The 144,179-nt window shown below is 45.0% G+C and overlaps 1 protein-coding gene across 3 annotated transcripts; it reads left to right on the top strand.

Moving 5' to 3' along the window:
- Positions 1–43,260: 43,260 nt before the first annotated feature.
- On the top strand, positions 43,261–140,788 carry LOC143806151 (major histocompatibility complex class I-related protein 1-like). Of its 3 annotated transcripts, none has more exons than XM_077286140.1 (8): positions 43,262–43,445; positions 70,406–70,663; positions 92,738–92,779; positions 95,332–95,568; positions 97,496–97,768; positions 99,731–99,829; positions 127,324–127,380; positions 139,304–140,788. In XM_077286140.1, the coding sequence occupies exons 1-8, from the start codon at positions 43,394–43,396 to the stop codon at positions 139,363–139,365; spliced, it is 1,080 nt and encodes a 359-aa protein (XP_077142255.1). In that variant the 5' UTR covers positions 43,262–43,393; the 3' UTR covers positions 139,366–140,788. The 3 variants fall into 3 exon arrangements, with proteins under 3 accessions (XP_077142257.1, XP_077142255.1, XP_077142256.1); XM_077286141.1 differs by having other exon boundaries at positions 43,263–43,445; positions 127,324–127,353; XM_077286142.1 differs by lacking the exon at positions 99,731–99,829 and having other exon boundaries at positions 43,261–43,445.
- Positions 140,789–144,179: the final 3,391 nt, after the last annotated feature.

Below are 144,179 nucleotides of genomic sequence, written 5' to 3'. Positions count from 1 at the left end.
TAGGCACACAGGGGCTCTCCAAACGCGACATGGTGTCCGCTAACGATTGGAGCTAATTTTCCATTCAAAAAGTCAAATGGCACGCCTCCCCTTCCGAGCCTTGCCGTGCACCCAAACAGTGGTTTACCCCCACATATGAGGTATCGGCATACTCAGGAGAAATTGCCCAACAAATTTTAGGATCCATTTTATCCTGTTGCCCATGTGAAAATGAAAGAATTGAGGCTAAAAGAAATTTTGTGTGAAAAAAAAGTACTTTTTCATTTTTGCGGATCAATTTGTGAAGCACCTGGGGGTTTAAAGTGCTCACTATGCCTCTGGATGAGTTCCTTGGGGGGTCTAGTTTCCAAAATGGGGTCACTTGTGGAGGAGCTCCAATGTTTAGGCACACAGGAGCTTTCCAAACGCGACATGGTGTCCGCTAACGATGGAGATAATTTTCCATTCAAAAAGTCAAATGGCGCTCCTTCCCTTCCGAGCCTTACCATGTGCCCAAACAGTGGTTTACCCCCACATGTGAGGTATTGGTGTACTCAGGAGAAATTGCCCAACAAAATTTAGGATCCATTTTATCCTGTTGCCCATGTGAAAATGAAAAAATTGAGGCTAAAATAATTTTTTTGTGAAAAAAAAGTACTTTTTCATTTTTACGGATCAATTTGTGAAGCACCTGGGGGTTTAAAGTGCTCACTATGCTTCTAGATAAGTTCCTTGGGGGGTCTAGTTTCCAAAATGTGGTCACTTGTGGGGGAGCTCCAATGTTTAGGCACACGGGGGCTCTCCAAACGCGACATGGTGTCCGCTAAAGATTGGAGCCAATTTTTCATTAAAAAAGTCAAATGGCGCTCCTTCCCTTCCGAGCCCTGCCGTGCGCCCAAACAGTGGTTTACCCCCACATATGAGGTATCAGCGTACTCAGGACAAATTGGACAACAACGTCCCTGGTCCAGTTTCTCCTTTTACCCTTGGGAAAATAAAAAAATTGTTGATAAAAGATCATTTTTGTGACTAAAAAGTTAAATGTTCATTTTTTACTTCCATGTTGCTTCTGCTGCTGTGAAACACCTGAAGGGTTAATAAACTTCTTGAATGTGGTTTTGAGCACCTTGAGGGGTGCAGTTTTTAGAATGGTGTCACTTTTGGGTATTTTCAGCCATATAGAACCCTCAAAATGACTTCAAATGTGAGGTGGTCCCTAAAAAAAATGGTTTTGTAAATTTTGTTGTAAAAATGAGAAATCACTGGTCAAATTTTAACCCTTATAACTTCCTAGCAAAAAAAAAAATTGTTTCCAAAATTGTGCTGATGTAAAGTAGACATGTGGGAAACGTTATTTATTAACTATTTTGTGTCACATAACTCTCTGGTTTAACAGAATAAAAATTCAAAATGTGAAAATTGCGAAATTTTCAAATTTTTTGCCACATTTCCGTTTTTTTCACAAATAAACTCAAAAATTATCGACCTAAATTTACCACTAACATGAAGCCCAATATGTCACGAAAAAACAATCTCAGAATCGCTAGGATCCGTTGAAGCGTTCCTGAGTTATTACCTCATAAAGGGACACTGGTCAGAATTGCAAAAAACGGCAAGGTCATTAAGGCCAAAATAGGCTGGGTCATGAAGGGGTTAAAATGTCTGATAAAGGGGGGTCGGTGGTTATTCTGAACAAGGATGATTATTTTAGAGCCATTCATGACATGCTTGCAGAAAGTGAAATATATAGTGTTCTGAGTTCAGATCCTACTTCTGCATTCACGTCATTAATTAAAGCACTTATTGATGAGGGTTTTGAATATGGTTTTTTTACCAAACAACAATCTGAACTTTTGTATGTTGATATTCCTATCATTCCCATATTGCATGCGCTGCCGAAAACCCATAAAGGTGTTTTTCCACCTCCAATGCGTCCTATCATCTCAGGCATAGGTTCATATAGTGAACACCTTGGTGAATGGCTGGATACGATCTTACAACCATTGGCACAACGTGTCCCTGGGTATCTTAAAGATTCTAAAGATGTATTGAACATGTTTAATGGGGTTTTGTGGAGTGAACAATGGTCTTGGTTAACTTCTGATGTTTCTTCTTTATACACTTCCATTCCACATAAAGTGGCATTGACAGCGGTTGATTTTCATTTATCTAAGTACAGCAATTTTTCTTCAGATTTTCAGTTTTTTATTTTATCAGTATTATCTTTTCTTCTATCACATAATTATTTTTTATTTGATGGCAAATTCTTTATCCAAACCAGTGGTGTTTCAATGGGTGCTAAATTTTCCCCTTCAGTTGCAAATTTAACCATGTCATGGTGGGAGGAACACTACATCTATTCTAATGATAATCCTTTTTTAAACAACATTAAATGGTACTCTAGATATATAGATGATTTACTGCTTGTATGGCAAGGTGATCAAGAATCCATTTCTAATTTTGTTTTTTATATCAATAACAATCCTTTCAACTTAAGTTTCACTCATTCATGGAACAAAAACTGTATTAATTTTTTGGATCTTTGTCTTGAGGGTATCCCCTCTGAAAACATCAGAAGTTATACCTACCGAAAAGAAACCGCAGGTAACACCATCTTACACGCCAAAAGTTTTCACCCCCCACATACCATTCAGTCAATTCCCGTGGGTGAGGCTCTGAGAGCGCGCAGAAACTGCAGCTCCGAGTCATCATTCAGCCGTGAAAAAACAATTATCAGACAACGGTTCCATCAGAGAAAATATTCTAATTGGTCTGTAAATAGAGCCTTTGATATTGCTGACTCCAAACAAAGGTCAGAGCTTATTGAACCCGCCAGGACTAATAGCCGCACTCAAACAGATATTGTATCCAACACTAATTCTTCTGTTAGAGCGCATTTGACACAGCCTGTGTTGGTTTTGACGTACAGCACTTTTTTTAAATCAGTTTCTCAAATTGTCACACGCAATTTAAATTTACTTAAAGATGATCATATCATGGATTGTATTTTACAAAATGGTATTAGTATTGTTCCTAGACGAGCCCCCACTTTAGGGAATGCCTTATCCCCTAGTTTTTTACAATCTAAAAAAACTAAAAATAGTGCAGACTGGTTGTCTGTTACAGGCTGTTTCAAGTGCGGTTCACGTTCCTGCAAAACTTGCACGTACGTGAAAAAAACCGCACACTTTAATTGTTCACAAAACATAACCACGTTTTCTATAAAAAAATTTCTTAATTGTAACTCTGATTATACAGTTTATATTGTGGAATGCACTGATTGTAAATTGTTTTATGTTGGATCCACCATCAGGAGGTGTAAAGAAAGATTCAGGGAGCATCTCTATGATATAGTGCATCCCACACTCCGACATGTTTCTAATGTTTCAAATCACTTCATTAATATTCATAATAGGCAAACTACACATCTTAAAACCTTTGCCATTGAGCAGATATCAAAAGATAGACGTGGTGGTGATCGGGAAAAGAAACTGCGTGATAGAGAGGCTTTTTGGATCTTTAGACTCAATACCAGAGTTCCATTAGGGTTAAATTTAAGGAAGGAAATTATGCTCCATTACTAAAGTTCTCTGCGGTTTTTTTTTTGTTTTTTTTTCCCATCATCATCATCATCATTTTTTTTTTTTTTTTTTTTTTTTTTTATATTTTCTTTGTGATTTTGCATGTTCTTCATATATAGATGTATATTTTCTTTATACTTATTTCTGCCAACCTTCTTGTTTTGTAATTTTGTTCACCTTTGCAGAGTTTATTATGTTTGTATTTGAATCATGTGTTTATTTTAATTGCATTCACCTGCTGTGAACTGTTTTATTGCAACCATGTGTTCTTGTCAGCATACTGAGGACTAAGGGCATCTTTGTTGCCCGAAACGCGTCCAGGTGCTGGTTGCTCTCCGTCACCTTCATGCTGGTCATGTTCTAGCAGCGTTTTAAATGTTTAAATAAAATTTTGCATTTTTATCCCGGAGCTGGATCCACACCGTTTCTTTCTGCAAATAATAAACGCAGCTTAGCAGTCTATAGGAAACTTCAGAGGGAAATGTAATCAAGCAGAAAGTCTATGAAGCACAATTATTCTTGAGGAAACTTGACACGAATAAATCCTTGTCTTAGTCCAAACACAGATAGATATGCTTATAAGGCAGTTCAAATAATATCTTAGCTCAACCAGGGAGGCCTGGTTAATAGTCTCAGGTTATTGCAGAGCAGAAGCAGCTTACATGTCCAGCAAATGCAGATGAAGTAAACACGAGCAGCAGATGAAGGAGGATTACTGGAAACTTCTGTATGCAGCAGGAACTCAGAGCAGAGTAGCAGGATCACCACACAGGTTCACAGGAGCAGGTGTATAGCCAGGGAGTAATCAGAGGTCAGGAGCTGGATGCAAGGCAGAATACTCTAGCACAGACTGAAGGCTGAGGTGGAGTTTTATAGCAGGAAGACAACAGTGCACATGAGACCAAAGACGCCATCTTAGAAAAGGGCAGTAATGCACAAAAGGTAAAACATTTTCAGAGTCCTGACACAGTGTGAGCAGCCGCTTACCTCAGCACCACTGATATCTCCAGTATTAGATTAGAAAAACAGGCTGGACAGCAGTGTGAACAGCTTTTTCTTACCTTAGCACCCCTGGTATCTCCAGTGTTAGATCAGATAGGGTAGACAACAGTGTGAGCGGCCTCTTACCTCAGCACCCCTGATACCTCCAGTATTAGATCAGATAGACAGGATGGACAGCAGTGTGAGCAGTCTCTTCTTACCTCAGCACCCCTGATATCTCCAGTATTAGATCAGATAGACAGGGTGAACAGCAGTGTGTGCGACCTCTTCTTACCTCAGCACTCCTGATATCTCCAGTATTAGATTAGATATAAAGGGTGGACAGCAGTGTGAGCAGCCTCTTCTTACCTCAGCACGCCTGGTATCTCCAGTATTAGATCAGATAGACAGGTGGACCGAAGTATGAGCAGCCTCTTTTTACTTCAGCACTCCTGATATCTCCAGTATTAGATCAGATAGACAGGGTGGACAGCAGGGCGAGCAGCAACTTCTTACCTCATTAGTCCTGGTATCTCCAGTATTAGATCAGATAGACAGGGAGGACAGCAGTATAGCAGCCTCTTCTTACCTCAGCATATCTGGTATCTCCTGTATTAGATCAGATAGACAGGGTGGATAGCAGTGTGAGCAGCCTCTTCTTCAGCACATCTGGTATCTCAAGTATTAGATCAGATAGACAGGGTGGACAGCAGTGTGAGCAGCCTCGTCTTACCTCAGCACTCCTGGTATCTCCAGTATTACATCAGATAAACAGGGTGGACAGCAGTGTGAGCAGCCTCTTCTTACCTCAGCACCCTGATATCTCCAGTATTAGATCAAACAGATGAGGTGGACAGCAGTGTGAGCAGCATCTTCTTACCTCAGCACTCCTGGTATCTCCAGTATTAGATCAGAGTAGGGTTGAGCGACTTTTACTTTTTTGGGGTCGAGTCGGGTTTTGCGAAACCCGACTATCTCAAAAGTCAAGTCGAGTGCAATCGGCCGATTATCGCAAAAAGTCGGGGATCGACCGAAACACGAAACCCAATGCAAGTCAATGGGGAAGCATAGTCGGCAGTGAGTGGGGGCCAGGAAAACACCTACAGTGCCCATTTTAATGGCAAAAACATCCATTCTTGTTGTTGAAGCTTGTCAATCTTAATTAACTTTATAATAATAGTTAGGCATTGGAAATTGGGGGTCATTTGGCTAAAGTTGTGGGGGGTAGGGCTGGTTCAAGTTTTTAGTGGGCCCAGGAAACGTGGACTACGTCACGGCGGTGGTGCAGTGAGAGGTAAGTATTTCAAGTTTGCAAGTGCTGTGATCCTGAGCAAGCAGGGGGGCCCACTCGTTCGCATTGGCACTGGCACAGGGCCCCTCAAAGTACGGCGGTGTGTTTGCATGGCGGGGGCGCCTCCCACCGGCAGCGACACTTTTGCATACTCTGAGGGGCCCTGTGCCTGTGACGTCGCCAACGAGTATGCCCCCCCACCTGATAAAGGAACCTGCACTTTCATCTGCACCTTCCTCTTTGTCCCTGTGTAAGGTGGTATAGTATGCGGGAAGGGGAACCTGACTTTCAGCAGGGTCAGATTGTGGCTGTGTAGCGTGCAAGGGGAATGTAGTGGTCTGGGTCAATGTACCACAAGACTCATCTAGCACTGGCTGGGCAATGGGCAGGATGAGGATGCAACACAGATATAGGCCCAAATAATAAAGTGGGCTAAATGCAGTTCAAAATTGGTAACAGGACTAACCAGGCAGCATTGGTTTGTTCAGTGGAGTAGAAAACCCAGGAGCGGCAGACACCGTTTTAAGGGCCCAACCACAGTAGTAGGCCCAATGCAGTTTAATATTACAAATAAAGGCCGAAAGCCTGAAGATTGAAGCTCAGGAAAACAAAACAGGAGAAACCCAGGAGCTGCAGACACAGTTTTAAGGGCCCAACCACACTAGTAGGCCCAATGCAGTTTAATATTACAAATATAGCCCGAAAGCCTGAAGATTGAAGCTCTGGAAAATAACACAGGACAACACCAAGGTGCGGCAGACACCGTTACTAGGCCCAACCAAAATAGTAGGCCAACTGCAGTGTTATCTAAACAACAACTTAATGAGAGCCTGAAGATTGAAGCTCAGCTGTGTTCAGTGGAGAACAGAAAGCAGCGGCAGACACCGTTAGTAGGCCCCAACCACACTAGTAGGCCAACTGCAGTGTTATATTTACAACAACTACTTAATGAGAGCCTGAAGATTGAAGCTCAAGAAAACCAAACAGGAGAAAACCCAGGAGCGGCAGACACCGTTAGTAGGGCCCAACCAGACAAGTAGGCCAAATGCAGTTAAATATCTGATACTATAGGCCGAAAGCCTGAAGACTGAAGCTCAGCTTTGTACAGTGGAGGACAACACCAGGGAGCGGCAAACACCGTTAGTAGGCCCCAAGCAAACTCGTAGGCCAAATGCAGTTTAATATCTGATACTATAGGCCGAAAGCCTGAAGACTGAAGCTCAGCTTTGTACAGTGAAGGACAAAACAAGGGAGCGGCAGACACCGTTAGTAGGCCCCAACCACACTAGTAGGCCAACAGCAGTGTTATATTAACAACAACTACTTAATGAGAGCCTGAAGATTGAAGCTAAGGCAAGTAAACCTGGAGAACACCTTGGAGCGGCAGACACCGTTAGTAGGCGCCAACCACACATATTAACAACAACTACTTAATGAGAGCCTGAAGATTGAAGCTCAGGCAAGTAAGCCTGGAGAACACCTTGGAGCGACAGACACCGTTAGTAGGCCCCAACCACACATATTAACAACAACTACTTAATAAGAGCCTGAAGATTGAAGCTCAGGCATGTAAACCTGGAGAACACCTTGGAGCGGCAGACACCGTTAGTAGGCCCCAACTACAAATATTAACAACAACTACTTAATGAGAGCCTGAAGATTGAAGCTCAGGCAAGTAAACCTGGAGAACACCTTGGAGCGGCAGACACCGTTAGTAGGCCCCAACCACACATATTAACAACAACTACTTAATGAGAGCCTGAAGATTGAAGCTCAGGCAAGTAAACCTGGAGAACACCTTGGAGCGGCAGACACCGTTAGTAGGCCCCAACCACACATATTAACAACAACTACTTAATGAGAGCCTGAAGATTGAAGCTCAGCTTTGTGCAGTGGAGGACAACACCAGGGAGCGGCAGACACCGTTAGTAGGCCCCAACCAAAATAGTAGGCCAACTGCACTGTTATATTAACAACAACTACTTAATGAGAGCCTGAAGACTGAAGCTCAGCTTTGTACAGTGGAGGACAACTGTAATGGGAGACAGACACAATAAGTAGGCCTAAATAAGCAATTAGGCAAAATGCAGTTCAAAATTGGTAAGTGGAGTGCACTTGCAGCATAGCGTGGTTCAGCGGAGGAGGGCATGTGTAATTAGTGGCTCTGACACACGAAGTAGGCCTAAAATAAAAAGGAAGGCTATATTCAGTTCAAAATTGGTAAAAGGCGTACACAAGTGGCATAGCTGGGTTCTGTGGTGGAGGACAACTGTTATGAGAGGCTTACACAGTTACTAGGCACAAATAAGTAAGTAGGATAAATGCAGTTCAAAATTGGTAACAGGAGTACACAGGCGGCATAGCTTTGTTCAGTGGAGGACAACTGTAAGTAGTGGACTGGCCGAGACAGACACAGGTAGTAGGCCTACAATAGAAAGTAGGCTCTATGCAGTTTAAAGTAGGCTACAGGGGTACACAGGCAGCATTGTTGTGGTCATCGGAGGACGATTGCAAGGAGGGACCGCAGACAGACTTCCTAGGCCTAAAATAATAAAGCAGGCTTGATGCGGTTTAAATTAGGCTACAGGGGTACACAGGCAGCATTGCTGTGGTCAGCATAGGACAATTGGAAGGAGGGACCGCAGACAGACTTAGTAGGCCTAAAATAACAAAATAGGCTCTATGCAGCTTCCATTATGTGGCAGGGGTACACAGGCAGCATTGTTGTGGTCAGCGGAGGACAATTGGAAGGAGGGACCGCAGACAGACTTAGTAGGCCTAAAATAACAAAATAGGCTCTATGCGGCTTCCATTATGTGGCAGGGGTTGTTATGACCCCAATGGCAGAGGGTCTCAGAAATAAATACCAAGTCTGCAAACACAAAAAACCAGCTCATAGGGCAGTGGTAACTGGGCTGACCATATATCTAATCCTAGCACCACAAATAGCAGTAGCCAGGGAACGTGCCTACGTTGGTTCTAGACGTCTCGCGCCAGCCGGAGAACTAACTAACCCTAGAAGGGAAAAGAAAGACCTTTCTTGCCTCCAGAGAAAAGACCCCAAAAGTTGGATACAAGCCCCCAACAAATAATAACGGTGAGGTAAGAGGAAAAGACAAACGTAAGAATGAGCTAGGTATTTAGCAAAGAGAGGCCCACTAGCTAATAGCAGAATATAGTAAGATGACTTATATGGTCAGCAAAAACCCTATCAAAATATCCACGCTGGATATTCAAGAACCCCCGAACCGTCTAACGGCCCGGGGGGAGAACACCAGCCCCCTAGAGCTTCCAGCAAGGTCAGAAATCACATTTAGTATAAGCTGGACAAAAATAAGAGCAAAGCAAATAACCAAAAAACAAAGAAGCAGGACTTAGCTTAATTTTGCAAGAACCAGGACCAGCAGACAGGAGCAAACAGAAAGGATCTGATTACAACGATGCCAGGCACTGGACTAAGAATCCAGGAAGTTAATATAGCAACACCCCTGGACTAACGACCCAGGTGGGTGCCAAACTGAGGAAAGACAATCCCAGAGTCACTAGTGACCACAAGAGGGAGCCAAAAAGTCTAATTCACAACAGTACCCCCCCCATAAGGAGGGGTCACCGAACCCTCACCAAGACCACCAGGGCGATCAGGATGAGCAGCGTGAAAGGCACGAACTAAATCGGCCGCATGCACATCAGAGGCAACCACCCAGGAATTATCCTCCTGACCATAGCCCTTCCACTTGACCAGATACTGAAGCCTCCGCCTGGAGAGACGAGAATCCAAGATCTTCTCCACCACGTACTCCAACTCGCCCTCAACCAACACCGGAGCAGGAGGCTCAACAGAAGGAACCACAGGTACAACGTACCGCCGCAACAAAGACCTATGGAACACGTTGTGAATGGCAAACGACACCGGAAGATCCAAGCGAAAGGACACAGGATTAAGGATTTCCAATATCTTGTAAGGACCGATGAAGCGAGGCTTAAATTTAGGAGAGGAGACCTTCATAGGAACAAATCGAGAAGACAGCCATACCAAATCCCCAACACGAAGTCGGGGACCCACACCGCGGCGGCGGTTGGCAAAACGCTGAGCCTTCTCCTGTGACAACTTTAAGTTATCCACCACATGATTCCAGATCTGCTGCAACCTATCCACCACAGAATCTACCCCAGGACAGTCAGAAGGCTCCACATGTCCCGAGGAAAAACGAGGATGGAAACCAGAGTTGCAGAAAAATGGCGAAACCAAAGTAGCGGAACTAGCCCGATTATTAAGGGCAAACTCAGCCAACGGCAAGAAGGTCACCCAATCATCCTGATCTGCAGAAACAAAACACCTCAAATAAGCCTCCAGAGTCTGATTAGTTTGCTCCGTTTGTCCATTAGTCTGAGGATGAAAGGCAGACGAAAACGATAAATCAATGCCCATCCTAGCACAAAAGGATCGCCAGAACCTGGAAACAAACTGGGATCCTCTGTCAGACACAATATTCTCAGGAATGCCGTGTAAACGAACCACATTCTGAAAGAACACAGGAACCAGATCGGAAGAGGAAGGCAGCTTAGGCAAAGGTACCAAATGGACCATCTTAGAAAAGCGATCACATACCACCCAGATGACAGACATGCCCTGAGACACCGGGAGATCTGAAATGAAATCCATGGAAATGTGTGTCCAAGGCCTCTTCGGGACAGGCAAGGGCAAGAGCAACCCGCTGGCACGAGAACAGCAAGGCTTAGCTCGAGCACAAGTCCCACAGGACTGCACAAATGACCGCACATCCCGTGACAAGGAAGGCCACCAAAAGGACCTAGCCACCAGATCTCTGGTGCCAAAAATTCCCGGATGCCCTGCCAACACCGAGGAATGAACCTCGGAAATGACTCTGCTGGTCCACTTGTCAGGAACAAACAGTCTGTCAGGTGGACAAGAGTCAGGTCTACCAGCCTGAAATCTCTGCAACACACGTCGCAAATCCGGAGAAATGGCTGACAAACAATATAACTCCCTCTTTAAGAATACCAACTGGTTCTGCGACTCCCGGAGAGTCAGGCACAAAGCTCCTTGAAAGAGCATCAGCCTTCACATTCTTTGACCCTGGTAAATACGAGACCACAAAGTCAAAACGGGAGAAAAACAATGACCAGCGGGCCTGTCTAGGATTCAGACGTTTAGCAGACTCGAGATACATCAAATTTTTGTGATCAGTCAAGACCACCACACGATGCTTAGCACCCTCGAGCCAATGACGCCACTCCTCAAATGCCCACTTCATGGCCAACAACTCCCGATTGCCAACATCATAATTCCGCTCAGCAGGCGAAAACTTCCTAGAGAAAAAGGCACAAGGTCTCATCACAGAGCAACCAGGGCCTCTCTGCGACAAAACGGCCCCTGCCCCAATCTCAGAAGCATCCACTTCAACCTGAAAGGGAAGTGAGACATCAGGCTGGCACAAAACAGGCGCCGAAGTAAACCGGCGCTTCAACTCCTGGAAAGCCTCCACGGCTGCAGGAGCCCAGTTAGCAACATCAGAACCTTTCTTGGTCATATCCGTCAAAGGTTTAACAATGCTAGAGAAATTAGCAATAAAACGACGGTAGAAGTTAGCAAAACCCAAGAACTTCTGAAGACTCTTAACTGACGTGGGTTGAGTCCAATCATGAATAGCTCGGACCTTGACTGGGTCCATCTCCACCGCAGAAGGGGAAAAAATAAAACCCAAAAAGGGAACCTTCTGTACTCCAAAGAGACACTTTGAGCCCTTAACAAACAAAGCATTCTCACGCAAAACCTGAAACACCATCCTGACCTGCTCTACATGCGAGTCCCAGTCATCAGAAAAAAACAGAATATCATCCAGATAAACGATCATAAATTTATCCAGATACTTCCGGAAAATATCATGCATAAAGGACTGAAACACTGAAGGAGCATTAGAGAGCCCAAAAGGCATCACCAAGTACTCAAAATGACCTTCGGGCGTATTAAACGCGGTTTTCCATTCATCTCCTTGCTTAATGCGCACAAGGTTGTACGCACCACGAAGATCTATCTTGGTGAACCACTTGGCACCTTTAATCCGGGCAAACAAGTCTGACAACAGAGGCAAAGGATACTGAAATTTAACAGTGATTTTATTCAAAAGCCGATAGTCAATACAAGGTCTCAAAGATCCGTCCTTCTTGGCCACAAAAAAGAATCCCGCACCAAGAGGGGAAGAGGATGGACGGATATGCCCCTTCTCCAGAGATTCCTTGATATACGAACGCATTGCGGTATGCTCAGGTACAGACAGATTAAATAGTCTTCCCTTAGGAAATTTGCTACCTGGAATCAAATCTATGGCACAGTCACAGTCCCTATGAGGAGGCAGAGCACTGGACCTGGACTCGCTGAACACATCCTGATAATCAGACAAATACTCAGGAACTTCCGAAGGAGTAGAGGAAGCAATAGACACCGGCGGGGAATCACCATGAATGCCCTGACAGCCCCAACTTGACACAGACATTGCCTTCCAATCCAAGACTGGATTATGAGTCTGTAACCATGGCAAACCCAAAACGACCAAATCATGCATTTTATGCAGAACAAGAAAACGAATCACCTCCCGATGTTCAGGAGTCATGCACATGGTTACCTGTGTCCAAAACTGGCGTAGCATCAATACCCCTCAGAGGGATAGGATTTACCAACAGCTCAAGAACAAAACCACAGCGCTTGGCAAATGACAGATCCATAAGACTCAGGGCAGCACCTGAATCCACAAACGCCATAACAGGGTAAGAAGACAATGAGCAAATTAAAGTCACAGACAAAATAAAATTAGGTTGCAAATTACCAATGGCGACAGGACTAACAACCCTTGTTAGGCGTTTAGAGCATGCTGATATAACGTGTAGAATCACCACAGTAAAAACACAACCCATTCTGACGTCTATGATTTTTCCGCTCATTTCTGGTCTGAATTCTATCACATTGCATTAAATCAGGTGTTTGTTCAGACAACACCACCAGAGGATTATCGGTTTTGCGCTCCCGCAAATGCCGGTCAATTTGAATAGCCAGCGCCATGGAATCATTCAGACTTGTAGGAATGGGGAAACCCACCATCACATTCTTAATGGCTTCAGAAAGGCCATTTCTGAAATTTGCGGCCAGAGCACACTCATTCCACTGAGTAAGCACGGACCATTTCCGAAATTTTTGGCAATACACTTCAGCTTCATCCTGGCCCTGAGAAATAGCCAGCAAGGCTTTTTCTGCCTGAACTTCAAGATTGGGTTCCTCGTAAAGCAATCCAAGCGCCAGAAAAAACGCATCAATATTTGCCAATGCCGGATCTCCTGGCGCTAGCGAGAAAGCCCAATCCTGAGGGTCGCCCGGTAAAAAAGAGATAACAATTTTAACTTGCTGAGCTGAGTCTCCAGATGAACGGGGTCTCAGAGATAGAAACAATTTACAATTATTCCTGAAATTCCTAAACTTAAATCGGTCTCCAGAAAACAGTTCAGGAATAGGTATTTTAGGTTCAGACATAGGACTACTGGTAACAAAATCTTGTATGCCCTGCACACGAGCAGCAAGCTGGTCCATACTTGTAATCAAGGTCTGGACATTCATGTCAGCAGCAAGCTCAAGCCACTCAGAGGTAAAGGGGAGGAAGAGAGGAAAAAAAAAAAAACTCAGAATTTCTTTTCTTATTATCCCACTTCTGCAATGCATTAAACATTCAATGTTGGCCTGGCATACTGTTATGACCCCAATGGCAGAGGGTCTCAGAAATAAATACCAAGTCTGCAAACACAAAAAACCAGCTCATAGGGCAGTGGTAACTGGGCTGACCATATATCTAATCCTAGCACCACAAATAGCAGTAGCCGGGGAACGTGCCTACGTTGGTTCTAGACGTCTCGCGCCAGCCGGAGAACTAACTAACCCTAGAAGGGAAAAGAAAGACCTTTCTTGCTCAAAAAAGTGCAAAATTGGTAAAAGGCGTACACAAGTGGCATAGCTGGGTTCTGTGGTGGAGGACAACTGTTCTGAGAGGCTTACACAGTTACTAGGCACAAATAAGTAAGTAGGATAAATGCAGTTCAAAATTGGTAACAGGAGTACACAGGCGGCATAGCTTTGTTCAGTGGAGGACAACTGTAAGGAGTGGACTGGCCGAGACAGACACAGGTAGTAGGCCTACAATAGAAAGTAGGCTCTATGCAGTTTAAAGTAGGCTACTGGGGTACACAGGCAGCATTGTTGTGGTCATCGGAGGACGATTGCAAGGAGGGACCGCAGACAGACTTCCTAGGCCTAAAATAATAAAGCAGGCTTGATGCGGTTTAAATTAGGCTACAGGGGTACACAGGCAGCATTGCTGTGGTCAGCATAGGACAATTGGAAGGAGGGACCGCAGACAGACTTAGTAGGCCTAAAATAACAAAATAGGCTCTATGCAGCTTCCATTATGTGGCAGGGGTACACAGGCAGCATTGTTGTGGTCAGCGGAGGACAATTGGAAGGAGGGACCGCAGACTGACTTAGTAGGCCTAAAATAACAAAATAGGCTCTATGCGGCTTCCATTATGTGGCAGGGGTTGTTATGACCCCAATGGCAGAGGGTCTCAGAAATAAATACCAAGTCTGCAAACACAAAAAACCAGCTCATAGGGCAGTGGTAACTGGGCTGACCATATATCTAATCCTAGCACCACAAATAGCAGTAGCCGGGGAACGTGCCTACGTTGGTTCTAGACGTCTTGCGCCAGCCGGAGAACTAACTAACCCTAGAAGGGAAAAGAAAGACCTTTCTTGCCTCCAGAGAAAAGACCCCAAAAGTTGGATACAAGCCCCCAACAAATAATAACGGTGAGGTAAGAGGAAAAGACAAACGTAAGAATGAGCTAGGTATTTAGCAAAGAGAGGCCCACTAGCTAATAGCAGAATATAGTAAAATGACTTATATGGTCAGCAAAAACCCTATCAAAATATCCACGCTGGATATTCAAGAACCCCCGAACCGTCTAACGGCCCGGGGGGAGAACACCAGCCCCCTAGAGCTTCCAGCAAGGTCAGAAATCACATTTAGTATAAGCTGGACAAAAATAAGAGCAAAGCAAATAACCAAAAAACAAAGAAGCAGGACTTAGCTTAATTTTGCAAGAACCAGGACCAGCAGACAGGAGCAAACAGAAAGGATCTGATTACAACGATGCCAGGCACTGGACTAAGAATCCAGGAAGTTAATATAGCAACACCCCTGGACTAACGACCCAGGTGGGTGCCAAACTGAGGAAAGACAATCCCAGAGTCATATCACTAGTGACCACAAGAGGGAGCCAAAAAGTCTAATTCACAACAAGGGGTACACAGGCAGCATTGTTGTGGTCAGCGGAGGACAATTGGAAGGAGGGACCGCGGACAGACTTAGTAGGCCTAAAATAACAAAATAGGCTCTATGCGGCTTCCATTATGTGGCAGGGGTACACAGGCAGCATTGTTGTGGTCAGCGGAGGACAATTGGAAGGAGGGACCGCAGACAGACTTAGTAGGCCTAAAATAACAAAATAGGCTCTATGCAGCTTCCATTATGTGGCAGGGGTACACAGGCAGCATTGTTGTGGTCAGCGGAGGACAATTGGAAGGAGGGATTGCAGACAGACTTAGTAGGCCTAAAATAACAAAATAGGCTCTATGCAGCTTCCATTATGTGGCAGGGGTACACAGGCAGCATTGTTGTGGTCAGCGGAGGACAATTGGAAGGAGGGACCGCAGACAGACTTAGTAGGCCTAAAATAACAAAATAGGCTCTATGCGGCTTCCATTATATGGCAGGGGTACACAGGCAGCATTGTTGTGGTCAGCGGAGGACAATTGGAAGGAGGGACCGCAGACAGACTTAGTAGGCCTAAAATAACAAAATAGGCTCTATGCAGCTTCCATTATGTGGCAGGGGTACACAGGCAGCATTGGTGTGGTCAGCGGAGGACAATTGGAAGGAGGGACCGCAGACAGTAAGTACTCCCAAAAACTAAATAGATGTTAATGTCTAGCAAAAAAAACAAAACAAACAAAAAAAAAGGTGGCTTACTTAGGTACAGTGGTGGGCTCCTATGCTGACTTTCAGACATTGTAATTTGGCGCAAAGTATTTACTGGTGTAAATGTAGGACAGGGCCCCTGCCTATTTTAACTAGCATCATACATGTCAACAAATTGTTATTGTCAGTGCCAGGCATTGAAGGATTTCAGCGCATAGACTAAACAGTGGTGGAGCAGTGAGAGATAATTTTGCAAGTGGTAGAGCACTGTTAGAGCTGGGGGGGGGACACTCTCTCGTGGCCAGCGGTACAGGCCCAGGGCCCCTCATGTTACAACGGTGTGTCTGACATTGGGAGCGCGCCACCACCATCAGAGACACTTCATTGTACTATGAGGGACCCAGTGGCAGTGCCGTCGACCAAAAGTGTGCACACCCACCTCTTCAGACAAATGGCGCTCTGCCGGGTGCTTGCGCCAAGTGGCGAGACCACGGCCCCTTGGGGGGAGTTAGGCCATTTAGGGAGGTGTAAACATGTCATATGCTGTACAAACAGCAGCTGCAAATTAAGAGATTGGAACAGTCAGTAACACCAGTCCCAAAGCAAGACCTTTTTTCAGGAAAGCTAGGTGTCAGCCGGGAAAGGTGGGGCAAAATAATTAGAAATCCATGAGTGGTTCATTTTAATGAAGATTAGATCATCAACATTTTGGATAGTCAGACGAGTCCTTTTTTCGGTCAGTATTGAACCAGCAGCACTGAATACTCTTTCTGATAGGACACTAGCTGCTGGGCAAGCAAGCTCCTGCAATGCATATTCGGCCAATTCAGGCCAGGTGTCTATTTTGGATGCCCAGTAATCAAAGGGGAATGACGGTTGAGGGAGAACATCGATAATGGAGGAAAAATAGTTTGTAACCATACTGGACAAATGTTGTCTCCTGTCACTTTGAATTGATGCTGCAGTACCTGTCGTGTCTGCGGTCATTGCGAAATCACTCCACAACCTGGTCAGAAAACCCCTCTGTCCAACGCCACTTCTGATTTGTGCACCTCTAACACCTCTGCCCTGTTGCCCCCTGCAGCTCGTGTGAGAACCATCACCGGCGCTATGTGCTGGGAATGCCTGAATCAAACAGTCTACAAGAGTTGCTTGTTTGGTTGCCAATATTTGTTCAAGGTTCTCATGTGGCATGATATTTTGCAATTTGCCTTTATAGCGAGGATCAAGGAGGCAGGCCAACCAGTAATCGTCATCGGTCATCATTTTTATAATGCGTGGGTCCCTTTTGAGGATACGCAAGGCATAATCTGCCATGTGGCCCAATGTTCCAGTTGTCAATTCAGTGCATGTGGTGGGTTGAGGAGCACTTTCTGGCAAATCAACGTCACTTGTCTCCCTCAAAAACCCTGAACCCGGCCTTGCAACGCCAGCAGTTTCTATTGCCCCCTGAGAAGCTTCCTCATCCAAAAAATACTCATCTCCATCATCCTCCTCGTCCTCCTCCTCTTCGCCCTCCACCTCGTCCTGTAGACTTCCCTGACCAGACAATGGTTGACTGTCATCAAGGTTTCCCTCGTCTTCGGCTGCAGACGCCTGCTCCTTTATGTGCGTCAAACTTTGCATCAGCAGACGCATTAGGGGGATGCTCATGCTTATTATGGCGTTGTCTGCACTAACCAGCCATGTGCATTCCTCAAAAGACTGAAGGACTTGACACAGCTCTTGTAGCTTCGACCACTGCACACCTGACAACTCCATGTCTGCCATCCAACTGCCTACCCGTGTATGTGTATCCTCCCACAAATACATAACAGCACGCCTCTGTTCGCACAGTCTCTGAAGCATGTGCAGTGTGGAGTTCCACCTTGTTGCAACGTCGCTGATTAGGCGATGCTGGGGAAGTTTCAAAGACCGCTGATGGTTCTGCATACGGCTGGAGTGTACGGGCGAACGGCGGATGTGCGAGCAAAGTCTGCGCACTTTCAGGAGCAGGTCGGGTAACCCCGGATAACTTTTCAGGAAGCACTGCACCACCAGGTTTAAGGTGTGAGCCATGCAAGGAATGTGTTTCAGTTGTGAAAGGGCTATGGCAGCCATAAAATTCCTTCCGTTATCACTCACTACCTTGCCTGCCTCAAGATGTACAGTGCCCAGCCATGACTGAGTTTTTGCTGCAAGAACTCGGACAGAACTTCTGACAGAACGTCTGTTGTTGCCCAAACACTTCATTGCCAATACAGCCTGCTGACGCTTGCCACTAGCTGTTCCATAATGGGACACCTCGTGTGCAACAGTGGCAGCTGCGGATGGAGTGGTCGTGCGACTGTGGTCTGTGGATGAGCTCTCGCTTCTGCTGGAGGACGAGGAGGAGGGGGGACGAACACCTACAGCCAACTGTTTCCTAGACCGTGGGCTAGGCAGAACTGTCCCAATATTGCTGTCCCCTGTGGACCCTGCATCCACCACATTAACCCAGTGTGCCGTGATGGAGACGTAACACCCCTGGTCATGCCTACTGGTCCATGCATCTGTTGTCAGGTGCGCCTTTCTACTCACAGATTGCCTGAGTGCATGGACAATGCGGTCTTTTACATGCTGGTGGAGGGCTGGGATGGCTTTTCTCGAAAAGAAGTGTCGACTGGGTAGCTCGTAGCATGGTACAGCGTAGTCCATCAGGGCTTTGAAAGCTTCGCTTTCAACTAACCGGTAGGGCATCATCTCTAATGAGATTAGTCTAGCAATGTGGGCGTTCAAACCCTGTGTATGCGGATGCGAGGATGAGTACTTCCTTTTCCTAACGAGAGTCTCATGTAGGGTGAGCTGGACTGGAGAGCTGCATAGGGTGGAACTAGCGGGGGTGCCGGTGGACATGGGTGACTGAGAGAGGGTTGGTGATGGTATTCTTGCTGTTGCCCTACATACAGTGTTTCCTACCATGAACCTGGTGATTCCCTGACTGCTTTGGCCTTGCGATGAAACCGCCACATTTAATGCAGGTGGTGTAGTAAATGGTGGGCTTACAGTGAGGGAAGGGATGTAGCGTTGCTGACTAGCTTCATTGTGAGAGGGTGCTACAACGTTAAGGGACGTTTGGTAGTTAGTCCAGGCTTGCAAGTGCATGGTGGTTAAATGTCTACGCATGCAACTTGTATTTAGATTTTTAACATTTTGACCTCTGCTGAAGGTCCTTGAGCATTTCTTACAGATGACTTTGCACTGATCATTTGGATCTTGGTTAAAAAAATTCCAGACTGCACTCTTCCTACTATCGGATACCTTTTCAGGCATTGCACACTGAGCTACTTTAACCGGATGGCCACGCTGTCCTACAACTGGTTTTGGTTTTGCCACACGTTTTTGGCCAGATACGGGCCTGCCAGATGGAACCTGTTGCGATGTTGATGCCTGCTGCAGCTCCTCCTCCACTTCAGAGCTACTGCCACCTGCACCCTGTTCCCCCAATGGCTGCCAATCGGGGTCAACAACTGGGTCATCTATGACCTCCTCTTCTATGTCCTGTGCACCTTCCTCTGGGTCACCGTGTAAGCCGGTGCTATAGCGTACGCGACGGAGCTCCATAGTCTCATCAGGGTCAGATTCTGGATCAGTACACTGCGAGGGCAATGTTCTGATCTGAGTCAAAGGAACAGCATAATAATCTGGCTGTGGCTGTGCATCTGTGCATTCCATGTCCGATTCATCTTGTAATGGGCATGGCCTGTTAACAATTTCCCTTTCTAACCCAGGAACGGTATGTGTAAAGAGCTCCATGGAGTAACCTGTTGTGTCGCCTGACGCATCCTTCTCTGTTGTTCTGGGTGAAGAACACAAGGAAGCGACTTGTCCCTGACCGGGAACATCCACTGACGACACGCTGCTTTTACATTTTGCACTTTCCGAGGAGGAGGCGAAAGAGCTAGAGGCAGAGTCAGCAAGGAAAGCCAAAACTTGTTCCTGCTGCTCCGGCTTTAAAAGCGGTTTTCCTACTCCCAGAAAAGGGAGCGTTCGAGGCCTTGTGTAGCCAGACGATGACGCTGGCTCAACAACTCGAGACTTAGGGTCTATATTGCTTTTCCCACGACCACCTGATGCTCCACGACCACCACCACTACCATCATTACGAGCTGGCAATGACCGCCCACGGCCACGACCTCTTCCACCAGACTTCCTCATTCTTGGAAAAATGTAACCAAACTAACAACCGTTATGTGGTCCTGTAAAACCAGATAGAAGGTGTACGTAAACTTGTTGTGAATTTAAATCTCCCTTTTTTATGTGTGGGAGAATGCAGGAAAAAATCAGGCCCACTGTATTACACTACACAGTTTGATTGGCAGAAAGAGGCGGGCAGATATGCCACTAACAGGAGTGACGCAGATGCACACACTGGCAATAGAAATCTCCCTCTTCATGTGTGGGAGAATGCAGGGAAAAATCAGGCCCACTGTATTACACTACACAGTTTGATTGGCAGAAAGAGGCTGGCAGATATGCCACTAACAGGAGTGACGCAGATGCACACACTGGCAATAGAAATCTCCCTCTTTATGTGTGGGAGAATGCAGGGAAAAATCAGGCCCACTGTATTACACTACACAGTTTGATTGGCAGAAAGAGGCTGGCAGATATGCGACTAACAGGAGTGATGCAGATGCACACACTGGTAATAGAAATCTCCCTCTTTATGTGTGGGAGAATGCAGGAAAAAAACAGGCCCACTATATCACAGTATAGTTTCTGTGGCACAAAATGACTGACAGATACCACAGACAGCACTGGCACAGATGCACAGATTTGGCAAGATTATTCTCCCTTTATTTTATTTTATTTTTTTTATATGGGAGACAAGTGATTTAATCAGGCCCACTATATCACAGTATAGTTTCTGTGGCACAAAATGAATGACAGATACCACAGACAGCACTGGCACAGATGCACAGATTTGGCAAGATTATTCTCCCTTTATTTTAGTTTTTTTTTATATGGGAGACAAGTGATTTAATCAGGCCCACTATATCACAGTATAGTTTCTGTGGCACAAAATGAATGACAGATACCAGACAGCACTGGCACAGATGCACAGATTTGGCAAGATTATTCTCCCTTTATTGTATTTTATTTTTTTTATATGGGAGAAAAGTGATTTAATCTGGCCCACTATATCACAGTATAGTTTCTGTGGCACAAAATGAATGACAGATACCACAGACAGCACTGGCACAGATGCACAGATTTGGCAAGATTATTCTCCCTTTATTGTATTTTATTTTTTTTATATGGGAGACAAGTGATTTAATCAGGCCCACTATATCACAGTATAGTTTCTGTGGCACAAAATGACTGACAGATACCACAGACAGCACTGGCACAGATGCACTGATTGGCAATATAAATCTCCCTTCTTAGGTGTGGGACAGTGCAGAAAAATACAGGCCCACTGTTTTACACTACACAGTTTCAGGGGCTGAAAGTGGCTGGAAGATATTAAAAAAAAAATAAAAGGGACTGTACTACAATTACTATCTCCCTACAATAATCTCTGAAAAGTATGGCAGGCAGCAATAAAAAGGACTGCTGCACACAAAAAATGAGGACAAACAAACAAGATAGCTGTGCAAAAAGGAAGGAGCAACAGGATTTTTGCTTTTAAAAAAGCAGTTGGTTTGCACAGCGGCGTACACACAGCAACGCAGCGATCAGGGAGCCTTCTAGGGCAGCCCAATAAGCTACAGAGCTGTTGCACAGAAATCTAGCCTCCACTGTCCCTGCAAAGAAAAGGTGGTGTTGGACAGTGGAAATCGCTCCAGCACAAGCGGTTTGGGGGTTAATTTACCCTGCCTAACGCTATCCCTGCTTCTGATGAAGCGGCAACATCCTCTCCCTATGCTCAGATCAGCAGCAGTAAGATGGCGGTCGGCGGGAACGCCCCTTTATAGCCCCTGTGACGCCGCAGAAAGCAAGCCAATTACTGTCCTGCCCTTCTCTAAGATGGTGGGGACCAGGACCTATGTCATCACGCTGCCCACACTCTGCGTCCACCTTCATTGGCTGAGAAAAGGCGCTGAAAGCGTCATACGAAACGCGACTTTGGCGCGAAGATCGCCGACCGCATGGCCGATCCCACGCTGGGATCGGGTCGGGTTTCATGAAACCCGACTTTGCCAAAAGTCGGCGACTTATGAAAATGACCGATCCGTTTCACTCAACCCTAGATCAGAGAGATGAGGTGGGCAGCAGTGTGAGCAGTCTCTTCTTACCTAAGCACCCCTGATATCTCCAGTGTTAGATCAGATAGACAGGGTGGACAGCAGTGTGAGCAGCCTCTTCTTACCTCAGCAGCACCCTGGTATCTCCAGTAAGGGCTGTCCCACACGTCCAGATAATTCCGGTACCGGAATAAATCGGTACCGGAGTTATCCGTGTCCGTGTGCCTGGGAACTCACGTAGGCCATACGTGCGGCACACGTGTGCCGCCCGTATGGTGAGTGGGTACCACACGGAGCGTGTGGTACCCACGCGTGTGGTACCCTGCATCGCGCTGAAGCCGCGATTCATATGTTCCCTGCAGCAGCGTTTGCTGCAGAGAAAATATGAATAATAGTGTTTAAAATAAAGATCTATGTGTCCGCCGCCCCCCCACCCCCTGTGCGCCCCCCCCCCCGCTGTTCAGAAAATACTTACCCGCCTCCCTCGCTGCTTCCTGGTCTGGCCGCGGCTTCTAGTGTATGCGGTCACGTGGGGCCGATCATTTACAGTCATGAATATGTGGCTCCACCTCCCATAGGGGCGGAGCCGACTATTCATGATTGTAAATGATCGGCCCCACGTGACCGCATACAGTAGGAGGCGCGGGGCAGAGAGGAAGGAGTGACAGCCAACGTGGGAGCGGGTGAGTATTTTCAGAACAGCGGGGGGGCGCACAGGGGGTGGGGGGGCGGCAGACACATAGATCTTTATTTTAAACACTATTATTCATATTTTCTCTGCAGCAAACGCTGCTGCAGGGAACATATGAATCGCGGCTTCAGCACCATGTGGGGGGGACAGCGCTTACTGTAGCGCTGTCTCCTGCACGCACACGGACCCCAGACGGAGAACGTCCGTGTGAGGTCCGTGTTTTACACGGACCCATTGACTCTATTGGGTCCGTGTAATACGTGCGCTCCCACGAACACTGACATGTCTCCGTGTTTGGCACACGGAGACACGGTCCGCAAAAAATCAATGACATCTGAACAGATGCATTGATTTTTATGGGTCTACGTGTGTCAGTGTCTCCGGTACGTGAGGAAACTGTCACCTCACGTACCGGAGCCACTGACGTGTGAAACCGGCCTAATAGGGTAGGTGTACAACATAAAAGGATCAGATTTGTATCAGTGTGCAATTATCCAGTTTTCATCCATTATTTTTGTCTGTGTTGAATATGACATTACTGTAGAATCTATTTTTATTCCAGCAAAAGTTTCCAAGCTTCTCTTACCAAACAGTGAAAAATGGACAATACTAGGATACAGCATGAATGATCTGCAAAATCAAAACTGCTGACACTTAGACAAATAGCTGATATTTCAGGGTGATGATGCTTCGGGCTGCTCATTTGCTTGCAGTATTGGGACGGCTTGAATCTGCCCGAGCTCTGTTATGTCCCTAGCATCGGTGTGAAAAGTGAAAAAAAACTTTTAATACTGCAATAACCTTGTGAGAAGAAACATGCTAAAGAGCTGCTCTCATCTGAACCAGTTACACACATGGATAACATAGTTGTTAACTTCTGCTAAAGTAAGAGTCTGGGATTGCTGGTGCATGTAGTGCTTCTAGAGAAACTAGTGTAAAAATCCAAGACAGCTGCAAATTGCAAAGTGCAAAAAAATATGGTGGATGTGGAGCCATTGCCTCCTGCTGAGCTCTGTATGGGCCAACACAAAAACACGGAGCAAGAAAGTCCACATCAACATAATTATTTATAAAAATCTATGAAATTTTATTAATTATAACAATATAATTGTTGTATAAATACACAAAAAGTTATAAATCTGCATATACGTGCTGTCTGCACTATGCATATAGGAGGGGACAATAAGGAGGAGACATGACGGTAGCCAAGTTAGGGGGGATACTAAAATACATCCTTATGGCATCAACATGAATTAATAACAAATCTATATGCGGTCCTACAGATCTCCAGTACCATGTGTAACGGTATACTTAATCAGACCAATCCCATATGTGACGTCTCACAATTACAAAAGATTCATGCTTACCCATTAGTAATCATCAGGGAAGGCACCCCCACCTCTCTCAGCACCCCCGGTGCCTTTCCTGATGATTACTAATGGGTAAGCATGAATCTTTTGTAATTGTGAGACGTCACATATGGGATTGGTCTGATTAAGTATACCGTTACACATGGTACTGGAGATCTGTAGGACCGCGTATAGATTTGTTATTGATTCATGTTGATGCCATAAGGATGTATTTTAGTATACTAACTAACAAATTCTTGGAAAAGGGATATAATGAAGAAACATTGGGGCTAGCAAAGAAAGCTGCCTTTTCTAAACCACGTTAAGAGCTGTTGAACCCTACTGGTCAATCAAAGGATGATTTGGACTTTATTCCAATTATTACTCAATTTAACGCGAATTCAAACATCCTGTGGAAAATTGTAAAAAAACACTGGCATATATTAAAAAACAATAAAATTGTAGGGGATAAAATATCTCAACACCCCCGTTTTATATATATTAAAAATGCCGTAATTTGGGCAACTTCATTGCCCCCACGATACCAAATAAATTACACTTTAAACAAACTACCTTATCGCAGGATGTTTTAAAAGGTTTTTTTCCCATGTCAAAAATGTAATATATGCAAACAAGTCCAAACAAGAAAACAAATTTTTATAAAAATGACAATCAATTTTTCATTAAAGAATTTATAACCTGCTCCACCACAGGGGTAATTTATACTATCACATGCCCATGCAAAAAGACATATGTGGGGTGGACTAAAAGACCCCTGCGAGTAAGAATCAGTGAGCACATTAGAAATATTAAGAAAACATTTTTAGGTCATCCCCTATCCAAGCATTTTATTGAACATCACAATGGTACGATACAAGACATGGAAATCGTGGGTATTGAGAAAATAGTTCCACATTGGAGAGGAGGAAATTTTATTAAAACTATGTCGAGAGCTGAGACAAGATGGATCTTTATTTTGGACTCTATCATACCCAGAGGTCTGAATAGCGGCATAGAATTGTTCGGCTTCCAATGAACTCTGGTGCAAATGGCGGATATAAGGACTTCCACTAGGGGGTAGGGGCCATCCCTGAGGAAGGAGACAGACGTCTCCGAAACACGTCGGATGTTGTTTGGTCCCTAGCCTCTGGTTACGTGCACGGTCACGCTGCTCACCTCGGCACACAGGTCCTACTCCGGCGCTGCTTTCACTTCGCGCACGAGTCGACCTGCCGGTTTCAACGCCGCTGCACGTGGGACTTGGAGGAGCGACATACTGTCACCGGCCGGGGCAGTTATCGCTCACTAGCCGAACACTGGGATTCAAGTCCTTTGCACAAACCTATTTTCAAGCCGCATGGACTTCTTCTTTTTGTGGTAAGAACCTCACGCACTATACTGTTTTGGTACAGTACTTGTGTGAATTCTGAAGGAGCGTCTGTATTAACCATTCTAGGGGTAATTTAACTCAGTGTTGGACTGTTTTATGGACTGTTACATATGATCCCTTCTTAGTGGGCTATATCAGCGCGAACACCTAGGTATACATTGGTATATCATTTTTGTCATGTTATTGATTCATGTTGATGCCATAAGGATGTATTTTAGTATCCCCCCCCCAACTTGGCTACCGTCATGTCTCCTCCTTATTGTCCCCTCCTATATGCGTAGTGCAGACAGCAGGTATATGCAGATTTATAACTTTTTGCGTATTTATACAACAATTATATTGTTATAATTAATAACATTTCATAGATTTTTATAAATAATTATGTTGATGTGGACTTTCTTGCTCCGTGTTTTTGTGTTGGTATTATTTTGGAGTGGTCCTGGTGGTTGGGCACCCGTGGGGTGTTCTGGGAGAGCTGGTGTCATCCGCTCTTGGCTACAACATACGCTGGTGCTTCATGATTGTGGTATTAAATGAGCTCTGTATGGGGTTGTGTCCTGGGTCACAATATGAAACCACCATGAACCGTCGTTGCCTATAATACATGCACAGATATATAAACTCCAAAGATCGGGGTCTTTTTATTCCAATGGAATATGTTTACTCAATAAATTTTAGTGCGCACAGTGCTGCCATAGGTGAAATTGACAGATGTAGTAAAGCTACTGTGCTAGTTGTGCCTTTATGAAGCTTACATAGATGAGTTGTACCAACTGCAAGAGTATGAAAAATAAATGACTTCACTTTAAGTAAAAAAAAAAATTGCTTTGCTTAATTAATAAACATAAAATACATGTGAAATCTTTTAGATTAATGAAAATTAATGTCCCATCCCCGTAAATGAATTAATCAGTCTTCAACTTTTTTTCCCTGCTTTGTAGCTGTGTTCATTGTTGGCCAGTAGGTGGCGATGTTACCCCACGCTCAATTTGGCTGCAAGGCAGCATTTACGGGAAATCAGCCCACTTCTCAGAAGACAGTAATTCATGGCTTCACCATAGAGGGCGCAAGGTGCACAAGAAAAGGCGGAAACATATTTGTGACAGGTTGTCATTAGTGTTCTGGACGGTGACAACGCTTTAGGACTTATAGTGGGCCATGCACACACAGAGTTGTTTGTTGTTGTTTTTTTTTTTTTTGGGGGGGGGATGTTATTTTTTTAGCTTATCCTCTTCTAAATCCTCCTGAAAACCTGTTTCAAAAACTCTTGAAAAACCCTCACAATTTGTTTCTATGACACATGCACTTTGCTGTTCATGTCAGGAGTTTTTTAGCTTTTTTTTTCCCAAAGAGGATTTGAAACAGAAGAAAGTGCATGTGACATCGTCATAGTGGATCCTGAAGGAAACCTCTTCATATGAGCCTAATAAAGAGGCTGCAAAAAAAATACTTTCAGGAAAAAATAAATCCCTTTTCCAAGATTTTTTCAAAAAAGTTCCAGGAAATTGTTACCAAAAAGAAAAACTCATCCAAAACAGGAGAGATTCTTGAAGCAGTTTCTGATTGAACTCTTGCGGTTTTGAGCTGAAAAAACCCTGAGTGTGAATGCAGCCGTAACTCTACGATCCCACAATGAACTCTTGCTGCATTTTTTATGTTACAGAATTTTTGCAACTTTTATTTAAATTAGGTTACTTGCGTTTTTCTTTGCGTTTTTAACATGGTTTTTATCAATTTTTTGTCTCTTTTTGGTGTGTAATGCTTTAAAGAAGTTGTCCACTACTATAACCTTTTTTTTTTTTTTTCCCATAAATCTTGCTATTATGGGCCACTGAAAACATCTACTGTGTTTATTTTAGCAATATTACCTTTTATCATGCTGTAGCAGCACATTTTAGTGCTGGATTCAGCTCTCATGGGGTTAATCGACAACTTCCTTTCTCCTGAGTCATTGTGCTCTAATACTACAAGTTCCATGATGCATTGCACTGCTACTAAGCCTGAACCTAGCACACCCTCTCCAAAACACACCCCAACCCCTCCCTCCTCTAGCTTCAAACAGATTTGTGATGTCATTTCTGTCCAACCTCCTCTTTTACATCTGTCCAACCCACACTCCATTACACACAGATAGATAGATAGATAATAGATAGATAGATAGATAGATAGATATGGGATAGATAGATAGATACAGATATATCTATATATCTATGTCTATTTCCATAGATATGTCCATATCCATGTTTCTAAACCCCTTCACCCCCTGGAGCATTTTTGGTTTCCTTTATCGCTCCCCTTTTATCGCTCCCCTTTATCGCTCCACATTTTAGCGTGCGTTTTGTTGCGTTTTTGTTTGCGTTGTGCGTTGCGTCTCCGACGCTGCGGCGCACAACGCAAATGTGAACGTAGCCTTAGATGCGCCAATTCCGGCACTGAGGCTGGTTTCACACTTGCGTTTTTGGACGCTGCGTTTTAGCGCTAAAAAACGCATGCTTTTTTTTCCCTATACTTAACATTGAAAACGCATGCGTTTTTTCGCATGCGTTTTGACGCGTTTTCGGCAACGCATGCGTTTCTGAACACGCGCGTTTGTTTGCGTTAAAAACGCATGCGTTTTTATAGAAAAAAAAACAGAAAAAACACTGAAAAACCACCCACCACCATCAGGGTGATAAAGGGATCCAAACCCTAACCCTACCCCTAACCTCACCCCTAACCGTTTAATGAACATTTTATGACATAGTGCCACGATATTTCAGTGCCACGTATGTAAGTGCCACGTATGTAAGTGCCACGTATGTAAGTGTCACGTATGTAAGTGCCACGTATTTCAGTGCCACGTATTTCAGTGCCACGTATTTAAGTGCCACGTATGTAAGTGCCACGTGCCACGTATTTCAGTGCCACGTATATAAGTGCCACGTATGTAAGTGCCACGTGCCACGTATATAAGTACCACGTATGTAAGTGCCATGTGCCACGTATGTAAGTGCCACGTATGTAAGTGCCACGTATGTAAGTGCCACGTATGTAAGTGCCACGTATTTAAGTGCCACGTATTTAAGTGCCACGTGACACGTATTTCAGTGCCACAGATTTAAGTGCCACGGATTTCAGTGCCACGTGCCATGTATTTCAGTGCCACCTATGTAAGTGCCACCTATGTAAGTGCCACGTATTTAAGTGCCACGTATGTAAGTGCCACGTGCCACGTATTTCAGTGCCACGTATTTCTGTCACGTTTAGGGTTATGAAAAAACGCATGTAAACGCGGCAAAACCCCGCGTTTTTTTCCTACATGCAAAAACGCATGCGTCTAAAAAACGCAGTGTTTTACCACGTTTACATGCGTTTTTTCACACATGCGGTTTTTTAAAAAACGCATGCAGATAAAAACGCAAGTGTGAAACCAGCCTAAGCCCCTCTCTTCCCACTCCCGTGTAGCGGTGGGATATGGGGTAATAAGGGGTTAATGTCACCTTGCTATTGTAAGGTGACATTAAGCCGGGTTAATAACGGAGAGGCGTCAATAAGACCCTATCCATTATTAATCCAATATTAATAAAGGGTTAATAAAACACACACACATTAGGAAAAAGTATTTTAATATTCTTCATTTCACCATACTTACCATACTTCAGCCCCTGCAAAAACGTAAAATAATAAACCGTATACTACCTGTCCGCCGTAGTCCAAATAATAACGAGTGTCCCACGACGATCTCCCCTATAGAACAGTGACATCGGGTGATGTCACTGCTCTATAGGACCCTCAGTGACACACTGACAGGAGACAATGGCTCCTGCAGTGTATCACTGAGGTTACTATAGTTCACTGGTCTCACTTTATGGCAAAAAGCTGCGTGGGAACTTTCTCATACAGCATGCCATAAAGTGAGACTAGGGACTATTTTCTCACAGGGGCGTAGGAATACATTGTGGGGAATACATTGTGGAAGGATACCTTCCTCCCCTCATTGTGTTCCTGGAGCCCCTGGAGAGTGGTTGCATCAGCAGATGCTCCTGTTCTCCACGGGAGATCGTCGTGGGACACTCGTTTTAATTGGATTTCTGCGGATCAGGGAGTATAGTGTTTGTTTATTATTTTAATATTTTTTATGACACTGGCTTCGGGGATCAAAGTGACAAGTGATGGTGAGTATGTACTCTATGTTATATGTACTGTATGTCTATATTTTTTTTTATGTCTGTACTGTATGTATGTACTGTATGTATGTACTGTATGCGGCATGTCGCATGTTGTCGCATGGCGCATGTCGTTGCATGGCGCATGTCATCGCATGGTGCATGTCGCATGTCGTCGCATGCTGCATGTCGTCGCATGGTGCATGTAGTGGCATGGTGCATGTCGTCGCATGGTGCATGTCGTTGCATGGTGCATGTAGTTGCATGGTGCATGTCGTCGCATGGTGCATGTCGTTGCATGGTGCATGTAGTTGTATGGTGCATGTAGTTGCATGGCGCATGTCGTCGCATGGTGCATGTCATCGCATGGTGCATGTCGCATGTCGTCGCATGCTGCATGTCGTCGCATGCTGCATGTCGTCGCATGGTGCATGTCGTCGCATGCTGCATGTCATTGCATGGTGCATGTAGTTGCATGTCGCATGTCGTCGCATGGTGCATGTCATCGCATGGTGCATGTAGTTGCATGGCGCATGTCGTCGCATGGTGCATGTCATCGCATGGTGCATGTAGTTGCATGGTGCATGTCACCGCATGCTGCATGTCATTGCATGGTACATGTCGCATGACGCCACATGGTGAGTGTCGTTGCATGGTGCATGTCGCCGCATGGTGCATGTAGTTGCATGGCGCATGTCGTCGCATGTTGTCGCATGCTGCATGTCGCCGCATGGTGCATGTAGTTGTATGGCGCATGTCGTCGCATGGTGCATGTCATCGCATGGTGCATGTAGTTGCATGGTGCATGTCACCGCATGCTGCATGTCATTGCATGGTACATGTCGCATGACGCCACATGGTGAGTGTCGTTGCATGGTGCATGTCGCCGCATGGTGCATGTAGTTGCATGGCGCATGTCGTCGCATGTTGTCGCATGCTGCATGTCGCCGCATGGTGCATGTAGTTGTATGGCGCATGTCGTCGCATGGTGCATGTCATCGCATGGTGCATGTAGTTGCATGGTACAAGTCGCATGCCGCCGCATGGTGAGAGTCGTTGCATGGTGCATGTCGCCGCATGGCGCATGTCGTCGCATGCTGCATGTCTTGCATGTAGTTGCATGGCGCATGTCGTCGCATGCTGCATGCCTCGCATGTCGCATGTTGTCGCATGCTGCATGCCTCGCATGTTGTCGCATGCTGCATGTCGCATGTCGCCGCATGTAGTTGTATGGCGCATGTCGTCGCATGGCGCATGTCATCGCATGGTGCATGTAGTTGCATGGTACAAGTCGCATGCCGCCGCATGGTGAGTGTCGTCGCATGGTGTGTGTTGTATGTATGTATGTATTGTATATGTATATGTGTATTTTTTTTTTATTATTATTATTATTATTACATTCAACACATTAGCCGGATGATGGGACTACTACTGTCCCATCATTGGCTAATGTGTCACTCACTGCCACTGTAGCAGGCAGAGCCCGATGGGACTTGTTGTCCCATCGGACGATGCCTGCATACAGAGACACACACACACACACACACACCCCGAGCACATACCGGTACGCACAGCGCCGGCGCCCGGGACCGCACAGCACCGGCGACCGCACAGCGCCGACACCCGCGACCGCACAGCGCCGGCGCCCGGGACCGCACGTCGCCCGGGACCGCTCGGCACCTGCGACCGCACAGCGCCGGCACCCGCGACCGCACAGCGCCGGGGACACACAGCACCGGCGCCCGCCCGCACATCCCTGCCTAGCCCATCCCTGCCTAGCTCCGCCCGCCCGCACATCCCTGCCTAGCCCCGCAGGCAGCCTCAGCCCCGCCCACAGCCCAGTCACTCTTTATGAGTGACTGCTGTCTGTGGAGCCTGGGGACACGCCTGCTACTGACGTCACGTCAATTTCCAGAGTCTGGAAATTGACGTGACGTCGGCGGAAATGAGCGGCGGCTGAAGCCTGGGGGTCACGTGACCCAGACTCAGGCACCAGCATAGCGCCGCTCACAGGCGAAAACGGCTAAAGAAGGTAATTACACAAATCATCAGGGGCCCTGGGGGGATACATAGGGGGGTTAATTGAAAGTAGTGGACAACCCCTTTAAATAAAGCTGCTTTGTTTTTTATACTTCCTGTTTTTTTCCTTTGAGAAAACTTTATTGATATACTTAAGAGCTGATTAAAGATGTATTTTATGCTTTTTCGCTGCGGAAATGCGCTAAAATGCATGTGGATCTTTTTGTTGCGGATTTTACACATCTAATGTAAGTCCATAAGGAAAATCCACACTTAAAACTCGGCGTAACCGCAAGAGAAATTGACATGCTGCGGACTTGAAACACGGACCGCAGATCAGTTTACGCTGCGTTAAAAAAAAGAAGCCGGGAGGCCGTGAGATTTCTATAAATCCCGTCCACTTTGAACTGTAAGACGCAATGTTTTTGAACCAGGGAAAATACAGATTATTTATCTTCTCTTCAGACGATGCTGAAGTTGGTTTCTTATTCGTCAGTTTCTTATTCGGCAATTTTTTCTTTTCTGTTTTTTATAGGTTTAACAACTAAAAATAATCATCACAATAATAAAAACACAATGCAGCGAGGAGCCCTGATGTGAATACACTTAAAAACGGCTACAAAAACAATAAAACTGGCACAAAAATGGGCATCAAAGTGGGCCCCAAAGAGCGCTGAAGAAAGGGTTAAATGCCTTTGGGCCACTGATCTCACACTGCTGACTTATAGAACAGGGCGCCCCACATCCAAACCAGTTATTTCCAGCCTGGCCCAAATGGGTTCTGGGCATCAGAACTGGCATCAAAGTGGGCAGTCAATTTTGGCCATTTGAATAAATAACTGATGTTTTTAAGGGGTTAAATGCCTTTGGGCCACTAATACGACACTTAAAATACACAGACAGTGATGCCCTGCATCAAACCCAGGTCTCTCCAGCCTGGCCCAAATGGGTTCTGGGCACCAGTACTGGCATCAAAGTGGGCAAACAGCCCATTTTCACAGATTTGAATAAGTAACTGATGTTTTTAAGGGGTTAAATGCCTTTGGGCCACTGATACGACACTTAAAATACACAGACAGTGATGCCCTGCATCAAACCCAGGTCTCTCCAGCCTGGCCCAAATGGGTTCTGGGCACCAGAACTGGCATCAAAGTGGGCAAACAGCCCATTTTCACAGATTTGAATAAGTAACTGATGTTTTTAAGGAGTTAAATGCCTTTGGGCCACTAATACGACACTTAAAATACACAGACAGTGATGCCCTGCATCAAACCCAGGTCTCTCCAGCCTGGCCCAAATGGGTTCTGGGCACCAGTACTGGCATCAAAGTGGGCAAACAGCCCATTTTCACAGATTTGAATAAGTAACTGATGTTTTTAAGGGGTTAAATGCCTTTGGGCCACTGATACGACACTTAAAATACACAGACAGTGATGCCCTGCATCAAACCCAGGTCTCTCCAGCCTGGCCCAAATGGGTTCTGGGCACCAGAACTGGCATCAAAGTGGGCAAACAGCCCATTTTCACAGATTTGAATAAGTGATGTTTTTAAGGGGTTAAATGCCTTTGGGCCACTGATCTGACACTTAAAATACACAGAAAGTGATGCCCTGCATCAAACCCAGGTCCCTTCAGCCTGGCCCAAATGAGTTCTGGGCACCAGTACTGGCATCAAAGTGGGCAAACAGCCCATTTTCACAGATTTGAATAAGTAACTGATGTTTTTAAGGAGTTAAATGCCTTTGGGCCACTAATACGACACTTAAAATACACAGACAGTGATGCCCTGCATCAAACCCAGGTCTCTCCAGCCTGGCCCAAATGGGTTCTGGGCACCAGAACTGGCATCAAAGTGGGCAAACAGCCCATTTTCACAGATTTGAATAAGTAACTGATGTTTTTAAGGGGTTAAATGCCTTTGGGCCACTGATCTGACACTTAAAATACACAGACAGTGATGCCCTGCATCAAACCCAGGTCCCTCCAGGCTGGCCTACATGGGTTCTGGGCACCAGAACTGGCATCAAAGTGGGCAAACAGCCCATTTTCACAGATTTGAATAAGTGATGTTTTTAAGGGGTTAAATGCCTTTCGGCCACTGATCTGACACTTAAAATACACAGAAAGTGATGCCCTGCATCAAACCCAGGTCCCTTCAGCCTGGCCCAAATGGGTTCTGGGCACCAGTACTGGCATCAAAGTGGGCAAACAGCCCATTTTCACAGATTTGAATAAGTAACTGATGTTTTTAAGGAGTTAAATGCCTTTGGGCCACTAATACGACACTTAAAATACACAGACAGTGATGCCCTGCATCAAACCCAGGTCTCTCCAGCCTGGCCCAAATGGGTTCTGGGCACCAGAACTGGCATCAAAGTGGGCAAACAGCCCATTTTCACAGATTTGAATAAGTAACTGATGTTTTTAAGGGGTTAAATGCCTTTGGGCCACTGATCTGACACTTAAAATACACAGACAGTGATGCCCTGCATCAAACCCAGGTCCCTCCAGGCTGGCCTACATGGGTTCTGGGCACCAGAACTGGCATCAAAGTGGGCAAACAGCCCATTTTCACAGATTTGAATAAGTGATGTTTTTAAGGGGTTAAATGCCTTTGGGCCACTGATCTGACACTTAAAATACACAGAAAGTGATGCCCTGCATCAAACCCAGGTCCCTTCAGCCTGGCCCAAATGGGTTCTGGGCACCAGTACTGGCATCAAAGTGGGCAAACAGCCCATTTTCACAGATTTGAATAAGTAACTGATGTTTTTAAGGAGTTAAATGCCTTTGGGCCACTAATACGTCACTTAAAATACACAGACAGTGATGCCCTGCATCAAACCCAGGTCTCTCCAGCCTGGCCCAAATGGGTTCTGGGCACCAGAACTGGCATCAAAGTGGGCAAACAGCCCATTTTCACAGATTTGAATAAGTAACTGATGTTTTTAAGGGGTTAAATGCCTTTGGGCCACTGATACGACACTTAAAATACACAGACAGTGATGCCCTGCATCAAACCCAGGTCTCTCCAGCCTGGCCCAAATGGGTTCTGGGCACCAGAACTGGCATCAAAGTGGGCAAACAGCCCATTTTCACAGATTTGAATAAGTAACTGATGTTTTTAAGGTGTTAAATGCCTTTGGGCCACTGATACAACACTTAAAATACACAGACAGTGATGCCCTGCATCAAACCCAGGTCTCTCCAGCCTGGCCCAAATGTGTTCTGGGCATCAGAACTGGCATCAAAGTGGGCAAACAGCCCATTTTCACAGATTTGAATAAGTAACTGATGTTTTTGAGGGGTTAAATGAGCTTGGGCCACTGATCTCACACCACTTTTACATAAACAGTAAGGCTATACACACACTAGTGAATTAAAAATCGGTCTCATTTTGATTTTGGAGAGTCGGTCGAGTGTAATACCACTGTCTTGTGAGTGTCATGCGTTTTTTGTGTGAGTGCAATCCCAGTTTTCACACCTATCATCCGATTTACATCCAAATGCATTGCGATTGGTTTCAGACTGCAATGCGATTTTAACATGAGATTTTACATAGAGAAATGTTCTAAATCATTTATACATAGTTTTAAAACAAAATATTCTTTAAAACATATATGTATTCTAGATAGAGTAAAAGCCGGCAAATGATCAGCCGCGTACATTTTAATCACAGAGTGACAGATTAGATTACAATAGATAGAATAGAGAATAAAGGGAACACTAAAACCCCACATCCAAGATATCACTGAATGAAATATTCCAGTTGTAAATCTTTATTCATTTCATAGTGGAATGTGTTCAGGACAATAAAACTCGAAAATCAAATTAAAGGCTGATCCAACTTCTGTGGAAATGCCTCATGACAAGGAAATGATGCTCAGTAGTGTGTGTGGCCTCCATGTGCCTGTATGACCTCCCTACAACACCTGGGCATGCTCCTGATGAGGTGGTGGATGGTCTCCTGAGGGATCTCCTCCCAGACCTGTACTAAATCATCCGCCAACTCCTGGACAGTCTGGTGCAACGTGACATTAGTGGATGGTGAGAGACATGATGTCCCAGATGTGATCAATCGGATTCAGGTCTCGGGAAAAGGGTGGGCCAGTCCATAGCTTCAATGCCTTCATCTTTCAGGAACTGCTGACACACTCCAATCACATGAGGTCTGGCTGTAATAATTATAGGGGATAATTCAGGAGACTCTTTGCGTGGAACAAGACAACAGGACACAGTTTTATAAGTGGTAAAGTTTATATTATCACACGGTGATTCAAGCAGGTGCAGAGAGAAACTCAAGTCCACAACACTTGGTGCAAATAATAAACGCAGCTTAGCAGTCAATAGGAAACTTCAGAGGTGGATGCAAACAAACAGAAAGTCTATGAAGCACAGTTATTCTTGAGGAAACTTTACACGAATAGATCCTTGACTTAGTCCAGACACAGATAGATATGCTATAAGGCAGTTCAAATCATATCTTAGCTCAACAAGGGAGGCCTGGTTAATAGTCTCAGGTTTTGCAGAGCAGCAAACAGCTTACATGTCCAGCAAATGCAGATGGAAGTAACACGAGCAGCAGATGAAGGAGGATTACTGAACACTGGTTGTTGTGAATTCTGCTCTTGGGCTCCCTCCGGTGGTTGTTACTGGTAGTGCAGTTGTCTCTGGATTGTAGTCCAGGGCAGGTGTTTCTGCTGATTGCAGCTCTATTAGGTATTTAGGTGTGTTGGATCCAGTATTCCACGCCAGTTGTCCATTGTTCATGGAGGGATTGCATCTCTGTCTGGCTCCTCATGCCCTGCTGTCAATTCAGCTAAGATAAGTGTCTGGTTTTCGGTCTCTGTAGCACGCATGCTGTGTGAATTTCTGTTCAGTGCAATTTATTGTGTTTTTGTCCAACTTAGACTTTGTTTGGATTTTTTGTCATGCTGGATTCTCTGGAGATGCAGATATACTTTCTATGTCTTTAGTTAGATGTAGAATATTAGTATTTCCTGCTGTGGATATTTTTAGGGTTTTAATACTGACCGCTTAGAATTCTGTCCTATCCTTTTCTATTTAGCCAGAAGTGCCTCTTTTGCTAAATCCTGTCTTTCTGCCTGCGTACATATTTTCCTCTTAAACTCACAGTCAATATTTGTGGGGGGCTGCCTATCCTTTGGGATTCTGCTCTGAGGCAAGATAGAATTCACATTTCCATCTTTAGGGGTATTTAGTCCTCTGGCTGTGTCGAGGTGTCTAGGACGTGTTAGGTACACCCCACGGCTATTTCTAGTTGCGGTGTCAGTTTAGGGTTTGCGGTCAGTACAGGTACCACCTACTCCAGAGAACGTCTCATGCGGCTCCAGGGTCACCGGATCATAACAGACCTCACTCAGAGGCTGAATACTCCCCTTTCTTCGAGTTATGACAAGCCATTTCTATACATAACTCGCTGTCTGAACCTCGGAGACGAACGACAATGATCATGATGCTCACCATGTCATAGGGGTTCTTTTAAGTATAAACACGGCGTAGATATTTGACCCGCTTAATGACAAATCAGTGCCTTGCATTTTTTTGGGTGTAGATAATAGCGATTTCAGTGAGTTATAAATTTCTCGGGTGGACATTCAAAATATGTAACCCTTATATCCCTATCCCTGATCTGTGTCCTTGTACAAAAATTTTCAAGAACAAAAGAGTCCCATGCGGTTTGAAAGTAACTGTACCAGTTATAGCTAGTATCAGGCGGGAGGCGGGATGAGGGGTTTAGGGAGAGGACTGGCTTTCACAGCACAAAGCCATAAAAATTTCTCAGTGGAGCTTGCATGCTGGTCTTACATTACAGCCATATAGCAGGGGGAAGGGAGGAAGAGAGGCTTTGAATTCCATCCTTGTGCAGGCAGGCAGAGGAAACTGCAGCTGAGAGCTCTGTATATGTAATTGAAGTAATCAGAACTTCTTCCTATTTCCTGACAGGTGGTGCAGTTAAAAAGGTATAATTCTACCGGTTTCCAAATATCTCAACCCTTCAAAGACCGTTAAAAAGGGTATAAGTCTGTAAAAAGTAGGTTTTGCAGATTTCCTTAATTATGAAAAATTGCTGCTACATTTTAACACTAATAAAAGTGGCATAATGCCAATGGCGATGGACCACAAAGCCATTGGGATGTAAGGGTGGAGTGACATCAGTGGCCCAAAGTCATTTAGCCCTTAAAAACATCAGTTAATTATTCAAATCTGTAAATATGGGCTGTTTGCCCACTTTGATGCCAGTTCTGGTGCCCAAAACCCATTTGGGCCAGGCTGGAGAGACCTGGGTTTGATGCAGGGCATCACTGCCTGTGTATTTTAAGTGTCGTATCAGTGGCCCAAATGCATTTAACCCCTTAAAAACATCAGTTACTTATTCAAATCTGTGAAAATGAGCTGTTTGCCCACTTTGATGCCAGTTCTGGTGCCCAGAACCCATTTGGGCCAGGCTGGAGAGACCTGGGTTTGATGCAGGGCATCACTTTATGTGTATTTTAAGTGTCAGATCAGTGGCCCAAAGGCATTTAACCCCTTAAAAACATCAGTTACTTATTCAAATCTGTGAAAATGAGCTGTTTGCCCACTTTGATGCCAGTTCTGGTGCCCAGAACCCATTTGGGCCAGGCTGGAGAGACCTGGGTTTGATGCAGGGCATCACTTTCTGTGTATTTTAAGTGTCAGATCAGTGGCCCAAAGGCATTTAACCCTTTAAAAACATCAGTTACTTATTCAAATCTGCGAAAATGGGCTGTTTGCCCACGTTGATGCCAGTTCTGGTGCCCAGAACCCATTTGGGCCAGGCTGAAGGGACCTGGGTTTGATGCAGGGCATCACTTTCTGTGTATTTTAAGTGTCAGATCAGTGGCCCAAAGGCATTTAACCCCTTAAAAACATCAGTTACTTATTCAAATCTGTGAAAATGGGCTGTTTGCCCACTTTGATGCCAGTTCTGGTGCCCAGAACCCATTTGGGCCAGGCTGAAGGGACCTGGGTTTGATGCAGGGCATCACTTTCTGTGTATTTTAAGTGTCAGATCAGTGGCCAAAAGGCATTTAACCCCTTAAAAACATCACTTATTCAAATGGCCAAAATTGACTGTCTGCCCACTTTGATGCCAGTTCTGATGCCCAGAATCCATTTGGGCCAGGCTGGAAATAACTGGTTTGGATGTGGGGCGCCTTGTTCTTTATGTCTGCAGTGTGAGATCAGTGGCCCAAAGGCATTTAACCCTTTCTTCAGCGCTCTTTGGTGCCCACTTTGATGCCCATTTTTGTGCCAGTTTTATTGTTTTAGTAGCCGTTTTTAAGCGTATTCACATCAGGGCTCCTCGCTGCATTGATTTTTATTATTGTGATGATTATTTTTTGTTGTTAAACCTATAAAAAACAGAAAAGAAAAAATTGCCGAATAAGAAACTGACGAATAAGAAACCAACTTCAGCCTCGTGGGCACTGAGGGGTGGAGATGAAGGGGGTATTGGGGCTGAAGTGGGGGAGGGGGGACAGGGTACTGGGGGGTGAATATTATAATGTTTTGTTATGATATTATATGTACTCCATCATGTAACATTTGCTGTCAGGGGAGGCTGGAGATGGGGTTTTCCAGCAGTTTTCCATGCGGTGTACAGTGCCATGTAAACCTATGGAAAACCAAATCCGCAGTGCCCATGGTGCGGAAAATACCATGCAGAAACGCTGCGTTGTATTTTCCATAGCATGCCAATTCTTTGTGTGGATTCCGCAGCGTTTTACACCTGCTCCTGTATAGGAATCCGCAGGTGGTAAAATGCAGGTGAAATCTGCACAAAAAACACAGGAAATCTGCGGTAAATCTGCAACAAGTGCACATAGCTTCTATGAGGCTATGTCACAAGCGCGCAATGTAAGGCTACTTTCACACTAGCGTCGGGCTCGGCCCGTCGCGGTGCGTCGGACCGAGGTTCCCGACGCTAGCGTTGTCTCCGCCGCACAACGGGGGCAGCGGATGCATTTTTCCAGCGCATCCGCTGCCCCATTGTGAGGTGCGGGGAAGTGCGGGGAGGTGGGGGCGGAGTTCCGGCCGCGCATGCGTGGTCGGAAAAAGCGGACCGTCGGGAGCAAAAAACGTTACATGTAACGTCTTTTGCTCCCGACGGTCCGCCACAGCACGGCGCAACCGTCGCACGACGGTTGCGACGTGTGTCATTGCGTCGCAAATGCGTCGCTAATGTTAGTCAATGCCGAAAAAACGCATCCTGTAAGCACTTTTGCAGGATGCGTTTTTTCGGCAAAACGACGCATTGCGACGTAATGCAGTTAACGCCAGTGTGAAAGTAGCCTAAGACTAACTTCTGGCCTGTCAGAAGCTGCGCTCACAAGTTTGAGCATTGGCACTGCAGCAGTGCCACAAAATAGTGAATACGCCAGAGGATGAGTAAATGACCGGGGCATCCAAATCATGACAGGGAGCTGCGGGCCCATCATACTGTGTATAAGGGAGCTGCAGGCCCATCATACTGTGCATAAGGGAGCTGCGGGCCCATCATACTGTGTATAAGGGAGCTGTGGGCCCATCATACTGTGTATAAGGGAGCTGCAGGCCAATCATACTGTGTATAAGGGAGCTGCGAGCCCATCATACTGTGTATACGGGAGCTGCGGGCCCATCATATTGTGTATAAGGGAGCTGCGGGCCCATCATACTGTGTATAGGGGAGCTGTGGACCCATCATACTGTGTATAGGGGAGCTGTGGACCCATCATACTGTGTATAGGGGAGCTGTGGGCCCATCATACTGTGTATAGGGGAGCTGTGGGCCCATCATACTGTGTATAGGGGAGCTGTGGACCCATCATACTGTGTATAGGGGAGCTGTGGGCCCATCATACTGTGTATAAGGGAGCTCTGGGCCCATCATACTATGTATAAGGAAGCTGTGAGTCCATCATACTGTGTATAGGGGAGCTGCAGGCCCATCACACTGTGTATAAGGGAGCTGTGGGCCCATCATACTGTGTATACGGGAGCTGCAGGCCAATCATACTGTGTATATGGGAGCTGCAGGCCCATCATACTATGTATAAGGAAGCTGTGAGTCCATCATACTGTGTATAAGGGAGCTGCGGGCCCATCATACTGTGTATAAGGGAGCTGTGGGCCCATCACACTGTGTATAAGGGAGCAGCGGGCCAAGCATACTGTGTATAGGGAACTGTGAAGGCATTTTGAGCATATGGGAGCTGTTGGCCCATTACACTGTATATAGGGGAGCTCTGGAGGGGCATTATACTTTCTATAGTGGAGTTCTGTCAGCATTATACTGTGTATAGGGGAGCAGTGGGCTCATGCGATCTATAGGGGAGCACTGGGAACATCATACTGTGTATAGGGATAGGGGAGCTGTGGGGGCCTTAGACTGTGTATAGGGAAGTTTTAGGGTATGTGCACACGCTGCGGATTTTGCTGCGGATCCGTAGCGGATTTGACGCTGCAGATCCGCAGCAGTTTTCCCCAAGTTTACAGTACCATGTAAACCTATGGAAAAAAACGCTGTGCACATGCTGCGGAAAAATCCGCGCGGAAATGCAGCGGATTATTTTCCGCAGCATGTCAATTCTTTGTGCGGATTCCGCAGCTGTTTTCAACCTGCACCAATAGGAAAGTGCAGTTGAAAACCCGCAGAGGAATCCGCAGAAGAAACCGCGAGAAAATCCGCAGTGAAAACCGCAGTGGTGTGCACATACCCTAAAGCTCACCATACTGTGTATAATGGAGCAGTACATGGGGGAACTTAGGGGACATTATTAAATGTTAAGTGAGCACTTAAGCATTATTGTTATAGGGGCACTCAGAGTATTACGACCATCAAAGTTGCATATGGTCACAATATGGCAGTAAAGTCAATGTTCGTTTTTGTATATAGATTTATTTTCAATAACAGCGCGGTCATATTCTGAGGTTCCAATATATTCACAATTAGAGTGCGCAACCGTAACTGTAATCAGGGTTAGCTGGTTAGGGGCCCACTCAGATGTTTCGCCCCCCCTAAGTTGAAAGCCTAGCTACGCCTCTGGATGAACGCATCACATTCAGGTCACTACAGCCCAGCCCAAACGGGTCCTGGGCATCAGAACAGGCATCAAAGGGGTCAAATAGCCACTTTTCATAGATTTGAATAAGTGGCGGTTTTAACTCGTTCACAACATCCTCTGTCACTATGTATGTAATCAGTGGCCCAAAGTCATATAACCCCTGAAAAACACCAGTTACTTAAATTATCAAAATTGCCAGTCTGCCCACTGTGATGACAATTTTCATGCCCAGAACACATTTGGGCCGGAGTGACCTGAACATGATGCGGCCATCGCTGTGTATGTATGGTGGGGGGAGATCAGTGGCCCAAAGTCATTTAACTCTTTCAATAACGCTCTTCAGTGCCCAAATTTTGAGTCGCTTTTATAACTTTTCACCTGAGGCTCCTCGCTGCGGTGTATTTCATTATTGTAATTTTTTATTTTTGTCGTTAAACCTGTGAAAAAAATAAAAAAAATAAACTGCCGAATAAGAAAGTGGACGAATAAGAAATAGGGATGAGCGATGTGCTGGGTGATACTTGGTTATCACTCGAGTATCACGGTGCTCGGATGTGCTCGTTACTTGGCGAGTAATGGCCGCTGCTCCATGGAAAACTCAAATCCCGGAGAACATTTCCTTGATAAATAGCCCTAAGGGTATGTGCACACGTAGAATGGTCCTCTGCGGATTTTTCCACAGCGGATTTGATAAATCTGCAGGGCAAAAACGCTGCGTTTTTGCTGCAGATTTATCGCAGATTTACCACGGATTTACTGTGGTTTTGTACGGATTTCACTGCAGTTTTACACCTGCGGTTTTCTATTGGACCAGGTGTAAAACCGCTGCGGAATCCGCAGAAAAAAGTGACATGCTGCGGAGTATAAACTGCTGCATTTCCGCACGTTTTTTTCCACAGCATGGGCACAGCGTTTTCTGTTTCCCATAGGTTTACATTGTAATGTAAACTCATGGGAAACTGCTGCGGACCCGCAGCAAAATCCACATCGTGTGCACATAGCCTAAAAAGTGCAGAGTTCATGAGACCAATACCTGACACTGTGAGCAGATTGTATGAGGCTCCTTTATGTCTAATACACGGTGTATCTGAATCCCTAATTTGTCAGTTCTTGTTTCCGTCATAAATTAAACTGAAATTTTCTATTTTTTAATTTGAAAAAACAATTTTGGATTACTTAAATCATAATTATTTAAAATCCTTTTTTAAAATCTTGCCTGATATACAAGTCATTATACAGAAAAGAATGTTTCTTAAAAATGTTTTCCTGTAAACTTCAATTTCTCTTCGATTTTAAATGTTTTATTGTCAGCCCTTAAAGTGGAGTAAAAGTGTGACCCCATTATTCTCATCAGCGATCTGCGGTCAGAGATGTTTCTCGGGGTGTTCCCCACGCTGTTCTCTTCCTCATCTTCTACCGTCTGGTATTCGTCTGGTATTTGTCTGCCTGATAACTGCTGATCATCAGTCTCTCGATTTCTTATTGGTCGCTGTTTGACTGTTTTGGTTCCTGTTTAATATGCAAATTGCCTCTTCTGAGAAAAAGAGGACTTAACTCTATAGCGCCGTTCCTGTTTACTCATTCTTGTACATGTCTCTGCCCGACCTTCACGTTTGTAACAAGGACCATGGCCGTCTATGGTCTGCTTCTCCTGTATCTGTGGACAGGAGTGTTGTCTGGTGAGTATATATACGGTATATAGAGTGTGGTCTGGTGAGTATATAGGAATAAGCTGTAACATGATTGTAGTGATCATCTGTCGCTCCATTACAGATCTCCTATTTCTATAGCATCCTGTACTGTGCAACGTTTCTTCTTAACCCCGTGTTGACATCCGCTGTATATGTTCGGCATAACATGGAAGGAGTTGTATAGAGCGATGTCAGATCGTGGCTGATTTATGCATCTGACAGTTTAACCCCTTCAGATGCCGCAGTCCTTTGTCACCACATCGGCCCCAACGCAGTATGATCAGAGGTGGCCAATTGGTGTCCCGGACAGCCGGGGGTATAATGAAAGGACCCTGTTCTGCAGTTTTTCATCACATGTGGAACTAAAAAAATAAAGTAAAAAAAAAAAATACAGTAGATATGTTTATTAAAAATATATAGAAACATTCAAATAATGATTGTTTTGATAAATAATAATTAAAAATACTATTTTTGTATTGATTTATCCATAAAGTCCTAACTATTCGGTTATCATATTATTTAATGAACACTGTAAAGAATATATTTAAAATGCCATGATGTTTTTTTCACTTTATCTTCCAAAAGTATTGACTAAAAAGTAATCAAAAAGTAGTCCGAGCCCCATAATGGGATCAGTAGTAGTGATGAGCGAACACTAAAATGCTTAGATACTCGTTACTCGAGTTGAGCAAATTGTAATGCTCGGGCGCTCGACCCAAGTAACGAGTATAATGGAAGTCATTTTTTTTGCCGACCCAGCCCTCCGAGGTCTGGAGGGGGTCTAGGGTCTAAAAATTTCTGTAAATGATGTAAACAGTGTTGAAATGGCATGGAAACAGCATGGAGAAGACCCCTGGAAGCATCTCTGAATCCCAGGTCGCTCCTGGGAACAATGTTGTCAGAGTATTACGCCACTTTTACGAACTGACAATAACACGTACAAAACTGAAGATAAAATGGATTGTACTGGAAAAAAAATTAAGAAACATTCTTTCCAGGATAATGACTTGTATATGCAGCAAAATAAATAAGAGGAAAAAAATGCTCCTCCACACCTTGGGCTATGTTCACGCAAAGTGTTTTTTTCTTTATTTTGCATGTTTGCATTGCTTTCAATGGTGGAAAAAACATTCAACAGGAAATGTAATTTCATCATTTTAATACCTTATCTGGGCATGTGGAGTGTAAGACGTTTTCAGACACATCCTGTTTGATTTAAAAAGGAGAGACTGAAAGTCACAATTTTTTTCAGGGCCATCACTATTGTCAGAGGGCCATCAAGCAGCCCTCACTCTAATTTTAGAGGGCCAGCAGCCAGCCCTCACTAGGCATTTTTGGAGGGACAGCAGATAGCTATGCTTTGCATAGCCGTAGACTGCCATTGCAATATAACTTACCATCTGATGTGAGTAAATTTTCTTCTTCGTATTAGTACTGTAAAGTTTTAAACTTGGAGGGCCAGCAAACGGCCCCCATGCATTTTAGAGGGCATCTTGTGGACAGATGAGACCAAGATAGAGTTTTTTGGTAAAGCACATCATTCTACTGTTTACTGTAAATGGAATGTGGTCTACAAATAAAAGAACATAGTAGTTACAGTCAAATATGGTGGAGATTCAGAGATACAGTGCCTTGCGAAAGTATTTGACCCCCTGGAACTTTTCAACCTTTTCCCACATATCATGCTTCAAACATAAAGATATCAAATGTAAATTTTTGGTAAAGAATCAACAACAAGTGGAACACAATTGTGAAGTTGAATGAAATTTATTGGTTATTTAAAATTTTTGTGGAAATTCAAAAACTGAAAAGTGGTGCGTGCGATATTATTATTAATACCAGCAGAGGTTGGCACCCTGATTGCCAGCAGATATGGCGCCCCGCTCCACGACGGCTGACCCTGGGAATCCCTTTCTATTAAATAATATTGTCTACCACATGACTGTCAAGCTAAAGAATGTAATATAGGCAGGTGAAAACAATTATATCAGATTATAGGCAATTGCATGAAACAAGAGAGATCTCATAATGATAATAATATAGGAAAGAGGTATTAACCCCTTTACCCCCAAGGGTGGTTTGCACCAATTTTTATAATTCGGACCACTGTCCCTTTATGAGGCTATAACTCTGGAACGCTTCAACGGATCCTGATGATTTTGACAATATTTTCTCGAGACATAATCTACTTCATGTTAGTGGTAAAATTTCTTTGATATTACCTGCGTTTATTTGTGAAAAAAACAAATTTGGTGAAAATTTTGAAAATTTTGCAATTTTCCAACTTTGAATTTGTATGCCCTTAAATCACGGAGATATGTCACACAAAATACTTAATAAGTAACATTTCCCACATATCTACTTTACATCAGCACAATTTTGGAACCAAATTTTTTTTTTGTTAGGGAGTTATAAGGGTTAAAATTTGACCAGCAAGTTCTCATTTTTACAACACCATTTTTTTTTAGGGACCACATCACATTTGAAGTCACTTTGAGGGGTCTATATGATAGAAAATACCCAAGTGTGACACCATTCTAAAAACTGCACCCCCCAAGGTGCTCAAAACCACATTCAAAAAGTTTATTAACCATTCAGGTGTTTCACAGGAATTTTTGTAATGTTTAAAAAAAATGAACATTTAACTTTTTTTCACAAAAAATTTACTTCAGCTCCAATTTTTTTTATTTTACCAAGAGTAACAGGAGAAATTGGACCCCGAAGTTTGATGTACAATTTGTTCTGAGTTTGCTGATACCCCATATGTGGGGGTAAACCACTGTTTGGGTACATGGCAGAGCTCGGAAGGGAAGGAGCGCCATTTGACTTTTCAATGCAAAATTGACTGGAATTGAGATAGGACGCCATGTCGCGTTTTGAGAGCCCCTGATGTGCCTAAACTGTTGTGAACTATACTTTTTGGCTCCCTCTTGTGGTCACTAGCGGTATGGCCTTGGATTGTCTTTCCCCAGGTTGGTAATCACCTGGTTCGTTAGTCCCTGGGTGTTCCTATTTAAACTTCCTGGATTCTTAGTCCATTGCCTGACATCAATGTAATCAGTCCCTTGTCTGGTTGCTCCTGTCTTTGGGTCCTGATTTTTGCAAGATAAGCTAAGTCCTGCTTTCTTACTTTTGATCATTTGTACTGTTTTGTTTTTTGTCCAGCTTGTTCATAATGTGATTCCTGATTTTGCTGGAAGCTCTAAGGGGGCTGATATTCTCCCCCCACACCGTTAGTTGGTGCGGGGGTTCTTGGATATTCAGCGTGGATATTTTTGTAGGGTTTTTCGCTGACCGCATAAGTCCGCTTTCTATATTTCTGCTATTATATAGTGGGCCTCTCTTTGCTGAATCTAGTTCATACTTACGTTTGTCCTTTCTTCTTACCTCACCGTTATTATTTGTTGGGGGCGTGTCTTTACTTTGGGGTACCTTTCTCTTGAGGCAAGTGAGGTCTGATTTTCTCTGAAAGGGTTAGTTAGTTCTCCGGCTGGCGCGAGACGTCTAGAACCAACGTAGGTACGTTCCCCGGCTGCTATTAGTTGTGGGTTAGGATCAGGTATGCGGTCAGCTCAGTTACCACCTCCCTATGAGCTGGTTTTTTATGTTTGCAGACTTTGCTGAAAACCCTGAGATCCTCTTCCATTGGGATCATAACAGAATGCCAGGCCGAGTGAATAGTTAATGCATTGCAGAAGTGGGATTAAAAGAAAAGAAGTTCTGAGTTTGTTTGTTTTTTTTTGTTTTTATTCTTCCTCCCCTTTATCTCTGAGTGGCTTGAAGCTCTGCTGCAGACATGAATGTTCAGACTCTGATTACTAGTGTGGATCAGCTTGCTGCACGTGTGCAGGGCATTCAGGATTTTGTTATTAGCAGTCCTATGTCAGAGCCTAAGATACCTATTCCTGAGCTGTTCTCTGGAGATCGATTTAAATTTAGGAATTTTAGGAATAATTGTAAATTGTTTCTATCTTTGAGACCTCGTTCGTCTGGAGACTCAGCTCAGCAAGTTAAAATTGTTATCTCCTTCTTGCGGGGCGACCCTCAGGATTGGGCTTTCTCATTGGCGCCAGGAGATCCGGCATTGGCAAATGTTGATGCGTTTTTTCTGGCGCTCGGATTGCTTTATGAGGAGCCCAATCTTGAAATTCAGGCAGAGAAGGCTTTGCTGGCTATCTCTCAGGGCCAGGATGAAGCTGAAGTGTATTGCCAAAAATTTCGGAAATGGTCCGTGCTTACTCAGTGGAATGAGTGCGCTCTGGCAGCAAATTTCAGAAATGGCCTTTCTGAAACCATTAAGAATGTGATGGTGGGCTTCCCCATTCCTACAAGTCTGAATGATTCTATGACGCTGGCCATTCAGATTGATCGGCGTTTGCGGGAGCGCAAATCCGCTAATCCTTTGGCGGTGTTGTCTGAACAGACACCGGACTTAATGCAATGTGATAGAATTCAGACTAGAACTGAACGGCAAAATCATAGACGTCAGAATGGGTTGTGTTTTTACTGTGGTGATTCTACACATGTTATATCAGCATGCTCTAAACGCCTAACAAAGTTTGTTAGTCCTGTCGCCATTGGTAACTTGCAGCCTAAATTTATTTTGTCTGTGACTTTAATTTGTTCATTGTCTTCCTACTCTGTTATGGCGTTTGTGGATTCAGGTGCTGCCCTGAGTCTTATGGACTTGTCGTTTGCCAAGCGCTGTGGTTTTGTCCTGGAGCCTTTAGAAAATCCTATTCCTCTTAGAGGAATTGATGCTACGCCATTGGCGGAGAATAAACCGCAGTATTGGACATAAGTGACCATGTGCATGACTCCTGAACATCGGGAGGTGATTCGTTTTCTTGTTCTGCATAAGATGCATGATTTGGTCGTTTTGGGTCTGCCATGGTTACAGGCCCATAATCCAGTTTTGGATTGGAGGGCTATGTCTGTGTCAAGTTGGGGTTGTCAGGGAATTCATTGCGATTCCCCGTCGGTATCTATTGCTTCCTCCACTCCTTCAGAAGTCCCTGAGTATTTGTTTGACTGTCAGGATGTATTCAGTGAGTCCAGGTCCAGTGCTCTTCCTCCTCATAGGGACTGTGACTGCGCTATAGATTTAATTCCTGGTAGTAAGTTTCCTAAGGGACGATTATTTAATCTGTCGGTACCTGAGCATGCCGCGATGCGTTCTTATATAAAGGAGTCTTTGGAGAAAGGACATATTCGTCCCTCCTCTTCCCCTCTTGGTGCGGGATTCTTTTTTGTGGCCAAGAAAGACGGGTCTTTGAGACCTTGTATAGACTATCGGCTTCTGAATAAAATCACGGTTAAATTTCAATATCCTTTGTCACTATTGTCGGACTTGTTTGCTCGGATTAAGGGTGCCTGTTGGTTCACCAAGATAGATCTTCGTGGTGCGTACAACCTTGTGCGCATTAAGCAGGGAGATGAATGGAAAACTGCATTTAATACGCCCGAAGGTCATTTTGAGTACTTGGTGATGCCTTTTGGGCTCTCTAATGCCCCTTCAGTGTTTCAGTCCTTTATGCATGACATCTTCCGGAAGTATCTAGATAAATTTGTGATTGTTTATCTGGATGACATTTTAGTTTTTTCTGATGATTGGGATTCTCATGTAAAGCAGGTCAGGATGGTGTTTCAGGTTTTGCGCAATAATGCTTTGTTTGTGAAAGGCTCAAAGTGTCTCTTTGGAGTGCAGAAGGTTTCCTTTTTGGGTTTTATTTTTTCCCCTTCTGCTGTGGAGATGGACCCAGTCAAGGTCCGAGCTATTCATGATTGGACTCAACCCACGTCTGTTAAGAGTCTTCAGAAGTTTTTGGGTTTTGCTAATTTCTACCGTCGTTTTATTGCTAACTTTTCTAGCGTTGTTAAGCCTCTGACAGATATGACCAAGAAAGGTTCTGATGTTGCTAATTGGGCTCCTGCGGCCGTGGAGGCCTTCCAGGAGCTGAAGCGCCGGTTTACTTCGGCGCCTGTTTTGTGCCAGCCTGATGTCTCACTTCCCTTTCAGGTTGAAGTAGACGCTTCTGAGATCGGTGCAGGGGCTGTTTTGTCGCAGAGAGGCTCTGGTTGCTCTGTGATGAGACCATGTGCTTTCTTTTCCAGGAAGTTTTCGCCTGCTGAGTGGAACTATGATGTTGGTAATCGGGAGTTGTTGGCCACGAAGTGGGCATTTGAGGAGTGGCGTCATTGGCTCGAGGGAGCTAAGCATCGTGTGGTGGTCTTGACTGATCACAAAAATCTGATGTATCTCGAGTCTGCTAAACGCCTGAACCCTAGACAGGCTCGTTGGTCATTGTTTTTCTCCCGTTTTGACTTTGTGGTCTCATACCTGCCTGGTTCGAAAAATGAAAAATGTGAAGGCTGATGCTCTCTCTAGGAGCTTTGTGCCTGACTCTCCTGGAGTCTCAGAGCCGGCTGGTATTCTTAAAGAGGGAGTAATCTTGCCGGCCATTTCTCCTGATTTGCGACGTGTGTTGCAGAGATTTCAGGCTGGTAGACCTGACCCTTGTCCACCTGACAGACTGTTTGTTCCTGATAAATGGACCAGCAGAGTTATTTCCGAGGTTCATTCCTCGGTGTTGGCAGGGCATCCTGGGATTTTTGGTACCAGAGATTTGGTGGCTAGGTCCTTTTGGTGGCCTTCCTTGTCACGGGATGTGCGTTCTTTTGTGCAGTCCTGTGGGACTTGTGTTCGGGCTAAGCCTTGCTGTTCTCATGCCAGTGGGTTGCTTTTGCCCTTGCCCGTCCCGAAGAGGCCTTGGACACACATTTCCATGGATTTCATTTCAGATCTTCCGGTGTCTCAGGGAATGTCTGTCATCTGGGTGGTGTGTGATCTTTTTTCCAAGATGGTCCATTTGGTGCCCTTGCCTAAATTGCCGTCCTCTTCCGATCTGGTTCCTTTGTTTTTTCAGAATGTGGTTCGTTTGCACGACATTCCTGAGAATATCTTGTCTGACAGAGGATCCCAGTTTGTGTCCAGATTCTGGCGATCTTTTTGTGCTAAGATGGGCATTGATCTGTCGTTCTCGTCTGCCTTTCATCCTCAGACTAATGGACAAACGGAGCGAACTAATCAGACGCTGGAGGCTTATTTGAGATGTTTTCTTTCTGCGGATCAGGATGATTGGGTGACCTTTTTGCCATTGGCTGAGTTTGCCCTCAATAATCGGGCTAGTTCCGCTACTTTGGTTTCTCCATTTTTCTGCAACTCTGGTTTTCATCCTCGTTTCTCCTCAGGTCATGTTGAGCCTTCTGACTGTCCTGGGGTGGATTCTGTGGTTGATAGGTTGCAGCGGACTTGGAATCTTGTGGTGGACAACTTGAAGTTGTCACAGGAGAAGGCTCAGCGTTTTGCCAACCGCCGCCGCGGTGTGGGTCCCCGACTTCGTGTTGGGGATTTGGTTTGGTTGTCTTCTCGGTATGTCCCTCTGAAGGTTTCCTCTCCTAAGTTTAAGCCTCGCTTTATTGGTCCTTATAGAATATTGGAGGTCCTTAATCCGGTGTCTTTTCGTTTGGATCTTCCTGTGTCGTTTGCCATTCACAATGTGTTCCATAGGTCTTTGTTGCGGCGGTACATTGTGCCTGTGGTTCCTGCTGTTGACCCTCCTGCTCCGGTCTTGGTTGAGGGCGAGTTGGAGTACGTGGTGGAGAAGATCTTAGATTCTCGTCTCTCTAGACGGAGGCTTCAGTATCTGGTCAAATGGAAGGGCTATGGTCAGGAGGATAATTCCTGGGTGGTCGCCTCTGATGTTCATGCGGCCGATTTGGTTCGTGCCTTTCACGCTGCCCATCCTGATCGCCCTGGTGGTCGTAGTGAGGGTTCGGTGACCCCTCCTTAAAGGGGGGGTACTGTTGTGAACTATACTTTTTGGCTCCCTCTTGTGGTCACTAGCGGTATGGCCTTGGATTGTCTTTCCCCAGGTTGGTAGTCACCTGGTTCGTTAGTCCCTGGGTGTTCCTATTTAAACTTCCTGGATTCTTAGTCCATTTCCTGGCATCAATGTAATCAGTCCTCCTGTCTTCGGGTCCTGATTTTTGCAAGATAAGCTAAGTCCTGCTTTCTTACTTTTGATCATTTGTACTGTTTTGTTTTTTGTCCAGCTTGTTCATAATGTGATTCCTGATTTTGCTGGAAGCTCTAAGGGGGCTGATATTCTCTCCCCACACCGTTAGTCGGTGTGGGGGTTCTTGGATATTCAGCGTGGATATTTTTGTAGGGTTTTTCGCTGACCGCATAAGTCCGCTTTCTATATTTCTGCTATTATATAGTGCCTCTCTTTGCTGAATCTAGTTCATACTTACGTTTGTCCTTTCTTCTTACCTCACCGTTATTATTTGTTGGGGGCGTGTCTTTACTTTGGGGTACCTTTCTCTTGAGGCAAGTGAGGTCTGATTTTCTCTGAAAGGGTTAGTTAGTTCTCCGGCTGGCGCGAGACGTCTAGAACCAACGTAGGTACGTTCCCCGGCTGCTATTAGTTGTGGGTTAGGATCAGGTATGCGGTCAGCTCAGTTACCACCTCCCTATGAGCTGGTTTTTTATGTTTGCAGACTTTGCTGCAAACCCTGAGATCCTCTTCCATTGGGATCATAACACTAAACATTGAAACCCCCCACAAGTGACACCATTTTGGAATGTAGACCCCCTAAGGAACTTATCTACACTGTGTTCCAAATTATTATGCACAAAGAGTTTAGGAGTGATAAGGTTAGAATTTTTTTGTTTGTCATTTAAACTCATTGATGGTAATGTGTGTCAGGGCTCTTTATATCACTGAAAGCAATTGCAGATACCTGTGCAAATTAGTTTGGCAGGTGTGTCCAAATAAAGGCAAGACTACTTAAGAAGGCTGTTCCACATTATTAAGCAGCCTACATTTTTTGCCAAAATGGGAAAGAAAAAGGATGTGTCAGCTGCTGAGAAGCAACAAATTGTGGAGTATTTAGGTCAAGGCATGACTACAATCAACATTGCCAAGACACTTCATCGTGATCATCGCACAAGCAAGAAGTATGTAGCCGATTCTCAGCACACACGTGTGCATGCTGATAAGGAAAAATTGAGGACTCTTTCCAAAAGGCAATTGCGTAAGGTTAAAAGAGCAGCTGCAAAAATGCCTTGTCATAGCAGCAGACAAGAACAACAAGATGCAGGGTCCTTCAGAGGTTTGCAGCTGTGCGTAAGCCATCCTGTCGACCACCTCTATCCACTGCAACTAGCAGAAACAGCTCCAGTGGGCCAAACGATACATGAAGACTGACTTCCAAACTGTTTTGTTCACCGATGAGTGCCGTGCAACGCTCAATGGTCCAGATGGTGGATTGGAGGATGGCTGGTTGATGGACACCCCATGAAAACACGGCTAAGGCGCCAACAAGGAGGAGGTGGAGTAATGTTTTGGGCTGGAATCATGGGGAGAGAGATTGTCGGCCCCTTTATGATCCCTGAAGGGGTAAAGATGAACTCCATAATCTATGTGGAGTTTCTAAAACAACACTTCCTGCCATGGTTCAAGAGGAAGAACTGTGCTTTCCGCAGCAAGATCATTTTCATGCATGATAATGCACCGTCTCATGCTGCAAAAAACACATCTGCATCTCTGGCTGCTATGGGCATAAAAGAGGACAAACTTATGGTGTGGCCACCATCTTCCCCTGACCTCAACCCCATTGACAACCTCTGGAACATCATCAAAATGAGTGTTTATGATGGCGGGACGCAGTTCACATCTAAGCAACAGCTCTGGGAGGGTATTCTGTCCACATGCAAAACAATTTAAGCAGAAACCATCCAAAAACTGACAAATTCAATGGACGAGAGAGTTCAGAAGCTTCTTTCGAACTAGGGGTCCTATGTGCAAATGTAACATCACCTAGAATAAAGTTTTCACTTGAAAACTGTTTGATTTCATTTTGTAATAACCTGATAATGCTTATAACTTCACAATTGACCATTTTTTTGTTCAAAATAAAAAACAAAGGTTGAAAACTCTGCTGTGCATAATAATTTGGAACATGCATTTTGAGTGTGTATTTTTTTTAAAAGATACTGTTTTCATAGGCAGTTTGTTCCAAAACATTGCAATTATACTAGAATAGTAGATGACTGGAAAATAACAATGACTGCAATTCAGATAGGTATTAGAGAAAATATGAGGAAATATTATTTGCATAATAATTTGGAACACAGTGTAGATGTGTGGTGAGCACTGTGACCCACCAAGTGCTTCATATAAGTTTATAATGTAGAGCTGTAAAAATAAAAAATAATAATTTTTCACAAAAATTATCTTTTTGCTCCCAATTTTTTGTTTTCCCAAGGGTAACAGAAGAAATTGGACCCCAAAATATCTAGATGTGTTGTGAGAACTTTGAACACCCAAGTGTTTCACTACAGTTTATAACGCAGAGCCGTAAAAATAAAAATTCTTATTTTTTTCCACAAAAATTATTTTTTAGCCCCCAGTTTTGTATTTTCCCAAGGGTAACGGGAGAAATTGGACCCCAAAAGTTGTTGTCCAATTTGTCCCAAGCACACTGATACCCCATATGGGGGGGAGAACCACCGTTTGGTTGCATGGCAGAGCTCGGAAGGGAAGGAGCTCCATTTGGAATGCAGACTTAGATGGAATGGTTTGCAGTCGTCACATTGCATTTGCAGAGCCCCTGATCTACCTAAACAGTAGTTCTAGTGCACGACATGCTAAAACCAATGATGTCGTTCAAAAGTGCAACTTGTCCCGCAAAACACAAGCCCTCACATGGCCATAAAGAAAAAAAAGAATAAAGTTATGGCTCTGGGAAGGAGGGGAGTGAAAAACGAGAACGCAAAAATGGAAAAGGGCAAGGTCGTGAAGGGGTTAATATTAATTAAGTTGCCCATCATATTGCACTTATTTATAATGGGCAGGAGATTAATCAGACTGTGGAGACCTGGGTGTCTTAACCAGTGCCTTCCCCCCTCCCACCAGTCCCGTAATGAAACACACACAGTCCTAGGTGGGTTGAACAGGTCGGTCACAGTTTATTATTTACATAAGCAGAAAAAGACAATTACATTTCTTAACGGGCGGCTTGCGCCGGGCTCCTGTCCATGATCGACAGGCAATTTGGCCAACGAGCAGTTACGAACCTTTGCCCTCCTCTGCTTCTTCCACTGTGACTTAGTATCGTTAACAATGGTTAGTTATATATACATAATCTTTTTTTTTTTTTTTTTTTTACACACGTATACTTCCACCCGCCAGTTAGTATAGCGATTCACACCTCATTGACGTCTATAAGGGAGGGAGGGTAGGACAAAAGCTTTCAGTTGTCCGCTGAGGGGGAAAGAGGAAGTTACTGACCCGGACATCTGGATTTAACCCCTGTAGGTGTGGCAGTAGGAGCCTTCCCCTTTAAGAACCATTGGCCGGCAGGGGCATCCAAATTAGTGCATCACCAAGGGGAGTGGTGCTAGGGGGAACTGGGCACTGACAGTATTTTATTGTCGTTTTGTCATATGGGCTCCACAGTCAGAGGCATGTTCCTTATGCAGTACCGTGCCTGCCATTAACAAAATCATTAGTGACATTTGCAGAATCTGATCGTTTAGAGATGTGGCCGTTACGAGCTTAGCTCCCGATGTGGAGCAGTACCATTGTCCTCAGTGGCATAATCTTAGCTTAAAGGGGTTTTCCCACTAAGAAAAGTTTATTTTATTCAATAGATCTTGGAATAGTAATAATTTCCACAATTGGATGTGTTTAAATTAAATTTTTTGTGCTGAGATAATCTTATAAAGGTGTCCCTTCTGTGTACTGTGTAATGGCTGTGTCTGATCGTGCAGGAACATGGTCTGATTATAACACAGCTCCTGGGCAGGGGAGGACACAAAATAGTATACAGACATTACAGCAACATTGCAAAAATTGTACTTTAGACCCAAACTTTTTTAATTTCACAAGGGTAACAAGAGAAAATTGTTAGTAGCGGATTAGATAGCAGCAGACATATATTCTGCTTCTGTAGAAGATAGTGCAACTGACAGTTGTTTTCTGCTGGACCAAGAAATTGAATTTTCTCCTAACTTGAACAAGTAAATACTTGTTGATTCCAATCACTTGAATCTCCAGCCCAATCTGCATCCACATAACCTCTTATGGACATTTTATGTCCATTTTGCAAGCCGGTGAGAAAATCTCGCCATACGGATGTCACACGAATGTCACAAGGATGCTTACATGCGAGAAAATTGCATCCTCACATTGCACACGGATGAATGAGATCCCCCAACATTAAACATAATGGGATTTTACTTATTGATCAGAAGGGGTCTGATTGTCAGGACCTTGCAAAAGAAAAGGGGCAGCAGCATTTTTTCCCCCTCAACAGCAGCACTGCCATCTATCTGCAGTGTAGGGAAGTGCAACACAGCCCTATGTATGAGCAGCTCCCTGTACAGCAGTGCCACTTTGACAGTAAAAAAGACCTTTTCTGACTAGCTTTCATTAAGGTCAGTGAAGAAATCCTTGTTATTTGTCATATGGCAACTTGCACCAGAATCTATACACCATATATGCTTTGCGGATGGGCTTGTACTGGCATTAAATGCAGCTACAACACATGCAAATCTACCTTTATAGCTGTTTTAACCCTTTGATGACTTCTGCTTTTTAAGCTGACTCATTCTTGCTTCCCAAATTCTGCAGTTTGCTTTAACCCTTTAATTCCATTGGACGTACTATCCCGTCGAGGTGACCTGGGACTTAATTCCCAGTGATGGGATAGCATGTCCAGCGCGATGAGCCGCGCTCACGGGGTGAGCGCGGTCGGGTGTCAGCTGACTATCGCAGCTGACATCCGGCACTATGTGCCAGGAGCGGTCACGGACCGCTCCTGGCACATTAACCCCCAGAACACTGCGCTCAAAGATGATCGCAGCGTTCCGGCAGCACAGGGAAGCATCGCGCAGGGAGGGGGCTCCCTGCGTGCTTCTCTGAGACGCTTAGAGCAACGCAATGTGATCGCGTTGCTCCAAGGGTCTCCTACCTCCTCCTCCCTGCAGGCCCGGATCCAAAATGGCCGCGGGGGGCCTTCCAGGTCCTGCAGGGAGGTGGCTTTCAAGCGCCTGCTCAGAGAAGGCGCCGGGAAGCCTCCCTGCAGTACCTATGTGATTGCTGATCTGACACAGTGCACTGCAAAGTGTCAGATCAGCGATCTGTCGCTACAATGTGATGTCCCCCACTGGGGCAATGTAAAAAAGTAAAAAAAATAATATTTACATGTGTAGAAAAAAAAAATTCGTAAATAAAGAAAAAAATAATATTGTTCCAGTAAATACATTTCTTTAAATAAAAAAACAATAAAAGTACACATATTTAGTATCGCCGCGTCCATAACGACCCGACCTATAAAACTGTCCCACTAGTTAACCCCTTCAGTGCAAAAAATGGCGCTTCATTATATCATACCACCAAACAAAAAGTGGAATAACACGCGATCAAAAAGACGGATATAAATAACCATGGTACCGCTGAAAACGCCATCTTGTCCCGCAAAAAACGAGCCACCATACAGCGTCATCAACAAAAAATAAAAAAGTTATAGTCCTCAGAATAAAGCAATGCAAAAATAATTATTTTTTATATAAAATAGTTTTTATCGCATAAAAGCGCCAAAGCATAAAAATGATATAAATGAGGTATCGCTGTAATCGTTCTGACCCGAAGAATAAAACTGCTTTATCAATTTTACCAAACATGGAACAGTATAAGCGCCCCCCAAAGAAATTCATGAATAGCTGGATTTTGTTCATTCTACCTCACAAAAATCAGAATAGAAAGCGTTCAAAAAATGTCACGTGCCCGAAAATGGTACCAATAAAAATGTCAACTCGTCCCGCAAAAATCAAGCCCTCACATGACTCTGTGGACCAAAATATGGAAAAATTATAGCTCTCAAAATGTGGAGACGCAAAAACTATTTTTTTGCAATAAAAAGCGTCTTTTAGTGTATGACGGCTGCCAATTATAAAAATCCGCTAAAATAGGGTTGGGGCTAAAGTTAGGGTTAGGGTTGGGGCTAAAGTTAGGGTTGGGGTGAAAGTTAGGGTTTGATTACATTCACGGTTGGGATTAGGGTTAAGGGTGTGTCAGGGTTAGGGGTATGGTTAGGGTTATGGTTGGGATTAGGGTTAGGGGTGTGTTGGCGTTAGGGGTGTGGTTAGGGTTGGGATTAGGGTTAGGGGTGTATTCGGGTTAGGGGTGTGGTCAGGGTTACGGTTAGGGTTGGGATTAGGGTCAGGGCTGTGTTCGGGTTAGGGTTGGAGTTAGAATTGAGGGGTTTCCACTGTTTAGGCACATCGGGGGCTCTCCAAATGCAACATGGCGTCCGAACTCAATTCCAGCCAATTCTGCGTTGAAAAAGTAAAACAGTGCCCTTTCCCTTCCGAGCTCTCCCGTGTGCCCAAACAGGGGTTTACCCCAACATATGGGGTATCAGCATACTCAGGACAGGTTGGACAACAAATTTTGGGGTCCAATTTCTCTTGGTACCCATGGGAAAATAAAAAATTGGGGGCTAAAAAATCATTTTTGTGGGATAAGTTCCTTGGGTTGTCTAGTTTCCAATATGGGGTCACTTGTGGGGGTTTCTACTGTTTAGGTACATCAGGGGCTCTGCAAACGCAATGTGATGCCTGCAGACCATTTCATCTAAGTCTGCATTCCAAATGGAGCTCCTTCCCTTCCGAGCTCTGCCATGTGCCCAAACGGTGGTCTCCACCCACATATGGGGTATCAGCGTGCTCAGGACAACTTGGACAACAACTTTTGGGGTCCAATTTCGCCTGTTACTCTTGGGAAAATACAGAACTTGGGACTGAAAAATAATTTTTGTGGAATAATAAAATATCACAACCTGTGTCTTTATTTCATTAAAATACTTTGTAATAATGTGTGTGTGTTTTATTAACCATTTCGTACTATTGGATTAATAATGGATAGGTGTCATAATTGACGCCTCTCCATTATTAATCTGGCTTAATGTCACCTTACAATAGCAAGGTGACATTAACCCTTCATTACCCCATATCCCACCGCTACACGGGAGTGGGAAGAGAGTGGCCAAGTGCCAGAATAGGCGCATCTTCCAGATGTGCCTTTTCTGGGGTGGCTGGGGGCAGATGTTTGTAGCCAGGGGGGGCCAATAACCATGGACCCTCTCTAGGTTATTAATATCTGCCCTCAGTCACTGGCTTTACCACTCTGGCGGAGAAAATTGCGCGGGAGCCCACGCCAATTTTTTCCGCCATTTAACCCTTTATTTTACAAGCTACAGCGCCCATGTTTTGCACATACACACTACTAACATTAGTAGTGTGGAATATGCAAAAAAATAAGGGATATGAGATGGTTTACTGTATGTAAACCATGTCTCATTTCCTGTCGGGTTTGGGAAGGAGAAATGAAAAGCCGGCAATTGAATTACCGGCTTTTCTCTAACACCGGTGCGTATTTCCCGCAAGTCACACGCATGGTCCATGTGTAATCCCTATTTTTCTCTCCCCCATAGACTTTCATTGGCCATTTTTTTGCGCAATACGGTGACAAACGCAGCATGCTGCGATTTTCTACGGCCGTACAAGACCGTATATTACGGATGCGTAATATACGGCAGATAGGAGCTGGGCCATAGAGATTCATTGGGCTGTGTGCAATGCGTATTTTACGGACGTAGTTTATGCGCTCATACGTCCGTAAAACTCGCTAGTGTGACGCTGGCCATAGAAGTGCAGCAACATTAAAATCTTTAATTTCTTCTCCAATACCAAAGGCACTCCACAATCTAGGGTGTTTCCTATATAGTCCTGCATATTCTGTCCATCACTTAGCTTAGACTGATACAGCTTTCTCATGAGATAAAGCTTATTGCTGAGATTTAATCTTTCATGCACTTTCTGCAACTCATCCCACATGTCCTTTGCAGTTGCTCACTTGCATATACCCAATTTTTTTTATTTTCACAAGGGTAACAAGAGAAAATTGTTAGCAGTGGATTTCTCATGATACTCTCCAAGCACGTGACAGCAAAACTTGTTTATTCAGGAACAATATATAATCTTAATAGATCAGGAATAAATCATTTGTTTGGCTCTATCTGTGCATCTACAGCAGGCTGCTTCTCCTCTCTAAGGCTACTTTCACAGTAGTGTCGGTACGGGGCCGTCGCGCTGCGTCGGCCCGACGTACCGACGCATACTGTGGAAGTGCTGCTCAACGGAGGCAGCGGATGCAGTTTTTCCACGCATCCGCTGCCCCATTGTGAGCTCCGGGGAGGAGGGGGCGGAGTTCCAGCCGCGCATGCGTGGTCGGAAATGCTGGACACGACGCACAAAAAAAGTTACGTAACTTTTTTTGTGCCGACGGTCCGACACAACACGACGCAACCGTCGCACGACGGTTGCGACGTGTGGCAATGCGTCGCACTGCGTCGCTAATTCAAGTCTATGGTGAAAAAACGCATCCTGCAAGCAATTTTGCAGGATGCGTTTTTTCAACAGAACGATGTGCAGTGCACGACGCTAGTGTGAAAGAGGCCTTACACAGACACAGGAAAAACAGGAAATACAGTCATGCTCTCCCTGTGTGAGCCTCTGGGAGTTCCCCCCTTTTTTTGTTCTAACTTTATAAACAGCATATAAATCTAGCAACTAAACACTCATTGACAGGAATGGAGTTGTTGCGCCAAACATATTCCAACAAAAATGGACCACACAATTTGTTGTGAAATCCACTGTTTGTGCACACGGCAGAGCTCGGAAGGGAAGGAGCACCGTTTTACTTTTTGAATGCAAAATTGTCTGAAATGAAGAGCGGATGCCATGTCGGGTTTGGAGAGCCCCTGATGTGCCTAAACAGTGGAAACTTCCTACAAGTGACCCCATTTTGGAAACTATGCTCCTCAAGGATTTTATCCAGAGGTATAATGAGCATTTTGAACCCACAGGTATGACACAGAATAATTTGATAACATTAGGTTGTAATGAAGATTTGAAGTTGTTAGTTGTAGTAATCACCTAGGCAGGTTAGCGATGCAACTATTTTTTATTCCTTCCATGTTTTACAACAAATCCACGTAGCTGGTCGAAATACAGGTAGACCAGGTAGATTGTCTACAAGATCCCCTCACCGGGGCCAATAGTCCCACTACCCCCTTACCAGGCGATACTCACTGTCTCCCAACTTTTGATTGGCCCACAGATTTTGTATCCCATGCCAGTATAGTCTGTAGTCACAGTCCAGGCTCCTCCAGATGACAAATAACCAGTGATGAGCGAATAGTGAAATATTCAGATTCGGGAAAATTGGCACAAATAATTTCTTATATCCGTGTATTCGTACCAAATAACGAATCCAATGCAAGTCAATGGGAAAGCCAAATATTTTTCTGTTGAACTCAGCAAACAGGTCTGGGGGCATGAGAAAAAAGCTGAAATTGATGGGAAAGAATAAACCTAAATGGGAACTGCATGGAGAAGATGCCTGCATGCCTTTCTGACTCACATATGGTATCTGGGAATAATGTTGTCAGACTATTGCTTTGGTTTTACGGATTTATAAGACCTACCAAACCAAACCTAATTTTTTTTTAAGGGAAAAATGCTAAGAAACATTATTCCCTTCATAACATGTATATAACACTTAAAAAAATTATACCTCCCCTTTTACATTTGTGAGGGCTCTCACTCCTACATTTGGGCGGTCCCTCCCTCATTCCTAATTGTTAGCTAGATAGTGGAATACATATTCCCCATCCCTTTACAATGCCAGCTAAAACATGCACATTTGAATTTTGGGCTTTGCCCGCCACCATCACCATGTCCACCGCCATGCCATTATGCGGCCCTCACTTGACATTTTCAGAGGGCTAGCAGGTGCCGTAAAACACGAGTTTTCTGAACTCCATAGGTCATTTTGGCCACCGACTCCCAATGGAGCCACTGTCATAGAGGGTGAAGCCGCTGTAAGGTGAATATAATACAGGAGCTGGGGGAGCTGTGTTATCACTACAAGTAAATTGAATTCTACCAGACACTAAAAGCAATAGAATTAAATTCTGAATACAGTATATGCAAGCGAGGGCCTGTATTGTGGTCAGTCTGTCAGGCCTGAAACTCATGTCAGGAACATACTCGGAAGCAGCCTCCTCAAGGGAAAGAGACAGAAGTGCCATTGACCAATCTGCAGAAGCACTTCTTCTGGAAACTATCCAACCAGGCAGAATTTTTTGTTTTTGCATGGTTTTGAGCAACAATGGAGTAGTTACAGGATATGTCCCAGAGAGTGTCGAGGTCTGTGGAGTGTATTACTCAAATGACAGGCAGTGCACAGAGCTCAGGTAAAGGCCTTAGTGTGAGAATGACCATGTTCCAATATGTGTAAGGCTGCAGCCTGAATAGGTCTGTGGAACATATTAACCCAGCCTCTTAGACCTGCTTAACCCCTTCATGACCCAGCCTATTTTGACCTTAATGACCTGGCTGTTTTTTGCAATTCTGACCAGTGTCCTTTTATGAGGTAATAACTCAGGAAAGCTTCAACGAATCCTAGCGGTTCTGAGATTGTTTTTTCGTGACATATTGGGCTTCATGTTAGTGGTAAATTTAGGTTGATAATTTTTGCATTTATTTGTGAAAAAATGGAAATTTGGCGAAAAATTTTCAAATTTCGCAATTTTCAAATTTTGAATTTTTACTCTGTTAAACGAGAGAGTTATGTGACACAAAATAGTTAATAAATAACATTACTCACATGTCTACTTTACATCAGCACAATTTTGGAAACAAACTTTTTTTTGCTAGGAAGTTATAAGGGGTAAAATTTGACCAGCGATTTCTCATTTTTACAACGCAATTTACAAAACCATTTTTTTTAGGGACCACCTCACATTTGAAGTCAGTTTGAGGGGTCTATATGGCTGAAAATACCCAAAAGTGACACCAGTCTAAAAACTGCACCCCTCAAGGTGCTCAAAACCACATTTAAAAAGTTTATTAACCCTTCAGGTGCTTCACAGCAGCAGAAGTAACATGGAAGCAAAAAATGAACATTTAACTTTTTAGTCACAAAAATGATCTTTTAGCAACAATTTTTTTATTTTCCCAATGGTAAAAAGAGAAACTGGAATCCAAAAGTTATTGTACAATATGTCCTGAGTACGCTGATACCCTATATTGGGGGGGAACCACTGATTGGGTGCACGACAGGACTCGGAAGGGAAGGAGCGCCATTTGACTTTTTCAATGAAAAATTGGCTCCAATCTTTAGCGGACACCATGTTGCATTTGGAGAGCCCCTGTGTGCCTAAACATTGGAGCTCCCCCACAAGTGACCCCATTTTGGAAACTAGACCCCCCAAGGAGCTTATCTAGATGCATAGTGAGCACTTTGAACCCCCAGGTGATTCACAAATTGATCCGTAAAAATGAAAAAGTAATTTTTCTTCACAAAAAATTTTTTTAGCCTCAATTTTTTCATTTTCACATGGGCAACAGGATAAAATGGATCCTAAAATCTGTTGGGCAATTTCTCCTGAGTACACTGATACCTCATATGTGGTCACAAACCACTTTTTGTGCACACGGCAAGGCTCGGAAGGGAAGGAGCGCCATTTGACTTTTGAATGAAAAATTAGCTCCAATCGTTAGCGGACACCATGTCGTGTTTGGAGAGCCCCTGTGTACCTACAGATTGGAGCTCCCCCACAAGTGACCCCATTTTGGAAACTAGACCCCTCAAGGAACTTATCTAGATGCATAGTGAGCACTTTGAACCCCCAGGTGCTTCACAAATTGATCCGTAAAAATGAAAAAGTACTTTTTTTCACAAAAAAATTCTTTTAGCCTCAATTTGTTCATTTCCACATGGGCAACAGGATAAATTGGATCCTAAAATTTATTGGGCAATTTCTCCTGAGTACACTGATGCCTCACATGTGGGGTAAACCACTGTTTGGGCGCACGGCAGGGCTCGGAAGGGAAGGAGCGCCATTTGACTTTTTGAATTAAAAATTAGCTCCAATCGTTAGCGGACACCATGTCGTGTTTGGAGAGCCCCTGTGTGCCTAAACATTGGAGCTCCCCCACATGTGACTCCATTTTGGAAACTAGACCTCCCATGGTCTAGATGTGCAGTGACCAAGTGCTTCACAGAAGTTTATAACGCAGAGCTGTGAAAATAAAATATCATTTTTCTTTCCTCAAAAATTATTTTTTAGCCCTCAATTTTTTATTTTCACAAGAGTAACAGGAGAAATTGGACCCCAAAAGTTGTTTTCCAGTTTGTCCTGAGTACGCTGATACCCCATATGTGAGGGGAACCACTGTTTGGGCACACGTCGGGGCTCAGAAGGGAAGTAGTGATGTTTTGGAATGCAGACTTTGATGGAATGGTCTGCGGGCGTCACGTTGCGTTTGCAGAGCCCCTGATGTGCTTAAACAGTAGAAACCCCCGACAAGTGACCCCATTTTGGAAACTAGACCCCCCAAGGAACTTATCCAGATGTGTGGTGAGCACTTTGAACCCCCAAGTGCTTCACAGAAGTTTATAACGCAGAGCAGTGAAAATAAAAAATCATTTTTCTTTCCTCAAAAATTATGTTTAGCAAGCAATTTTTTATTTTTGCAAGGGTAACAGGAAAAATTGGACCCCAATAGTTGTTGCCCAGTTTGTCCTGAGTATGCTGGTACCCCATATGTGGGGGTAAACCACTGTTTGGGCGCACATCGGAGCTCAGAAGGGATGGAGCACCATTTGACTTTGTGAACGCAAGATTGGCTGGAATCAATGGTGGCACCATGTTGCGTTTGGAGACCCCTTATGTGCCTAAACAGTGGAAACCCCTCAATTCTAACTCTAACACTAACCCCAACACACCCCTAACCCTAATCACAACCCTAACCCCAACACACCCCTAACCACAACCCTAACCCCGACATACCCCTAGCCCTAATCCCAACCCTAATCCTAACCCTAATCCCAACCCTAACCCTAATCCCTACCCTAACCACAACCCTAACCCCAACACACCCCTAACACTAACCATAACCCTAACCACAAGCCTAATCTTAACCCTATTTCCAACCCTAGCCCTAATTTCAACCCTAACTCTAATTCCAACCCTAACCCTAAGGCTATGTGCCCACATTGCGGATTTGTGTGAGAGTTTTCCGCACCATTTTTTAAAAATCCGCAGGTAAAATGCACTGCGTTTTACCAGCGGATTTCCAGTGTTTTTTTGTGCGGATTTCACCTGCGGATTCCTGTTGAGGAACAGGTGTAAAACGCTGCGGAATCCACACAAAGAATTGACATGCTGTGGAAAATACAATGCAGCGTTTCCACGCGGTATTTTCCGCACCATGGCCACAGCGGATTTGGTTTTCCATAGGTTTACATGGTACTGTAAACCTGATGGAAAACTGCTACGAATCCGCAGCGGCCAATCCGCCGCGAATCCGCAGCCAAATCTGCACCGTGTGCACATAGCCTAATTCTAACCCTAACCCTAATTCTAATTCTAACCCTAGCCCTAACACTAACCCTAGCCCTAACCCTAACCCTAGTTCTAACCCTAAGCCTAGTGTAAAAATAAAAGTAAATATATTTTCTTTATTTTTATTAGTGTCCCTACCTATGGGGGTGATAAAGGTGATAAAGGGGGGGTTCATTTACTATTTTTTTTATTTTGATCACTGTGATAGATTTTATCACAGTGATCCAAATGTACCTGGAACGAACCTGCCGGCCGGCAGATTTGGCGGGCGCTCTGCGCATGCGCCCGCCATTTTGGAAGATGGCGGCACCCATGGAGCAGACGGACGGACACCGGGAGGCTCGGTAAGTATGAGGGGTGGGTGGGATCGGAGCATGGGGGGGGATCTGAGCACTGGGGTTGGAACTGAGCACTGGGGGGTGGGATCGGAGCATGGGGGGAGCGGACAGGAGGACGGGGCAGCGGACAGGTGGACGGAGGGGAGCAGAGCACAGGACGGAGGACTGGGGAGGCAATCAGAGGCGGTGGGGGGGTGTTGTGAATTCCGCTCTTGGGCTCCCTCCAGTGGCTGTAAGTGGCACTTTTGTGAGTCCTGCTCTTGGGCTCCCTCCGGTGGTTTTGAGTGGTATGGCTGCTTCTTCGATTTAGCATCAGCAGCTGCTTCCACTGATCGTCTTTCTGGCTCGGCTATTTTAGTCTGGCCTTATCCCTCAATCAATGCCAGTTGTCAATTGTTCCTGCTTGGAGTCACGGCTCTTTTGGATTTCCCTGACACTCTGACCAGTTCAGCAAAGATAAGTCCTTGCTTGTCCTTTTGTAGTCCACTTGTTGTGGACTTTATTGTTCAGCACATTCTATGTTTTTCTCATTTGTCCAGCTTATCAGTATGGATCTATTCAGCTAAGCTGGAAGCCCTGGGCAGCAGATTTTGCCCTCCACACCTTTAGTCAGGTGTGGAGATTTTTGCATTCTCTGCGGTGGACTTTTTCTAGTTTTTATTACTGACCGCACAGTGTTCTGTCCTGTACTATCTATCTAGCTAGAAGTGGCCTCGTTTGCTACATCTTGTTTCATTCTACGTATGTCATTTCCCTCTCCACTCACAGTCATTATTTGTGGGGGGCTGTCCTATCCTTTGGGGATTTTCTCTGAGGCAAGATAGCTTTCCTGTTTCTACCTTTAGGGGTAGTTAGCTCTTAGGCTGTGACGAGGTGTCTAGGGAGAGACAGGAACATCCCACGGCTACTTCTAGTGTTGTGTTAAGATCAGGAACTGCGGTCAGTATAGTTACCACCTGCTCAGAGCTAGTCGCATGTCGCTCCTAAATCACCAGTCCATAACAGGGGGGGGCAGATAAGGGTTTCCAGCCATGGCCGATGATATTGCAGCATCGGCCATGGCTGGATTGTAATATTTCACCATTTTCATAGGTGAAATATTACAAATCGCTCTGATTGGCTGTTTCACTTTCAGCAGCCAATCAGAGCGATCGTAGCCACGAGGGGGTGAAGCAACCCCCTTGGGCTGAAGTACCACTCCCCCTGTCCCTGCAGATTGGGTGAAATTGGAGTTAACCCTTTCACCCAATCTGCAGGGACGCGATCCCTCCATGACGCCACATAGGCATCACAGGTCGGATTGGCACTGACTTTCATGAAGCCTACGTGGCGTCACAGGTCGGGAAGGGGTTAAAATGTACAGGAACTGGCCAATATCTCACCACCATTTTTCTTTACCACAATTTATAAAATTTAAGGGAAGCAATAATTTAATAAAGAGACACAAGTCTCATTTAGGAGCCCGGAAAAGTCAGGAATGGTCTTTGTCCAGCACCTGACAATGTAAAGTACTAACGAATATGTATGCCCTATCTAACTAACAATTTGGGAAGAGACAACATATATGCTGACAAGGGACAACTGAATGCTGCACTGGGACAATGAACTGGACGTGGTTGCTTACTGTTGTGTCTGTGCAACTGTAGATTGTGGACAGGAGGCATCAGCACATGCTTCCTGGACTGCAAATTTCGGAGGACATAACACAGGGGAAGGACCAGTCATTTCACCCTCAGACACAGATATTGTACCCAGGCGTTCCGCCCACCTACTGTGGTGCTGCATATATAAGTAGTATATGGCGTATGCTAACAGAGGTATTATGTCCAATTTCCGTTTATAAAGGGATGTGGGGGTAAGATTTTCTAACTATCAGCATATATATAGAGCATGTTTCATTACTCATTATTATGTGTAAGGCTGAAAACTGAAGAAGTGTGTGGAGCATATTAATGCATTGATGTTCCACAATGTCCAAGTGCAGATCCAAAAATCAACATCAGGTTCCCAGATACATGCTCAAAGAGACTGTGAGAAGGGCAGCACAATAAAAAAAATTATAATAGAATACGGTATATAGAGATTGATAGTAGAAATTTGACCATTGCACAATGTACAAACGTTCCCAAAAATTACCCAAGGGGTCTGTATCATACACGCCGAAAGAGACCGTCATGGGGACCTCACAATACATTTTGCAGTTATTAGAATAGGTAGAGATAGAGAGTACAAATTTCACCATTGTATAATGTACAAAGGATTATAAATTTAAAAACATTACCCTCATGGGGTATACATATATGACCACTAAGTACTTGTAGCAAGCAGGAGAAGGAAGACTTGATTTCCAGAACAAAATGGGTTGGGATGGACGTTAAGACAACTTCCAAAAAAGAACATTTGGGCTGCATTTATGTTAGATTGCTGTCATCCATAGGACTTACAAAGTCGGAGGAAATCCAGACCTTGTTCAGTTTTAGAAGAGTCAGCCTGATTGCATTTTCCGTTGACTGGCCTGTGCACCTACCCGTTATGATTGCATCGGCCAAACTAAAAACTCGCTCAGACAACATACTTGCGGGATGGCATGGCGTACAAGGAGAGGCCGGGCCAAGTGTGTAGCTTGGACAACCAATATTTAAAGGGCACTGAAGAATCAGGAGGGATGGTCAATTAAGGACTGCTTCACTATCTTGGTCAACTTCTCCCTCCTTGTCACAGTTGCACCCACAGATAGCCCTTGCTGATGTGACGGTTTCATGAAAATGGCCCAGTTGGTAGACATCCCTCCCAAGTTGCACATGGTGTGCGTGTCCCTCCCCTGTAATCCTTGTGGGTGAAAAGAGCCGGTACCTCTGCCAGCAGCGTTGTCTGAGGGTAATCTTTTCAGCAATTCTTCAACAATGGCTCTCTGGCATGCTGCACTGAAAATGGCATATCTGCCTCTGACATGAGGAGGAAAATTCTCCTTATACAGTGGGTCAAGAAAGGTGCACCGCCAGTATTTCATGGTGGACAAAATGTCTTTCATACGAGGGTATTGGGAAAGGCATCTGGACATGAACTGTGCCATGTGTGGCAGACTACAAAGAGTCAAATATTCAATTTTTGAAATTTATATCACCTGAGTTTTTGCCAACAGAAGACTCAGGAAAATTAGTGGCACTGGTAAATAGCGGCATTTTTTTTTACATCGCCTTTATGACACACGGCAACAGCAGACTCATGAAAATTACTGGAAAATAGTGACATTTGCATATCTCAGCAGGCTTTGCGCCAGTTGCACAACTGCTAGATAGATATACGCTATTTATTTAAGCAATAAAGTTTAATTTGTTTTATATCGCCTTTATGACACACGCCTACATCAGACTCGGGGAAATTACTGGTCAATAGAGATGTTTGTGTATCTCTGCAGGCTTTGCGCCAGTAGCACAACTGCTATTAAACCAATAGAATTTTTATATATATATATCGCCTTTATGACAAACGCCAACAGCAGAGTAAGGTAAACTATTGGCACTGGTAAATAGTGATGTTTGCATATCTCTGCAGGCTTTACGTCAGTTGCACAACTGCTAGATAAATATACGTTATTTATTTAACCAATAGAAAAGTATTATTTTTTTTAATATCGCCTTTATGACACACGCCAAAAGTAGAGTAAGGAAAATTATTGCCACTTGTAAATAGAGATGTTTGCACATCTCTGCAGGCTTTGCGCAAGTCGTACAACTGCTAGATAAATGTACTCTTTTTATTTACCTAATAGAATTTTTTTTTTAAATATCACCTTTTTGACACTCACCAATGGCAGACTCAGGGAAATTACTGGTAAATAGTGACATTTGAGTATCTCTGCAGGTTTTGCGCCAGTCGCACAACTGCTAAATAAATATTAGCTATTTCAGCAATAGGCGAGGAATATTATTTAGCAATTAGCTTTTAAAAAAGATGTTTAGTCTATGCTGGCACTGAGGAAAATTATGTAGCTCCAAAAAAAATTGTTTAGTATATGCTGGTACTGAGTAATATTATTTGGCTCTAAAAAGAGCTGCTGTGTATATTATGTGTGATGCAGCGGTAGGAACATACGCAGTAAAACGGCAGTGACCCAAGCAAGTTCAAACAAAATGTTCCTTTATTGTGTTACTTCACACAGTCTATACAATACATGGCTTCTTCATACAGTCCATTAGAAATACACAGCTTTAGTTTGCAGTCAATAAGCAGGCCGGACTTCCCTCTGTCCTGTTTCCCTGGGCGACTGCATGCCGGTACCAAGTCTCTGTACTCACGCAATGCACAGCACTCTTCATCCTTCGGATTGCAGCCGGGTAAACATAAGACAGTCCAAGATGCAGGGTGTCAGTCTCTTTGGTTCCTCTTGCCCCTGTCTTGCTTCACACAGGGAGTGCTCTGCAGACAACTGCTCTGTCTGCTTCCAAACCAACACTTACACACCTCCCCCTCTACTACAGGGATTTTAATCAGTCACTGCTTCGCCATTCTAATTACAGCTACACCTGTGTCTGCAGTACACCCTCATGGCCTCACTATGTGCTCTGCAGAATGCGCACGGAGGCAAACAGCACCCCCTAGCTGTAACAGGGGTCACTGCCTCCCATATGGTAGTGGATGAAACCCTGCCTATCTACCTAATCCCAGTCTGTTCCTACACCATGCAACACAATACAAACTAGCATGTTTTTGTTAATAATTATGTTCCCTGTGAAATAACAATTCTCTACTCTCACACCTCTGTGTTGTTCCATTCCTACGAGATTCATTCTTAATATCTATGAATAATTTGACAACTGAGTAGATCTCCCGACCCGAACTCAATAACCTCATAGACATACTGTGCATGAGGCTATTCGGTTCAGGCTGGTAGACCTGAGACAAGTCCATACACAGACCTTGTATGACAGATGTCTGAATTTGGCCTTACACAGAAGTGTAATCTTGCAGAAGATGATGTAGTATTGACCTAAAAATCTGTATTCTAAATAATATCATATCTGATAGTGATGTATTATCTAATGCACCATTTATCTTTCTCAGACCATCACTCTCTGCGCTATTATTACACGGGGGTCTCAGGTCCAGGATACGGGATACCGGAGTTCTCCATAGTTGGATATGTGGATGATCAGCAGATTGATTTATACAGTAGTGATATTGGGAGGAACATTCCCATGGCATCATGGATGAAGAAGGGTGATGAGCACTGGAGCAGAGAGACGCAGATTGCAAAAAGTTCTGAAGCTCTTTTCAGACATGATGTGAGGACGGCAATGAGCCGCTTCAACCAAACAGAAGGTGAGCTTATAGCAACATAGTAACATACTGTAGTTAGCAAGGCCGAAAAAAGACATTTGTCCGTCCAGTGCAGCCTATATTCTGTCAGAATAAATCCCCAGATCTACGTCCTTCTAAAGAACCTAGTAACTGTAAGATACAATATTGTTACGCTCCAGGAAGGCATCCAGGCCTCTCTTGAACCCCTCGACTGAGTTCGCCATCACCACCTCCTCAGGCAAGGAATTCCAGATTCTCACTGCCCTAACAGTAAAAAATCCTATTCTATATTGGTGGAAGCTTATATTTGTGCCATACAGAAGTAGAGCACAGATATATAGATATACGGTATATACATAGATATACAGTGCCTTGAAAAAGTATTCATACCCTGTAAACGTTTCCACATTTTTCATGTTACACCCACAAACATAAATGTATTTTGACATTTTATGTGATACCAACACAAAAGTAGCAAGTATTTGTAAAGTTTAAAGGAAAAAATGAAACATGTTTTTTAAATATTTAAAGAATATAAATCTGAAAATTGTGAGTTGCATTTGTATTTAGCCCCCTGTAGTCTGATACCCCTAAATAAAATCCTGAGTGACCAATTTGCCTCCAGAAGTCACATACCGTATTTTTCGGATTATAAGACGCACTTTTTCCCCCCGACTTTTGGGGGGAAATGGGGATGCGTCTTATAATGCGGATATACCTTATCGAAGTGCCGATGGGGGTGTCCCGGTGGCGGTGCTGCGCTGTGTCCCGGTGGCGGTGCTGCGCTGTGTCCACGGTGACAGTGCGGTGCTGCACTGTGTCCACGGTGCTGCGGGGGGCTCTGCCGACTTTCTGTGAAAGGCCAGAGGCCCCCCCCCCCCCACAAGTTCTTCCATGGTTACCTAACTCCTGTGCAGCGGTGGACTCTGAGAAAATGGCCGCCGGGAGGCGCAGATCGAGATTTCGGTAGACGTTTCAGCCAATCAGTGGCCTTGATCACAATGTCACCTTTCGTAGGTTCTTTTCTAGAATTTGAACATGTAGTATCGTTGAGGTAGATACCATATTTTTCGTATTATAAGATGCACTTTTTCCACCCAAATTTGGGGGGAAAATGGGGGTGCTTCTTATAATGAGGATATACCTTATCGTCGTGCCGCTGCAGGTGTCCCCATGGCGGTGCTGTGCTGTGTCCCGGTGGAGGTGCTGCGCTGTGTCCACGGTGCTGCGGGAGGCTCTGCCGACATTTTGTGAAAGGCCAGAGCCCCCCGCAAGTTCTTCCTGGCCATTTTCCCGGAGTCCATCGCCGCACAGGAGTCAGGAAACCATGGAAGAACTTGCAGGGGGCTTTGGCCTTTCACAGAGCCCGCCCCGCAGCACGGGGACACAGCGAAGCACCGCAAAGTTTTTTCATATTTTTCTCCTCAAAATTTGGGGTGCGTCTTATAATACGGAGCGTCTTATGAAGCAAAAAATACGGTAATTAGTAAATTGAGTCCACCTGTGTGTAATTTCTTCTAAGTATAACTACAGCCATTCTGTTAAGGCCTCAGAGTTTTTTTTAGAACATTAGTGATCAAAAAGCATAATGAAAACCAAGGAGCCCATCAGATAGGTCAGGGATAAAGTTGTGGAGAAGAGTAAAGTATGATTAGGTTATATAAAAAATAGCCAAGCTCTGAATATCTCACGGAGCATTGTTCAACCTATCATCCAAAAATGGAAGGAGTATGTCACAACTGAAAACCTTCCAACATATGGCCATCCACCTAAACTGACATCCCAAGAAACAACAGCATTAATTATAGAAGTAGACAAGAGGCCCATGTTCATTCTAGAGAAGCTGGAGAGATCTACAGCTCAGGTAGGAGAACCTGTCCACAGGACAGCTATTAGTTGTATACTCCACAACTCTGGCCTTCATGGAAGTGTGACAAGAAGAAAGCCATTTTTTTTAAAACAAGCCATAAGAAATCCTGTTTGCAGTTTGCAAAAAGCCATGTAGGATACACAATGAGCATGTGTAGATGCTCTGATCAGACTAAAGTGGAACTTTTTGGGCTAAATAAACAAAATTGTTGAGACATGAGAGTCAGTGGATGCTCTCGTCTGCTGGCCTGGCTGTCTTTAGAAAGACCGCATGAACCAGGGCTCATCCCACTGAACGCCCCTCCTTCCCCATGGGCAAAATACTACTCAGATAACATGGGGTGAGGGTACATACTACAGTAATAATTTATTGGATCACCATCTGTCAACAACATATAGTACAGTCCCAGCAAGTACATTAAATGGTGCAAATGATAGAGTCTTACCCTTCCGCTGATTCGCCGGGAATTAGAACATTTGCGACTTCAATGGCTGGGTATCAGGCTTAATGTTACAGAGCTATCCGCCCAACACGGGCACTAGACCCCTACTGACTAGTGTTGAGCGATACCTTCCGATATGCAAAGGTATCGGTATCGGATTGGATTGGCCGATACCCAAAAAATATCGGATATCGCCGATACCGATACCCGACACCAATGCACAGGGGCGTAACTAGTGCGACCGGGCCCGGCAGTTCAGGGGCCCGGGCTGTGGCGTATCTAGGGGGGGGCAGCCGGCAGGGGGGCGCAGTCAGGCCGCCTAATTCGGCGGTCCGCAGTGTCTCCCCCGGCGGCTGCATTCTGCCACCCCCGGTCTAGGAGTCGGCTGTTCTCTGTGCCGACTGTCAAGCTGACAGCCGGCACAGAGAAGCTGCAGAGCGCCGGCTCCCAAAATGTGCGAACGTACCGCATATGGGCCCAGAGGTGAAGGGGGGCCCCTGCATGGTGGCTGAGGCGGGCAGGAAGAAATCCCTGCAGCTCCGCTGCGTACAAGAGAAAATAGCAGCGGAGCTGCAGCGATCTGTCTTCCTGCTTCCTGCCTGCGCTTCCTCTCACACAGACAGCGCCGCTGGATGACGTCATCATTCAGCGGCCGGCTGTGTCAGAGGAAGATGCTGCAGCAGAGCGCGAGGAGAGGTGAGAGGGATGTTGTGTGTGTGTGTGTGATATCTGTAGTATGTGTGTGTGTGTGATATCTGTAGTGTGTGTGTGTGATATCTGTAGTATGTGTGTGTGTGCGTGATATCTGTAGTGTGTGTGTGTGTGTGTGTGTGTGTGTGTGTGTGTGTGTGTGTGTGAGGCAGGGGCGTAATTACTACAGTCGTATGTAGCCAAGATATGCAATTCTGTTCATGCTGATCTTAATGAACATGAAAAAATACTAGTTATAATCATTTACTTGGACAGGAGAGATTTTGGTAGGGGGTAAATAAAATAAATGTACACATTTCGTGGCGATCCCAAAAACTAAAAGACAGATAATGCTACAGCAGTTCTCCTGCACAGTGGCGCTCCTAACCATCCTGTGTGTGTGTGTTCCCTGCACATCAGGTGGCCGAAACATTGATGCGTACAATAAATTTATAAAGTGGCCGGAATGTTAAAGGGGAGGTTAATGTCTGGTGACTAGGGGCACCACTGCTGGCTCCGACCGATCACTAGAATGGGGATCATGAGCTCCTTATTCCTCATCACTGCACAATTGCAGTGCTCTTCCCTGTCTGGGGGCCCTTCCTTCCTTGTCCCTCTCTATGTGTGTGTGTGTGTGTGTGATATCTGTAGTGTGTGTGTGTGTGTGTGTGTGTGTGTGTGATATTGCAGTGTGTGTGTGTGTGTGTGTGTGTGTGAGGCAGGGGCGTAATTACCACAGTCGCAGCGGTCGCCGCTGCAAGCGGCTCTGGCAGGTCAGGGGCCCGTGTGTCCCCTTGAGCATGTCTCCCTTGTCCCCTTATGCTTGTGTCCCTTGTCCCCGTGTGCCAGTCTCCCTTGCCCATTAGTCCCTGTGTGTCCCCATGTGCCTGTCTCCTTTGTCCCCTTGTGCCAGTCTTCCTTGCCCACTAGTCCCTGTGTGTCAGTCTCCCTTTCCCACTTGTCCCTGTGTCCCCTTGTGCTTGTATCCCTTGTCCACTAGTCCCCCGTGTGCCCCTTGTGTCAGTCTCCCTTGCCCACTTGTCCCCGTGTGCCCCTTGTGTCAGGCTCCCTTGCCCACTAGTCCCCATGTGTCAGTCTCCCTTGCCCACTAGTCCCCTTGTAACCTTCTCCCCTGCCTCCTAGACCCCATGTGTCCCCTTGTGCCTGTCTTCCTTGCTCCCTAGCCCCCCTATGTTACCCTTGTGCCTGTCTCCCCTAGCCCCCTTGTGCCCTCTCCCCTGCCCCCTCGTCACCATTTGCTCGTGTCTTTCTCACTGCCCCTGTATGGAGGGGCTGCATTATACTATGAGGGGGGCTGCGTTGTATTCTGTGGGGGTTACATTGAGTTGTATGGCAGGGCTGCAGGGGGGGGGCCCCATTTGGAAGTTCGCACCGGGGCCCATAACTTTGTAGTTATGCCACTGCCAATGCATATCAATGGGACACAAAATATCGGAATGGTTCCCAGGGTCTGAAGGAGAGGAAACTCTCCTTCAGGCCCTGGGATCCATATTCATGTATAAAATAAAGAATAAAAGTAAAAAATATTGATATACTCACCCTTCGGACGGCCCCTGGCTCTCACCGGTCCAAGCGTCTGCCTCCGTTCCTAAGAATGCAGAGTTAAGGACCTTCGATGACGTTGCGGCTTGTGATTGGTCGCGTGACTGCTCATGTGACCGCTCACGTGACCAATCACAAGCCGCGACGTCATCGCAGGTCCTATACTCACTGCATTCTTAGGAACGGAGGCTGCCGGTTACATCGCTAAGGTCCAGGGTCCGCCGGAGGGGTGAGTATATCCATATTTTTTATTTTTATTCTTTATTTTTTACATGAATATGGATCCCAGGGCCTGATGGAGAGTCTCCTCTCCTCCAGACCCTGGGAACCATACACTGGGAACTTCCGATTCCCGATATCACAAAAATATCGGAACTCGGTATCGGAATTCCGATACAGCAAATATCGGCCGATACCCGATACTTGCGGTATCGGAATGCTCAACACTACTACTGAATACTTGCAGGAAGATACTTTGCTCTAGACTCAGACAACCCCTCCTAGAAAACTATGTTTAATGTGGTGCCCCATCTTATGTCCGATGTAGGGTCCTACACTTACCCTAACACTACTGACATATGACAAAATAGAGTATATATATATATATATATATATATATATATATATATATATATATATAACGCGTAGAAATACATAATACCATAACTATTATACACCTGTAAGGGGGTAAGGATGTGGCACCCCCTTACATGGTCACCCACAGAGAGGAGGTAGCGGCAAGCTTAGGAAGCTGATGGAGTACATTGAGGTAAATGGCCAGGTGACCTGAATGTCCCAACATGCGTCTTCAAATGTCTCCGTAGGTTCAGTGATTGGCAGTAGATCAAATCTGTAATCCTCCTGTTGGAGCCATGGTGCTTTGGCTGCTGTCCTCTAGAATCTCTTTTTAGAGTTAAACTGCGCCTTTGTGCCTTAAGAATAGCAGAACAATAAGCTGCCAGGACTGACACAATAGGTAATCAGCAGTGTCAGGAAGATATGACTTATGTTTCCATTTATTCTGTGGGACCAAGCCCTGCCAGCAGCCCCCTCCTGCTGCTGCAGCCCCCTCTCTGTGAGTTTCCACTCCCCCTCCTTTAAGGCGAATGGTCATTGTGGAATGCTAGTTTATTGCCTGCTGGCAGCTAGCAGAGATGAATGTGTTTTCCCGCTGAAAATCCCTTTGTTTGCTACGCATTAACACTCAAGTTCAAATTCAGTAACACACATTAATCCTAGAAACATGAAAGTTAGATTTCCAGGATTGGGGCACTTGGGGCTACGCATTTTGCGGCATTTAGGGCCACCAGGAAATCACAGACATACCGTGTTTGGACTTTAAAGAACGGTAAAATTGCAAGGGAAAAAATAATGCCCATATCATTAGCCCATGAGCTTCCAGGCTAAAGATATGGAGAAAAGAAGTTATTGATAACTTTCCAAACTTTGGGTTCCTCTCAGAAAACAGCCCATATGAGAGGTAAGCAAAGTGGGAGTCCCTAAGTTTATGGCTGTAGCATAAATCAGAAACGTCCATTTTTGGCCATTATTCAGAGCCAGAGAGACAGCTAGACACCATGCTGGGGTGCTGAATTATTTCTTTGGGAACTCTCCTCTTCTTTATTGACACGTCATACCTGTGACCGAGATTTAGTAAGTTTCATATTTTTATCCCTTTTATTTCATAACTGTTTGTACATACTTGTATTTTGTCTTTCTTTGTTATATCTTTTGCATCTTTTGTAAACACTGCCGATTTTTATAGAGTAAACTTGTAAATTTGCTAGCTTCGTTTTTCTGGCTCTATGATCGATCCGACACGTACTCTGCGCAAATCCACGCTTCCTGGGGTTGGTTTCTGACCCGATATAGGCTGGGTAACAGACCGGCTTATATCTAACTAGGAACTTGCGGCAGCATAGCGTTCTGTTGTTATTGGGGGATCCTGGCAGTGATGGACCGGAGGCTTATCTATGTACTCCCGGCCTAGGACTGGGAATATATAACACCATCACTGCAGAGTGCCCCGATAACCAACATGTGACAGGGCAGCCTTTCCAGTGACTACTTATCCTAGGTGCAGTTCCTTGACTGACCAGAGGGTAAGGGGGGTGCCAGAGAGCTGCAAATGTGTGACTGTAGCGAAAAAGTTTTTGTGACAAACAGCCATTCAACAAATCAGCAAACATCAATTCAACCTACAACAAGAGACAATGTTTAGGCTCATATAAACAATAGCTCATGCCCCTGGGCCTACTGAATAATACATCTGGCATAATTAAGAATAAATGTGGTGTTGTCACAAGCATCTTCACCGTCACACATGGTGGTGACGGCATCATGCTGTAGGGAGAGTTTTCTTCAGGAGGGATAGAGAAGCTGGTCAGAGTTGATAGGAAGATGGATGGAGCTAAGTACAGGACAATCTTGTAGCAAAGCCTGTTAGAGGCTGCAAAAGACTTGAGGCTGGGGCATTCTTCTTTCAGCAGGACAACGACCCTAAACATATTGCCAGAGTTATAATGGAATGGTTCAGGCGGGGTTTACAACATTTTTTGGTCCAAGGACCACATTGTGATACTGAACCAATCCAAAGGTCCACAAAGGGGTACTTACATTAATACATCACCAGAACCACAATCAGTATATTAATACATCATTAGAACCAAGTGTTGAGTATTTGAGAAGGATATGGAGAGTTTATGCTCAGTTTCTGCTTTAAAAAAATCATTGTGAACTGACTCAACCTTACACTGAGTTTTTGGAGCAGAAACTTAACCAGACCCTAGTCATAATCTCAAAACTAAGTTTTGAGTTTTTTTCAGTTTTAACATGAAGCATATTATAGATTGCTACTTGATAAGAACCACCATCAGTACATGAATGCAGCGCCAGAACGTCCGTCAGTACATGAATGTAGAGCAGCCCCCAGACGCAGGACAGCGGGGTACACGGATCCGGGTCTCTCGGTTCTGAGAATGTCACGATGGCCCGACCCGGTCCGTGGTCCTGCTAAGGGGCGCCCAATGAAAGGTGTAGGTGACGGTGTAGATCGCAGTAAATAACGAGGACACAGGGTTGCAGTCTCTTTACCTCTTTACTGAAAGCTTCAGGGTCCGCAATCCAGAATACTGATAACAGGGCTGGCTGAGACCGGCCGGTCCGAAGGCACATCCAGAGTTCCCTTTGCAGGTGGAAATCAGTGCCTACCTACTAGCGCCTGGGTGTTGTAGTACTTCCCTGCTGAGCACCACGGGATAGTCCTCACGACTGTCGTGTATGTTTTTCTTCTTTCTCTCCGTCCCCCAGATGATTTGGATAGGACGCACCCGTATGACGGGGTAGGCCTGGAGTTATTTTATAGGGACCCTAGAGACGCCCCTCTCCCACAATTGCCTCCGTTGTCTTCATTAGGTGATTTAGGTGAGACAGCCAACCTAAAATTAACTGCCCTGCCGTTGGTTTGAAGTAACGCGTAGAGCCCAATACTTCCTCGGGGTTCTGGCCACCGGCTACGCGCCTCAGTAGGATGTTGCCGATCTCGAGGCACGACTCCTACTGGTTCTATGGCCTTTGTGCTGTGATCTCGTTTCTCACTTCTCCACAGTATACTTTGCTTCGTGTCCTTTCTTAAGATGCCGCCGCAATGAAGTGGAGGCGCGGCTCCGTAATGATCTGTCCTTTCGCTAGGCCTCTGTCAGGATCCCACCCCTGACAGGGACCCCCCTGGATCTTCCCAAGCAACGCTCTTCTCTCACTAGATGTTACCTGGGCAAAACCCAGTCAGCTTCTCTCTAACTTCCTATCCAACCCCCAGTTTTACCAGAGTGTGAGGAGTGGCCTAATACAGTGTGAAGTGTAATGTGTGACTGTGATACCTGGTCAGGTGAACTCCTTTAGTGCCATCAGACGTACCATCACTCCCCTTAGTGGCGGAGAGTCAGTACTGCAACGACCAGAACATTAATAGAACGCTAGTGCCACATCAGTACATGAATACATCATCAGAACCACCCTCAGTACAGGAATACATCACCAAGCTTAGTACAGTGATCATTTGCAGTTTCAAGTCAGCCCCATATACATTTGTATCACGTAAACCTGCAACTTCCAGTATGTCATTAACAAAGGTAAGGAGATACTGGGAGTTGTTGCTATTAGTCATCATCAGACTGTGAACCATACAAGAACTGTAGCACTAATGAGACATAGTCACTATCTCAAACATTTACATCCAGGTACCTTATAGGAAACATCTTCTCTGATTGAATTAATTCCCATCTCTTTTGTTTCAAACACTTTTGTCATAGTATGGATGCCATGATGACATTCCACACCCAGCCTTCAGCAGCAAATCCAAACATAGTGCCCTTAAAAATAAAAGTATTATCCTGTACTCATACACGTTAGCAGGGTGTGCAATGAGACATGTAGCTAAACCCCCTGTCTTCTTTAAGAAAAGAGGCTTAAAACTGTAACCTTCTTTTATTGATTGCAGATGTGACAGGAAAGGGTGAAACTATAGGATGCAATAACAGGAGCATTTCAGAATATATAACTGCACAGAGCATGAAACACAAATAGTCTGCAATACACAGGTAACATGAGGTAATGTACAAACTGATGATTACCTACTTAGTACAACAAACGTATTGATAAACACAGGATTATAACACATAGATAGTGGCTTACCAACTATGCTTAGAGCAGGCTGCTTAAGGAGCATGAAGAACACGAATGGTGTAGTTTCTCCTAAGGCTACTTTCACACTAGCGTCGGGAAAGACCCGTCGCTGTGCGTCGGGCCGACGTTCCCGACGCTAGCGTGGTCTCCGCCGCACAACGGGGGCAGCGGATGTATTTTTCCAACGCATCCGCTGCCCCATTGTGAGGTGCGGGGAAGTGCGGGGAGGTGGGGGCGGAGTTCCGGCCGCGCATGTGCGGTCGGAAAAAGCGGACCGTCGGGAGCAAAAAACGTTACATGTAAGGTTTTTTTCTCCCGACGGTCCGCTAACACACGCCCAAGCGTCGCAAAACGGACGCGACGTTTGGCAATGCGTCGCAAATGCGTCGCTAATGTTAGTCTATGACGAAAAAACTTATCCAGCAAGAACTTTTGCTGGATGCGTATTTTCGGCAAAACGACGCATTTGCGACGTATTGCAGTTAACGCTAGTGTGAAAGTAGCCTACGACGCATGGAGGAATAATGGCTGCTGTTCCCTTCAGTGTCATAATAAGACCATAATGCAACAGGAACAATCCCACAATGCCCTAGGAACTTCCCACAAGACATTGCAAATTAAACTAGAATCTATGCATTAAACGGCCAGCAGGTGGTGCTGTTACCTTACAATATGAAATATAGGAAGGATTAATACACACAAAAAAATACAATGTCTATAATAGCGGAGACATAAAAAAATGACTAAACTTTCTAGACAGCAATTATATGGCTGGACAGAAGAAGTATCATTATACTTCCTCATAAATAAAAATATCTCCCATGCTGCATCCCTGAATAAATATTTGCCCCTCACTGTGCTTCCTGCACAAAATATCCACTCAAACTGCCCCTCTCCATAATATTCCCGCACACTGCCTCTCTCTGTAATGTCCTAACACACTGTCTCTCTCTGTAATGTCCTACTACATTCTCTCTTTCTGTAATGTCTTCCTCCACACTATCTCTCTCCATACTGTCCCTCCACACACTGCCTGCTCCGCAATGTCCCCACCTGGCGCTGGCAGCAGTGTGATGAGGTCACAGCGTGACAACCTCACTATACTGCTGTGTGTCAGGGTGGGGGCTGATGAGTGCAGCTTTTCTTTGCCCTTGTCCCGACACCGATTACACTAATACAGTTAAATATGCAAAACTGAGAACCAGAGTCTCCTGGTTATCCGTGGGGCGCACAACATCCTTCGGTGGACCACATGAGGCCCGCAGGCCATATGTTGTACAGGCCGGGTTTAGACCAAAGCATATTCATGTGCGTGAACTGCCCAGTCCCAGTCCAGGCCTAATTCTCATTGAGAATCTGTGACAAGATTCGAAAATTGCTGCTCACAGCAATATACATTTTGTTGCGTAAAAAAATTTGGAAAAGTTCACTGGGTATGAATATTTTGTGCAGCGCCCCAGAGTCCTGGTCGTTGCAGTACTGTGGCTCCGCCACTAAGGGGAGCTATGGTACGTCTGATGGCACTGAAGGAGTTCATCTGACCAGGTATCACAGACACCGATACATTTCACAGCCGGGCCTCCGGGGGGAGCTAAGGGTGCTATTCACTAGGCCACTCCCCACCATAGTGGGTAAACTGGGGGTCAGGCAGGAAGTTAGATCAGAAGCTGACTGGGTTGGAACCAGGCAACACCTTGTGGCAGAGGGTGTTGTAGGGGAAGATACAGTAGGGTCTCTGTCAGGGGTGGGATCCTGACAGAGGCTTGGCAATTTGAGCGAACGTAACGGGACCGTGCCTGCTCAGGATAGCGGCGGTGCCCAAGGAAGGATCAGAAGCGAGATAGATTGTGCTGAGTGAGAAACGAGATCAAAGCAATAGGAGAATACCAGTAGGAGTCGTGCTGTAAGACCAAAGCAACATCCTACTGAGGCGCACAACCGGTGGCTGGAACGCCGAGGGAGTATCATAATATCCAGCTTCAAGCAATACTCTAAACAGCGGCAGGACAGTCAGTCTAAGGCGGGCTGTCTAACTCAAATCACCTATGCAGTCTTGGGGGGCAACTTGTGGAGAGGGGCGACTCTAGGGTCCCGGAAGAGCTCCGAGCCTACCCGTCAAACGGGTGCCGTCCCAACCAGAACATCAGGGAGGGACGGAGGATTAGCAGAACATCATCTAATCGAGTTGTGAGGGAACTTAAGAAACAGACACAACAGTTGTGGGGACTTTCCGTAAGCACAGCAGGGGAGGACCACAACACATAGCGCTAAGGGGAAGGCACAGATTTCCACCTGTGAAGGGAACTCTGGAGGTGCCATTGGACCGGCCGGACTTGCGCAGCCTGGTGAACCGTATTCCGGACTGAGGACCCAGAGATCTTCAGTAAAGAGGTAAAGAGACTGCAACCTGGTGTCCTCGTTATTTACCGCGACCTGCACCCCACAACTGCACCATTACCGTCACCACCATCTACATCTACCTACCTATTCACTGTGCGCCCCACGGCAGGGTCACGGACCGGGGCCTAGCCACCGTGACAACCCCAGAGCAGAGACTCAGAGGCCCGGTACCGGGTACCCCTCGGCCCTGCGGCGGTGGGGGCGCTACAACTTGGCATCACGAACAGGATCTACTTAAGCCTGAAGAATCAGGTCATGTGTGCCTTGGAACTGTGATTTATAGTGTTTGGACTGTACGTTATTGTAAAGACTGTGCTGCGCCATTTACCGCCAAAACTCCCGCCAAAAGTCGCCGCCATTGCAGCGCCACGGGGAGCGCAGAGGGAGAAGAAGGGCGTGGAAGTGGGTGTAGACAAGCTGGAGAGCGCGAAGGACAGTGGCCGCCCAGTCTAAATATCTCGGCCCCTTGAGGATGTGTCCGTCAGCAGCCGAGATCCGCCTCCTGATCCTCAATGGTGGGCAGAGACAGAGAAAACGAAACCGCCCACGAAGGAGAGAGCGGGAAAAGGACCAGGAAGAAGAAGTCAGCGACATGGAGGACGCCATGGCGAGCCGCCCGGAGCCGGAGCGTGGGGTCGAAGCCGAGGACTCCCCCAGCTACCCGGAGAGGCACCGCAGCCAGACCTCCATAGTTGACGCTGACCTCCTGCAGACCGGAGCGGACGAGCTGATCCACCAACCCCGGTGGACGCCGCTGAGCACCGAGGCCGGGTGGAAGAAGATCTTCATCGGGAGCCTCACCAGACATCTGTCGGCAGCCTCGTCTGGTCCGGAGCAAGAAAGAAGTTCCAGCGCTCCGAAGCCAGAAAGCAAGGCCCTGCCAGAAAGCGAGATGCTGCGAGCAGAGATGACAACGTCGCAGCACGAGGCCCTGCAGCCAGCATTCCAGACCCCAGCGGAGGCAGAGCAGACCGGCACCGGAGGGACCGCATCTGAAGCAGGTATGAAGGACGACCCTGCCCTGATGACTGACACCACTCCCGCGACTGCTAGTGCCACAGCTGCTGACTCCGTTCCAGTGACTGATCTTGCAGCAGCCGCTACCTCTGCTGCAGCAAATGCCCCTACTCAAGCTGCGCAGACCTCCATAGCTGCGCATGATTTAACCGTTTATGAAAGACGGATTAACGGCGTGTGTCCAGCACTGGGTGTAGCCCTGGACCTCACTTTTCCCAGGCCAGGAAGGGTTAAGTGCCAGGTGCAGCCCTGGAAGCCGTCCAACTAAACCTCGGAAACCTGAAACTGTACATAGTTAACTGTTTGTTTCCCTGCTTTTTGCTCCTAATACCCGACCTGGGTTATTCTTAAAGGGATCCCTTAGTTTACCCGGGATCCCTATTGCTTTTATTTTTATTTTTATTTTCCTTTTGCTCCTTGTTTACCCAAGTTTACAAAGAACTGCTGGATCATGAACAATGCATGATACAAACTCCTTGTATATAGTTTGCACCTCCTTAAAGGTGCTCCCTACTGGTTTTACTTTGAAAAGGACTCTTTGTGAAGATACCACACTGGAACCTTTGCTATGTACGGACTGGTAGCTTGAGAAGATATGCTACCTCATAGAGACTTGGTCCCCTCTTAAAGGGGATGTTCATTTGTCGCAAGTAAAGAATGGTATTGCTTTAAGATAGATAGCAATAATGTCTTGATGGAAAAAAAAGTGATAATGTTGATATGTAATAGTTAATGTGACCAACTAGTTAATTGTAAAAGAATGCTGATAATGTTCCCTGAAGGAAAGAGAAAGCTGGAAGAAGGATGCGGTGGGCCCGTAGGGGTAGACGTGGTGTCCAGCACGCATGTTAATGAGAAGGTTTAGTGTTTTATAGAAAATGTTTGATAATGTTGATAGACAACGAGGACAGAAGGTAATTTATAATGTTAACCATGTTTGTAACGTTCAAGCGTCCTCACCTCCCATAAAGGGAAGCTCTGTTCAAGTATGCTTATTGTTATTGCACTCAACAAAATTGTATGTCTTTTTGCTAACCTGTATTGTTGTTTTCTTCCCAGTCCCGGAGTACTGTGTTTAACCAGGGGGGAGTGCAGCGCCCCAGAGTCCTGGTCGTTGCAGTACTGTGGCTTCGCCACTAAGGGGAGCTATGGTACGTCTGATGGCACTGAAGGAGTTCATCTGACCAGGTATCACAGACACCGATACATTTCACAGCCGGGCCTCCGGGGGGAGCTAAGGGTGCTATTCACTAGGCCACTCCCCACCATAGTGGGTAAACTGGGGGTCAGGCAGGAAGTTAGATCAGAAGCTGACTGGGTTGGAACCAGGCAACACCTTGTGGCAGAGGGTGTTGTAGGGGAAGATACAGTAGGGTCTCTGTCAGGGGTGGGATCCTGACAGAGGCTTGGCAATTTGAGCGAACGTAACGGGACCGTGCCTGCTCAGGATAGCGGCGGTGCCCAAGGAAGGATCAGAAGCGAGAGAGATTGTGCTGAGTGAGAAACGAGATCAAAGCAATAGGAGAATACCAGTAGGAGTCGTGCTGTAAGACCAAAGCAACATCCTACTGAGGCGCACAACCGGTGGCTGGAACGCCGAGGGAGTATCATAATATCCAGCTTCAAGCAATACTCTAAACAGCGGCAGGACAGTCAGTCTAAGGCGGGCTGTCTAACTCAAATCACCTATGCAGTCTTGGGGGGCAACTTGTGGAGAGGGGCTACTCTAGGGTCCCGGAAGAGCTCCGAGCCTACCCGTCAAACGGGTGCCGTCCCAACCAGAACATCAGGGAGGGACGGAGGATTAGCAGAACATCATCTAATCGAGTTGTGAGGGAACTTACGAAACAGACACAACAGTTGTGGGGACTTTCCGTAAGCACAGCAGGGGAGGACCACAACACATAGCGCTAAGGGGAAGGCACAGATTTCCACCTGTGAAGGGAACTCTGGAGGTGCCATTGGACCGTCCGGACTTGCGCAGCCTGGTGAACCGTATTCCGGACTGAGGACCCAGAGATCTTCAGTAAAGAGGTAAAGAGACTGCAACCTGGTGTCCTCGTTATTTACCGCGACCTGCACCCCACAACTGCACCATTACCGTCACCACCATCTACATCTACCTACCTATTCACTGTGCGCCCCACGGCAGGGTCACGGACCGGGGCCTAGCCACCGTGACAACCCCAGAGCAGAGACTCAGAGGCCCGGTACCGGGTACCCCTCGGCCCTGCGGCGGTGGGGGCGCTACATTTTGCATGCACAATTATTAGGCAATTAATATTTTTTATTGTTCATTGCACATCTCCAGAGCTGTCGTCAGTCCAATAATAAATCTGAAACCTGAATTTTTAAAGGAAACCTGTCTCCAAAATAAAACCTCTATTAATCTGCAGACATAGGGTTAATCTGCAAGTTTTTACCTGCCCGGTCCACGCACTTAGCCGAACGCTGTGGGGAGAAAATAAACTTTATTCTCCCCGGCAGCATTCGGCTTCAGTCATGGGGGCATCACCGGCACTGGTTCAGTATCGGCAGCTGTAACTGTGCCCCCGCCCCTGACTGACACTGGCTCTGCATTGCAGCTGGCTGTCAGTCAGGGGGGGTCACTGTTATAGAGGCCGCTTTGTATTCTCAGAGCGGTGAATGAACCCACGCCTGCGTTGCCCCCATGACTGAAACCCAATGCTTCCAGGTAGAATACAGTTAATTTTCTCCCCCAGTGTTCGGCTGCGTGCAGGCGCCATGCAGCATAATAACGCTGTTAACCTGCAGATTAACCTCAGGTTGAGTGTTTTTTTTCTGGTGATAGGTTTCCTTTAAGAAAGTAAAAATGCAATTTTGTCTTAGGAGAATATCTCTGTGTGCAGAATTATTATGTAACTAAAAGAAAAATATACATTTCCCATCTGGCAGTTTGGTTTTATTCTCACTGTAACAGAAAATAAAAATAAACAACTCAAAATGCACATAAATAAATTTCTGACATTTCAAAGAAAATATCAGTAATCAAAATGACAATATGGACGCCCTTCTTTTCACTAACAATCATAAGCTCCATCCACCTGGAGACCGTCAGTTTCATCATCTCTGATGACCACAGCCCCAGACACTGAGCAGAGAGGTGACTGTTCTTCACCGGAAATCTCCCATGTAAGAAGGGCCACAAGTTCTCAGTAGGGTTTAGGTCCAATGAGGATGGGCTGGGTCATTATTCCTCATCTCTAAGACTATTATTAGTGGCAGAGCAGTGGAAACTTCAATGCAAAATGTATATATAGGTCAGTAAAAAGAAATACCAGCTCACCTGCCAAGTAGTCCAATATGGAAACCTGTGATCCACACTACTGCACAGTGTTCAGTAGTACAAGAGAAATAAGGTTGATCCAGCTTCCAATCCAAAAGCTTATTTTCCAGCAAAATAGGAATAACATAAACATAAAATATAACTTTTAATCATAATATTAAAATCCACACCAACATACAGCAAAAACAGACAAGACATAAAGTGCTAGTGCTCATGATTAACCGTGCTCATAAAAGATGGTTTGATCTCACCACAGTAGTACTCTGAACTGGATGCACCAAGAAACAGGAGCCGGAAGGAAGCAATAATAGCAGAGGGGAGATAGATTACAAATACCTCATATAACTCCCTGTCGTGCCCCCCAAAATAAGGGGGATTATGTAACCTCCCAAAACCTATATGACTTCCCAACACATTTCCCCCACCGTTCGAAAGGGCCTAATCTGTTTATTATTATTATTATTATTATCTACTATATAATTGTCTAAGGGTCACTTCCGTCTGTCCTTCTGTCTGTCTGTCTGTCACGGATATTCATTGGTCACGGCCTCTGTCTGTCATGGAAATCCAAGTCGCTGATTGGTCCTGGCAAAACGCCCACGACCATTGCCACGACCAATCAGCGACGGCCATAGTCTGGCAGCGAAATGGCCGCTGCTTTACTGCCCTGCAGTCAGCACTGAGCGCTCACACAGGGTTAATGCCAGCGTTAACGGACCGCGGTGTAACGCACTCCGTTAATGCATATATTAACCCTGTGTGACCAACTTTTACTATTGATGCTGCGTAGGTAAACCCCTATTTGGGCGCACGGGAGAGCTCGGAAGGGAAGAAGCACTGTTTTACTTTTTCAATGCAGAATTGGCTGGAATTGAGATCGGACGCCATGTCGCGTTTGGAGAGCCCTGATGTGCCTAAACAGTGGAAACCCCAATCCTAACTGAAACCCTAAACCAAACACACCCCTAACCCTAATCCCAACCACACCCCTAACCCCAACTCCAACACACCCCTAACCCTAATCCCAACTATAACCCTAACCACACCCCTAACCCTCACACACCCCTAACCCTAATCCCAACCGTAAATGTAATCCAAACTCTAACCCTAGCCCGAACCCTAGCCCTAACCCTAGCCCTCACCCTAGCCCTAACCCTAATGGGAAAATGGAAATAAATACATTTTTTAAATTTTTTTATTTTTCCCTAACTAAGGGGGTGATGAAGGGGGGTTTGATTTACTTTTATAGCGGGTTTTTTAGCGGATTTTTATGACTGGCAGTCGTCACACACTAAAAGACGCTTTTTATTGCAAAAAATATTTTTTTGCGTTACCACATTTTGAGAGCTATAATTTTTCTATATTTTGGTCCACAGAGTTATGTAAGGTCTTGTTTTTTGCGGGACGAGTTGACGTTTTTATTAGTAACATTTTCGGGCACGTGACATTTTTTGATCGCTTTTTATTCTGATTTTTGTGAGACAGTATGACCAAATAACAGCTATTCATGAATTTATTTTGGGGGGGGGTGCTTATACCATTCCGCGTTTGGTAAAAATGGATAAAGCAGTTTTATTCTTCGGGTCAGTACGATTACAGCGATACCTCATTTATATCTTTTTTTATGTTTTGGGGCTTTTATACGATAAAAACTATTTTATAGAAAAAATAATTATTTTTGCTTCGCTTTATTCTGAGGACTATAACTTTTTTATTTTTTTGCTGATGATGCTGTATGGCAGCTCATTTTTTGCGGGACAAGATGACGTTTTCAGCGTTACCATCGTTATTTATATCCGTCTTTTTGATCGCGTGCTATTCCACTTTTTGCTCGGCGGTATGATAATAAAGCGTTGTTTTTTGCCTCGTTTTTTTTTTTTTTTACGGTGTTCACTGAAGGGGTTAACTAGTGGGACAGTTTTATAGGTCGGGTCGATACGGATGCGGCGATGCTAAATATGTGTACTTTTATTGTTTTTTTTTTGTTTAGATAAAGAAATGTATTTATGGGAACAATATATTTTTTTTCTTTATTTAGGATTTTTTTTTTTTTTTTTTACACATCTAAATATATTTTTTTCTACTTTATAACATTGCCTCAGGGGGGGCATCATGTTATAAGGTCAGATCGCTGATCTGACACTTTGCAGAGCACTGTGTCAGATCAGCGATCTGACATGCAGGGCTGCAGGCTTACCAGCGCTTGCTCTGAGCAGGCGCTGGTAAGCCACCTCCCTGCAGGACCCAGATGCAGCCCCGCGGCCATTTTGGATCTGGGGCCTGCAGGGAGGAGACGCTCGGTACAAGGTGAGCACATCGACTTGTACTGAGGGTCTCAGAGAAGCCCGCAGGGAGCCCCCTCCCTGCGCGATGCTTTCCTATGCCCCCGAAACGCTGCGATCATGTTTGATCGCAGTGTGCCGGGGTTAATGTGCCGAGGGCAGTCTGTGACCGCCCCTAGCACATAGTGCCGGATGTCAGCTGCGATAGTCAGCTGACACCCGGCCGCGAACGGCTGCGCTCCCCCCCCCGTGAGCGCAGCTGATCGCGCTGGACGTATTATCCCGTCACTGGGAATTAAGTCCCAGGTCACCTTGACGGGATAGTACATCCAATGGGATTAAGGGGTTAAAGTAATGAATATGGACGCAACTCCACTCCCATAAGGGTGGAGCCGAATATTCATTACTTTAATGAGCGGTACCATGTGACCGCTGAACATAGGAACAAGCTGCTGGCGCCCGGAGACCATCTGTCAGTGAGAAGCAGGGATAGCTCCGTCTTCCGCGTCCTCCAGCTGTGACTTTCAGGTCAGAGGGCGCGATGACGTGTTTAGTGTGCGCCCTCTGCCTGAACAGTCAGAGAGCCGGAAGATGGAGCGGCGCACAGCAGTGGAACGGGGACAGGTGAATATCGCAAGTGCCGGGGGCCTGAGCGACGAGAGGTGAATATGTGATTTTTTTATTTTTTTTTAATCGCAGCAACAGCATATGGCGCATAACCTATGGAGCATCTTATGGGGCCATCAACCATTATGCCGCATTGTATGGGACAAATGTTTCTATGGAGCATCTTATGGGGCCATTATTAACCTTTGTGCTCCATTATATGGGGCATGTTTTAATATGGAGCATATTATGGGGCCCATCATAAACTGTATGGAGCCTTATATGGGGCTCCTGATTCAATATGGATATTCAAAACACTTAACCTACCGATGTCTCAATTAATTTTACTTTTATTGGTATCTATTTTTATTTTTGAAATGTACCAGTAGCTGCTGCATTTCCCACCCTAGGCTTATACTCGAGTCATTAAGTTTTCCCATTTGTTTGTGGCAAAATTAGGGGTCTCGGCTAATACTCGGGTCTGCTTATACTCAAGTATATACGGTATTTTACACTGGACAGCAGGAGAAACAACACCAGACACCGCTGCGTACTTCATGTGTGAGGCTGGTTTCACATTTGCTTTTTTTGCCGCTGCGTTTTACCGAAAAAAATACTCATGCGTTATGACCTCGAGCCTGGGAACTTTTTCCCACGCTCGACGTCATATGAGGACATCTAGCAGAGGGCGCATCACCGCGACTGAAGGTAACTATAGGTCATTGACCTACATTACCTTCATTCCCCGGGGTTTACAGGCAGGAGCACAGCTGCATTATAGCAGAGCTCCTGCCTGTAAATATTTTAACCCCTTCAGATGGATTTACATCTTGGGACGTTACAGATCTACGGAAGGTATGTATATTGTTGGTTTATTATTTTTAATTTGTTACAGAACGATGGTCTTCAGGTGGATTGAGAGAGCAATAAAATATTACAACAACCTGTGTGTTTATTTCATTAAAATACTTTGCAATATTGTGTGTGTGTTTTTTTTAACCATTTCATACAATTGGATTAATAATGGAAAAGGTGTCATAATTGACGCCTCTCCATTATTAATCTGGCTTAATGTCACCTTACAATAGCAAGGTGACATAAAAGGGCCACTGTCACCCCCTCCAGCCGTTATAAACTAAAAGAGCCACCTTGTGCAGCAGTAATGCTGCAGTCTAACAAGGTGGCTCTTTTAGTTTTTGCTTCTGTCATTCCCTCAATAAAGCGTTTTATAATTTTCCCTAAATACCTGTCTTTGTACCTGGAGGCAGGTCTGAAGCCTCCTCTGTGAAGCGCCCAACTGCCGTCACTTATCTCTTCTGGGGCGATGGTCGCCGCCCCCTGCGCGCTGTTCTTCTTAAATCCGGCGCCTGCGCTGTGCGTGCCTGCCTGTGCAGGCAGTGCGGCCACCCTGTTACTGAATCTCCGCCCCGCACTGTGTTATGAATTATGCACAGTGTGGGGCTGGGATTCCTGGGCATGCGCACTGCGCTTGTCAGACGCTCCCCCAGGTTCCCCGCCTTCCAGCGTCGGTCTGTGCAGGAATCTGCCCAGGAATCCCAGCCCGCACTGTGCATAATGCATAACACAGTGCGGGGCGGAGATTCAGTAACAAGGTGGCCGCACTGCCTGCACAGGCGCAGTCAGGCACCCGGCATCTGAGCTATGACGGCCAATGAACACTGCGCCTGCCCCAGGCAGGCACGCACAGCGCAGGCGCCGGATTTAAGAAGAACAGCGCGCAGGGGGCGGCGACCATCGCCCCAGAAGAGATGAGTGACGGCAGTTGGGCGCTTCACAGAGGAGGCTTCAGACCTGCCTCCAGGTACAAAGACAGGTATTTAGGGAAAATTATAAAACGCTTTATTGAGGGAATGACAGAAGCAAAAACTAAAAGAGCCACCTTGTTAGACTGCAGCATTACTGCTGCACAAGGTGGCTCTTTTAGTTTATAACGGCTGGAGGGGGTGACAGTGGCCCTTTAACCCTTCATTACCCCATATCCCACCGCTACACGGGAGTGGGAAGAGAGTGTCCCAGTGCCAGAATAGGCGCATCTTCCAGATGTGCCTTTTCTGGGGTGGCTGGGGGCAGATGTTTTTAGCCAGGGGGGGGCCAATAACCGTGGACCCTCTCCAGGCTATTAATATCTGCCCTCAGTCACTGGCTTTACCACTCTGGCGGAGAAAATTGCGCGGGAGCCCACGCCAATTTTTTCTGCGATTTAACCTTTAAATTTAATAGCTACAGCGCCGAAATTTTGCACATACACACTACTAACATTAGTAGTGTGGAATATGCCAAAAAAAGGGGGATATGACATGGTTTACTGTATGTAAACCATGTCTCATATCATGTCGGGTTTAGGCAGGAGAAATGAAAAGCCAGCAATCGGCTTTTCTGCTATATCGCGCTGGAGAAAATATAAATATATATATATATATGTGTGTCTCAATGATATATATATATATATATATATATATATATATATATATATATACAACGAAACCCGACTTTGCCAAAAGTCGGCGACTTTAGAAATTGGCCGATCTGTTTAGCTCAACCCTAATTTTGATGATTGGCAGCTGTCACACACTTCTCAGCGTGCGTTTCAATAACGCAAACGTAGGAAAAAACGCATGTAAACGTGGCAAAACGCCGCATTTTTTTTACCGCATGCAAAAACGCATGCGTCTAAAAAACGCAGCGTTTGCACGCATTTACATGCGTTTTTTCACCACCTGCGTTTGCGTTAAAAACGCTGCGTTTTTAACGCAAATGTGAAACTAGCTTGACACAGAGAGCTGGGGCCCCTTTGGCACTCTGAAAGTGTGTGAGAGCTTCTATAAAGCCTCTATAAAGTTGATTATTCTTTAGCCATTTGTTTGCACCTTATCATTGTTGGAGCTTATATTCAGGACCTGTTGAATGGGAGGCAGAAACACTAATAGTGAGCCACAGGCTGCATTGTTTTCTATGTTTTTTCCTTCCCTCCATCACAGGCTTGATCCACTGGTACTTACAGATGATCTTCACATAGAGAATTTGTCATTATAACTCATAACAACCTATCAGCTTCCAGATTTTCTTTTTTTCCAATTCAGATCTGAAAATGAAAATGTAATTTTTTTTGTATGCAAAATTACCAATAAACTTTACACATAAAATTGTAAGTACAAGTAATAACGTAGCAATGATGTAGTATGAGAGGTGTAACATGTTCCTGTGTTGTGTGCAGGTTTCCATATCTATCAGGTAATGTATGGCTGTGAGCGGGGAGTGTCATGATCTCCATGGCCAGAGAACTAGCATAAGCCTCAATAGGAACAAGCTCTTGGAAGATGTAACTATACTGACCATGAACTAAACCTACCGCATCATCTAGAAGTAGCCAGGTAGCATGTCCTACTTTTTATCCCTATATGCCCAGCGCCGGCCGGAGAACTAAATAATGCTAGCAGAGGGAAATATAAGACCTGACTCACCTCTAGAGAAATGCCCAAAAAGGAGACAGAAGCCCCCCACATATATTGGCGGTGATATGAGATGAAACAACAAACGCAGCAGGAAAATAGTTTTAGCAAATTTGAGGTCCGCTTTCTAGATAGCAGAAGACAGAAAGCATACTTTCATGGTCAGTAGAAAACCCTAACAAAACACATCCAGAAATTACTTTAGGACTCTGGCATTAACTCATAATACCAGAGTGGCAATTCCTGATCAACAAGAGCTTTCCAGACACAGTAACGAAACTGCAGCTGTGAACTGGAACCAAAATACAAAAACAAAACATGGACGAATGTCCAACTTATCTAGTAGATGTCTGGGAGCAGGAACAAGCACAGAGAGGCTTCTGATAACATTGTTGACCGGCAAGCATCTAACAGAGAAGCCAGGTTATATAGCGACACCCAGATCTAATCAGAACAGGTGAACAGGGAAGATGATGTCACAAGTTCAATTCCACCAGTAGCCACCGGGGGAGCCCAGAATCCAAATTCACAACAGTACCCCCCCCTCAAGGAGGGGGCACCGAACCCTCACCAGAACCACCAGGGCGATCAGGATGGGCCCTATGAAAGGCACGAACCAGATCAGAGGCATGAACATCAGATGCAGTGACCCAAGAATTATCCTCCTGGCCGTATCCCTTCCACTTGACCAGATACTGGAGTCTCCGTCTGGAAACACGGGAGTCTAGGATTTTTTCCACAACGTACTCCAACTCACCCTCAACCAACACCGGAGCAGGAGGCTCAACGGAAGGCACAACCGGTGCCTCATACCTGCGCAATAACGACCGATGAAAAACGTTATGAATAGAAAAGGATGCAGGGAGGTCCAAACGGAAGGAAACAGGGTTAAGAATCTCCACCATAACATCCTTAATGGCATCAGAGAGACCCTCTCTGAAAGTAGCCGCCAAGGCACACTCATTCCACTGAGTAAGCACAGACCATTTACGGAATTTTTGGCAGTAAATTTCAGCTTCATCTTGCCCCTGCGATAGGGACATCAAAGTTTTTTCTGCCTGAAGTTCCAAATGAGGTTCCTCATACAGCAAGCCCAAGGCCAGAAAAAACGCATCCACATTGAGCAACGCAGGATCCCCTGGTGCCAATGCAAAAGCCCAATCTTGAGGGTCGCCGCGGAGCAAGGAAATCACAATCCCAACCTGCTGTGCAGGGTCTCCAGCAGAACGAGATTTCAGGGACAAAAATAACTTACAATTATTTCTAAAATTCTGAAAGCTAGATCTATTCCCTGAGAAGAATTCCGGCAAAGGAATTCTCGGCTCTGATACCGGAGCATGAACAACAAAATCTTGCAAACTTTGTACTTTCGTGGCGAGATTATTCAAACCTGCAGTTACACTCTGTAGATCCATTATAGACAGGTGAACATAGAGCCATTCAAAGATTAGAAGGAGAGAGAAAAAAAAGAAAGACTGCAGCATAGACAGACTGGCAAGTGATCCAATTAAGAGCACACTAACTACTAGAGAAAAAAAAAAAAAAAAAAAAAAAAATTTTCAGCAGACTTCTTATTTCTCTCCTTTCTCAGCCAAGGATTTTAACCCTTTAGTGGGCCGGTCAAACTGTCATGATCTCCATGGCCAGAGAACTAGCATAAGCCTCAATAGGAACAAGCTCTTGGAAGATGTAACTATACTGACCATGAACTAAACCTACCGCATCATCTAGAAGTAGCCAGGTAGCATGTCCTACTTTTTATCCCTATATGCCCAGCGCCGGCCGGAGAACTAAATAATGCTAGCAGAGGGAAATATAAGACCTGACTCACCTCTAGAGAAATGCCCAAAAAGGAGACAGAAGCCCCCCACATATATTGGCGGTGATATGAGATGAAACAACAAACGCAGCAGGAAAATAGTTTTAGCAAATTTGAGGTCCGCTTTCTAGATAGCAGAAGACAGAAAGCATACTTTCATGGTCAGTAGAAAACCCTAACAAAACACATCCAGAAATTACTTTAGGACTCTGGCATTAACTCATAATACCAGAGTGGCAATTCCTGATCAACAAGAGCTTTCCAGACACAGTAACGAAACTGCAGCTGTGAACTGGAACCAAAATACAAAAACAAAACATGGACGAATGTCCAACTTATCTAGTAGATGTCTGGGAGCAGGAACAAGCACAGAGAGGCTTCTGATAACATTGTTGACCGGCAAGCATCTAACAGAGAAGCCAGGTTATATAGCGACACCCAGATCTAATCAGAACAGGTGAACAGGGAAGATGATGTCACAAGTTCAATTCCACCAGTAGCCACCGGGGGAGCCCAGAATCCAAATTCACAACAGGGGAGATGACGGCTCCATCACTGGATACGAGCAGCACGGATATGATGGGAGAGAGTTCCTGGCTCTGGATACAAAGACTTGGACATTTATCCCGACCATGGCGCAGGCGCAGATCACCACACAGAGAGCCAACCATCCGGATGTACAAGCGGGAACAATCAGCAAACATTATCTAAAGGATGAATGTATCAGCGCTCTGGAGGAATACATTGAGTACGGGAGAGAAGATCTGGAGAGGAGAGGTACCGTCATAACACGTAGCATTACACCCAATCGTTTTCTCTTGTAAGGTCTAGAACTCACTAGGAGAGTCGGTGATTGCAGTTCGGGCTAATGCTGCCCATGAAAGGTTGTCATCTTGCTTAAATCTCTGAGGAAATAAAGTCAGAACTTTGAAAGTAGTCAGGACTAAGCTCCTATGGGAGATAACTGAAGCTTCATCCAGACTGGCAGTGAGCAAAAAAGCAAATAAGCAAAAAATAAATAAATAAGAGACCCCGAAATAGGAAGAGCTTCTGTGCTTGAGTCAGGTGTAAGTGGACTGTGGACAGACCCATAGACTTTCGGCTGAGCCCCTTATACTAGTCTGCCCGCACACAAGGATAATCGGCCCTCTTGTGACCCCTTCCTTTGAGCAATCGAGGGGAGGTGTTCACGCTTAAAACTTCACCTTGATGGTAGTTACAATATATTAAAACTTTTTTATATACTTTGAAAACCCAGAATTCATGTTAGAACCAATGGGAGAACATTGTTGCTGTTGGATAGAAAGAACTCTGAAGTTAACCCTGTCAGCACAGCATCGCACCACTGTACCATACCACTTAGTATTGGGATCACCAGTAATATCAGTACTTTATTACTACTCTAATTAAAACAAAATATACAGTATAAATAATTTATTTCGTTCAGCGATTAGTTGGGAAAAAAAAGTAAAAAAGGCAGGAATAATGTTTTGTTAGTACCATGTTTGGGGGCAGTATGGGGGGAGAGTGTGAGGGGTGACAGTTCGTGGGAGAAATGTAAAACAGCAAATAATGTGAGAGGACAGTATGAGGGAGAAATGTGTGAGGGGACAGTATGGGAGAGAAATGTGAGAGGACAATATGAGGGAGAAATGTGTGAGGGGACAGTAGGGAGGGGAAATGTGTGAGGGGACAGTATGTGGGAGAAATGTGTGAGGGGACAGTATGGAGGGGAAATGTAGGAGGGGACAGTATGAGGGAGAAATGTGTGAGTGGACAGCATGGGAGAGAAATGTGTGAGAGGACAGTATGAGGGAGAAATGTGTGAGGGGACAGTAGGGAGGGGAAATGTGTGAGGGGACAGTATGGAGGGGAAATGTATGAGGGGACAGTATGAGGGAAAAATGTGTGAGGGGACAGTATGGAGAATAAATGTATGATTGGGCAGTATGGGGAAAAATGTATGAGGGGCCAGTCTGGAAAAGTCCCAGAGGTGCATTTCCAGAAGTGATTTCCGCTTTAAAAACGTAAAAAAAACCTCTGTATGGTCACAGTCTGATATACAGTAACAGGACAGCTGCAAATTCCTCAGTTTGAATATTAGTTGTATATTTAAAAGCCGCTAACCTGGTAATATACATCATAGGTGGCAAATGAAAAAAAACGTGATCACCTACAGTCTGACTGACACACTTTATTTTCGTACCTTGAGAGGGCAATGTAAGAGCAAGAGCGGACTTGGTGAGAATTACACACTTAATAAATCTGATTCATCTGGAATTACCTGTGTAAATCACTTTTCTCCTTCTATGTGAGCAAGTGGACATTTGCACCTTTTTTTAATTCGCATTTTTAATTTATGTAAAGTTTTTTGACAGCTTTACCACACCAGGAGAAATTTTGCAAATTTTTGTACAAATTTGATGTAATTTTCAATTCTTCTTTTTAACCTGTACTATGGTATTTCTGCCAAAATGAACCAGCCTGAATAATAAATGTGAGTCATTGTGAACATATGGCTGTAGGTTAGTGCGATCGGTGGAAGGCAGAAACGTTAATTCTTATTATACCCCAAAAGCACGAGGGTCTCCTGAGTGTTATACACAGTACAGGGGGCTCTGCTGATTGTACAGACCCCCAGGCAGGAGGACAGGTCAGATCTGTGCTGCACGGACTCCATTTCTCTCTTCTTCTTCCCTCTCAGTTCAGCCCCAGGTGAAGGTGTCCGGTCAGGAGAAAGGAGGCGCCATGAAGCTTCACTGCCAGGTGTACGGATTTCACCCCCAAGCTGTGTATGTGAAGTGGATGAAGAACGGGGAGGACGAGGTTCACTCGTATGAGACCACACACGTCCTCCCCAATCCTGATGGCACCTATCAGATCAGGGTCAGCGCGGAAGTGAACCCCAAAAAGGAAGACTATTACGTCTGTTATGTGGATCACAGCAGCCTGGAGGAGCCGCTCCTTATACAATGGGGTGAGTAGTGTCCGTACCGGGAGGATAACTCGTCAACATAGTCTTTTGGAAGGACTGACTGAGGTCACTTTACATACGTCATCACTACAGTGGAGGAGACTAATATGAGTGATTCATGTAGCTGTGCATGTATGAAATACTCTACACTACATATACAGTGGGTGAAATAAGGATTGAACACGTCACACCAATTTTCTAAGTAAGTATATTTCTCAAGGTGCTATTGACATGAAATTCTCACCAGATGTCAGTAACAATCCATCCAATCCACACAGGCAAAGAAATCAAACCATAGAAAATGTCCATAAATTAAGGTACTGTATGTGTAATAATGAGAAATGACACAGGGAAAAAGTATTGAATAAATTTTCTTAACATTTAAATAATACTTCTTACAACAGTTTTTGTTGGTGATGAAACTTCAAGACTCATCCTGAATGGAGAAACTAGTCACAGGCATCGCTCAGGTGGGATTTTGGACCAGTCTTCCATGCAAACTCTCGTCCCATCATAAGACTCCATGGGCTCCTTCTATGAACTCTAAGCTTTAGTTACTTCCATACATTTTCTATTGGGTTAAAGTCCGGTGATCTGTTCGGCCATTCTAGCAGCTTTATTTTCTTTCTCTGAAACCAGTTGAGTTTCCTTGGCTGCATGTTTGGAATCATTGACTTGCTGAAATGTCTACACTCGTTTCATCTTCTTCATGCTGGTAGATGGCAGCAGATCTTTATCAAGAATGTCTCAGTACATTTGTCCATTCATCTTTCCTTCAATTGCATGAAGTATGCCAGTGCTGCATGCTGAAAAACAGCCCATGATGTTCCCACCTCTAAAATTCACTGTTGGTATGGTGTTTTACAGTTTATATGCTGTGCCTTTTGGCCTCCAAACATGGTGTGTATTATGGCTTGCACAGAGTTCAATTTTGGTCTCATCTGACCTGACTATATTTTCCCAGTATTTCACAGGCTTGTCTTAAATGCTGTTGAGCAAGCTTTAAACACGCTTGGACATGCTTTTTGTTTAACAGTGGAGTCTTTGGTTGAGGTTGAGTGCATAACTTATGGTTTTCTTGCTTTCTGTAGGTCTCCACAGGTGGTCCTTGGCTCATGGACAACTTTTCTGATAATTCTTTTCACTCCAGTGAAATCTTGCGGGGAGCACTTGGTCGTGGCCATTTTATGGTGAAACGATGTTCTTTCTTCTTCTGGATTATGGTCCCAACATTGCTAATTGGAGCCTTCAGTAGTTTAGAAATTCGTCTGTAACCAATGCCATCAGTAAGTTTTGCAACAATAAGGTTGCAAAGATCTTGTGACAGTTCACTGGTTTTACCCATCATGAGATATTTCTTTTGCAGCATCTTGGTAATGAGACATATTTTTATAGGCCATCAGTTGAACCAACTGATATTACTTTTCACTAAGTGGCAGGATTGCTTTCTAATTACTAATAGATTTCAATTGGTGCCAGGACTTCCCAGGACTTTTTACACCTGTCTTTCTTCATGTGTTCAATACTTTTTCCCTGCGTCATTTCTTATTATTATGCATAACTTAATTTTGTTGACATCTGTGGTTTGATTTCTTTGCCTGTGTGGATTGGATGGGTTGTTACTGGCATCTGGTGAGAATTTTCTGTCAATATTACCTTTAGAAATCTATTTACAGTATTTAGAAAATTGGGGACGTGTTCAATACTTATTTCACCTGCTCTACGTCATCATTACAGAGGAGACTAATGTGAGTGATACATGCGATAGAGATGTACATGTACTATACAATACACATACGTCATCACCACAGAGGAGACTAATGTGAGTGATGCACGAGATAGAGATGGAGATGTATGTAATACTACACACTACACATACATCATCATTACAGAGGAGACTAACATGATACATGACGCTCTCAGTATAATCTGCAGCTCATATTTATCTTTCTTTTTAATAACCAGAACCAATAATGTCGAGTTTCTGGGAGAAAATCATGATCATCTTTGTGTTGATCGTTATGGCCATTACTGTCAGCTTTGTTGGATTTCTCCTGTATAGAAGTAAGTTCCAGTAACACCGCACCTCTTCTCTTCTACACTATGATGACTGTCAAAGATCATTTCTAGAGAAAAAGTCATTGTCATATACAGCGTTCAGCATAAATAAGTACACCCCCTTCAAAAAGTAAGATTTTAATCAATATCTCGCTGAACACGAACAATTTTCAAAATTTTGAAAAAACTTATAAAGTCTCATAAAACATTTTTTTAACTTATAACATGACAGTGAGGTTAATATTATAACTTTGTTTACAAAATGTTATTTTACTGAAATTGGTTGATGCAAAAATGAGTACACCCCACATCAAAAACTCCTATGTCTAGTATTTTGTATGACCTCCATTATTATTAAGGACAGCACAAAGTCCTCTAGGCCTGAGATGTACAAGTTGGTGACATATTGTAGCACCTATCTTTTTCCATTCTACAAGAATGAGCTCTTTTAGACCCCGGTTGCTGGATGGAGAGTGATGACAATTTATCTCTTCGGACTTCTTCATAGATGTCCGGTTGGGGTCAGATCAGGAGACACTTGGCCACTGAATCACTTTCACCCTGTTCTTGAGAAATGCAACAGTGGCCCTAGATGTTGGAAAAGTGTATGTCTACCACAGGCACAGAGTGATGACGACATCTTCTTTTCACTATAAAGTCATACATCTGAGAATTCATTATATCATCAATGAACTGCAGCTCCCCAACACCAGCTGCGCTCATGCAGCCCCATGTAAGGACACTGCCTCCACCATGTCTCACTGTAGGCACCAGGAATTTTTCTAAATTAATTTTTGTAAATGCAGAGTGCCTATAGTGAGACCTGGTGCTGGGCACTATCATACCGCTGCTGCCGTGGCGATAGTCCCTCACGGGCCTGCCCCTAACTCTCCCTGTATAGGGGGCGGTCTATCTGGTCAGCTCGTCCGTGAGGGGTTCGTCGTCGCGGTCTAGAGGGTCCACTTCCCGTTTTCCCTCTTTGAATCGTCACTCACAATAGGACTGCACTCGGATGACATCTGAGTGCAGCCTGATTCTTTCGGATGACATCTGAGTGCAGCCTGATTCTTAGAGCATAACAGGCACTGTATATACATGTCACTTTCTGAGTTCTATATTTTATGTTAGTTACATAGAAGAGTAGAGTTGGACGGGACCTCCCGGGTCACCATGTCCAACAGCAGTTATGTCGCCAAATCTCATCAGACATTATTCACATCGGTGGACACCACCAAGAGGTAGTAGGCAATTTGGGAAAAGGGAAAAAAATGGGAAAAATGTGAAGAAAAATTAACATTTATTAATGAATTATTAAATAATATGTTTTATTAAAAAAAATTCACATACATCCCAGTATGGATTTGAGTAAGTCACAGTTAGTTGTCTTGTTATGTTATAATCACAACTGTGACCCACTAAGGTCCTGATGTAAAACTTGACTGCAGAGATACAATTAGATAGGATCCCTAACCATTATCTCTTGTTAATTATTGGTTGGGTTTCGTATATATATCCATAAATAGAATCTCAGATGTTATGCCAGATATAAAGTATATAAATTGATGATGTCCAATAGACGCACGGCACAGGGTCAAAGATGTGTTATTGACCTCAGTGTTCAGTAATATGTACTATCAAATAAATTATGTAACTGTCATAATATAACTGATACTCCATTATAATCTGTTACAGTTGTGATTATAACAAGACAACTAACTGTGACTCAATATACTGTTATGATCCTTAGTGGCTGAGGATCACAAAATGCACTAGCTAAGTTACTGAACATAGAACGAGCTCTAGGGAGGTGGTAACTGGACTGACCGCAAAACCTGATCCTAACCAAACACACTAAAGGTAGCCGGTGAACGTGCCTGAATTCCTGGACGTCTCGACGCAGCCTGAGAAACTTGCTACCCCTATAGAGAAAGTAAGACCTCACTTGCCTCAGAGAAATGACCCCAAAGATATAGGAAGCCCCCAACAAATAATAACGGTGAGGTAAGGGGAAAATACAAAACATAGAAATGAAAACAGATTCAGCAAATGAGGCCCACTAATACTAGATAGCAGAAGACAGGCAGGGAACTGTGCGGTCAGTAAAAAACCCTATACAAAATATCCACGCTGAGAATTCAAGAACCCCCACACCAACTAACGGTGTGAGGGGAGAAACTCAGCCCCCTAGAGCTACCAGCAAGCAAGGAAATCACATATTAGCAAGCTGGACAAGGACAAATAAATAACCAAGGAACATATTGAACACTGATGAGCAAAAATAACCAAACAGAAAACTTAGCTTCTCTTGAAGAGACTGATAGCGAAGGAATTCAGGAGGGATCAAAATAGCCCTGAATACATCGACAGCAGGCAACAACTGATAGTCCAGGTGAGCTAAATAGGAAACCAGCTAACAGATAACGAGACAGCTGATCCAGCCTCAGACCTGCAGAATGACACAAAGAGCCACCAGAGGGAGCCCAAAGAGCACTCACACAGTACCACTTGTGACCACAAGAGGGAGCCCAAAAACAGAGTTCACAACAGTACCCCCCCCTTGAGGAGGGGTCACCGAACCCTCATCAAAACCCCCAGGGCGATCAGGATGAGCCACATGGAAGGCATGAACCAAATCGTCCGCATGAACATCAGAGGCGACAACCCAGGAATTATCCTCCTGACCATAGCCCTTCCACTTAACCAAATACTGAGGCCTCCGTCTATAAATACGAGAATCCAAGATCTTCTCCACCACGTACTCCAATTCGCCCTCAACCAGCACCGGGGCAGGGGGCTCAACAGAAGGAACCACAGGCACCACATACCTCCGCAACAAAGACCTATGGAACACGTTATGAATGGCAAACGATGCTGGGAGGTCCAAACGAAATTACACCGGGTTAAGGATTTCCAAAATCTTATAAGGACCGATGAAGCGAGGCTTGAATTTAGGAGAGGAGACCTTCATAGGAACATACCGAGAAGACAGCCATACCAAATCCCCAATACGAAGTCGGGGACCCACACCGCGACAGCGGTTGGCAAAGCGCTGAGCCTTCTCCTGTGACAACTTCAAATTGTCCACCACATGGTTCCAAATCTGCTGCAACCTATCCACCACAGAATCCACCCCAGGACAGTCAGAAGGCTCAACCTGACCCGAGGAAAAACGAGGATGAAAACCAGAATTGCAGAAAAAAGGCGAAACTAAAGTAGCAGAACTAGCCCGATTATTAAGGGCAAACTCGGCCAATGGCAAAAAAGTCACCCAATCATCCTGATCAGCAGAAACAAAACATCTTAAATAAGTTTCCAAGGTCTGATTAGTTCGCTCAGTTTGACCATTCGTCTGAGGATGGAAGGCCGACGAAAAAGACAAATCAATGACCATCTTAGCACAAAAGATCCGCCAGAATCTGGACACGAACTGGGATCCTCTGTCAGACACAATATTTTCAGGGATGCCGTGCAAGCGAACCACATTCTGAAAAAATAGAGGAACCAAATCGGAGGAGGAAGGCAACTTAGGCAAAGGCACCAAATGGACCATTTTGGAAAAACGATCACACACCACCCAGATGACAGACATTCTCTGAGAGACTGGAAGATCCGAAATAAAATCCATGGAAATGTGCGTCCAAGGCCTCTTCGGGACAGGCAAAGGCAAAAGCAAACCGCTGGCACGAGAACAGCAAGGCTTAGCCCGAGCACAAATCCCACAGGACTGCACAAAGGAACGCACATCCCGCGACAAGGAAGGCCACCAGAAGGACCTAGCCACCAAATCTCTGGTACCAAAAATCCCAGGATGGCCTGCCAACACCGAAGAATGAACCTCGGAAATAACTCTGCTGGTCCATCTATCTGGGACAAACAGTCTCTCTGGTGGGCAACGGTCAGGTCTATCCGCCTGAAATCTCTGCAGCACTCGTCGCAAATCTGGGGAAATGGCAGACAAAATCACTCCCTCTCTGAGGATACCAGCCGGCTCTGAAACTCCCGGAGAGTCAGGCACAAAACTCCTAGAAAGAGCATCAGCCTTCACGTTCTTCGAACCAGGCAGGTACGAGACCATGAAATCGAAACGGGAGAAAAACAACGACCAATGAGCCTGTCTAGGATTCAGCCGCTTGGCAGACTCGAGATAAATCAGATTTTTGTGATCAGTCAAGACCACCACACGATGCTTAGCTCCCTCGAGCCAATGTCGCCACTCCTCAAATGCCCACTTCATAGCCAACAACTCCCGATTACCAACATCATAATTCCGCTCGGCAGGCGAAAACTTTCTTGAAAAGAAAGCACAAGGCTTCATCACAGAGCAATCAGAGCTTCTCTGCGACAAAACAGCCCCTGCTCCAATCTCAGAAGCATCAACCTCGACCTGAAAAGGAAGGGAGACATCAGGCTGACACAAAACTGGAGCCGAAGAAAACCAGCGCTTCAGCTCCCGAAAGGCCTCCACGGCCGCAGGAGACCAATTAGTCACATCAGAACCCTTCTTGGTCAAATCCGTCAAGGGTTTAACCACGCCAGAAAAATTTGCAATGAAGCGACGGTAAAAGTTAGCAAAACCCAAGAACTTCTGAAGACTTTTAACAGATGTAGGCTGAGTCCAGTCATGAATAGCCTGGACCTTGACTGGGTCCATCTCAATAGTAGAAGTAGAAAAAATAAAACCCAAAAAGGAAACCTTCTGTACTCCAAAGAGACATTTTGAGCCCCTCACAAATAAGGCATTAGCACGTAGGACCTGAAATACCATCCTGACCTGCTTCCCATGGGACTCCCAGTCCTCAGAAAAGACCAAAATGTCATCCAAATACACAATCATAAATTTATCCAGATATTCTCGGAAGATGTCATGCATGAAGGACTGGAACACAGAAGGAGCATTAGAGAGTCCAAAAGGCATCACCAAGTACTCAAAATGGCCTTCGGGCGTATTAAATGCTGTTTTCCATTCATCCCCCTGCTTAATACGCACAAGGTTATACGCACCACGAAGATCTATCTTGGTGAACCAACTGGACCCCTTAATCCGAGCAAACAGATCAGATAATAATGGCAAAGGATACTGAAATTTGACCGTGATTTTATTTAGAAGACGATAATCAATACAAGGTCTCAGAGAACCATCCTTCTTGGCCACAAAAAAGAATCCTGCACCAAGAGGGGAGGACGGGCGAATATGTCCCTTCTCTAAAGACTCTTTTATATAACTCCGCATCGCGGCATGTTCTGGTACAGACAAATTAAAAAGTCGTCCCTTAGGGAACTTACTACCAGGAATCAAATTTATAGCACAATCACAATCCCTGTGAGGAGGCAGGGCACCGGATCTGGGCTCATCAAATACATCCTGGTAGTCCGACAAAAACTCAGGGACCTCAGAAGGAGTGGAAGAAGCAATTGACACCAAAGGAGCATCGCCATGAATCCCCTGGCAACCCCAACTTGAAACAGACATAGCTTTCCAATCCAGTACTGGATTATGGGCCTGCAACCATGGCAGACCCAAAACGACAACATCATGCAAATTATGCAGCACAAGAAAGCGAATCACCTCCTGATGTACAGGAGTCATGCACATGGTCACTTGAGTCCAATACTGAGGCTTATTCTCAGCCAACGGTGTAGCATCAATTCCCCTCAGTGGAATAGGGAATTCTAAAGGCTCCAGGACTAAACCACAGCGCCTGGCAAACGACAAATCCATCAGGTTCAGGGCAGCACCTGAATCCACAAAAGCCATAACCGAGTAGGATGACAGAACAAATTAAAGTAACAGACAAAATGAATTTAGGCTGTATAGTACCAACGGTGACAGTTTTAGCAATTTTTTTTAAGCGCTTAGAGCATGCTGAGATAACATGAGTTGAATCACCACAGTAAAAGCACAACCCATTTTGACGTCTATGATTTTGCCGCTCAATTCTGGTCAGAATTCGGTCACATTGCATAGACTCAGGTCTCTGTTCAGAAAACACCGCCAGATGGTGCGCAGATTTGCGCTCCCGCAAACGCCGATCAATCTGAATGGCCAAAGCCATTGAGTCATTCAGACTTGCAGGCGTGGGGAACCCCACCATAACATTCTTAATGGCTTCAGAAAGACCTTCTCTGAAATTTGCAGCCAGGGCACACTCATTCCATTGAGTAAGCACCGACCATTTCCGAAATTTTTGACAATACACCTCAGCTTCATCTGTTGTGAAATTGGATTTTGGGCTCCCCCGGTGGCCACTGGTGGAATTGAACTGGTGTGCATCATCCCCTCTGTTCACCTGTTTCCATCAGGATGTGGGAGTCGCTATTTAACCTTGCTCCTCTGTCACTTCCATGCCGGTCAACATTGTAATCAGAAGCCTTTCTGTGCATGTTCCTGCTGCTAGACAACTCCCAGCTAAGTTGGACTTTAGTCCTCGTTTGTTTTTGCATTTTGTTCCAGTTCACTGCTGTAGTTTCGTTTCTGTGTCTGGAAAGCTCTTGTGATCTGAAATTGCCACTCCGATGTTATGAGTTAATACTAGAGTCTTAAAGTAATTTCAGGATGGTATTTTGATAGGGTTTTCAGCTGACCATGAAAGTGCCCTTTCTGTCTTCCTGCTATCTAGTAAGCGGACCTCAATTTTGCTAAACCTATTTTCATACCACGTTTGTCATTTCATCTAAAATTACCGCCAATATATGTGGGGGCCTCTGTCTGCCTATCGGGGAAACTTCTCTAGAGGTGAGCCAGGACTATATTTTCCTCTGCCAGGATTAGTTAGTCCTCCGGCCGGCGCTGGGCGTCTAGGGATAAAAAACGTAGGCAACGCTACCCGGCTACTGTTAGTTGTGCGGCAGGTTTAGTTCATGGTCAGTTTAGTTTCCATCCTTCCAAGAGCTAGTACTTATGTTTGCTGGGCTATGTTCTCTTGCCATTGAGAAGCATAACAGTTTGACCGGCCCAAAAAAGGGTTAAATTAATTGACAGAGAAAGGAGAGAAAAGAGAAGTCTGCTGAAGATTTTTTTTTTTTTTTTTTTTTTCCCCCTTCCCTTCAGTTCTGAGTGTGCTTGTAATTGAATCTCTTGCAAGTCTGCCTATATTGCAGCCTTTCTCTCTCTCTCTCTCCTGCTAATCCTGGAATGGCTCTGTGTTCACCTGTTTAAAATGGATATTCAGAGTTTAGCTGCAGGTTTGAATAATCTCACCACGAAAGTTCAAAATTTACAAGATTTTGTTGTTCATGTTCCTATATCTGAACCTAGAATTCCTTTGCCTGAATTTTTCTCGGGGAATAGATCTTGCTTTCAAAATTTCAAAAATAATTGCAAGTTGTTTTTGTCCCTGAAATCTCGCTCTGCTGGAGATCCTGCTCAGCAGGTCAGGATTGTGATTTCCTTGCTCCGGGGCGACCCTCAGGATTGGGCTTTTGCATTGGCTCCAGGGGATCCTGCGTTGCTCAATGTGGATGCGTTTTTTCTGGCCTTGGGGTTGCTTTATGAGGAACCTCAGTTAGAGCTTCAGGCGGAAAAGGCCTTGATGTCCCTATCTCAGGGGCAAGACGAAGCTGAAATATACTGCCAGAAATTCCGTAAATGGGCTGTGCTTACTCAGTGGAATGAGTGCACCCTGGCGGCGAATTTCAGAGAGGGTCTCTCTGATGCCATTAAGGATGTTATGGTGGGGTTCCCTGTGCCTGCGGGTCTGAATGAGTCCATGACAATGGCTATCCAGATCGATAGGCGTCTGCGGGAGCGCAAACCTGTGCACCATTTGGCGGTGTCTACTGAGAAGACGCCAGAGAATATGCAATGTGATAGAATTCTGTCCAGAAGTGAACGGCAGAATTTAAGACGAAAAAATGGGTTGTGCTTCTATTGCGGTGATTCAACTCATGTTATATCAGCATGCTCTAAGCGTACTAAGAAGCTTGATAAGTCTGTTTCAATTGGCACTTTACAGTCTAAGTTTATTCTATCTGTGACCCTGATTTGTTCTTTATCATCTATTACCGCGGATGCCTATGTCGACTCTGGCGCCGCTTTGAGTCTTATGGATTGGTCCTTTGCCAAACGCTGTGGGTATGATTTGGAGCCTCTTGAAACTCCTATACCCCTGAAGGGGATTGACTCCACCCCATTGGCTAGTAATAAACCACAATACTGGACACAAGTAACTATGCGGATTAATCCGGATCATCAGGAGATTATTCGCTTTCTTGTGCTGTATAACCTACATGATGTGTTGGTGATTGGATTGCCATGGCTGCAATCTCATAACCCAGTCCTTGACTGGAAAGCTATGTCTGTGTTAAGCTGGGGATGTAAGGGGAAGCATGGGGACGTACCTGTGGTTTCCATTTCATCATCTATTCCCTCTGAGATTCCTGAATTCTTGACTGAATATCGTGACGTTTTTGAAGAACCTAAGCTTGGTTCATTACCTCCGCACCGGGAGTGCGATTGTGCCATAGATTTGATTCCGGGTAGTAAATACCCTAAGGGTCGTTTATTTAATCTGTCTGTGCCTGAACATGCTGCTATGCGAGAATATATAAAGGAGTCCTTGGAAAAGGGACATATTCGTCCTTCGTCATCTCCCTTAGGAGCCGTTTTTTTCTTTGTGGCTAAGAAAGATTTGCTCTTTGAGACCGTGTATTGATTATCGGCTTTTGAATAAAATCACGGTTAAATATCAATATCCGTTGCCACTGCTGACTGATTTGTTTGCTCGCATAAAGGGGGCCAAGTGGTTCTCTAAGATAGATCTCCGTGGGGCGTATAATTTGGTGCGAATTAAGCAGGGGGATGAGTGGAAGACCGCATTTAATACGCCCGAGGGCCACTTTGAGTATTTGGTGATGCCTTTTGGTCTTTCAAATGCCCCTTCAGTCTTTCAGTCCTTTATGCATGACATTTTCCGTGATTATTTGGATAAATTTATGATTGTGTATCTGGATGATATTTTGATTTTTTCGGATGACTGGGACTCTCATGTCCAGCAGGTCAGGAGGGTTTTTCAGGTTTTGCGGTCTAATTCCTTGTGTGTGAAGGGTTCTAAGTGCGTTTTTGGGGTTCAAAAGATTTCCTTTTTGGGATATATTTTTTCCCCCTCTTCCATCGAGATGGATCCTGTCAAGGTTCAGGCTATTTGTGATTGGACGCAACCCTCTTCTCTTAAGAGTCTTCAGAAATTTTTGGGCTTTGCTAACTTTTATCGTCGATTTATTGCTGGTTTTTCTGATGTTGTTAAACCATTGACTGATTTGACTAAGAAGGGTGCTGATGTTGCTGATTGGTCCCCTGCTGCTGTGGAGGCCTTTCGGGAGCTTAAGCGCCGCTTTTCTTCCGCCCCTGTGTTGCGTCAGCCTGATGTTGCTCTTCCTTTTCAGGTTGAGGTCGACGCTTCTGAAATCGGAGCTGGGGCAGTTTTGTCGCAGAGAAGTTCCGATTGTTCCGTGATGAGACCTTGTGCCTTTTTCTCGCGTAAATTTTCGCCCGCCGAGCGGAATTATGATGTTGGGAATCGGGAGCTTTTGGCCATGAAGTGGGCTTTTGAGGAGTGGCGTCATTGGCTTGAGGGGGCTAGACATCAGGTGGTGGTATTGACTGACCACAAAAATCTAATTTATCTTGAGTCCGCCAGACGCCTGAATCCTAGACAGGCGCGCTGGTCGTTGTTTTTCTCTCGGTTTAATTTTGTGGTGTCCTACCTGCCGGGTTCTAAGAATGTTAAGGCGGATGCCCTTTCTAGGAGTTTTGAGCCTGACTCCCCTGGTAACTCTGAACCTACAGGTATCCTTAAGGATGGAGTGATATTGTCTGCCGTTTCTCCAGACCTGCGGCGGGCCTTGCAGGAGTTTCAGGCGGATAGACCTGATCGTTGCCCACCTGGTAGACTGTTTGTTCCTGATGATTGGACCAGTAAAGTCATTTCTGAGGTTCATTCTTCTGCATTGACAGGTCATCCTGGAATCTTTGGTACCAGGGATTTGGTGGCAAGGTCCTTCTGGTGGCCTTCCCTGTCTCGAGATGTGCGAGGCTTTGTGCAGTCTTGTGACGTTTGTGCTCGGGCCAAGCCTTGTTGTTCTCGGGCTAGTGGATTGTTGTTGCCCTTGCCTATCCCGAAGAGGCCCTGGACGCACATCTCGATGGATTTTATTTCGGATCTTCCTGTTTCTCAGAAGATGTCTGTCATCTGGGTGGTGTGTGACCGTTTCTCTAAGATGGTCCATTTGGTTCCCCTGCCTAAGTTGCCTTCTTCTTCCGAGTTGGTTCCTCTGTTTTTTCAAAATGTGGTCCGTTTGCATGGTATTCCGGAGAATATCGTTTCTGACAGAGGAACCCAATTCGTGTCTAGATTTTGGCGAGCATTCTGTGCTAGGATGGGCATAGATTTGTCTTTCTCGTCTGCTTTCCATCCTCAGACTAATGGCCAGACCGAGCGGACGAATCAGACCTTGGAGACATATTTGAGGTGTTTTGTGTCTGCAGATCAGGATGATTGGGTTGCTTTTTTGCCTTTAGCGGAGTTTGCCCTCAATAATCGGGCCAGCTCTGCCACCTTGGTGTCTCCTTTTTTCTGTAATTCGGGGTTTCATCCTCGATTTTCTTCTGGTCAGGTGGAATCTTCGGATTGTCCTGGAGTGGATGCTGTGGTGGAGAGGTTGCATCAGATTTGGGGGCAGGTAGTGGACAATTTGAAGTTGTCCCAGGAGAAGACTCAGCTTTTTGCCAACCGCCGGCGTCGGGTTGGTCCTCGGCTTTGTGTTGGGGACTTGGTGTGGTTGTCTTCTCGTTTTGTCCCTATGAGGGTTTCTTCTCCTAAGTTTAAGCCTCGGTTCATCGGCCCGTACAAGATATTGGAGATTCTTAACCCTGTGTCCTTCCGTTTGGACCTCCCTGCATCTTTTTCTATTCATAATGTTTTTCATCGGTCATTGTTGCGCAGGTATGAGGTACCGGTTGTGCCTTCCGTTGAGCCTCCTGCTCCGGTGTTGGTTGAGGGCGAGTTGGAGTACGTTGTGGAAAAAATCTTGGACTCCCGTGTTTCCAGACGGAAACTCCAGTATCTGGTCAAATGGAAGGGATACGGTCAGGAGGATAATTCTTGGGTGACTGCCTCTGATGTTCATGCCTCCGATCTGGTCCGTGCCTTTCATAGGGCTCATCCTGATCGCCCTGGTGGTTCTGGTGAGGGTTCGGTGCCCCCTCCTTGAGGGGGGGGTACTGTTGTGAAATTGGATTTTGGGCTCCCCCGGTGGCCACTGGTGGAATTGAACTGGTGTGCATCATCCCCTCTGTTCACCTGTTTCCATCAGGATGTGGGAGTCGCTATTTAACCTTGCTCCTCTGTCACTTCCATGCCGGTCAACATTGTAATCAGAAGCCTTTCTGTGCATGTTCCTGCTGCTAGACAACTCCCAGCTAAGTTGGACTTTAGTCCTCGTTTGTTTTTGCATTTTGTTCCAGTTCACTGCTGTAGTTTCGTTTCTGTGTCTGGAAAGCTCTTGTGATCTGAAATTGCCACTCCGATGTTATGAGTTAATACTAGAGTCTTAAAGTAATTTCAGGATGGTATTTTGATAGGGTTTTCAGCTGACCATGAAAGTGCCCTTTCTGTCTTCCTGCTATCTAGTAAGCGGACCTCAATTTTGCTAAACCTATTTTCATACCACGTTTGTCATTTCATCTAAAATCACCGCCAATATATGTGGGGGCCTCTGTCTGCCTATCGGGGAAACTTCTCTAGAGGTGAGCCAGGACTATATTTTCCTCTGCCAGGATTAGTTAGTCCTCCGGCCGGCGCTGGGCGTCTAGGGATAAAAAACGTAGGCAACGCTACCCGGCTACTGTTAGTTGTGCGGCAGGTTTAGTTCATGGTCAGTTTAGTTTCCATCCTTCCAAGAGCTAGTACTTATGTTTGCTGGGCTATGTTCTCTTGCCATTGAGAACCATAACATTCATCCTGGCCCTGAGAGAGAGCCAGCAAGGCCTTTTCTGCCTGGTTCTCAAGATTAGGTTCCTCATAAAGCAATCCAAGCGCCAGAAAAAACGCATCCACATTCAGCAATGCAGGATCTCCTGGCGCCAGGGAGAAAGCCCAATCTTGAGGGTCGCCACGTAACAGGGAGATAACAATTCTAACTTGCTGAGCGGAATCACCAGAGGAACGAGGTCTCAAAGAAAGAAATAATTTACAATTATTCTTAAAATTCAGAAACCTAGATCTATCTCCAGAAAACAACTCAGGAATAGGTACTTTTGGCTCAGACATAGGACTGTGAACAACAAAATCCTGAATGCTTTGCACCCTTGCAGCAAGATGATCCACACTAGAAGTCAGACTCTGAATATCCATGTCTGCAGCTGAACTCAAAGCCACCCAGAGATTAAGGGGATGAGAGAAGCTGGACAGACTGCAGCAAAGGGAGAGGAAAAAAAAAAAAATTGTACTCAGGACTTCTCTTATCCCACTTCTGCGATGAATTAAACACTTTTGGGCCTGCTGTACTGTTATGATCCTTAGTGGCTGAGGATCACAAAATGCACTAGCTAAGTTACTGAACATAGAACGAGCTCTAGGGAGGTGGTAACTGGACTGACCGCAAAACCTGATCCTAACCAAACACACTAAAGGTAGCCGGTGAACGTGCCTGAATTCCTGGACGTCTCGACGCAGCCTGAGAAACTTGCTACCCCTATAGAGAAAGTAAGACCTCACTTGCCTCAGAGAAATGACCCCAAAGATATAGGAAGCCCCCAACAAATAATAACGGTGAGGTAAGGGGAAAATACAAAACGTAGAAATGAAAACAGATTCAGCAAATGAGGCCCACTAATACTAGATAGCAGAAGACAGGCAGGGAACTGTGCGGTCAGTAAAAAACCGTATACAAAATATCCACGCTGAGAATTCAAGAACCCCCACACCAACTAACGGTGTGAGGGGAGAAACTCAGCCCCCTAGAGCTACCAGCAAGCAAGGAAATCACATATTAGCAAGCTGGACAAGGACAAATAAATAACCAAGGAACATATTGAACACTGATGAGCAAAAATAACCAAACAGAAAACTTAGCTTCTCTTGAAGAGACTGATAGCGAAGGAATTCAGGAGGGATCAAAATAGCCCTGAATACATTGACAGCAGGCAACAACTGATAGTCCAGGAAACCAGCTAACAGATAACGAGACAGCTGATCCAGCCTCAGACCTGCAGAATGACACAAAGAGCCACCAGAGGGAGCCCAAAGAGCACTCACACAGTACCACTTGTGACCACAAGAGGGAGCCCAAAAACAGAGTTCACAACAGTACCCCCCCCCTTGAGGAGGGGTCACCGAACCCTCATCAAAACCCCCAGGGCGATCAGGATGAGCCACATGGAAGGCATGAACCAAATCGGCCGCATGAACATCAGAGGCGACAACCCAGGAATTATCCTCCTGACCATAGCCCTTCCACTTAACCAAATACTGAAGCCTCCATCTATAAATACGAGAATCCAAGATCTTCTCCACCACGTACTCCAATTCACCCTCAACCAGCACCGGGGCAGGGGGCTCAACAGAAGGAACCACAGGCACCACATACCTCCGCAACAAAGACCTATGGAACACGTTATGAATGGCAAACGATGCTGGGAGGTCCAAACGAAATGACACTGGGTTAAGGATTTCCAAAATCTTATAAGGACCGATGAAGCGAGGCTTGAATTTAGGAGAGGAGACCTTCATAGGAACATACCGAGAAGACAGCCATACCAAATCCCCAATACGAAGTCGGGGACCCACACCGCGACAGCGGTTGGCAAAGCGCTGAGCCTTCTCCTGTGACAACTTCAAATTGTCCACCACAAGGTTCCAAATCTGCTGCAACCTATCCACCACAGAATCCACCCCAGGACAGTCAGAAGGCTCAACCTGACCCGAAGAAAAACGAGGATGAAAACCAGAATTGCAGAAAAAAGGCGAAACTAAAGTAGCAGAACTAGCCCGATTATTAAGGGCAAACTCGGCCAATGGCAAAAAAGTCACCCAATCATCCTGATCAGCAGAAACAAAACATCTTAAATAAGTTTCCAAGGTCTGATTAGTTCGCTCAGTTTGACCATTCGTCTGAGGATGGAAGGCCGACGAAAAAGACAAATCAATGCCCATCTTAGCACAAAAGATCCGCCAGAATCTGGACACGAACTGGGATCCTCTGTCAGACACAATATTTTCAGGGATGCCGTGCAAGCGAACCACATTCTGAAAAAATAGAGGAACCAAATCGGAGGAGGAAGGCAACTTAGGCAAGGGCACCAAATGGACCATTTTGGAAAAACGATCACACACTACCCAGATGACAGACATTCTCTGAGAGACTGGAAGATCCGAAATAAAATCCATGGAAATGTGCGTCCAAGGCCTCTTCGGGACAGGCAAAGGCAAAAGCAAACCGCTGGCACGAGAACAGCAAGGCTTAGCCCGAGCACAAATCCCACAGGACTGCACAAAGGAACGCACATCCCGCGACAAGGAAGGCCACCAGAAGGACCTAGCCACCAAATCTCTGGTACCAAAAATCCCAGGATGGCCTGCCAACACCGAAGAATGAACCTCGGAAATAACTCTGCTGGTCCATCTATCTGGGACAAACAGTCTCTCTGGTGGGCAACGGTCAGGTCTATCCGCCTGAAATCTCTGCAGCACTCGTCGCAAATCTGGGGAAATGGCAGACAAAATCACTCCCTCTCTGAGGATACCAGCCGGCTCTGAAACTCCCGGAGAGTCAGGCACAAAACTCCTAGAAAGAGCATCAGCCTTCACGTTCTTCGAACCAGGCAGGTACGAGACCACGAAATCGAAACGGGAGAAAAACAACGACCAACGAGCCTGTCTAGGATTCAGCCGCTTGGCAGACTCGAGATAAATCAGATTTTTGTGATCAGTCAAGACCACCACACGATGCTTAGCTCCCTCGAGCCAATGTCGCCACTCCTCAAATGCCCACTTCATAGCCAACAACTCCCGATTACCAACATCATAATTCCGCTCGGCAGGCGAAAACTTTCTTGAAAAGAAAGCACAAGGCTTCATCACAGAGCAATCAGAGCTTCTCTGCGACAAAACAGCCCCTGCTCCAATCTCAGAAGCATCAACCTCGACCTGAAAAGGAAGGGAGACATCAGGCTGACACAAAACTGGAGCTTCAGCTCCCGAAAGGCCTCCACGGCCGCAGGAGACCAATTAGTCACATCAGAACCCTTCTTGGTCAAATCCGTCAAGGGTTTAACCACGCCAGAAAAATTTGCAATGAAGCGACGGTAAAAGTTAGCAAAACCCAAGAACTTCTGAAGACTTTTAACAGATGTAGGCTGAGTCCAGTCATGAATAGCCTGGACCTTGACTGGGTCCATCTCAATAGTAGAAGGAGAAAAAATAAAACCCAAAAAGGAAACCTTCTGTACTCCGAAGAGACATTTTGAGCCCTTCACAAATAAGGCATTAGCACGTAGGACCTGAAATACCTTCCTGACCTGCTTCACATGGGACTCCCAGTCCTCAGAAAAGACCAAAATGTCATCCAAATACACAATCATAAATTTATCCAGATATTCTCGGAAGATGTCATGCATGAAGGACTGGAACACAGAAGGAGCATTAGAGAGTCCAAAAGGCATCACCAAGTACTCAAAATGGCCTTCGGGCGTATTAAATGCTGTTTTCCATTCATCCCCCTGCTTAATACGCACAAGGTTATACGCACCACGAAGATCTATCTTGGTGAACCAACTGGACCCCTTAATCCGAGCAAACAGATCAGATAATAACAGGGTGGATAAAAATCAATGTTTTTTAAAAAAAATCAAAAAAATCGGATTTTTTTGATTTAAATCGGATTTTTTTGATTTAAATCGGATTTTTTTCAATAAACTGCTTTTTGAGGAAAATATTTTACCATCCAAAGGTTCTTCCATCATGAGATAAAGCTGAGTTGTTTAACTCAGTAGAATAAAGGCTGTATATGTGTAACATTCACAATGCCATGCTCTTCCAGAGGTTTCTGTAGGATTAGTGGGCAGTTTCTCTCCTATATTATCACAGACGCTCGCTTTACTTACGCAGTTCTCAAAACTGAATTTGACTCCGCAGAGGTCCCAGCCTCTTCTTCATGGCAAAAATGTTACAACATGAACAGAGTTGAGAAAAAGACCTTAATCCTATTGTTCTACAAACCTACGAATACAGAGTCAACCCCTTCAGTGCCAAGTCCAAGAAGTTAGACAATATGTTTCTGATTGTTTGGAGTGGAATAGATCTGCACAACACAAGAAGAATGTGAATCTAAGTGTTTTGAGGAGGAAGGGCAAGCAGACAAAAAAATGAAAGTGAAACTTTGAGCACAATACTGCAGCATAGCCACAGACAGACAAGTCTGGATCTGTTTGTGTGTACGATCTGAGGTTTATTACATTCTTTCCTTATAATGGCAGCAGGCCGTAAAAGAGACCCAGTTTGGGAATATTTTAATGAAGCTCCTTCGCCTATCGGTAAGGCAGGCATGCGTGCAAAATGCAAACGATGCAACAAAGAGATGCAAGGCCTGGTGGCGTGAATGAGGCAACATCATGAGAAGTGCGGTGATGAAGATGACCAAAGAAACACTTCACTATCAACATCTTCATTTCCCTTCTGGTTGCAGTTTTCATAATGTGATTTCAAACGGCAAACAAGTCCTTGGATATCCTTTTGACAGTATTTGCACTTTGCTCTTGCACCTTTCTTTCCAAGATCTGCTGCTGGCATCTCAACAAAATGAACCCAAATAGGGTCTCTCTTACGACCTGCCATGGCTCACACAGATCACTTATGAAGTTTGATTGTTACTACAGCCAAGTACTGCTGACTATCCAACAAGTTTGGGCATGTCAACTGAATGGAAAAAGAAACTAAACCAAAAGTGAAACCAAGCTAGAAGTGTGGAATTAAAGGGGCAGTATGAACAAAATGTGGAGGCTATTAATAGTTTATACAATTAAGACATGCTGCTTTTAAACACCTACCTATTGCCATATAGTAAAACAAAAAAGATTTTTACTTACTTTGGGGTCCCCCCCTCACCCTGGCGTTAGATCGTTGCCCCTAGTTTCGTCCGTGTAACTATGGGCGCACATGCGCACTGCTCTCACTTCTCATTTTAATCGTGATTTATATTAAAAAAAAACCTTTTGATTTAAATCAGTGATTTAAATCATGATTAAAATCATGATTTAAATCGATCCGATTTAAATAGAAAAAAATCTTTTGATCTAAATTGTGATTTAAATCATGATTTAAATCGGCGTGATTTAAATCAATCCACCCTGGATAATAATGGCAAAGGATACTGAAATTTGACCGTGATTTTATTTAGAAGACGATAATCAATACAAGGTCTCAGAGAACCATCCTTCTTGGCCACAAAAAAGAATCCTGCACTAAGAGGGGAGGACGGGCGAATATGTCCCTTCTCTAAAGACTCTTTTATATAACTCCGCATCGTGGCATGTTCTGGTACAGACAAATTAAAAAGTCGTCCCTTAGGGAACTTACTACCAGGAATCAAATTTATAGCACAATCACAATCCCTGTGAGGAGGCAGGGCACCGGATCTGGGCTCATCAAATACATCCTGGTAGTCTGACAAAAACTCAGGGACCTCAGAAGGAGTGGAAGAAGCAATTGACACTAAAGGAGCATCGCCATGAATCCCCTGGCAACCCCAACTTGAAACAGACATAGCTTTCCAATCCAGTACTGGATTATGAGCCTGCAACCATGGCAGACCCAAAACGACAACATCATGCAAATTATGCAGCACAAGAAAGCGAGTCACCTCCTGATGTACGGGAGTCATGTACATGGTCACTTGAGTCCAATACTGAGGCTTATTCTCAGCCAACGGTGTAGCATCAATTCCCCTCAGTGGAATAGGGAATTCTAAAGGCTCCAGGACTAAACCACAGCGCCTGGCAAACGACAAATCCATCAGGTTCAGGGCAGCACCTGAATCCACAAAAGCCATAACCGAGTAGGATGACAGAGAACAAATTAAAGTAACAGACAAAATGAATTTAGGCTGTATAGTACCAACGGTGACAGTTTTAGCAATTTTTTTTAAGCGCTTAGAGCATGCTGAGATAACATGAGTTGAATCACCACAGTAAAAGCACAACCCATTTTGACGTTTATGATTTTGCCGCTCAATTCTGGTCAGAATTCGGACACATTGCATAGACTCAGGTCTCTGTTCAGAAAACACCGCCAGATGGTGCGCAGATTTGCGCTCCCGCAAACGCCGATCAATCTGAATGGCCAAAGCCATTGAGTCATTCAGACTTGCAGGCGTGGGGAACCCCACCATAACATTCTTAATGGCTTCAGAAAGACCTTCTCTGAAATTTGCAGCCAGGGCACACATTCCATTGAGTAAGCACCGACCATTTCCGAAATTTTTGACAATACACCTCAGCTTCATCCTGGCCCTGAGAGAGAGCCAGCAAGGCCTTTTCTGCCTGGTTCTCAAGATTAGGTTCCTCATAAAGCAATCCAAGCGCCAGAAAAAACGCATCCACATTCAGCAATGCAGGATCTCCTGGCGCCAGGGAGAAAGCCCAATCTTGAAGGTCGCCACGTAACAGGGAGATAACAATTCTAACTTGCTGAGCGGAATCACCAGAGGAACGAGGTCTCAAAGAAAGAAATAATTTACAATTATTCTTAAAATTCAGAAACCTAGATCTATCTCCAGAAAACAACTCAGGAATAGGTACTTTTGGCTCAGACATAGGACTGTGAACAACAAAATCCTGAATGCTTTGCACCCTTGCAGCAAGATGATCCACACTAGAAGTCAGACTCTGAATATCCATGTCTGCAGCTGAACTCAAAGCCACCCAGAGATTAAGGGGATGAGAGAAGCTGGACAGACTGCAGCAAAGGGAGAGGAAAAAAAAAAAATTGTACTCAGGACTTCTCTTATCCCACTTCTGCGATGAATTAAACACTTTTGGGCCTGCTGTACTGTTATGATCCTTAGTGGCTGAGGATCACAAAATGCACTAGCTAAGTTACTGAACATAGAACGAGCTCTAGGGAGGTGGTAACTGGACTGACCGCAAAAACTGATCCTAACCAAACACACTAAAGGTAGCCGGAGAACGTGCCTGAATTCCTGGACGTCTCGACGCAGCCTGAGAAACTTGCTACCCCTATAGAGAAAGTAAGACCTCACTTGCCTCAGAGAAATGACCCCAAAGATATAGGAAGCCCCCAACAAATAATAACGGTGAGGTAAGGGGAAAATACAAAACGTAGAAATGAAAACAGATTCAGCACATGAGGCCCACTAATACTAGATAGCAGAAGACAGGCAGGGAACTGTGCGGTCAGTAAAAAACCCTATACAAAATATCCACGCTGAGAATTCAAGAACCCCCACACCAACTAACGGTGTGAGGGGAGAAACTCAGCCCCCTAGAGCTACCAGCAAGCAAGGAAATCACATATTAGCAAGCTGGACAAGGACAAATAAATAACCAAGGAACATATTGAACACTGATGAGCAAAAATAACCAAACAGAAAACTTAGCTTCTCTTGAAGAGACTGATAGCGAAGGAATTCAGGAGGGATCAAAATAGCCCTGAATACATCGACAGCAGGCAACAACTGATAGTCCAGGTGAGCTAAATAGGAAACCAGCTAACAGATAACGAGACAGCTGATCCAGCCTCAGACCTGCAGAATGACACAAAGAGCCACCAGAGGGAGCCCAAAGAGCACTCACACAGTACCACTTGTGACCACAAGAGGGAGCCCAAAAACAGAGTTCACAACAATATACGTCCTTACTAGGATCCTTACTACGTATGTATGTGAATTTGTTTTAATAAAACATATTATTTAATAAATAATAAAAGTTAATTTTTAATCACATTCTTTCCCTCTTTTTCCCTTTTCCCAATTACCTATCATCGTGTCCAACCCCCTGCTGAATACAGCGCAGGATTCACTAAGCTATCTCAGACATCTTCATTAAAGGGAACCTGTCACCCCGTTTTTTCGGTATGAGATAAAAATACTGTTAAATAGGGCCTGAGCTGAGCATTACAATAGTGTAGTTTGTGGACCCCGATTCCCCACCTATGCTGCCGAAATACGTTACCAAAGTAGTCGTTTTTGCCTGTCAATCAGGCTGGTCTGGTCAAAAGGGCGTGTTGTCTTCCCCCAGATTTTGCGTAGTTTTCCGTTGGTGGCGTAGTGGTGTGCGCATGCCCAAGGTCCAGAATCCTCTGCCAGGGGATTTAAAAGAGCGCGCTGTTCGTTTTTTCATTGGTGATCGGTGGGCGCGGCCATCTTCCTTTGGCCGCGCGTGCGCAGAAGCGGCGCTCTGCTGGCCGCGGCGCTCTGCTGGCCGCGGCTTCAGGAAAATGGCCGCCGCGATATCCATCTGCGCACGCGCGGCATCCCGTGAAAACATTCTCTTAGTTTCTGCCCACAGTTCCAGTTTGTTTAGATTGTTTTGAATCCTCTCTCTCTCTTCTCTAGTGTTAGATATCCCTCCTAGCTTTGTGTCAGCAGCAAATTTAATCACATTACCCTTAATGCCTTCATCTAAATCATTGATAAAGATGTTAACCCCTTCATGACCCAGCCTATTTTGGCCTTAATGACCTTGCCGTTTTTTGCAATTCTGACCAGTGTCCCTTTATGAGGTAATAACTCAGGAACGCTTCAACGGATCCTAGCGATTCTGAGATTGTTTTTTCGTGACATATTGGGCTTCATGTTAGTGGTAAATTTAGGTCGATAATTTCTGAGTTTATTTGTGAAAAAAACGGAAATTTGGCGAAAATTTTGAAAATTTCGCAATTTTCACATTTTGAATTTTTATTCTGTTAAACCAGAGAGTTATGTGACACAAAATAGTTAATAAATAACGTTTCCCACATGTCTACTTTACATCAGCACAATTTTGGAAACAATTTTTTTGTTTGCTAGGAAGTTATAAGGGTTAAAATTTGACCAGTGATTTCTCATTTTTACAACAAAATTTACAAAACCATTTTTTTAGGGACCACCTCACATTTGAAGTCATTTTGAGGGTTCTATATGGCTGAAAATACCCAAAAGTGACACCATTCTAAAAACTGCACCCCTCAAGGTGCTCAAAACCACATTCAGGAAGTTTATTAACCCTTCAGGTGTTTCACAGCAGCAGAAGCAACATGGAAGTAAAAAATGAACATTTAACTTTTTAGTCACAAAAATGATCTTTTAGCAACAATTTTTTTATTTTCCCAAGGGTAAAAGGAGAAACTGGTCCACGGACGTTGTTGTCCAATTTGTCCTGAGTACGCTGAAACCTCATATGTGGGGGTAAACCACTGTTTGGGCGCACGGCAGGGCTCGGAAGGGAAGGAGCGCCATTTGACTTTTTGAATGAAAAATTGGCTCCAATCTTTAGCGGACACCATGTCGCGTTTGGAGAGCCCCCGTGTGCCTAAACATTGGAGCTCCCCCACAAGTGACCCCATTTTGGAAACTAGACCCCCCAAGGAACTTATCTAGAAGCATAGTGAGCACTTTAAACCCCCAGGTGCTTCACAAATTGATCCGTAAAAATGAAAAAGTACTTTTTTTTCACCAAAAAATTATTTTAGCCTCAATTTTTTCATTTTCACATGGGCAACAGGATAAAATGGATCCTAAATTTTGTTGGGTAATTTCTGCTGAGTACACAAATACCTCACATGTGGGGGTAAACCACTGTTTGGGCACATGGTAAGGCTCGGAAGGGAAGGAGCGCCATTTGACTTTTTGAATGAAAAATTATCTCCATCGTTAGCGGACACCATGTCGCGTTTGGAAAGCCCCTGTGTGCCTAAACATTGGAGCTCCTCCACAAGTGACCCCATTTTGGAAACTAGACCCCCCAAGGAACTCATCTAGAGGCATAGTGAGCATTTTAAACCCCCAGGTGCTTCACAAATTGATCCGCAAAAATGAAAAAGTACTTTTTTTTCACACAAAATTTCTTTTAGCCTCAATTTTTTCATTTTCACATGGGCAACAGGATAAAATGGATCCTAAAATTTGTTGGGCAATTTCTCCTGAGTACGCCGATACCTCATATGTGGGGGTAAACCACTGTTTGGGTGCACGGCAAGGCTCGGAAGGGGAGGCGTGCCATTTGACTTTTTGAATGGAAAATTAGCTCCAATCGTTAGCGGACACCATGTCGCGTTTGGAGAGCCCCTGTGTGCCTAAACATTGGAGCTCCCCTACAAGTGACCCCATTTTGGAAACTAGACCCCCCAAGGAACTTATCTAGATGCATAGTGAGCACTTATAACCCCCAGGTGCTTCACAGAAGTTTATAACGCAGAGCCGTGAAAATAAAAAAATAATTTTTCTTTCCTCAAAAATGATTTTTAGCCCAGAATTTTTTATTTTCCCAAGGGTAATAGGAGAAATTGGACCCCAAATGTTGTTGTCCAGTTTGTCCTGAGTACGATGATACCCCATATGTGGGGGTAAACCACTGTTTGGGCGCACGGCAGGGCTCGGAAGGGAAGGCACGCCATTTGGCTTTTTGAATGGAAAATTAGCTCCAATCATTAGCGGACACCATGTCGCGTTTGGAGAGCCCCTGTGTGCCTAAACATTGGAGCTCCCGCACAAGTGACCCCATTTTGGAAACTAGACCTCCCAAGGAACTAATCTAGATGTGTGGTGAGCACTTTGAACCCCCAAGTGCTTCACAGAAGTTTATAACGCAGAGCCATGAAAATAAAAAATAATTTTTCTTTTCTCAAAAATGATTTTTTAGCCCACAATTTTTTATTTTCCCAAGGGTAACAGGAGAAATTGGACCCCAAACGTTGTTGTCCAGTTTCTCCTGAGTACGCTGATACCCCATATGTGGGGGTAAACCACTGTTTTGGCACACGTCGGGGTTCGGAAGGGAAGTAGTGATGTTTTGAAATGCAGACTTTGATGGAATGCTCTGTGGGTATCAGGTTGCGTTTGCAGAGCCCCTGATGTGCCTAAACAGTAGGAACTCCCCACAAGTGACTCCATTTTGGAAACTAGACCCCCAAGGGAACTTATCTAGATGTGTGGTGAGCACTTTGAACCCCCAAGTGCTTCACAGAAGTTTATAACGCAGAGCCGTGAAAATAATAAATGTGTTTCCTTTCCTCAAAAATATTTTTTTAGCCCAGAATTTTTTATTTTTGCAAGAGTAACAGGAGAAATTGGACCCCAACAGTTGTTGTCCAGTTTCTCCTGAGTACGCTGATACCCCATATGTGGGGGTAAACCACTGTTTGGGCACATGCCGGGGCTCGGAAGGGAAGTAGTGACGTTTTGGAATGCAGACTTTGATGGAATGGTCTGCTGGCATCATGTTACGTTTGCAGAGCCCCTGATATGCCTAAACAGTAGAAACACCCCACAAGTGACCCCATTTTGGAAACTAGACCCCCCAAGGAACTTATCTAGATGTGTGGTGAGCACGTTCAACCCCCAAGAGCTTCACAGAAGTTTACAACGCAGAACCGTGAAAATAAAAAATCATTTTTCTTTCCTCAAAAAAGATGTTTTAGCAAGCAATTTTTTATTTTCACAAGGGTAACAGGAGAATTTGGACCCCAATATTTGTTGCCCAGTTTGTTGTGAGTACGCTGATACCCCATATGTGGGGGTAAACCACTGTTTGGGCACACGTCAGGGCTCGGAAGGGAAGTAGTGACATTTGAAATGCAGACTTTGATGGAATGGTCTGCGGGCGTCACATTGCATTTGCAGAGCCCCTGATGTGCCTAAACAGTAGAAACACCCCACAAGTGACCCCATTTTGGAAACTAGACCCCCCAAGGAACTTATCTAGATGTGTGGTGAGCACTTTCAACCCCCAAGTGCTTCACAGAAGTTTATAACGCAGAGCCGTGAAAATAAAAAATAATTGTTCTTTCCTCAAAAATTATGTTTTAGCAAGTATTTTTTTATTTTTGCAAGGGTAACAGGAGAAATTGGACCCCAACAGTTGTTGCCCAGTTTGTCTTGAGTACGCTGGTACCCCAAATGTGGGGGTAAACCACTGTTTGGGTGCACGTCGGGGCTTGGAAGGGAGGGAGCACCATTTGACTTTTTGAACGCAAGATTGGCTGGAATCAATGGTGGCGCCATGTTGCGTTTGGAGACCCCTGATGTGCCTAAACAGTGGAAACCCCTCAATTCTAACTTCAACACTAACCCCAACACACCCCTAATCCTAATCCCAACTGTAGCCATAACCCTAATCACAACCCTAACCCCAACACACCCCTAACCACAACCCTAACCGCAACACACCCGTAACCCTAATTCCAACCCTAACCCTAATCCTAACCCTAATCCCAACCGTAACCCTAATCCCAACCCTAACCACAACTGTAACCCCAACACACCCCTAACCCTATCCGTAACCCTAACCACAAGCCTAATCTTAACCCTATTTCAAACCCTAGCCCTAATTCCAACCCTAACTCTAATTCCAACCCTAACCCTAAGGCTATGTGCCCACGTTGCGGATTCGTGTGAGATTTTTCCGCACGATTTTTGAAAAATCTGCAGGTAAAAGGCACTGCGTTTTACCTGCGGATTTACAGCAGATTTCCAGTGTTTTTTTGTGCGGATTTCACCTGCGGATTCCTATTGAGGAACAGGTGTAAAACGCTGCGGAATCCGCACAAAGAATTGACATGCTGCGGAAAATACAACGCAGCGTTTCTGCACGGAATTTTCCGCACCATGGGCACAGCGGATTTGGTTTTCCATAGGTGTACATGGTACTGTAAACCTGATGGAAAACTGCTTCGAATTCGCAGCGGCCAATCCGCTGCGGATCCGCGGCCAATCCGCTGCGGATCCGCGGCCAATCCGCTGCGGATCCGCGGCCAATCCGCGGCGGATCCGCGGCCAATCCGCTGCGGATCCGCTGCCAATCCGCTGCGGATCCGCTGCCAATCCGCTGCGGATCCGCTGCCAATCCGCTGCGGATCCGCTGCCAATCCGCTGCGGATCAGCGGCCAATCCGCTGTGGATCAGCGGCCAATCCGCTGCGGATCCGCGGCCAATCCGCTGCGGATCCGATGCCAATCCGCTGCGGATCCGCTGCCAATCCGCTGCGGATCCGCGGCCAATCCGCTGCGGATCCGCGGCCAATCCGCTGCGGATCCGCAGCCAAATCCGCACTGTGTGCACATGCCATAACCCTACCCCTAACCCTAACCCTACCCGTAACCCTACCCCTAACCCTAACCCTACCCCTAGTTCTAACCCTAGTTCTAACCCTAACCCTCGTGGAAAAATAAAAAAAAAATATTTTCTTTATTTTATTATTGTCCCTACCTATGGGGGTGATAAAAGGGGGGGTTTATTTATTATTTTTTTATTTTGATCGCTGCGATAGAACCTACCACAGCGATCAAAATGTACTTGTAATGAATCTGCCGGCTGGCAGATTCGGCGGGCGCACTGCGCATGCGCCCGCCATTTTCCAAGATGGCGGCGCCCAGGGAGAAGACGGCCGGACACTGGGAGGGACATCGAAGCTAGGTAAGTATGGGGGGGTGGGATCGGAACACGGGGGGGGATCGGAGGACCGGGGGAGCGGACAAGAGGACCGGGGGAGCGGACAGGAGGGAGGAGGGGAGCGGACAGGAGATCGGGGCAGAAAGGACGACTGGGGGGGCGATCGGTGGTGATGGGGGGGGGGCAGATCGGGGTCTCCAGCCATGGCAGATGCTATTGCAGCATCGGCCATGGCTGGATTGTAATATTTCACCATTTTCATAGGTGAAATATTACAAATCGTTCTGATTGGCTGTTTCACTTTCAACAGCCAATCAGAGCGATCGTAGCCACGGGGGGGGTGAAGCCACCCCCCCTGGGCTGAAGTACCACTCCCCCTGTCTCTGCAGATCGGGTGAAAATGGAGTTAACCCTTTCACCCGATCTGCAGGGACGCGATCTTTCCATGACGCCACATAGGCGTCACAGGTCGGATTGGCACCGACTTTCATGACGCCTACGTGGCGTCAAAGGTCGGGAAGGGGTTAAATGACACTGGGCCCAGGAGAGAGCCTTGTGGTACCACACTTAAGACATTCTTCCAACTGGATGTGCAACCATTTATTACCAGTCTTTGGGTCCGATCACTGAGCCAGATATCAATCCACCTAACCGTAGCCTTGTCAATCCCATACTTGGCCATTTTTTCAATAAGGTTAGTATGAGATACTTTATCAAATGCTTAGCTGAAGTCAAGATCTACTTTATCTACTGCATTTCCCTGATCCACCCAGTCAGTGATTCTATCATAGAAGGATATTAAGTTGGTCTGACATTACTTATTAGTTACAAACCCATGCTGGCTCTGGTTAATCATTTAATTCTCATAAAGTTACTTGAATACATGTTGCTTAATAATTTGTTTAAAGATCTTTCCTGGTATAGAACAAATGATTTACTAACTCTGAAATTTCTGTAGTGTGCTCCTCCACTGCTCTCTACAGCCAGGACCGGACATTAGAGTCTTAGATCTGCAGAGATCAGCGCTGGAGACATCCATCAGTATGGAGCGATGTATGGCTCTGCTATCAGGACATATGTATATATTTATGTGGCCTCCCTGGATACAGTATATAGTCAGTGCAGAAGTATATAGCGTCACTGAAATATAGTAAAATACTTGCTATCAATCTGTAAATACTGTATATTCTGTGTGCAGCTGATCCTATAAAATTCTTCAATAATATATATTTTGGATATCAAGGTATTTTATTTTTAGTATTCATCTTTTTATATTTCCTCCACCGTGCTGTAGAGTTTTTAGCTATTTTTTATAATAACTTCAAATAACCTTTGCAATGTGAAAAATGGTGCCTTTACTCACCTGACATGAAGACCCATATGTACGGTCTTGCCTATTAAGGTATGTGCACACGTTGTGGAATGGTGTGCGGATTTTTCCGCACTGATATTGGTAAATCCGCACTGCGGATTTACTGCGGGATTACCACGGATTTACCGTGGTTTTTGTGCGGATTCCACCTGAGGATTTACACCTGCGGATTCCTATTATGGAGCAGGTGTAAACCGCTGTGGAATCCACACAAAGAATTGACATGCTGCGGAATAAACAACGCAGTGTTTCCGTGTGTTTTTTTTTCCACAGCATGTGCACTGTGGATTTTGTTTTCCATAGGTTTACATGGTACTGTAAACTCATGGAAAACTGCTGCAAATCTGCAGCCGCCAATCCGCTGTGGATCCGCAGCAAAATCCGCAGCATGTGCACATACCCTTACTGGTGCACGGCGTCCATTGTGTTTCTGTTATTTTCAATGGCAGCTGTGATAATGGAGGGAAGATGGACCATATGACAAGTAGGATATGGGGATTTGTCCTAATTTTGTCTTTTCTTGTTATTATAGAAAGGAAAGGACTGTACAAGGCCCCCAGTGGTGAAGGACTGTACAAGGCCCCCAGTGGTGAGTATTGTGTGGGTGTGCCGAGATGTGATAGTGAGGGGTGAATAATAATAATGACAATAGGGAAGGCTGAGGGGTATATTGAGCAATCTCCGGACTCAATGTAGGACATCACTGATGTTCATTAACATTTCACAACATTACACAGTATAGGGGAACACGCACATGAGTGATATCCACTGCAAACTCCTGCAGTGAAAAATGCAGTGAAATCCACATTGGTAAATAGAACTGCAAATTTCATTATGGAAGTGGTGTGTTTAAGCTGCATACTTCTCACTTTGCGCTGCCCATTAGCAATACTTTGTGAACATATCCCCAAAGGAAACCTGTCACTGGATTTGTGCTAAAACACCAGATGTTTCAGGTCTTTAGTAGTGATGAGCAAGTATACTTGTTGCTCGGGTTTTGCCGAGCACGCTCGGGTGATCTCCTACTAATTGTTAGTGCTCGGAGATTTACGGTAGTTATTGTCCATGCAGCTGCATGATTTACAGCTGCTAGACAGGCTGAATACATGTGAGGATTCCCTAGCAACCTGGCAACCCCCACATGTATTCAGGCTGTCCAGCAGCCATAAATCATGCAGCTGAGGTGAAGAAAACTAAATCTCCGAGCACTAACAAATACTCAGAGATCGCCCGAGCAATGAGAATACTCGCTCATCACTAGTTAGCAGCTTTACAAACATGCCCATAGTGGCGTGAATGACATTACTGAGAGTGTCCAATGTCACCAGAATTGCTCTGTCCTGAAATAAACTTGTCTCGGCCCTCACTTATGTGTTGGTGTTTATGTGAAATATAAATGTTTTGACTAAAAAGTTTAATAAAAGAGAAGACAAGGTCCTTAAGGCCATGTGCACAAGTTCAGTATTTTTCGCGTTTTTTTCGCGTTTTTCGCTATAAAACGTGATAAAAACGCAAAAAAAACGCTTACATATGCCTCCTATTATTTACAGTGTATTCCGCATTTTTTGTGCAAATGTTGCATTTTTTTCCGCGAAAAAATCGCATCGCGGAAAAAAAAGCAACATGTTCAATAAAAATGTGGAATTGCGGGGATTCCGCACACCTAGGAGTGCATTGATCTGCTTACTTCCCGCACGGGGCTGTGCACACCATGCGGGAAGTAAGCAGATTATGTGCGGTTGGTACCCAGGAGACTCTCCTCCACGGACTGGGCACCGTATAATTGGTCAAAAAAAAAGAATTAAAATAAAAAATAGTGATATACTCACCTTCGATGTCTTCCCGCCTCTCAGGTGCATGCTGCCGCTTCGGTTCCTATAGCTGGTGTGCGGTGAAGGACCTGCGATGACGTCGCAGTCTTGTGATTGGTCGCGAGACCGGTCATGTGACCGCTCACGTGACCGCGACATCATGGAAGGTCCTTCACCGCACACCATCTATAGGAACGGACGCCGCTGAGGAGATCAGCTGTCTGCAGGTGAGTATAAGCATTTCTTTTATTTTTTTTATTATTTTTAAACATTCTATCTTTTACTATTGATGCTGCATAAGCAGCATCTATAGTAAAAAGTTGGTTACACTTGTCAAACACTATGTTTGACAAGTGTGACCAACCTGTCAGTCAGTTTTCCAAGCGATGCTACAGATCGCTTGGAAAACTTTAGCATTCTGCAAGCTAATTTCGCTTGCAAAATGCTAAAAAAAACGCGAAAAAAACGGGGAAAAAACGCTAAAAAAAAAATGCGGATTTCTTGCAGAAAATTTCTGGTTTTCTTCAGAAAATTTCTGCAAGAAATCCTGACGTGTGCACATACCCTAAATGTTAACTAAATATCAGCAGTCTGTGGCCAGTAAAAAGTCCCGCTATACCTGTTTATTTTTTACATTGATGAATTGTAGCGTATAAGGAAAAAATCATAGGCAAAGAACCAGAATATAATAAAAAATGAAGCTGTGCTGAAAACAATGAAATTGTTTAAAAAATAAATAAATAAAAAGTGGGAAACGAGCAAGTGGTATCACAACAAAAAAACCAGCAGGAGGCATTGTGCTGAAACATACGTCGGGGTTGGGCAGCGCATCCTGCAGGAGGCAATGGTACTATCATATGTATGTAAATATTTGCTGATTACTGATTAACTCTTGATTGTAATCTATAGGTGGGTGACACCACAAGTCAACACAGTGCTATGCTATTGATATGCCCTGATATGCATGGAGTATCTGACTTATCCGATATGTATTACTTATTTTTGCAGTATATATTGTGCTGACTCCTTTATTTAGTGATATAAATTTGTTGAGAAAAAAAATTTCTCCCTCAAAATAGTTCCGGCCGCACCTGCGCAATAGCATAATTCGGAACACGATAGATGCTACTGCGCAGGCGCCATCGCTGGTGTCATTTTGCTGGCGGAAAAAAGAAAACTGACTCCACCAAGATGACACCAGTGGCGCCTGCACAGTAGCATCTATTGTATGAGTTTTTTATTTTCTCAACAAATTTGTATCAGTAAATAAAATGAATATATGGATATTATAGCTCTGATAATGCTAAAGCGCAGGCGCTGCTGCCGGCATGATGAATGTATTTTTTTCCAAAACCATAAGATATACAGCATGTAAAATAGGGGGCAGTCAGTGAGGGATCAGTGACCTGTTATAAGCCATACAGATGAATATGTAAGCTGATCACCACATAAAGCCCCGCCCCTGCCACGCCCATAGCCCCACCCAGGAGCTCGAGAATCTCATTCACTGATAACTACAAATAAAGATTAGCAAGTAATGGTAAACTGACTGAACAGAAAACTAGTCTGAACTGATGCATAACCAAAAACAACTTACAAAGCAAATAGATAAATGGCTGCACTCAACTATCTATTTGCTATGTAAGTTGTTTTTGGTTATGCACCAGTTCAGACTAGTTTGCTGTTCAGTCAGTTTACCATTACTTGCTATGTACTATTTTTTCTGACTTGAACGCCCCGCTCTTCACCATGCTGTGATTTTAATTACATCCAAACACATTTGGTTCCGACCTTCCTATAAATGCAGGCTTTACCATGTTATTAGCCATAGGTAAGTGTTCACACTAGGCAGAGAGGTCAGGTACCCATCCGATCTGAGATTACCTTGACGTTTGGTGGATGGGCTCACATTTTTTGGTCAAATTTTGTGCTAAGCATCTCATGTGTTTTCCATAGATTTCACAAGCCATTATGCTATTCACATTTCATGTATCACACATTCATTTGCTTTAGTACAATTGAGTGCAGCCATTGATCTATTTGCTACAAATAAAGATTAAACAACAACCACAAGACGGAATTCATCAACCAAGCTATCATTTTAATCAGTATAATGGCACCAAACTGACACTGTCTGTAGTTTACTGAGCACAATCCTGCTGACAAGTTCTCTTAAGGCTGCTTATATTTATTACTGTATATTTGTATTATGAATGGTTGTTCCTCTTGTCTCCATATTATCATATTATTGAATTGTCAATAATCACAATGTGCATTAAAAATGTAGAAATCTTTCAGTTTGCACACTGATCACTGAGGCCATTTTAAACTCGCACTTCCTGCTTTTTACAGAAGAAATCACACAAGCAGGATTACAATGATGTAAAACACCTCTATATACATAAAATTACACAGGATCCACCATTCACAATAGGTGATGTCACAGCTCACCTCCTCCTCCTGTACAATGACTAATAACACCTCTATATACAGTAGATAACACAGGATCCACCATTCACAATAGGTGATGTCACAGCTCACCTCCTCCTCCTCCTGTACAATGACTGATAACACCTCTATATACAGTAGATAACACAGGATCCACAATTCGCAGTAGGTGATGTCACAGCTCACCTCCTCCTCCTCCTGTACAATGACTGATAACACCTCTATGTAAAGTAGATAGCACATCATCCACCATTCACAATAGGAGATGTCACGGCTCACCTCCCCCTCCTCTACAATGACGGATAACACCTCCATATACAGTAGATAACACAGGATCCACCATTCACAATAGGTGGTCACAGCTCACCTCCTCCTCCTGTACAATGACTGATAACACCTCTATATACAGTAGATAACACAGGATTCACAATAGGTGACATCACAGCTCACCTCCTCCTCCTGTACAATGACTGATAACACCTTTATATACAGTAGATAACACAGGATCCACCATTCACAATAGGTGATATCACAGCTCACCTCCTCCTCCTGAACAATGACTGATAACACCTCTATATACAGTAGATAACACAGGATCCACCATTCACAATAGGTGATGTCACAGCTCACCTCCTCCTCCTGTACAATGACTGATAACACCTTTATATACAGTAGATAACACAGGATCCACCATTCACAATAGGTGATATCACAGCTCACCTCCTCCTCCTGAACAATGACTGATAACACCTCTATATACAGTAGATAATACAGGATCCACCATTAACAATAGGTGATGTCACAGCTCACCTCCTCCTCCTGTACAATGACTGATGACACCTCTATATACAGTAGATAACACAGGGTCCATCATTCACAATAGGTGATGTCACAGCTCACCTCCTCCTCCTGTACAATGACTGCTAATACCTCTATATACAGTAGATAACACAGGATCTACCATTCACAATAGGTGATGTCACAGCTCACCTCCTCCTCCTGTACAATGACTGATAACACCTCTATATACAAGTACAGAAAGAAAGAACATAACATGAAGTATGAGTCTACAAAATCTCCAGTTGTCAGTCATAAGTCATATTCTGATGGCACATTCCATGTAAAGTGGTTGTCCCCTGCAACATTTTATGAAACAAAAGGGCACAAAGCAGCAACCATCATGTGACGCTGCAGCCAATCAGCTGCCACTGTCAGTGGCGTAACTACAAAGTTATGGGCCCCGGTGCGAACTTCCAAATGGGCCCCCCCCCACCCCCCATGGGCCCCCCCCCACCCCCCATGGGCCCCACCACCCACCACCACAGTGATCGAATAATATCAAATACAAAGAACAAATACCACAACATCATGACCAGACCACATACAGTGGGGCAAAAAAGTATTTAGTCAGTCAGCAATAGTGCAAGTTCCACCACCTAAAAAGATGAGAGGCGTCTGTAATTTACATCATAGGTAGACCTCAACTATGGGAGACAAACTGAGAAAAAAAAATCCAGAAAATCACATTGTCTGTTTTTTTATCATTTTATTTGCATATTATGGTGGAAAATAAGTATTTGGTCAGAAACAAAATTTCATCTCAATACTTTGTAATATATCCTTTGTTGGCAATGACAGAGGTCAAACGTTTTCTGTAAGTCTTCACAAGGTTGCCACACACTGTTGTTGGTATGTTGGCCCATTCCTCCATGCAGATCTCCTCTAGAGCAGTGATGTTTTTGGCTTTTCGCTTGGCAACACGGACTTTCAACTCCCTCCAAAGGTTTTCTATAGGGTTGAGATCTGGAGACTGGCTAGGCCACTCCAGGACCTTGAAATGCTTCTTACGAAGCCACTCCTTCGTTGCCCTGGCGGTGTGCTTTGGATCATTGTCATGTTGAAAGACCCAGCCACGTTTCATCTTCAATGCCCTTGCTGATGGAAGGAGGTTTGCACTCAAAATCTCACGATACATGGCCCCATTCATTCTTTCATGTACCCGGATCAGTCGTCCTGGCCCCTTTGCAGAGAAACAGCCCCAAAGCATGATGTTTCCACCACCATGCTTTACAGTAGGTATGGTGTTGGATGGATGCAACTCAGTATTCTTTTTCCTCCAAACACGACAAGTTGTGTTTCTACCAAACAGTTCCAGTTTGGTTTCATCAGACCATAGGACATTCTCCCAAAACTCCTCTGGATCATCCAAATGCTCTCTAGCAAACTTCAGACGGGCCCGGACATGTACTGGCTTAAGCAGTGGGACACGTCTGGCACTGCAGGATCTGAGTCCATGGTGGCGTAGTGTGTTACTTATGGTAGGCCTTGTTACATTGGTCCCAGCTCTCTGCAGTTCATTCACTAGGTCCCCCCGCGTGGTTCTGGGATTTTTGCTCACCGTTCTTGTGATCATTCTGACCCCACGGGGTGGGATTTTGCGTGGAGCCCCAGATCGAGGAAGATTATCAGTGGTCTTGAATGTCTTCCATTTTCTAATTATTGCTCCCACTGTTGATTTCTTCACTCCAAGCTGGTTGGCTATTGCAGATTCAGTCTTCCCAGCCTGGTGCAGGGCTACAATTTTGTTTCTGGTGTCCTTTGACAGCTCTTTGGTCTTCACCATAGTGGAGTTTGGAGTCAGACTGTTTGAGGGTGTGCACAGGTGTCTTTTTATACTGATAACAAGTTTAAACAGGTGCCATTACTACAGGTAATGAGTGGAGGAAAGAGGAGACTCTTAAAGAAGAAGTTACAGGTCTGTGAGAGCCAGAAATCTTGATTGTTTGTTTCTGACCAAATACTTATTTTCCACCATAATATGCAAATAAAATGATAAAAAAACAGACAATGTGATTTTCTGGATTTTTTTTTCTCAGTTTGTCTCCCATAGTTGAGGTCTACCTATGATGTAAATTACAGACGCCTCTCATCTTTTTAAGTGGTGGAACTTGCACTATTGCTGATTGACTAAATACTTTTTTGCCCCACTGTATTACCACCACATAGTGACTGAATACTACAATACTGATCAATAATAAAAAAAAAACCACAATACTATCACCATAAGTGCCATTATACACAGGAGATCTGTACTTAGTATGCAGTGTCTGTGTACAGGTAATACAGTGATCACCAGTGACATTATACACAGGAGCTCTGTTTATAGTGTATAGGTAATCCAGTGATCACTGGTGACAATATACACAGGACCTCTGTATATAGTATACAGTGTATAGTGTCAGTGCATAGGTAACACTGACTCACCAGTGACGTCTCTAGGTGAAGTCCTTCATCTTTCATCCCGCACAGACCGCCATCACTTCATCCAGCCAGGACTCATCTCTGCAGGAAATAACACAGTTATCTCGAGTTCCACTTGCATAACACATTAATTTTCCCAACTTCTACATTACACCACATGAAGAAAGCGACATAGTGTCACTCTACACAGTAATAGGACCGCCCCTCCATTTAAAACAGTGTACTCAAAAAATAAAATAAATACATCACTGCAGTAATAATATCCCTTAATTAGCCCCTATGGTAATAATATTCGCCATCCTAGCCCCCGTGTGTCTCATTCCTGGCTCCAGCCATATGTTCTCCCATCCTGCCCTAATGAGTATCCATCGTGCCCCATATGATCTTCCCATCCTGCCCCATCTGTCTCCATCGTATCCATCCTGCCCCATGATCCTGCCCCATCTGTCTCCAATCCTGCCTCCAGTGTCTCCAGTCATGCCGCCATGTCTGTCATCCTGCCCCGTGTCTCCAATCATGCCCCGTTTCTCCATTCTGCCCGTGTCCAGCAATCTGCCCCTGTGTCCAGCTTTCTGCCCCTGTGTCCAGCTTTCTGCCCCAATGTCCAGCTTTCTGCCCCAGTGTCCAGCTTTCTGCCCCAGTGTCCAGCGTTCTGCCCCAGTGTCCAGCGTTCTGCCCCAGTGTCCAGCGTTCTGCCCCAGTGTCCAGCGTTCTGCCCCCGTGTCCAGCGTTCTGCCCCCGTGTCCAGCGTTCTGCCCCCGTGTGCAGCGTTCTGCCCCCGTGTGCAGCGTTCTGGCCCCGTGTGCAGCGTTCTGGCCCGGTGTCCAGCGTTCTGCCCCGGTGTCCAGCGTTCTGCCCCGGTGTCCAGCGTTCTGCCCCGGTGTCCAGCGTTCTGCCCCAGTGTCCAGCGTTCTGCCCCTGTGTCCAGCGTTCTGCCCCAGTGTCCAGCGTTCTGCCCCCCTGTGTCCAGCGTTCTGCCCCCCTGTGTCCAGCGTTCTGCCCCCCTGTGTCCAGCTTTCTGCCCCCCTGTGTCCAGCTTTCTGCCCCCCTGTGTCCAGCTTTCTGCCCCCCTGTGTCCAGCTTTCTGCCCCCCTGTGTCCAGCTTTCTGCCCCCCTGTGTCCAGCTTTCTGCCCCCCTGTGTCCAGCTTTCTGCCCCCCTGTGTCCAGCTTTCTGCCCCCCTGTGTCCAGCTTTCTGCCCCCCTGTGTCCAGCTTTCTGCCCTGGGCCCCCCGGATCGCCGCTCTCAATAAAAAAAAAAAAAAACAAGTTCTGCTTACCTGACCGCGATCCTGCTCTCTCTGGTTATCGGTGGGGGCGGCCATCTTCCTGAGGCCGCGCGTGCGCAGGTGGAGTGCTCTGCTGCCCGGGGCTTCAGGAAAATGGCCGAAGGATGCCGCGCGTGCGCAGAGGGAGTTCGCGGCGGCCATTTTTCTGAAGCCGACATGCGAACAGGTAAATTCTGCGCCGCCGGCGACCCATCCCCCGCATTGTGCCGCCCCCCGCATTGTGCCGCCCCCTGCATTGTGCCGCCCCCCGCATTGTGCCGCCCCCCGCATTGTGCCGCCCGGGGCGGCCCGCTCCCCCCGCCTTCCTACGACTCCGACCTGCCGGCCCTGGGCCCCTGACCTGCTGGGCCCGGTCGCAATCGCGACCGCTGCGACCGCGGTAGTTACGCCCCTGGCCACTGTGCAATCATGATTATCCATTCCTCTTCCAAAGAGGAAAAGAGAAGACCAGCAAGGAAAATTGGAGCATATTTTATTTTACATTTTAATATCAGCATGGACTCATTTGTTCTATAAAGGTTTGGGATGGATCCCCTTAAAGTGATTTTTATCTTTCAACAATCACTGAGCTCCACGGCTTGTGCCATCGATATCAGCAGAGCTGCTGAGCTTTGTGATTGGCTGAAGCGGTAATGTGTGCTGGAATAGTGACAGCACTGAGAACGGAGCAGCAACAGAAGCGGGAGCCGGACTCGGGGGGTGAGTACTAGCTGTTTTTGTTGTTTTACATGCATTTCACTTTGCTAAAAAAAAATTGTGGAAAATCCCTTTAAGGTTATGTGCACGTGTTGAGAATTTGCAAAATATTTTTCTGCATCAAAAGCTAAAGTGTTGGCAAAAAACTGCAGTAAAATCCTCACGTTTCGATGCATTTTTCTCCATTTATTTGAATGGATTAAAAAAACTGCAAAAACAGTTAAAGAATCGACACATGCTGCAGATTAGAAAAATCACTGGATCAAACAGCAAAGTGCATGTGCATGAGATGTCAGAAGTCTCATTCATTATTATGGAACTGTAAAGTGCATGTGCATGATATGTCAGAGGTCTCATTCATTATTATGGAACTGTAAAGTGCATGTGCATGATATGTCAGAAGTCTCATTCAATATTATGGAACTGTAAAGTGCAGCGTTTTTTACCCTTAAAGAATAACTGAAAAAAAAAATGCTGGAAAGATGCAGCGTGTGAACAAGCCCTAAGTCTGCATTCAACGTTTTGACACTAAGGCTTTTCACTCCCATTTATATTGTAGCAAAATGTATAAGTGCTTCTGACTAAATTAGAATATCATCAAAAAGTGAATTTATTTCAGTTCTTCAATACAAAAAGTGAATCTCATATATTATATAGAGTCATTACACACAGAGTGATCTATTTCACGCGTTTGTTTCTGTTAATGTTGATGATTATGGCTTACAGCCAATGAAAACCCAAATGTCATTATCTCAGTAAATTAGAATACTTTATAACACCATCTTGTAAAATGATTTTAAAATGCAAAGTGTTGGCCTACTGAAATGTATGTTCATTAAATGCACTCAATACTTGGTCGGGGCTCCTTTTGCATCAATTACTGCATCAATGTGGAGTGGCATGGAGGCGATCAGCCTGTGGCACTGCTGAGGGTTTATGGAAGCCCAGGTTGCTTTGATAGCAGCCTTCAGCTCGTCTGCATTGTTGGGTCTGGTGTCTCTCATCTTCCTCTTGATAATACTCCATAGATTCTCTATGGGGTTAAGGTCAGGCGAGTTTGCTGCCAATCAAGCACAGTGATACTGTTGTTTGTAAACCAGGTATTGGTATTTTTGGCAGTGTGGACAGGGGCCAAGTCCTGCTGGAGAATGACATTTCCATCTCCAAAAAGCTTGTCGGCAGAGGGAAGCATGAAGTGCTCTAATATTTCCTGGTAGACGGCTGCGCAGACTTTGGTCTTGATAAAACACAGTAGACCTACACCAGCAGATGACATGGCTCCCCAAACCATCACTGATTGTGGAGACATCACACTAGACCTCAGGCAGCTTGGATTGTGGCCTCTCGACTTTTCCTCCAGATTCTGGGACCTTGATTTCCAAATGAAATGCAAAATTTACTCTCATCTGAAAACAACACCTCGGACCACTGATAACAGTCCAGTCCTTTTTCTCCTTGGCCCAGGTAAGACGCTTCTGGCTTTGTCTATTGGTCATGAGTGGCTGATACAAGGAATGCGACACTTGTAGCCCATGTCCTGATACGTCTGTGTGTGGTGGCTCTTGAAGCAATGACTCCAGCAGCAGTCCACTCCTTGTGAATCTCCCACACATTTCTGAATGGCCTTTTCTTAACAATCCTTTCAAGGCTGCGGTTATCCCAGTGGCTTGTGCACCTTTTTCTACCACACTTTTTCCTTCCACTCAACTTTCCATTAATATGCTTGGATACAGCACTCTGTGAACAGCTGGCTTCTTTACCAATGACCTTTTGTGGCTTCCCCTCCTTGTGGAGTGTGTCAGTGACTGCCTTCTGGACATCTGTCAAGTCAGCAGTCTTCCCCATGATTGTGGAGCTACTGAAACAGACTAAGGGACCTTTTTAAACTCTTAGGAAGCCTTTGCGGGAGTTTTTTGCTAATTATTCTAATTTACTGAGATAATGACTGTTGGGTTTTCATTGGCTGTAAGCCATAATCATCAACATTAACAGAAATAAACACGTGAAATAGATCACTCTGTGTGTAATGACGCTATATGATATATGAGTTTCACTTTTTGTATTGAAGAACTGAAATAAACTAACTTTTAACAAACCGACCGGCGGCACTAAACGGCCACATATCGGTAAACATTTACCATTCGGTGGTACTTTAATGACCTGATTACATAGGCAGAAACTGTGGGGTGATGCGCACTGAGCGATCGGTAACAGGGTGATGCACCACCTAGAACAATGATCTTTTGATCTGTACAAGCGTTATGCTCGTTTATTGTGTGATTGGCAGCGTGCTTACATTGAAATATTACCGTAATACTGAAATTGAAAGGCATTGTTCAAGCAACTTAAAGGGAATGTAACCAAGTTTTTGATCACTCAAATTAGAGCAGCATTATGTAGGGGCAGAGACCTTGATTCCAATGATGTGTCACTTATTTTGCTAGTTGCTGCAGTTGTGATAAAATCTTTGTTTCCTCTGCTGCAAATGTAGCAGAGCTCTGAATGCTGAGCTCTATATAACCCCGCCCCCACCACTAATTGCCTATGAACAGTGTACACAGAAAGCTGCCAACCAGTGGTGAGGGCATGGATGGACTACCTGGTTTACTAGTCCTCTAGTGATAAAATCAATGTTTTATCAGCAGAAGGTTATCAAAACTACAGCAAGCAGCCCAATACGTGATATATTGCTGGAATCAGGGTCTCTGCCCCACATCATGCTGCTCTCAGATTACAAAACATGATGAAAAATTCACTTTAACTCTATAAGGCTTTACAATAAATTGCCCTGACACTCCCTGGTTAAGGCAACCATACTCCCATTTTCCCTGGACGTTATCAGTTTATTGAGATTAAATATACAATCGTGGAGATGTGAGAGGTTTTGGTGAAATATACAGATAATTTATAAAACTTTTGTTACTAATGTTAAATATAATTTCCAATCTGATGAACACTTGAGAAGGGTTAAAGCTGAATGGTATGTTTTCTTGTATTTTAATATTTTAGGTTACACTGTAGAAGATTCACCCATCGGAAAAAGACAGATAAAAAAGCTGGTGCTTATATGAAAAAAAAAATGCATATTGCTCCGCATCACAACGCTTTACAGATATCATCACTCTCCACATCGGGGCTCACAAGCTCCATTATCAGTGGGAGGAAACCAACACCAGCACGGGGAGAACATACAGACACCTTGCAGATGTCGTCCTTGGTGGAGTTTGAACCCAGGACCCCAGCGCTGCAAAGCAACAGTGCTAATCACTGAGCTGTATATACTTAGGCTATGTGCACACGTTGCGGTTTTTGCTGCGGATCCGCAGCAGTTTTCCATATGGTGTACAGTACAATGTTACCCTATGGAAAACAAAAACCGCTGTGCCCACGATGCGGAAAAATCCGCGCGGATTCGCTGCGGAAAAAAAGAAGGACCATGTCACTTCTTTCTGCGGATTCCGCAGCGGTTTTCAACCTGCACCAATAGGAAAGTGCTGTTGAAAACCCGCAGAGGAATCCGCAGAAGAAACCGCAGGAAAATCCGCAGTGAAAACCGCAGTGGTTTTGCACTGCGGATTTTCCAAATCCGCTGCGGAAAAATCCGCAGCAAAATCCGCAACGTGTGCACAAGCCCTATAGTGCTAACCACTGAGCTGCATATGCTTATAGATAGTGCCAACCACTGAGCTACATATGCTTATAGTGCTAACCACTGAGCTGCATATACTTAAATAAATAAAGAGGAATATTTTGAAGCTTATACAGTTTTATCCAAACAAAAAAAAAAAATGAAGAGCACTCACCGTCCATAAAATTCCAGTCCTTTATTGTAACATACAAATCATTGGAGAAAAGGAGAACGTGAACTACAAACGGACCAATAACATTTTTTTTTTGTTTTGTTGGACATGAATTTTTACATCCATGAATGAGCACCCGGTCTCCGTTTGGGCAGATACAAGCAATCAACTGGTTCATTGAGTGTGACTTTTTGGTCCTGTATATTGCAGTAGGTGCGGAGAACTTTTTTCTTGCATTTTTCCTTATACAGTTTTGTGTTTTTTTGCCATTTATCATGTGTATAAATTCCATAGACATACTGATAGGGAATTTAGATTGTGAGTCCCATTGGGGACAGTGATGATAATGTCTGTAAAGCACTGCGGAAAATGATATTTGTATATGATACTCTACGTCGTCTGAGCCTACGTATCTGAGCCTTTGTATCTGTCCCCCCATCTCTCCCCTCTATCTCTCCCCCACTTCTGTCTGTACGACCATTTGTATATTGACCCAAAGCAGATGACAAATGGAAGAAGGTTTGAGACTGAGATTTCACCACACAGGAAGGACTCACCAGGGAATCTATGATAGTTCTTCATTAACACCTGTTGCATCATTTTGAGATTTATATTTTTTTAGAATGCTGTAAAATTGCTTGCAAAAATAAATATCTCTTGTGGGTTTTTTTTAACCCCTTAGGGACTGAGACGATTTTGACCTTAATGATGCAGCCCCATTTTTAAAATCCAATATGCGTCACTTTTTGTGGGAATAACTCTGAAATTCTTCAACACATTCCAAAAATATTTAGAATTGAGAGTCTTCAGTGGTTGATACCTTTTAATGGCTAACTGAAAAGATGGTAACAAATTGCAAGCTTTCGAGACTACACAGGTGATGAAGAGACCTGAGTAGTCTCGAAAGCTTGCAATTTGTTACCATCTTTTCAGTTAGGGCCCCTTCACACTGGTCGATTCTGCTACGATTACGACGCATTTGCGTCATATTCGACATCGCAGTACGAGCTCGTAGCCAGCGGTCACACTCTACGATGTTAACGCTTTTTCTGACGTAGTTGCGATGTGAACATCACGCGTCGCAATCGTACGCTACCCTTCACACCGCCATAGTCCTACGACTCCGAGCGTGACGTATTACCAGCATGGGCGTGCTAAAACGTCACGCCCAATCAGGAGACAGGTATGCGGAAGCCCAACCCACGTAGTCGCATTACGAGCTCGTATGACCGCCGTCACATACTACGATTTCGACCGCCACAGCGAGACATTTACGACGAAAGAAAGTTCTGCTCTTTCTTTCACATCGTACGATGCTGGGCTGCGTCGCAAATCGTAACGCCATGTCACACTTTGCAACCTCGGAACGAGGACGGATAAACGTCACAAATCGAACGCTCGTTCAGACTTTGATTGCACAGTGTGAAGGGGCCCTTAGCCATTAAAAGGTATCAACCACTGAGGACTCTCAATTCTAAATATCTTTCTATCTACTGGCTAACACGGTACCAAGATATATATCTTTCCTGTATCAACACATTCCAGTGATTCTGAGAAATTTAACTGTCTGCCTTAGGTGGATTATTTTCCCCCGTGTATTTTAGCACGCTTTGCTAGTGAGAAAATACAGATAACGGTTGTTCTTCCTGTCACTGTCGTATCCTCAGTAATTTATTTACTCACAGGCGATATTGCTGGGTGTAAAGTAATAACTGATTTATTTACCTAATCCATAACAGCTCCCCATTGTAGCGATGGCATGGAAGATTGATTTCCAGATTGTCTCCCAAGCTCATCTCGCCAGTTTCTCCCTGCCCCATCTATGTTTCCACAGTCACTTACCTTCTAATGACACACATAAACATATGCAGCCAGGGGAAGGGGCAAGCAAATACACATGCTGTTATCTATTTGTAAAGGGGAACGTAACTCCGCTGCCTCCAAATTGTCTGGACAATCACGTAGTTAGTTATCTGACGAGTGATGGACGAGGCCGCGGCTGCTTCCACTGCAAGGCCAGATATCAGGGAACTCACAGTGAGCGTATGGTATATACACCTCCGATTCCAACTCATGGAATTTATGTATACCCCGGTACAGTCACTGCCAGCTCCGTAAAAACAAAAAGAACAACTCGCTGCCACCACCAATAGTTTATACAGGCCGATTGGACACCTGTTACAGGTAACGTATGGCTTCAGGGTGCGATTTACAAAACAAAAGGAACAAAGCTATTAAATTTGATATTTAATCCAGAAAGATTGTCAGTGTTTATAAAAATATAGAAAGATTTTACAAAGCGGACAAAACGATACGATATCTACAATGAAATAAAATTAAAAGGATTAATGCAAGAAGCTTACTAAATCTGGTCACAGAAATGGCTCCGATTTATGGAGGCAAGTGCTCCTAGTGAAAACTTGGGTCAAGCCTACACAGCAATGTATCTTCCTGGTGTGACGCCCCAGGGTCCTGGTCATCACAGTGACATTGCTTTCCTCACGGGGAGAGTGATGTTACATTTGGACGCGATGAAGGAGATCTTTTATCAGGTAACCAGAATGCATACATGTTCACACTCCAGACCAGAAGGGGGAGCTCTAAGCCTAGTTTAAGGTAAACTCCCCTATAACGACATCCTGATCTGGAGGGAAAGGGTTCAGAAAGTTGCAGACACAGAAGAGAGCAGACGGACCTAGAGGGTCAGAACGTCTGAAGGCATACCTCCCAACCGTCCCGGATCCTGCGGGACTGTCCTGATTTTGACAGTCAGCCCCGCGATCCCAGGCGGTACATTAGTTGTCCCGCACTACGTGCCTAGGGCGGGGACAATGCAGGGGGCGGCACCTGAGCAAGGTTTGTAGCTGTGTTTTTTTTTTTATAAAAGCTGGGTCACCTCACGACCGACCCTGACCCCCCTTCCCGCCCCCTGTGCGGCGCTGCCACTCTGAGGGAGAGAGCCAGCAGCAATCAAGATGAAAGGTCAGTGACTCAGCATACCTCGTGTGTGCACGGAGCTCCGGCTTCTCCTGCTCTTATCTGCTATCCCGGCAGAGAAGGAGAGACAGGGGAGGTGCCGGGACAGTGCAGAGCTGTGAGCAGGAGAAACTGAAGAGCTGCACATGGACATCAGCCGCCCCTGCACCACAGAGGAGATTGTGTGATGTGTGTGTGTGTGATGCTGATGATTAAGGGTGCTCAGGCACCGGAAACGCGTTGATCTTGGCTTTTAATCATCTTATGTGCTGATGTTTTATCCTTACACGATGCTATTTTGAAGTGAAATAAAGCTATGGATTTTTTGCTACATCGTTGAGCTGGATCTCCTTTCTATTTCGTGTGTGTGATGCTGCATGTGTGTGTGTATGAGGTATCTGGTGTGTATGTGATGGCCGTGTGTGTGTGATGGCTGCGTGTGTGTGTGATGGCTGCGTGTGTGATGGCTGCATGTGTATGTGATGGCTGCGTGTGTATGTGATGGCTGCGTGTGTGTGATGGCTGCGTATGTGTGATGGCTGCGTGTGTGTGTATGATGGCTGCGTGTGTGTGTGTGATGGCTGCATGTGTGTGTGATGGCTGCGTGTGTGTGTGATGGCTGCGTGTGTGTCTGTGATGGCTGCGTGTGTGTGATGGCTGCGTATGTGTGATGGCTGCGTGTGTGTGATGGCTGCGTGTGTGTGTGATGGCTGCGTGTGTGTGTGTGATTGCTGCGTGTGTGATGGCTGCGTGTGTGTGTGATGGCTGCGTGTGTGTGTTTGATGGCTGCGTGTGTGTGATGGCTGCGTGTGTCTGTGATGGCTGCGTGTGTCTGTGATGGCTGCGTGTGTGTCTGATGGCTGCATGTGTGATGGATGCGTGTGTGATGTGTTGTGAATTCCGTTCTTGGGCTCCATCCTGTGGTTGTGAATGGTATTTTTGGGAGTTCTGCTCTTGGGCTCCCTCTGGTGGTTTCAAGTGGAACTTAGCAGCTGCTTTCACTAATCCGTTCCCTGGCCTTGTTATTTAACTGGGCTTTTGGTTGTAGTGGAGGCCGGCTGTCAATGTTTCTTTCTGTGGATTCAGTCCTTTCCTGGAAGCTCTCTGTT

This window comes from Ranitomeya variabilis, chromosome 2 (genome assembly GCF_051348905.1).
Source record: "Ranitomeya variabilis isolate aRanVar5 chromosome 2, aRanVar5.hap1, whole genome shotgun sequence".
NCBI classification, from domain to species: domain Eukaryota; kingdom Metazoa; phylum Chordata; class Amphibia; order Anura; family Dendrobatidae; genus Ranitomeya; species Ranitomeya variabilis.
This window is presented reverse-complemented; position numbering and strand designations above follow the sequence as displayed.

Coding starts and splice junctions, on each gene's coding strand:
- LOC143806151 (XM_077286140.1), top strand. CDS start 43,394: ATGGCCGTCTATGGTCTGCTTCTCCTGTATCTGTGGACAGGAGTGTTG. Junction 92,780..95,331: donor GTATGGCTGTGAGCGGGGAG/TGTCATGATCTC, acceptor ACAACAGGGGAG/ATGACGGCTCCATCACTGGA. Junction 97,769..99,730: donor GCCGCTCCTTATACAATGGG/GTGAGTAGTGTC, acceptor TTTAATAACCAG/AACCAATAATGTCGAGTTTC.